This window comes from Cupressus sempervirens, chromosome 4, assembly GCF_028749045.1.
Source record: "Cupressus sempervirens isolate cs-2001-9-10 chromosome 4, ASM2874904v1, whole genome shotgun sequence".
Lineage (NCBI taxonomy): Eukaryota > Viridiplantae > Streptophyta > Pinopsida > Cupressales > Cupressaceae > Cupressus > Cupressus sempervirens.
In genome coordinates, this window is record NC_143121.1 from 296,786,373 (window position 1) to 296,930,551 (window position 144,179).

The 144,179-nt window shown below is 34.6% G+C and overlaps 1 protein-coding gene across 1 annotated transcript; it reads right to left on the reverse strand.

The window, feature by feature from the left end:
- Positions 1 to 54,293: 54,293 nt before the first annotated feature.
- RCY1 (arginine-rich cyclin 1) lies at positions 54,294 to 117,596 on the reverse strand. Its single transcript, XM_089825002.1, has 7 exons — positions 117,002 to 117,596; positions 116,732 to 116,872; positions 60,147 to 60,316; positions 55,716 to 55,983; positions 55,170 to 55,596; positions 54,951 to 54,989; positions 54,294 to 54,822 (listed from the first exon to the last, which is right to left on the reverse strand). Exons 1-7 carry the CDS (start codon positions 117,233 to 117,235, stop codon positions 54,749 to 54,751), a joined length of 1,353 nt encoding a protein of 450 aa, XP_089681128.1. The 5' UTR covers positions 117,236 to 117,596; the 3' UTR covers positions 54,294 to 54,748.
- Positions 117,597 to 144,179: the final 26,583 nt, after the last annotated feature.

The window sequence follows — 144,179 nt, forward strand, 5'->3', positions numbered from 1 at the left end:
AGGCTAGAGAAAATGTAGCATGAGCTAGAGCAAGGTATGATGTGGCCCAAGGTGAGCATGCATTGACCTTTGCATAAGTGAACCTCCCAAAAAACAATGTCACCCAATAAAAATCAAGTTGCTTCAAAAATCATGAGAGTGGGTGCCTGAGAAGTGCAGAGCTAAGCGGGCTAGAAATTGGAGTTGGCAGTCCAAAATTTTGGTCATGCATAGTCAATAAATTGCGACACTAATGCAGGAGTAAGGGTGTGTCTCAAAGCACAAACCTTGATTAATGCACAAAAAATAAACACATTCAATCTTGAAACCACCCAAACAAGGCCACATACCAACCAAAAGAGATCACGGGTCCCAAAAAGCTTGCATGGGAATAAAGGTATTAAGCAGCCTACATGTCCAAAAACATGACGCTCTCCAAATTTGGAGGCCAAAAAATGGGTCTAGCAAGGCACGAGGAGAGGAAGGCCACAAATCGTTCATGTGACCATAAATCCCCCCACCAAATAAAGTTTCCTCATTGATAAAAACCCTAGCTCCCATACAAATCGCAAGTTTGGCAGTGTTCCCCAAAAAATTAAATCATTGCCTCATTTTGTGTGCCCAGGTCAATACGGTCTAGGTGCAAAAAAAACTTGCCTCAAATTTCAACAATGTCCAAACTGGACATATTTTATATGAAAATGGGGGTTTTCGAGTGCTATGAGCTCAACGGTTATGTCCATTTGTGCTCAAAGTGCTATGAAAAAAAGTCCTCCCCAGATCCAATACAAATTCTTCTGAAAGCCACAAATCTAAAAAACTGATGCCAAAACTCTCACAAACATGATAGGGGCATGAAGATCTAGAGCTTTGATACCATGTTGAATTTGGTGAAAGATCAACCCCATAGCTCCCAAGAATCACTTGCATGCAAACACCTATCACATAAAGAGAGAAGCAAAAGCTATGGAGGTTGGAATTCCTAGATCCACAGATGAGACATTCTTGATGAGCAAAAAGAGAGATTGCTATTATCAAAATGGAATGAATGTGATAATTACAAAGAGAGATCGTCCTTATAAAGGAAATCAAAACCCTAACAGGTAACTAACCTAGGTTGCATGATAATAATTAATAAAAGAATTAATTATTATATGCCCAAAGTTTAGCTTAAGTAAACTATAGATAATAAGTAACTTAATAATTAAATCAATATGATTTAATTAATATGAAAAAACTTTATTACTCTAACATTTTCCTTTGAAGGTGTTGTCATGCTCAAAATATAGGGCAAAAACACACGTAAATTTTTTTTATTTTTTTTGAAGATTAATAACACCACTAAGTTTAATACGTTTGTTTTTACAAGTTAAAGCATAGGTACATTGAACGACCGAACAGGTTCTCCTATCAATTACCATAAGACTACATCTCAGTTTAAAAACAACATGTAGAAATAGATCATTTAATTATACTTTCATTATTAAATTGATTAATTAGTTTAAACAATTAATTAAAAGATTTAACCCGTTATCACTTTTATTTACTTTTAAAATATTAATGAACAATACATTTAAATCATCGGATAATGATTTAAAGAAATACATAACTAATTATTTCGAAATATAAAAATCATAGAACTTACTCTAATTATTTGAAACATTTGAAATAAAAAGAACTCACTAACTAATATAACATCACATCCAACCTAAAAATAATTAAATTTTATTTAACTTAACACTTCAAAAACATCTTTCAATTCTAACTAAGGCTACATAAGTATATAAATAGTATGTCAACTAATACTTTATCACTATCTAATTTAACTAAAATTTAAATTAAAACATTTCAAATTAAATCTAATTAATATCCTAAAACTAAATACTATAATATTTATCTATCTTTACAAAATACTAACTACCTCTAACTAATAATAGAATAAATTCTAATGTTAAAAAAAAAAAAAAAACTAATAATAATTGCCTAAAAATAAAACTAACTAACCAATTTAAATCCTAACATCTAACTTAACCCAATTCTAAACTAACCCCTTAATAACTTTAATTTGATAACATTTTCTAATTATTTTTTAAAACAAAAAATTACCAAATTCAAACTTTAGAACACTAATTAAAAACATACATAAACCAAAATGCAAATATACAAATTACACTTTCTAACTTTATTTAAAAATCTATCATTAATTAAACTGTTTTTTTTTTTAAATACTAAAATAAAATAAAATAATAACTAAATAAAAAAAATGTAATTACTAACATCATAACCCAACTAACATTACTAACCAACACTTTATTAATATTAACTTAACTTTAAAAACTTTTTTTAAAAACATACTAACTTTATGTACACCCTAACCACTCCCTTAACCCCACGTCAAGACCTCCCCACAACCCTAGAGTTAAACATGGTCGTATAAAAGATATATAGCCGCCAACCATCCCACGTAGGGCTCTCTGTCCAAAGACTGCCACCCCCCACGCATGCTGACCAAGATGGAAGCCAGCGAATTATGGCTAGCAAAATTTGCATGAAAAGAAAGGGAAGGGTTTAAAGCCCTTGTCCAATCAAGTTTTTTTTAAACAAGACATTCTCCCCCCCTTACAAATAGCATTAAATGCTTGCCAAGCCAATCGCGTCCAATCCCGGAGTAAGTGGAAGGTGATGTTAGTGACAAGATATGTTGCTATAAGTATGGTTTGCGCCATATTTTCTTTAAAGGAAGTTATGGAAAAAGTTTAGATGTTGGGTCACTTTAGGATAGGATTAGGATATTTGAAATATATATATATATATATATATATATATATATATTTATTTATTTATTTATTATTTATTATTCTTCTTTTCTTTAATTTGAACACTTATTATGTATTTGGGATATTTAGAGAATCTTTTAAGATTCTTTGTTCCAAGAGGACATTTAATTTCTTTTCCATACAAAATCCAAAGCATAATTTGCTCTTGGGACACTTTTTTTTTTTTCAAGGCCATATTTTTCTAAGTATGGATTTTCTAAGTTGTGTATATTTAGCAAAGGGGAATATATATATTTTTAAGGTTAACTATAACATCAAGTTTCATATTTTGTTTAAACGATCATGTAAGATTATTTTTCTTCCTAATGATTCACGATAATTCAAATGAAGTTCCAATCCAAAATGAATTTTCTTTAGCATAGTTTGAACTTATAATTGCAAAATTATATTTCATCATTTTATCTAATTGATCTAAATCAAATGAATATGATTGCAAAACATTAGAATGCTTGAGGAAGAGTGATATATCATTTTATCCATTTTTTGATACACACATGCATAGAACTGAAATACAAGAAGAAACTCATAAGCAAGAATGCTACACATTTTTTTAATTTAACCACCTAATTCAAAGGCTCCGTCAAGAAAGAACCAGGAAGAAAACCTGAAATCGTTGCCATTTCCAGAATAAGTTAACAATAACATTTTTACACAAGATTTCAATCCTAAGGAGAAATCTCCCAAGATAATTGAAATCCAATCAACAATTCTGAATTTCCTTCTTGGCCCCACAACAAGGAACCCATTACGAGTCTGCAATACATCAAGGTGATGATGAAGAGAAATGAAAACTGACAAAGACAACCATACTCAACATGAAGATAAATTCAAACATTCACTCTCATCTAGGTTTGCACAATAGGTTCGACATTGAACTGGACTAGGGAGAAGGTGAATTTTTCCAATAGGAGACATCAGACACAACACCATAATAAGTGCCCTTTCAGGGCTATAAACTCAAAAACTTTCATTCTTCCATATCTTAATTTCCAAAACTCATACACATAGTTTGTGCTGACAAGTAGGGGCCCATAACACCCTACCCTCTCTCCCTCTTCTCGTCTTGAGAAGAGACTCTACACTGTTGGAGTCCAACTAAAGACCTCCTCTTGTACATGGCCACTTCTACCCTATCTGAGGGTGAGTAATGCCAATACACCCATACAATCCCTTAAAAAAATCAAAGCAAAAAATAAAAAGGAAAACCATTTAAGAAAACCTATTTCAATCCCTCCCAAACATATTCAACAAACACAAGAACATACATATGCAAACAAAATAACTTAAGCATGAAACAAAACATGAACAACATGAGCTGAGGGATTCCTACCTTCAAAATTGGGTTATGGCAATTGAACAATTTGAGATGAGCATTCCCTCCCTTCTCCTTCTCCTTCAATCCTGAATTTCTCTCTAAAACTAGAGGTTGGGTGAACACTCAAACCCTCTCTAATTTGCCTCTAAATAAGATCCTAAACTCAACCAATTTCAAAATGTAATAACTCCCCCAGTTTCCTAAAGTTATAGAGTCTTCTAACTCAACTAGACATAAGGCTAACCTCAAGGTGGAGTTAAAGTTATCCAACTCATGATAAAAACATTCAATTTTCGCAATAAAGCAAAAATGAGGTTTTTGGGTGACCATAAAAGTCAACAAAAGGGGGCTAGGGGGGTGGAAAATGCCCCCAACCCATACCCATACCCCTTAGGTACTTAGATTTCATGATTTTTTGGCCTTTAGGCCTAATTAGGGACCTATCAAAATCTTGACAATTTTAGGACTTTCTAACAACCTTCAAAAATAGAAAATTAATCACTAATTCTGATTAGGGCACTTAATCTCAATTACTAATTGATTAGCAAAAAGATCACTAACCTAGTCCAACTTAGATCTTTAGGTTACTCGGTTAACCCTAACTATCATGCTAGAATGCATATACAATTCACGAGTGTCAAGTGACACTGAAAAATCATTGTTACAAAACATTAACACTTAAAGATTACAAAATGATACATTCATTCAATCCACGATACAAATAAAATACGAACAATGGGGTTTACATCTTTTATTAGACTCAACCCTGGTTTCCACAATTGGTACATAGGGTTCAGTTATGTTTCTCCGTTAGATTTTTCGGCTAAATTATCCTGCACACATCAGTAGCTCAAGAAAATTACATGCATATAGATATATAACTCATCAAGATAAATCACGCAACTTAGAACATAATTTTTTAATTAATTAACTATTTATCTGTAATCTGCTCATATACTTAACCACTAAATTTGCATAATCAAAGTGTTAATTCTGCATTCACTATCTACACTACTTCATCAGTATACATGTTCATAAAGTATTAAATAACATAATTAAACATCTGAAAGTAAAACATCGCACAACATAAGATAACATAATAATGTTCAGTGTATCTGATAGTATCTCAACATATCGAGTCATGAGTATCAAAATAATAATGTATCAACTATGCTAGGATGGGTTGAGGCGAGGCCTCACAGGTGTAACCTTGTTTGAGTCAATTATAAATTTGTAGCCATGGAATTTCAGTATGTATATAGTTAAATATGGATTATAACTTATATTTCTATTATTACACTACAAATAGTAGATTCTTTTATGATGAATATGAGTTATATTACTTGAACTTAATACATGTTATTCTAGCTCTCATAGTAATAATCTACATCCAATTTTTAGGAAAATATACATGTTATTGCTCAATTTGGTAGACATCATGAAGAACTTGATAATCATATTAAGTTGCTTAAGTGAATGTCAGGATTCATTTTTATAGTAATATTAGTAAAAGTTTAGTTTTTCAGTCCCTATCACCCTAGGCACTATTTGCAAATAAGTAGACATATTTTAGGTTTATTATGAAATGCAAACTAAGGCTACCAAGTAATTTGATTGGTTGCCCAATTTTTATGGGCATGACATTCAAGAATAAAATGTGCATGTTAAGGTATTTTAAAATTTTATGGATGATTTTATATTGGAGATCAAGATGCACAACTGAGTGTAAATGGTATATGAAAATAGGGTTTAAAAATGGTAAGTTTTTTAAAATTTAATTTAATATGATCTTGGAGGAGTAATTTGAGATTTATGCACTCAAAATGTGGAGATACTAAAATAATAAGAATTTTGTGACTCTAAATATGGTTTCTAAACTACTAAAGTTTTCGAAAAATGGGGAATATTAAGAGGATCAAATATTTCACACACACAAAAGTATTCTTATTTTTTCAGTAAAACATAACACAGCTTCTAATGTGTACACCTCCACTTTTTATTTGAATTTAGTATTATTTTCTATTTAATAGTTTAATACAAAATACGTAACATAGAATTAGTGTATCTAGATATATTTATTGATCTCCAGCCCACTACCTCTCCCTCACTGTCTCTCTAATAAAAAATTTCACATCCAAATCTATCTATGCAATAATTTCTCCCTATGTCACCCTAACTTTCCCCCACCCCCCACCCCCTTTATACACATGCGCGCACACATACACACACATCATGCGTTTTATGACCTTGTTTGGTATATGATTATGTTTTTAGTTTGTATATAGTTGATGAATTCCACATTGAGTTGTGGTAGTAAATAGTCCAATTATTCATTTCATGAACAAAAATCTCAAATTTTATCCAATCTTATATAACTCAAAAATACACATCATTTTGTTCTTTATTTTATCTATTCTTTTAGTAGGTTATAATCTTTGAATTAGATTTTGACGTAATAGTTTCAATAGTAGTCACAAAAGGCACATTAGTTATTTTCCATATAATTTTATTAAGCCTTCTTATATTACATACTCTTCATTAACCACTACATGTTTTTTTTATGGTAGAAAAGGAAGGGTAAGACAAAGGCAAAAATTCAATGAATAGAATCTTACACCTTTACCTTAATAAAACTTCTATTTGAGCAATGAGGATGGATGTGAACTCAATATGTTTGAGAAACCTTCAAGGAACTTCAAGTATCCTCCTTATTTTCTATTTGCATTGGTGCATTTATGATAAATATGGATGCTTATCAAAATTGTTGCACAACATTGTAGTGGATCTTTTATTCCTCATTGTTCCTTAGAGAGAGTTATTTTTTAGGTATATTGTATTAGAGACAGATATCTAATGATTAAATTAAATATCTATGGTTAGGTGTTTATGAGAAAATGGGGTTGATTAAAGGATTCCAAATGACATGAAGATTTTGATGCACTTGGGAAATGAAAGAGTTGAGGACATATAAAAGGGTGGGATTATATTAACTGACTCCACATCTAGAGGATGAATCCTCTTGTACACTTGCAAGAGGATGTGTAGGTAAGAGGGATTAATGTAAAGTTTCCTCTCACACATGTACCTTGTATCGCATGCATGTGAAGAAACCTTTGGAAGTAGAAGTTTGATATCTTGAACTCCTCTTGTATATTTGAGAGCTCATGTGGGGAGGGAGGTGGAGACATGTGACTTCTCATATATGTATGAGTCATATGTGACAATAAAGGGTGAAGACCTTTTTATTAGATAGATGTTCAATATTTTGTTGTAGCTTTTCAGGATTATCAGGATTAGTGGGTGATTAATTAAATAACTAAACCATGTTTATGCATGTATGAAGATTAATTATTCAAATAAATTGAATTACCCAACTAATAGTGTTTGAGGTAGACATGGAGAATTAAATAGATTATTAATATAAATTTAATTAGTGTGGGATATTACTATAAGGTTGGACATGATTAAATAAATATACATAAATATTAAATTTATGGTTAATGAGAGTGAAGGATTTGAGCAATACAAATCTATTAATTCCGTAGAACACTTCCATGCAAGAACCTGTCACAAAGAAGCAAAGACAAGAGAAGGCAAGGGTTTGGCTCTAAATATATGCAAGAATATATTTATTAGACTAAAAGAATAAGTAAAAAGTACAAGAGATCGACCCTTATAGAAGGAGATCATAAAACTTAAAAGAGAAATCCTAAAAGGTAAATGGCATTTAATAATTAATATTTAATCATTAAATGGCAATGCATATGTATAAAGTGAATCTTAAGAATAGAGTAAAGATGATTTAATTAATATAATTAAATCAATTCTTTACTCTAACACCCCCTATTAAGATGAGGAAAAATGCATCCACAACCAATACAAGAAAAAGAAAAGGAACTACAATGTTGAAAGCATAAATGGGTCCCATAAACATGGCTTAATGAGGTACCTAGCACAACCAAATCTTTGTAAAATGTAGAAATGGCAAAAACCATGTGGAAAAAACCCTACTCCAAAAAGGGATAGAAGAATACTAAAATAAAAATAGGAGGAAGGAATGACTCATCACTGAGACCCCCAAAAGACAACTTCCTTCACCCCAAGCATAGAATGCAACTGAAGATATAATAAGGATGTAATATATTTATTGAAGATGTCAGCAACCTTCTCTGTAATGGGAATATAATCCAATCTAAGAGAGTCACTTGAATCAAATGCTTGATGAAGTGCATACAAAGCTCAGTGTGTTTGGTTTGTTGATGTTCAACTGGGTTGTAGAAAATGTATATAGTACTCAGATTGTCACACTAAAGAAAGGTAAAACTATTAGGAGGAAAACTAAACTCTTTCATCAACTGCCAAAGCTATAAAACCTCCTGACTAGCTAGCATAGTTTCCCTATACTATGCCTCTATAGATGATAATGTGCAAGAATGTTTCTTCTTGCAAGACTATGTGATGGGACCAAAACCAAAAGTAGACCTTTGATCATCAATATCACCATCCCAATATGATTCTATAACCAACAATGTGAGAATTACTTGATGTATAGTGAATGGCATAACATATAGCACCCCAAATGTACCTCAATAAATTACTCTCATGACGATCATGTGAGAATCTAGAGACAAGTCCAACTATAAAGAAAATATCAGGACATGTGTGTGTTAGGTACAAAGATCTATCCATGAGACATCTATATAAAGTGGAATCTACTATAGGAGTATAGAAAGTGGTAGATAAAATAACACCTGACTAAAAAGGTGTGGGAGTAGGGTTACAATCAAACATGTTGAATCTCTAAAATATATCAAGAGAATACTTATGTTGGAGTATGGTTATCCCATCCAAAGACCAAACAACCTGTCAGCCCAAAAAAAATGTGTAAGTGCAAGGTCAATCATCTCAAATTGCTCTTTCAAAGCTTGTTGAACACTATGAATCATACAGGGTGAGATACTTGTAATAATGAGATCATCAACATATAGCACAAGTATTAATAGATCAACCCCATGGCATTGATGTACACTGTAGGATTAGAATGATAACATGTTAACTATGATGTAAGAAAGAAGGAATACATCTTCTCATACCAAGCCCAAGGGGCTTGTTTGAGACCATATAAAGACCTCCTAAGTATGCACACCATAGAAGAGTCCTGCAAGAAACCTTGAGGCATCTCCATATAGATCTCCTCATGTAGGTCTCCATGCAAGAAAGTGCTCCTCGCATAAATCTAAAATAATGTCCATCCCTAAGAAGTTGCAAGAGAGAGTACACAGTGAATAGAGTTCATCTTGGTGACAAGAGAAAAGGTATGAAAGTAATCAATACCCTCTACCACTGAAAATCCATTCACAACAAGACATGCCTTATACATATCAATATACTCATCTATAGTAAACTTGGTATGGTACACCCACTTTTAATGAACCAAGTTTCTTTCTTCCAAAATATGATAAAGATCCCAAGTGTGGTTCTTCATCAAAGAAGAGTAATCCTCATCCATAGCCCTATCCCACTCTAAATATCCCATTGTCTGTGAAAAATACTCTAGATCATCTAAAATGGCATGGCTCAATAGTCCAATACCAAATGTTTGAGCATGAGTGTGATGAGAATCTTAATGATCTCTTGCCATAGGTCTAATTGCATCAACAGTATCATGAGCCCACTTGGGCACTTATTGAACATCTGATGGAGGTGGGGAAGGTGGATCATCATCAAAATATTCCTCAAAGGATAAATAATAATGTAGATGAGAAGAGGAAGTATGAGGAAGTGAGGAAAAAGATGGTGATGGAGGCTCCATCTGAGGATAGCGCTCATCAAACTGGACATCACACTAAAACAAGACCTCTCTAGAATCATAATCAAACAACCTATATGCCTCTACATTCTTTCAATAGCCAAAAAATATAAGAAGTCTTCTCTTCCTCTCCATGGATTTCCTCTAAGCATCAAGAATAAATGGCCAAGTCTCACTACCAAAAATTAAAAATGTAGAAATATTGGGCTTGACATGAGTCCAAGCCTCCTCAAGAGTCAAATGTTGCAATGCCTTATGAGGCATCTAGTTCTGAATATAGTTACCACAATTCATAGTCTCATCAAAAAATAAAGAACTCGTAGCTCGAGACTATATCATACAATTGGCCATCTCCCGTAATGTTATCTTCTTTTTATCAAAAACCTCATTCTGTTGAGGGGTATGAGGAACTATGAATTGATGTTGTAAACCATACTCAGTGAAAAAATCTCTAAAAGACTAATTTACATAGTTGTTGTCATTGTTAGTGCATACGTGCTTCCAAAAAGACCTTGCTTCTCCACATATGTATTAAAGATTCAAAACGAATCTAAGACATCATACTTGTACTTCAATAAATACACCCATGTACATTTAGAGAAGTCATCTATGAAGGTAAGAATATATTGGGCACCTAAAAAAGATGGAGTGGTAAATGACATAAGATCATTGTGTATCAACTACAATGGTTCCTTAGAACATGAGGATATACCTATTAGAAAGGGATCTCTATGATATTTTTTAAGTGCACAACCTTGAAAAACATTTATTGTATAAGAGATTTGAGTTGGCCTATTCATTAGCTCATGTGTACTCATCTAATGTAGATATTTGTAGTCGAGATGGCCAAAATTCTCATGCCAAAGCTTGCTCACTATGTCTACATGAGAAGCAAGAGAAACACCTATAGAATTAGAGCTCTCAAACCCATCAAACTGGTATAAGTGAGACTGTAAACCAACACTTCCAATAGAAACAACCAAATCGAAATCATGGAGGTCTCAAATAATCACATCATATGGTGAGAACTAAACTCTCTTACCAAAGCCAGAATGACAAATCTAATAGACAAACAAGAAGTTCTTATAAATGGTTGGAACCAATAGAACATCCTGTAGCAAACCACCCTCCAAATAAATAGTGCCAAAACCTAAAACTGAAAGTTGTGTAGAGTCACCAACTACAATCTACATAGTAACACTCTAAGAAAGTGAGGTAACCAAATTAGGCAAGTGTTTTATATGGTGCAAAGTGTACAGTAGAATTGTGTCACACTCTAAACCATTCTATCCAAACAATTCCATGAGTTGGAATGCTTGGATGCCGGCTTAGAGCTCCCTATCCACAGAGTGCAAGAAGCTAGTATGCAAACATGAAGGCTCTCAGCCAAGCCTTAGAAATGTGCTTCTTGGTAGTAAACCATGCAATAGGAGGTTCTTTGAGACAAGAGAAAGAATGCAAGTGTCTACAATGAGTTTCTCAAACATGCAATGCAATATGGAAGACTAAACTAGAATGGAAATGCGAGATGCAGCTATGCTAGAATATGAATGAGAGTGTTACAATCCAAATATTTAAACTATATGAGATTATTACAAGAATAAAAGCTAAACTAACATACAACTATACTAAGAATGCCATATGATCTTATGCTAATATGATGGAATGAGAGAATATAGACAAGGAGTGAGAAGTTCTCCACAAAGCTCCCAAGAAAACTGTTAGAAAACCTGCAGCATAACAATATTCAAAAGATGGATGGATCCTTTGAGGGGGAAAGCTCTCTCCCTTTTAAAGTCGTACAGACGGTAGAGATCAAGATGAAGATGGTGGATGATCAACGGTGGGATTCGAAAATAGGTGTGATCCATGTGCACACACAAGTCAACCAAGAGAATATAAGTTGACTTGTCATATAAGACAAAAGTCTCACAAGCCTTTTCTTTTAATTGTAAAATAGAAAAAGGACTTTATGTGTGCACTTTAAGTGGGTTAGAAGAATGGGGTGTTTTATTTAATTAAAAGGGGACATGTTCTTTTAATCAACTAATGAACTTAGCATAGCATAGTCAAACTATAGGTTATAATCAAATAAATTGATTATTAGCAATTTGGTCTAGATAAATGATTAAATTAATTTAGCCAAAATGCTAAGAAGGGGGCTAATAGTCTAGATGACCATTTTTAGGTGATTACATTTGCCCCTCTTTGAATAATGCGTGATCAATCTAGGAACACATTATGTCAAAGAAAATAGAAAGCCAAGTAGGCAGTGATAGATATAGATATCTGATTTTGAAGAATGAAATGTAGAAAAAGATAGCAAGTCCTAAATGTACAACCTGATAGTGGTAGTACTGAACACTAGGAAAAGATGATGTCAGAATTCAAGAAGAATGCTAACACTTAGCAAAGTAGATAGATCGAGAGCAAGTGATAAGGTCAAACAAATGCTCCTAAGAAATAGATAGTTGTAGCAATCAGTGATAGAGTATTTCTGCCCCCTCGGGATCAAAATTGAAATGAGGTAAGGGGATGCAAAAACTAGTTCGACATGAGAAAATTAGAATATAGCAATGTCCAAGATGACAGATAGATCATTAGAACCCAAGAATGACTATAAAAATTTTGATAAAATGCCCCAGTTTGACTAGAGTTGACCTTGAAGGATATAGCATAAAAATTAGGTTGAAACAAGTAGAAAGGTGATTTTAGACATGAAATAGTGAATTGAAGTAGATATGAAGTATGGAAATGATGAAGACATGAAGAAATGAAGATGCCCTAGTGATGATTCGAAGATTCAACCTCAAAAGGTCAGCTAACTGCTCAGAAGAAAGTAGAATTTTAAAAGACAATTTTGACCATCAAGATGAACTAGAATTTTGATTTTGATCTTGAAAATGAATCCAGGACGTCGAAATTATTTAAGAGGTCAAAAATTTATATAATGTGATGATAAGATAGAAAAGAGATGAAGTGAAAGATTAAGAAGGTAAAGGACATGAACAAGAAGAAAGTAAAGAAATATATGAAAGGAGTTAGCTGATATGTCTATGAAAAGATGAAGAGAGAGTTCTCCCCATATGCAAGAATGCAAGACGAAGCTAGAAAATGAACCTAAAATGCAAGCTAATATGAAAAGTGGTTTACCAGCAAGAAGTGCATAACATTTAGACTCTTAATTTCATCATTGAGAATTTATTAGGGACATCATGAGATCATACAACCATCACTAGTATAACTATGAGGATATGAATATGATCGATATCAGATAGGTATGTGGAAATCCAATCTAAGCATCAAAGACATGTAAGTCAAGATAACTACGCAATTAGATTCCTTAAGTTTAATTGAGCAAGATTACACCTGTATCAAGGCATAAGTGCTAGGATAAACCCTGAGTGCGGTCTTGCAAAACAGTCAAGGATGATACATTTGTAAGTCAAAATGTTGAATAGGACAAGTATAAATGCTTACAACACTATAGACAAACAAAGTATACCCACAAGCAGAAATCAAGAAAATATGTCCCATGCCCCTAGTCTTCTAGTCAATGACATCCTTGAAAGACTATTAGGGATGGAACATATAGTAAAGAAATCATCATAGACAACACACAAAGTAGATAAAGATCAGCATAGCTCATTTGTTTAAGTGTTAAAGTGCGTGTGTGTAAGTCACTTGGCCATTTCTTCAAGACTTGATTCTAATAGTGAGAAATATCGCGACATTGGAGACCATAGGTAAACTATCTGAAAAGTGTTGAAAAACACTTGATGTCAAGGTGGGGGAAGTGTTGAGAAACACTATTTTGTGTGTTGTCAAAGAAACCCTAATGCACAAGAATACCTCAATAGGCTAAGTAGTTGTGCCCCAAAAATGAGGACAAGAAACAATTCTAAGCTAGGAAATGTGTAGAAAAGTGGGTGATTGAGATGGATAGACATAGGTGCAAGGGTTTCAAGTAGTGCCTATTTATAGGTTTTCACCACTTGATAGATTTTTTCAAGACTTTTTTCAATTTTTTGTATTTTTGATTTTTTGGTGATACATCAAAGTGCCTATTGCTAGGTTTTCACTAAGAAGATCTTTTTTCAGGACATTTTCTGATTTTTAGGATTTTTTTCAGGATCATATATGATTTTTTTTGGAATTTTTGAGAAGGTTTTATATATCACTAGTTCTCAAGCAAGATCACATCATTTTCTCCCAATGTCTAGCAAGGTATAGGATATGATGGAGCAACGAGCCAGTGGATAAGAAAAGATGGATAAAAAAAGAGTATGAAGCAAGTGAAAGTGATCCTCAAGGACTGACTCCTTAAGAGTACCCAAGCTAGGGAAAGAGGTAAAATAGTCATATGAAGCATATTTTGGATAAGCAATGGAATTAATGAGAAAGATAGCATGTAGGATAAGCAATGAAGCCAACAAGTGAGATAGCATGAAGTGTGTAGTCCAAAAGAGTAGCCATGTCAAGAGACCTATGAGAACCAGGTTTCATTTATTATGATCAAGACCAAGGGGTCAAATAGATAGTATAGCAATGGGATAGAGAAATAAGAATAAAGCTCAAGATAGAGGCTATGAGTGAATGGGAGAGCACAATAGAAAATCTAGTGGATAAGATAGCCAATATGCAAAGATAGCTCAACATTGTCAAGATCAAATAGAGAAGAGGGGATAGATGGATGATGGAAGAATTATGCATGATGCATGTTTGCCAAGTTTTCATCATGGTACTTATCCAAGGTACCACAAGATGTATTTTTCACCATAGGATGCATTAATTTCTCTTTACTTTTGCTACCAAGGTGCCACAAGAATTGGTTTTCACCAAGGCACATTTTCATTTTTTTTCATTTTTTCATTTTTTCATTTTTTTTTTGAAATTTTTTGAATTTTTAGAAAGAGCTCAAGATTTTTGAATGTAGATAGTGCTCCTATAGGAAAGATAAGTCATGATAAGACAAGACCATAGAAATGTATGCTCAAAGATGTTGATAGGGTGATGAAAGAGAAATGGTAGTAGGAAGAATATATTGAAGATAAGAGTTCATGTATAGAAAGTAAGTGTAAGCTTTAGAGGATTTCATGAGGGTAGTTGAAATATTGGACAAGATCAACATTGACACACACCTTGAAGGGTATTGGAATGATGGAGGAACCATGGATGAAGTAGCTTGAGGTTTAGATGTATGAGGTGGTAGAAGAGATTTGGAAAAAAGTGGAGTGGAAAGATTTGGAATAATTTTAGGAAGATTTTTGGAAGAAGATGGAATGGAAGCCTTTGGAAGCTTGAATGTCAACTTTGAAATATTTTTCAATATTCAAGTCTTTTAAAAGAGACTTGGGAATCCACATAGCTTTAGATTTTCATCGTTCTTTGGGTGCTTGAGAGTGCCTTTGCATAATGATGGATTTAGGAACCCATATTTTCTTTGGTTTAGCTCTTTGAGTAGTGGACCTTTGTAGTCTCTTTTGTGCATTCTCCTTCTTAGCATTCACATGTCGATTAGATGGGACATAGTGATCTTTCTTTTTCAATGGATTCTTATGTTTATTCTCACTTCCAAAGGACTTGGGATTTGCGGATGAATAAGGATGATATGATTGGTTTAGATGTATAGATGGGTGAAAAGTCATCAAGGATGAGTGTCTTTGTTGATCTTGAGGTAATATAGGAGAGCTAGGGAATGAGCTATGAGTGAATGTAGGAGATGGAGGAACATAAGGCCCCAATATGGATGGAAGGTTTCAATGCTTTAGCTTAGATGGATAAGGACCAAGGATAGATTTAGAAGATGCAAAGGGATAGTGGGAAGGGATATCAACATCTTTAGAATGAGAAACATGTTCAAAGCCATCAATAGACTCATAAGTACCTTTGATAGGAACAATATTTTTAATAGAAGCACTTGAAGCTTGAGCATAATTTTGAAGTGGATGTGGAGAAGTATAACATGAGGCAATGCTTTGATCTTGACAAGTAGCTTTGGATAGCATACGAAGAGAACTTTTCTCATAATTTTTAGTAAGCTCACGGGAGATAATGGAAGTGGTGTCTTCATCATACTTCGGGGGTGGACAAGATATAGGATATGGAGGGGGAAAATATTGAAAGAGATGAAAGGGTGCTTGATCTTGATCTTTCTTGAAATTTATAGCTTTTTCTTTTTGAGAGTCCTCTTGACATGGAGCCACTTCCAAGGACAAGGGAGAATGAAGAGTGAACGGAATAGTGTTTGGATTAGGCATAGTAGTGCATGAAGGTTGAGGATGTTTAGGATTAGTAGCATGGAAAAGGTTTGCAACCAAGTGAAGGTTAGCTTGAGTTTCTTTTAGAGATAGCCCTTGAGGATACACATAGTCAATGTGGAAAGCATTAGGTTCTTTATTTGATGGAGGCATGTTGAAAAGATTTGAAGTGTTGGGAGATGCATGAGTGTTGGAAGAAGTGGAATATGTAATAGAGCTGCTACTAGACATAGGTTCATTAATGTAATCTTGCTCAAGAAAAGTATCCTCATCGCATGACTCATTAGAGGTATCAATAATTTCATTATCAATAAGATCTTGGATTTTATGTTTTAGCTCAATGCAATCTGAAGTACTATGCTCATTATGTTGATGATAAGCACAATAGATATCCAAGAATGGGTTTCCATATGAGCTAGACTTTGGTAACATGATGATCTTATTGCTAAGAAGTTTTTGCAAAGTGTCATCATAAGAATCTTCCAAGGGAGCAAAAGTTCTATTAGAAGTATGTCTAGGATCTTCTTGTTGTTTCACTAGTGAATAGAATGCATTCATGTCTTCATTATCATCTTGGTCAAAGATAGGTCCATCATGAAATTTTGGAATAGGCTCAAAGTAGGTATCACTTGCTTGTCCTCTAAAGAGGTCTTTAGATCTAGAAGATGAAGACATTTGATGTCTTGAAGTAGAGCATGTAGACCTAGAAGAAGAGGATGACCTCAAAGAAGGTGACTCACATGCATGTAAAGACCTTAAGGAAGATTCATGTAATGATGCAATCTTCTCCTCTAACCTTTTCTCAAGTTTACACTTCATTTTTGTCATGCGCTTAGAGAAATGAAGGTAAGAAAGATCATTTGTCTCTTCTAGTTCTTTGTATTGTGCATATAGATCTTGAAACTCTTTAGTGACATGGAGGATATCATGATCATCTAGATTTGGTTGAAGTTTGGTAGCACAAGGTTTAGATTATATAGTTTTAGATGCAAAGCCAAGCATAAAATAGTCTAGAAGATAACTTGATGTTGAAACTATAGGAGGTAGAGTGTTCACTTGCCAAGATATTAGAGAGAGATTAAAGCGACTTCTCAAACAATATGTCTAAGAAACTTATGACATGAATGACTCAAGTCAATTGCTAGGAAAGATTCCCAAATAGCCAAATAGATAGAGCAAGCAGGGTGACAAGTGAACAACTCTCCAACCCAAGAGTGTTGTCAAAAAATCAAGGTAACCATTTCAGCAAAAAGATAACTATCAAGCAAACATAGACCATGAAGATACTTTTTCTTCAGTCGTGCGATAGAGTTTTGCATAGAGGGCGACAGTATGCAGGCTTCAAGTGCGACACTATTTCCAAAAAAAGTGTCACACGACAGTACTGTGAACTATCGCGTGATACTGGAAAAATGTTGCCCAACATTGCGACTGTAAAAAAAAAAGAAAAATGCAAAGCAGTAAGGGAAATGCAAGTGAAAATAAGAAAATATAGGGTGAAACGTACAGTCTAGCCCCACGGTGGGCACCAAAAATGTACACTAGAATTTTGTCACACTCTAAACCATTCTATCCAAACGATTCCATGAGTTGGAATGCTTGGATGCCGGCTTAGAGATCCCTATCCACGGAGTGCAAGAAGATAGTATTCAAACATGAAGGCTCTCAACCAAGCCTTAGAAATGTGCTTCTTGCTAGTAAACCATGCAATGGGAGGTTCTTTGAGACAAGAGCAAGAATGCAAGTGTCTACAATGAGTTCCTCAAAGATGCAATGCAAGATGGAAGACTAAACTAGAATGGAAATGCGAGATGCAGCTATGCTAGAATATGAATGAGAGTGTTACAATCCAAATATTTAAACTATGTGAGATTATTACAAGAATTAAAGCTAAACTAACATGCAACTATGCTAAGAATTCCATATGATCTTATGCTAATATGATGGAATGAGAGAAAATAGACAAGGAGTGAGAAGTTCTCCACAAAGCTCCCAAGAAACCTGTTAGAAAACCTGCAGCATAACAATATTCAAAAGATGGATGGATCCTTTGAGGGGGAAAGCTCTCTCCCTTTTAAAGTCATACGGACGGTAGAGATCAAGATGAAGATGGTGGATGATCAACGGTGGAATTCGAAAATAGGTGTGATCCATGTGCACACACAAGTCAACCAATAGAATATAAGTTGACTTGTCATATAAGACAAAAGTCTCACAAGCCTTTTCTTTTAATTGTAAAATAGAAAAAGGACTTTATGTGTACACTTTAAGTGGTTTATAAGAATGGGGTGTTTTATTTAATTAAAAGGGGACATGTTCTTTTAATCAAATAATGAACTTAGGATAGCATAGTCAAACTATAGGTTATAATCAAATAAATTGATTATTAGCAATTTTGTCTAGATAAATGATTAAATTAATTTAGCCAAAATGCTGAGAAGGGGGCTAATAGTCTAGATGACCATTTTTAGGTGATTACACAAAGCACCTAAATCAATGATCCAAGTAGTAGGAGAAAACAAAGCTCATGCAAAAATAGCATGTCCTTTTCCTAAAGGAGGATGTGGTAGCCTCAATGAAGTAATATGTTTCTACATGGCCTCCTCTAAAGCCTCAAGGCATTTCTAACACTTGGAAACTGGATGCCCTTCCTTGCCACAAAAACAAAAAAGATCGCATGTAAACTTCTTAATCTTGGAGGAACACTCACCACACTTTAAAGGTTTACCCTTTAGAGTGGATTTTTGTGTATCTAATATAGGAGGTGGCTTGGAGGAATTCTCAGTACTATTTTAATCTTTTTGGGGCTTTATTATTTTCTTTGATTTCCCTATAGATGTCTAAGAAACTAATACCTAGTTCTTTGATCATGATAGAGAGTCCAACTGTGTAAGCTTGGCCTACTCTCTAGTCAATCGATCACAGAATACCTCAAATGTGGGCATGGTAAATCTAGGACCCAAATTATCCATAGTGGAATGGAAGGTAGATGAGAAATTCTAAAAGTTTCCTCAAAGCTTTGACACAATTAGATAAATACACTCCTTATCTATCTTCAGTTTCCCACAACCATGTAACAAAGATCTATATTTTTTAAACCTCATTAGAAAGTCCTTAATTGAGGGAAATAAATTAGTTACAAGAGATGTCATATCTACCTCAATCTAAAGTTTTTTAAAATCGTTGATGGTAAAAAAAAAGTCCTTGAAATTGGTCCACATTTCTCAAGGAGTATTACACCCATCAAGATGAAACTACAAGTTGTTTGAAACATTCAAAGAAATCAAAACCATGACCTCATCCATCTTGTTCATATGTTACATCACCTAAAAATGGTTGCACTTCATCTAAACAAGACCACAAACCCTTTGAATGAAGAATTCATGTCATAGTGGTTGTTCATGTATGATAGTTATGTGGATTTAGAGGAACTAGACAAGAAGACGTCTTGGCCATATTTTAGGTGTTTATTTTGATATATTTATGGATTATTGATGTAAATGACAGAAACAAGAAAGAAAAACACCCCGCATAATGCAAATAATAAAACCCTAAATGTTAGATATAAAGTGTACACAAGAAAAGAGAAAAAAAAAAGATTCGATGAGTATCATATGTATCTTTGAAAAATTCTTATGAAAAGAATAGAGAATGTGTAAATTTTTAAAGAAGAGTTTTCTCGCACTTTTTTTGGATCGAAAAATAGAGCTAAAATGAACAAGTTATGCCCCTTAGAATGCAAAATGGATCATTTAGATTCAACATCAAAAACAAGTACCAAACAAGAAAACAATTACCAAAATAAACCCAATGAGAGCATTGGGCTCAAAATCAACTTTCCAATGGTATCTCAGTTGCCCAATTTCAACATTGTATGCTAAAGATATGGCCAAAAAACCATCAACTTTTTATAACAAAACAAACCACATACATGATGATACATTTTTTGTTGGATAAGGTCTAATCAATGCTGAATTTTGTTTTTGGGGATCCATGTATTTAGTTTTTAATGTCTTCTTCTCTAGTATTGGCCTATGTATTGCCATACCATTTTCTTCTTGTGCATCACATAGTTCTTCTTTCATCTTCTTTGCTTCTAGGATTTTGTTAATAGTCTTTCTTTATGTTTCAAACATCACCTATATGGCTCATATGTCATTTTTTATTATGTAATTTCCTTTTATTATATATACAAACTTTGGTATTTTATTTTACAAAAAAAATACCATATGATGACATCATTACCTACATAGGTGTACTGATGACATCATTACTTGCATAGGCATACCTACCCTGTATTATAGATATCAGCAATTGTACCGCTGATGTAGGTGCTTTAAATTATTTTTTACTTTTTTTTGCATGCCTTTTTAAACTTTTGCATGGGCCCATTTTTTAATTTGTGAAATAAAATTCCTTCCATGCTTTCTTTTCTAAAAATGATTTTTATTTATGAATTATTTTTTATTTAAAAAATGAATCGCCACCTTGGGAAGTGTGTCAAATATGGGGGCAAAATTTTTGCCTCACATTGCAACTATGTCCAAACTAGATGTGCCTTATATGAAAATAGCAATTTTTGGGCACTACGAACTCAACTGTAAGGTCTATTTTTGCTCCAAGTGCACCGAAAATCAGTCACCCCCCTATTGAAATTAAAAAACCTTAAAATCACATATCTGGTCCACTCAAACTCTTGTTCTTCTAATAGCTTCAAAAAACTCAAATAAGTTGCAATAGATCTGGATCTGATACCATGAAGGATCCCGTAGAACACTTGCATTCAAGAACCTATCACAAAGAAGCAAAGACAAGAAAAAGCAAGGGTTTGGCTCTAAAAATATGTAAGAATATATTTATCAGACTAAAAGAATGAGTAAAAAGTACAAGAGATCAATTCTTAGAGAATGAAAAAATAAAACCTAAAAGGAAAACCCTAAGAGGTAAATGGCATTTAATAATTAATATTTAATTATTAAAGAGTAATTTTCATGTGTATAAAGTGAATCTTAAGGAGATGGTAAAGATTATTTCATTAATATAATTAAGTCAATTATTACTCTAATAGAGAGGATAATGATTCAATTAATAATAAAAACTTAATTGATGATTGTGCTAGGGTGATGTCTAATGTGGTTGGAGTGGAGAAATTTAGGTGTCTATAATTTACTAGTTCAAGAGTCCCATGCAATATTCAATTGCTCAACAATAGAATAGAACTCAAACATAGGACCTTTCTTATACACAATGAATCCTCTCACCATTATTATTATTTTTATTGGTAAATGATCGAGGCCTTATGATATATATTAATGAAATAAGCTTTACAAGAGTCTCTATTCAAACAAGCATTGGTAGGAAAGAACAGAGAAGAAAACCTCCAGTCTTGCTTGGGACCTGAGTCCTTTCAGATTACAAATGTAAAAGGGGCATACCCTAGTTTTAATATTTTGTAGAAGTTCCAAATTTGCCATACATTTACAAATTAAAATATATGTCTAATACCATATGGAGTTGATGAGTAATCTACTCTTTAAGCTTTGGTAGGGAAGATAATCAATAAACTATGAGGTGATGTAGCTCCCTTAATTTCCTAGGATCATAATTGAATGATGCTAATTTTTGACCTTATTCCTTTTGTAGTCTTCATGCTTTGCTAATCTACAACTTACCACACTTCACACTCAATGTTAAATGTTAGTACTCAACTCAAAAAATTATTATATTTAGTTCTATTTTTTTATAAATATGTAAGGTTGGCTATTATTGAGCAGCGATATTTCAATTATTAGTAAATTGGTTTTTATTTGCATAATTTAAGTTTACACTTTTTCTTATGCCAATTTTTAATTTCTTGAGTATTATTTTCAAATTCTATAAATGTTAGTTTGGTTCTGAATATATTTTAATTGTTGATGTAGTTATAATTCCTCTTTTTAACTAATATGAAGACTCCAAATCAATTTGAGGGTTTGTAATTCAACTTGTTTGCTATTTTAATAGACTGTGGAAGATTCATTGCAAGATGTTATTGTTCCTAGTTATAGTTAAGAATAGAGCTACCCCTTATGAAAAGCCCCTACTTAGTGACTGTTAAGAGTGGTCCATTAGTGATTTTCATAGATTCAACTTCTTTTCTATTATCTGTAATCAAGACTTAATCAGTATCCTTTTAGTGATAAGTTATGAAAGAATGTCTAAGGGAACCTATTAATGAGAAAATACATATTAAGCTAGTAAAATTTAGCAATCTTATATATTATAACACCAAAGTATAGAGACAATTATCTTTCACAAAAAGTATAATTTTCTTTATAATGACAACTAGAACTTATATTGATGCAGGAGCATCCTGGGTTACCTTGTTATCTTGCTCATTTTTGCTCATTTTTTTGTTGGTGCCTAGTTATTGTAGCACTCTTCAGGTGTCAAGTTACTGTAGCACTCTTCAGGTGCAGAGTTCATGTCGCACTCTTCAGGTGCCGAGTTATTGTAGCACTCTTCAGGTGTCAAGTTCTTGTCACACTCTTCAAGTGCCGAGTTACTATCGCACTCTTCAGGTGTCGAGTTCCTGTCACACTCTTCAGGTGCCGAGTTACTATAGCACTCTTTAGGTGCCGGGTTACTGTAGCATTCCTTCAGGTGCCGAGTTACCCAGTGTATGCCGAGTGCCAATATTTGGATATGATTTCTGCAAGCTGACTTGCAGGAATTATTTCATTTGCAACATTTAATTTAAGATCTTTTCTTGGGATGAGTCTAGACCGTTGTTGGGTCGGCCTTCCTCTTATGTAATTTCTAGAATGTTCTGTAAGCCATTTTGGCAAGTATAAATAGAGAGTTTAGGCTTAGAGCTAAGCAAGTTTTAGAAGAGAAAAGTTTTGAGGGAGCAGAACTAAAAGTACAAATTTGTTGTTAGATCTTTGAATGTGAATGTATTGTAATTAGCCATAACCCAGAAGGCCTCACAGCTGGGCATGTATGAAGATATTTTGATGAATCAATAGAAGTATTTTCCTCTTCTCCTCCTTTGGTTGTTGTCTATTTGTGTTTGCTTCCATTGTGTTAACAATTGCAGGGTGGTTTGGATAGCTGTGTGAGCCCTTGGCCCTAGTTAGTCATCTTCTTGCCTACATCAGATAAGCAGGGTTGGAAGAAATGACTCTCCTGAATCATTAAGATGTCCCAACCTGAGCTGAATCCAACTCAAATTGAGAAATCTATGAAGCATCTTCAATAGGTCTGCTCTTCCACTTCACCAAATATTCATAATAATCTTTTCCTCTTGTACTCTTGCCAACTCTCTGATCCAATATCTATTCAACTTCCTCAATTTGTTTCTTAGGATAATCATCTGGTATAACAACTTCATCCTCTAACTCATGATACTTATACAAATCAGCAATATTAAATATAGGAGATATATCCATGTCATCAGGTAACTCAACTTCATAAGCATTACCACTGTCAAACTTCTTCACGATCTTGCAAGGTCCAAATTTCTTCATCTTCAGCTTGCTATATGTTCCAACTAGGAATCTTCCTTTCTTTAGATGAACCATCACCTCATCACCAACTTGAAATTCATGGTGTCTTCTAGACTGATCAGCATTCTCCTTATACTTCTGATTAATTTGTTCCAACCTCAACTTCACTTCTTTATGCAAGGACTCCATAAAGTCAACAAATTCTTCTCCTGCAGTGCTTTTCTTTTCTTTACCAACAACATCTCTCAAATCTAATATAACTCTAGGATGCATTCCAGTAACAATCTCAAAAGGTGTCTTCCCTATACTCCTATTTACAAAATTATTATATGCAAATTTAGCTTGTGCCAATACCATCTCCCAATTACTCGAATTATTCCCAACTAAACATCTCAGCAAATTACCCAAGCTTCTATTCACAACCTCTGTCTATCCATCTGTTTGTGGATGGAATGTAGAACTAAACTTCAATTCAGTACCCATCTTCTTCCACAAAGTCTTCCAAAAATAACCAACAAAATTATTGTCTCTATCTGAAATAATGCTTCTTGGTAATCCATGCAATCTCACAATCTCTTTAAAGAAAAGTTCAGCAACATGCTCAGCATCTGATGTCTTCTTACATGGTATAAAATGAGCCATCTTAGAAAATCTATCCACTACAACAAATATGGAATCATACCCTTTCACTATTTTAGGCAATCCAAGAACAAAATCCATACTTATATCAGTCCAAGGTTTCTCAGGAACAGTAATAGGTGTATACAAACTCGTATTTTGACTTACTCCCTTTGCAACTTGACAAACCCCACAACTCTTTACAAATTTCTGAACATCCTTATACATTTGTGGCCAATAATATTTCTCTTTCAGCAAACTCAATGTCTTATCAATTCCAAAATGTCCAGCTAATCCACCACTATGCTTTTCCTTAATCAAATTCAACCTCATAGGACTTCTAGGAATACATAACTGAATGTCTTTGAACAACATACCTTCTTGAATGAAATACTCATCATACTTACTTATGTGATCTATCAGATTTGGTGCTCTGCACTCTCTCTACACCTCAAAAAAATTAGGATCAACATCATATAACTCTTTCATCTCATCAAAACCAAGAACTTCAACCTTCATTTCAGTCAACAAAGAACATCTTCTACTCAATGCATTAGCAACTTTGTTAGTAACTCCACTCTTATGCTTGATCACAAATGTAAAACTCTACAAATACTCAACCCACTTCATATGTCTTTGATTCAATTTATGTTGACTTCCCAAGTATAATAAAGCTTTATGATCAGTGAATAACAGAAACTCCTTAGGCATCAAATAATGTCTCCATTTCTTCAATGCTTGAACAATGGCATAGAATTCTTGATCATACACAGAATATTTCCTTTTAGAATCATTCAACTTTTCACTAAAGAAAGCAATAGGCTTACCTTCTTGACTTAATATAGTTCCTATTGCATTACCACTTGCATCACATTCAACTTGAAATACTTTGTTGAAATCAGGTAAAGCCAATACAGCTAATTCAACATACTTTTGTTTCAAAGTCTCAAAACTCTTATCAGCTCTGTGTGTCCACTTGAATTCCTTTTTATCTCCCCTCATTGTTTCAGTCATAGCATTACAAACAACATTGAAATTCTTTATAAACTTTCTGTAAAAACTAGCCAAACCATGAAATGATCTTACCTCACTCACATTCTCAGGTGTAGGCCATTCCAAAATTGCTTTAACCTTTTCAAGATCCATCTTCAAACCATCAGCTGAAATCACAAATCCCAAATACACAATCTCCTCTTGCATAAAAGAACACTTTTTCAGATTAATCATCAACTTTTCCTCTTTCAACCTCTGCAATACTTGCCTAATATGCTCAAGATGTTCTTCCTTAGTCTTGTTGAATATTAGAATATCATCCAAATAAATGATCACAAACTTACCCAAGAATCTTTTCAGAACTTCATTCATCAACCTCAGGAAAGTACTAGGTGCATTAGTCAGACCAAAAGGCATAGCTAGCCATTCATACAAACCATCTTTTGTCTTGAAAGCAATCTTCCATTCATCACCTTCTCTGATTCTAATCTGATGATAGCCACTCTTCAAATCAATCTTGGTAAAATACTTTTCTCCATTCAAACAATCCATTATGTCATCCATTCTTGGCATAGGAAACCTATATTTCACTGTTATCTTGTTAATGGCTCTGGAATCAGTACACATTCTCCATTATCCATTTTTTTTAGGTGCTAATACAACAGGTACAACACATGGACTCAAGCTTTCTCTGATCAAACCTTTCTACAATAGTTCATGCACTTGTCTATTAAGTTCTTCGTTCTCTACAAGTGTCAATCTATATGGTGCTTTGTTTGTCAAACTAGCTCCTGGGATTAGGTCCATACAATGACTTATACTTCTTAATGGAGGTAAACCATTAGGGATATCTTCAGCAATAATGCCTTTATACTCATTCAACAACTCTACAATTTCTCCTGGCACTTGGTCAATACTACCATCTGTCACTCGATCACCATTGACTGGCACTCAGTTAACATTGTTTTCTGGCACTCAGTCTCCATTGACAAAACTTGGTTTTCTTGGAATTATAGCAAAACAAACTTGATTCTTTTTTACTTCTTTTTCAAATTGTTTCCCATTAACCATGCAAATTTTTATAGCAGTACAATTAACCTCATCTGGAACTTCAATCAAAGGCAATAATGTTTGTTTCTTCCCATTTACCCAAAGAGTATATTGATTCAATCTTCCATCATGTACAACATATCTATCATATTGCCAAGGTCTACCCAACAAAATATGACAACAATCCATGGGCATAATATCACACAAAACTTCATCAACTTAATGTCCAATTTTGAATTTCACAAGGCATTGCTCACTTACCAATATCTTATGCTCATCTTTGATCCATGAAACATGATAAGGTTTGGGATGTTTGAGCCTCTCCAACTACAACTTTGTAACTAGCTCTTCTGATGCCAGATTTGTAGAACTTCCACTGTCAATGATCACTTTACAGCATTTTCTAGCCATCTTACATCTTGTCTTGAAAAGACTTCTCCTTAGAACAAGTTCCTCATTACCTCCCTTATTACATAAGGTTCTTCTCACCATCAAATTTTCTCTAGCCTCAGGTCCACTTGGTGAACCCTCATCATCTTCTTGAATCACAACATTTCTATTATTCTGCCCACCTTCAAAAGATCTACATTCAAAGGATCTATGCCCTTCTTTGCCACATCTAAAACAATTACCATAAAATCCACCTCTAGAATAAGAATTGCCTCTTCCTTGGTAAGAATTAGTGCCTCCTCGATAAGAATTACCACTTTTCCATTCAGTCTTGCCTTTGTCATCATTCTTCCATTCAGATCAACCTTTATCCCGCACAGAACTTTCAGATCTACCACTTTCTCCATAAGATCTACCTCTACCTCTCTGGAATCTACCACCTCTACCTCTCTATCTTTGTTTATGCTTCTTTGTCAAGATCTCCTCAACTTTCAAGGCATATTGATATGCTTCTTCTACACTTTCTAGCTTCACAAAACTTATTTCATCTTGTATTCCAGATCTCAATCCATTTATGTACCTTGCAATTTTCTCAACATCATCATCCACATGTCTAGATTTGATGTCCAATCTATAGAATTCCTCAATATACTCTTTCATAGTCATGTCTTTTTGCTTCAAATTTTGCATTTTTCTCAACAAGCTAACTTGGTAGTCAGCAGGAAGGAATTTTTTCTTTACCTTGTTCACCATCTTCAGCCAAGTTCTGATCTTCTCCTTTCCTCTTCTTTTTCTATCAGTTTTCAAGTACTCCCACCATAGAGATGCATGACCTTTCAGCCTAGTGACTGCTATCTTCACCTTTCTATTATCAAGAGTGTTTTCATACTCAAAGAACTTCTCCATATCAGAGATCCAATCTAGCACAACATTGGTATCCAATTTTCCAACATAAGGAACAACTTCTACATCAGGCTTTGAATTCGCTCTAGACAATATTCTCAACAATCTTGCTTCATCTTGGTCTTCTTCAGGTTCTAGATTATGGTTTGGTGCTACTACTTCATCATCACTTACATCATCAAGATGTGCTCCTCTCCTCTGGGCTATCTCCATAGCATCTAATATGGTTGCAATTTGTCTCAACTGATCTAATATAGCATTATCAACATTATTTCCTCTACCACAAACCATCTTTACAAATCAGGTTCCTGCAAGATCCTAACCCTCTACAAGTTATAGGTCAAATCCACAAATCTGCCACCCTACAACCAAATCCAAATTAGGGTTCTACATGATCCAATCTCCACAAGGATGAACCTCAAGCTCTGATACCAACTGACGCAGGCAAGAAGATGAATAACTAGGGCCAAGGGCTCACCCAGCTATCCAAACCACCCTGCAAGAGTTAACACAACGGAAGCGAACGCAAATGGACAGCAACCAAAGGAGGAGAAGAGGAAAATACTTCTATTGATTCATCAAAATATCTTCATACATGCCCAGCTGTGAGGCCTTCTGGGTTACGGCCAATTACAGTACATTCACATTCAAAGATCCAACAGCAAATTCATACTTTCAATTCTGCTCCCTCAAAAATTTTCTCTTCTAAAACTTGCTTAGCTCTAAGCCTAAACTCTCTATTTATACTTGACAAAATGGCTTATAGAACATTCTAGAACATTACATAAGAGGAAGGCGGACCCAACAACGGTCTAGACTCATCCCAAGAAAAGATCTTAAATTAAATGTCACAAATGAAATAATTCCCACAAGTGGGCTCACAAAAATCGTGTCCAAATACTGGCACTCAGCATACACTAGGTAACTCGGTACCTGAAGGAATGCTACAGTAACTCGGCACCTGAAGAGTGCTATAGTAACTCAGCACCTAAAGAGTGTGATAGGAACTCGGCACCTGAAGAGTGCTACAATAACTCGGCACCTGAAGAGTGCAATAGTAACTCGGCACCTAAAGAGTGCTACAAGAACTTGGCACTTGAAGAGTGCTATAGTAACTCGGCACCTGAAGAGTGCTACAGTAACTCGACACCAATTGCAAAATGAGAAAAAATGAGCAAGATAACAAGGCAACCCAGGATGCTCCTATATCATATATACATTTCTTTGAACCATATAACTACTGAGGAAATTTTTGTCCTCTGCAAACAATATAGGACTAATGAAAAAAAATTCCTATAAACCAAAACCACTAGAGAATTAGTAGAATCAAAGAAGACCAAAGACATTATCATCTCGAGTTGTGATAACAAAAAAGGACAAATTGATATTAACGATATCAATTTTATAAAACCATACTCAGAGGAAAGAAAAGGGACAATAGATAGTAGAAGACTAGAGAGCCTTAACTAGAGTTCCAACCCAAGAGGATATCGGTCAAAATCTTTGGATAGGTAGCTATGGAAAGCAGAACCAAAAACCAGGACTAGATCTTCAAAAAACCAACATCAAGAAAGTTCCTTGGCTAGGTCTCCTCTTCCATCTTCCACGAAACCATGATGATTTCAGCAGGTTCTTTTAGATCTTTGCATTGGATCCTAGAGGGAAGACGAAGGATGTCCTTTTCTTGCTAGATTTAAACAAGTTTGGCAAGCAAAATTCTAGAGCATCCAGGTCTTCAAATCAAACCCTAGGATTGATGTAGGCACCCAATATTCGTAGATAATGCAGTAGCCATCTCTTGTTTGGGTCCTCCACAATTCCTCTCCAACGAAGAAGGAATTGAATGTTGGCTTCCACCTTGGGTCATTCCTGGTAAAAAAGGATGGTTTCCTGAATCAAGGAGGGGCGCCTAGGAATGATAGGTAGTTCCAAACTTTAGGGTGGATGGGGCATGTAAATTTTAGGTAGGGGAATCCTAAGTTTATTGCCTATTTTGAAGACCACCTTCTCTAAGCCCTCCAACCAAAATCTCCCATTTCCCAATTTTTGCCCTTGCCAGACACCCAATAAATGCTCCTAAAATGTGGTTATTTGTTCTCCAAGTATAGTCATAATTAAAGACCCCTTCCCCTAACACCCAACATTACCTCTAAAGGCCATTGTACGGATCTCTACCGCATGATACAAACTAATATTTGAATCCATTCTTAAATTTAAGCAAACAAACACCTAAGTTGCCACTACCCAAAATGTCTAAAGAAAGACCCAGAGCCGAGTATTTAATGCTCTTTTCGGTGTCATGGAAAGATCTAGAAAGATGGGGGAATAACGTCATCAGTTGATCATTACATAGTGTCTACAAAACTAGGCATATTTTACATGATTACAAGATACTACCCCTTTTTTCCCTTTCTCATTGTTAAAAGGTATATTGGTGTTGTGTGTTTGAAGTGAGAATAATTTTATAATTAACTATAATATAGCCATACCCATGGGATATTATAAAAATGGTGGTAATGAATTTAGAATTCACTTTGTGTTAAGATGTTTCATTATTATGTGCATCAGTAGCTAATTGGAGTATGTCCTCTCCATCTGTACCTTTATTCACTAGTTGGTATGCTTTTGAATTTCCTTCTTTGTAAATGTGAGTCAATCTTACCTCTTCAAACTTGTCCATAGTGTCTAATACTTTCTCAAGTTTAGAATTTATAACCCAATTTGGAGTTTTTCATTTTCTAAGAGAATTTATAATAATTTGCAAGTCTCCTTCTATTATGATTTTTTTGATCTTTAGATTGAGACTTCGTTTTAGCCCTTCATGGAGAACTTCTACTTCCACTATGTTGTTTGTTACTATTCCCAGAGGTTTTTCTCTTTTCATGATCCGTTCTCTAGTATCTGACCTAATTATACATTCAATCCCTACTATCCCCAATTTTCCTCTTAAGGCTCCACTGAAATTATGTTTCTTCCATCCTTTAGGTGGTGATTCCCATCTCCACTTGTTTTTGGCTTTATTGTCTTTTTATTATATGTTAATGGCGGGTTGATTAAGTGCTGCCAATTTTTCTTTATTTCTATGTCCCATTCTATAGATGTCCCTTCTTCTTTTACTGTAGTCTCTTAAAATAATTTAGAATGAGGGCTCCAAAATCCTTACTAAACTTGCATTTTCATGTGTAAGACTCCTCATTAAATGTGTATAACATGTTACAATATATGAAAAACTCATCACATTCATCAAGATCCACAACTCCAATAAGACTTTGAAATTGATACAAGATTTTAACAAATACTTGACCCAAAATTTGACAATTGATACCAAGTAAAGTATTCTCCTGCTAAATATACTTCACAATGTGGCCTCTTCAAACTCTGCTTCAATTTACATATTTTTTAAGCTTAAGACAAGCAATTTAACTTAAATGATAGGTTGAAATTTGAAATAAAACTAATACATTCAAGAAGATCCACCTTATTCACAAAAAAATCAAACAAAAAAAATAATTTAAACAAATATTGACATGAAAAAATAATTTAATTTATATCGTAAACAAGATAGCATTAGTAAAATAAGTTTATGTAATTTATAATGAGGAAATATATGTGATAAAGGGGGGGGGGGGGCTGGGGGGCTGGGGGGGTTTGAATTAGAAGTATTAGCTTTTATCCTATTTTAAACTCTTAATAATATATCATTGAAATGAACATGCATGCATATCAACATTAAGTAATTATGAGAAACACATATGCATCATCACATAACACTTGGGATTTTGGTAACCTAGAAACTCTCTAGGAATAAGAAGGTAAAACTGGGGTGGGGATGATACCCACAAAATTACTGCAGCAATAATGTTTGACCACTTCTGATGATCTGCCCTGTTAAAGGCTTTACACTGTATCAATAGTGACATGGTTAAAGGATTTACAAACACTTTACATGAAGTGTTACCTTGTTAAAGGATTTAATCACCTATTTAAAGGATCTACAAAATAGTTGTTAAGCTAACCTATCACCATAGGATTTCCTTTCTAATAAAACTGCTAGAGAATATTAGGTATAATAAATCTGATAGCTTACAATCCTTCGATTGCTGAATACAGGCACTTGATCTTCTTTCTCTGATCTTGATCCTCTGAGATCTGATACTCTTCACTCTGAAATAGTTTCCCTTACACACCTTCGTCAATTCACACATACAATGAGATTTAGTCTTCCTTATAAAGACATTCGAAGACTTAGGGTTAGATATGGATCTACGATCCATATTGAATCTATGTTTCTCGCTCATTCCTTGCACTTTTATTATTGGTTGCATGCCTTCTCCATTTTTCTTATTGGTTGCATGTAGATTGCATAGGAAATACAAAAGATTTGATCTTATCATTTTAATCCTTCGAGATTCGTCATATGTCAGCCATGAAAACAGTTTACATCTGAATTAGTGAAGTTACAAAATCATATGTACATTCTATGTTACTTGGCACTTAATGATTCTTGATGCTCAGCACTTATTGACTCTTGATGCTCAGCACTTATAACAAACTAGCTTACTCGGCTCCTGTTGCATTTCTGTATTGCTCAGCATCGTCTGTGACTCGGCACTTCAAATATCACTCGGCACTTGTATCATGCTCAGCACCTAAAGTCATTCGGCACTTGATCTTCACTCGGCACCTAATCTTCACTCGGCACCTGAAGACCACTCAACACCTGTTGAATTTCTTGACTCGGCTCATATTGTGGCTCGGCATACGTAGTGTGCTCAGCTCCAATGTAGAAAATGGTTAAGTGTATTGGCACTCAAATATCAAAAACCTTTCTGAAACTAACAATCTCCCCCTTTGACATGAGTGACAAAAACACTTAACTAACCTCATGAATACATTCATTAAATGCTCAGTATACATACAGAGGTTTTAAAACCTTGATCAAAATTTTTGTAACTCCCCTTGAGTTGATTGTGCCATTATCTGCACTATCTTGGTAAACAAAATTTTATGATGTATATCATGCTCCCCTTTTATCTTGTCTCCCCCTATTAACTTGTCTCCCCCATTCATCTATACTATCTCCCCCTTTTTGACACTTATGTCAAAGGGTTTTAAGGGTTGAGACCATATTTTGCCAAAAATGTGTTGTTTACCTCCATAATCATCCTGAGAGCTGCATTCCAATTATGCAAAGCAATTTCCAATGACTTGTGCTAGATGGAAGTCTCTGCAGCAAGGTGAATAAGTCCTTCTAAAGTAGAAAGATTAGGATCTTTCTTGAGAACAGCTTCAACATAGACCTGTTCTTTATGGAGTACTTCCAAATGTGGGGTAATGGAGGATTGGAGCTGTATCAATTTTTCCTTGATGGTGGCCTCTTCTGTTGTTAATACAGCTATTTCTTTCTGAGTGTGAAGCGTTTGAACAAAATGCTTCTCACTTTGAGCTGGATCTTTTGGTAGCTGCATGCTTGATATATTTAGATTTCTCTCCAGGCTCATTAGCTTTTGGCTTGTCTCCTGTGTGAAGTATGAAAAGTCACACAACTTTTTGTACAGTGAAAATATATTCTCAAGTACCTTTTTCACTTTGTCAAGAGTTTTTGCCAATTCAACCTGTGAAGTGCAATTACACTAGATATTTTCTCATTTACTTTCCCTTGAAATTTTCTTTCAGACCATTCCATAAGTTTTATATTTGTTTCTTGGTCTTCATTTGTCACCTGGTCAATAATATCTGATAATTGCTCCATGATATGCTTTGACTCATCTGGTGACTGAATACTGAAGGCATCCATAAAGATATCTTTAATCTCATGCAGTGTTTGCTTTTGTTTATACTCCTTCTTGAGTATCTCTTGCCTCTTTCTTCTATTTAATGCTTCCTGCACCTCATTGATTTGATCAATGCTTATTCTTTTTGAGTCATAACTTGGTATGACTATTTCCTCATCTAATTCAGGATCTCCATATTGAAGTATCCTTGCAACTTTTGTAGAACTTGATCCTGGTGCAGATATTTGTAGTGGCTGTTGTGAAGGAGTTCCTGAGGTAGGCGAATTTATCAGTGTTTGTATTGCCTCCTGCTCTTTAGGGGTTTCCTCTGTTTTCTCCTCTTGTTGTCTTCCTTGATCAATTATAGTAATTTTTGGAAGTGCACCTTGTGTTTGTGTTGTAGGATCATATGTAATAGTCTATCATGTTTGTTCTGTTTCTTTGTCTCCTGCTACACTCGGCTTCTATACTGTGGTGTCAACTATGTCTGATGAAACAACTGTTGGAATTTGAAGTTGACCACTAGTAGCTGTAGAGATGAATGAAGGTAGTTCATGTCGATTCATCTTATCTCTAATTGTGTTTTCTACTAGTTTTTGTAATTCATCCACATTGACCAATACTGGATCTGTACATAATCTTGCTTGTTGCGTGGATTGATCAAGGATTCTTTTGAGGTCCTCTACAGTTAATGGATAGATTTTCTGAGTAGAAGTGTCAGGAACATCCTGTACAATTATAGTTTCTGCAGGTGTGATGGGTACATTGGGAGGGCTAGAGGGTGGCAATTGTGTGTCTTGCACACTCTGGTCTTGTTGCTGCTCTTTCTCAAATATTGTCGTTTCAACTTGCTTTTGTGTCTCCTCCTCCTCTATTTCTTTCTTTTCTTCTCCCTTCTTCTCTTCTTCTTCTTTGTTTTCTTCTTCCTTCTTTTCTTCTTCTCCTTTCTCTACTTCTATCTTCTCTTCTTTCCTTTTTCTTCTCTCTTCTGGTTGAGTTGTAGCTTCTTCCTTGTATTCTTCTTCAAGAAAATCTTCAATCTTTTTGTACAAATTCTTCCATGATTTTTTTGTTCTTTGTACAATTTCTTCAATTTTGTTTTGGAGAATGAAGAATGCCTTGTACTTAGGTGTAAACCTAGTATTATGCCTTTTAAATGCTTTCTCTATTTGCTCCTTAGTCAAATCAAGTAGTATGCTTGCTATGGTTGATTCTCTCATCTCCTTCTCCATTTTCAAACAAAAATGCCATGTCTTCTACAATTTTAGACAGTTCATTTGGCAATTGTCCATCTAGTTCAAGAGGAGTATACTTGAACTGTGCCATCATTCCATAAACTGATTCTTCTATTCTATTTTGTTCATCTTTAGTGAACTTATTGAAATCAACTTTATTCATGTTGCTTAAGTCTCCATTTCTAATCTTTTTACATAATGTATCAACTGAAAAATGGCTTACCTTTTCAGATTGATCTTCTTCATCAGTATCAGGTTGAGCCACATATTTTCTTCTTTTCCTTGGCTCTTCCTATGTCTTCTTGATTGATTTCTTCTTTGTGGCATCCTCTTTAGCTTTTTGTGTGGAGGCCCTCATTGCAGCTCTGGTTGTTGGCTTTTGAGATGATGGCATGGCAGTTTTCTTTGGTTTAGGTTGAGCTGGAGGTTGTTCTGTTGCCTTTCTCTTCTTTGGCTCAGCTCGGGTTGGTGCTTCATCGACTTCTTCTTCCTCAGCACCTTCCTCCTTGTCTTCACCTAGGCCTTGAGTTAATTCCATTTGGCCTTGCTCTTGTTCATCCTCTTCTTCATCATCTTCATCATCATCTTTTTCTTCTGCTTTAGCCTCTATTCCTTCACCAAATTTTTTCTTAATTTTCTTCATCAATTTATATTTCTTCTTCAATGTGGAGGCAGTCTTTAATCCATATTTATCTTTGACCTTACGACATCATAAGTGCCAAAGTGTGGGGCACTCTTATCTGTCTCTTCTACCAATAATGCAGTTATTGCTACAGATGCTTCATCTATGTTGATTTCATAACCAAATGGCCTTAGCTATCTCACCCTTCAGGATACAGGTGAAGTCAATATCAACTAAGAAGCATATATCATTAATATGTTTTTCCACTAAAGAAACTGGTATTCTCACCCTTTGCTTCATGGATTTCTTGAAATCCTCAAAGTAGCTTGTCATCAGGGTATCAAAATTGTCTCCCATTTGTTCTATATATTCATTAATTTGGGATATGATAGTTCTATCATTTCTCCATGTAACTTTTCCAAAAGAGGGAAATTCATTCTGAACATAAAAGAATACACAAACCAGAATTGCTCCAAATTTTCATTGAGCACCCTTTGTCCTTCTTATGGCAGCTAGGTTTTCATTAATCTATTGTAATTGCAGTTTTGCAAGATCATAAGTATGATCCTTTTTCACCAATTTGTAACCTACATCTACTGCAATACATGGTACATTTTTGAGTCTACTGGATTGATAGAATTTGTGGGCAATAACTCTAATAGAAAACTCAACTAGAGGATCCTGAATGGTGTGAATTGTCATTCCTCTTTTGTTCCACTGAGCACCTGTGTTCTTTTCAATAACCTCCTTGGATTCACTTCTCAAGGTCTTGAACCGATCTAGGGTAGGATATCCAGTTACCCTATGAATGATTCTTTTTGTGATCTTGACAGGGACATCTTCTAACCACAGACTACCATCATGAATTCTGCTCAACACAAGTCTGATCCATTCTGTCTTAAATACGGTGGGAAAACTTGAAACTCGTGTTAAACCCTTCCTTTCAGCAATTTTGTATTCATCTTTCAAGACTCCATCAACACACATCTTAGCAAAGGCTTCTCTTATTTCCATGTCTCCTATGGCTCCTATCTTGCAATTATAGCATCTCCTTACATCATGAACCATAACAACATTTGGAGGTATGCAAGAAAGGGCTCCAGCGAGATCGTTCTTGTATGCAACTTTAGCGATAGGGCAAAAATCAGGTTGCCTAACCTCTTTAGATACTAGTTGGACTTCAAACGATTCTTTGTCTTGGGTTTTCTTAGAACTTGAAGCCATTTATGCAAACTAGGGTTTCCTTTACACAGAGATATGAAATTGCGTAGCTCGGCACAAATGAAAATACCTCAAGATTGATGAAAATGCATTGTAAGAGGTTGCAATCTGCTTGGAATGCTGGATTCTCTTCTATGAAGTCGCTCTGCTCTCTTTATCTTCTTTTCTTCTTGATCACGATGAGGAAAAATGATTGAAATTGCGATAATATACCTTATTTCCATTGCATTAAATGCTCAACTGCAAACTCGACCTCTGAAGGATTTTAACATTACTCGGCTTGCACTACATTTCTATTTTTACTCAGCTTCCATAGGAGTTACTCAACTCAGTCACTGTTAGGAGCTTGGCATGTATTGGAGTTTTACTCGGTATCCAAAGACAGCTCGGCATCATCATTTCAATTTTTTTGTCTTGGCATCTTGTTTCATGTTGATTTATACTTTGCATTGCTTCTTCATGGTTTTAGGGCCGATGTATGATACTTCCTTATATGTATCAACCCGTTAGACTCATCTTGTGATTAATTGAATGAGAAATGATCACTTGACCTTGTGGGTGAAGTGACCCTTTCATTGGATGTACTTGATTCATTCTTTTTTTGCCATATTTTCTTCATGTCTGTTCTGACGTGTTCCATGTTAATCTTTTCTTTGCCCTTATTTTCTTCAGTCTTGGGTGCCTTTGACCTTGTAGGACAATTTTTGCTAATATGACCAGTTTTCAAGCAACTGAAACATGTGATTTGGTTCAACCATCTTTTATAATTCCCTTTGAAATGTGTTCTTATATAGTTTTCAGGGATATGTCCATATTCTTGGCAATAATGACAGCTATACCTAGTGTTATAAGCCCAATGGTAGTGACTTTCATTCCCTTTTGTTTTTGTTGGTTAATTTGATGTCCACATAGACTTTGATCTGTATTCAAATGCTCTATGTTCGTACTTCTTACAATTATGACAATATCCATCAAATCTTTGTTTCCTTGTGACTTTGGATCTGCAATCTTGTGTCATATGTCCTTACATGTTGCACTTGTGATAGTAACTCTTGCTTTTGGATGTGTTTGGTTGATTGATTCTTCTACTCCTGCAAACATTAGCAGTATGCCCCTTTTTATTACAGTAATGACAAATGGGTTTAGAATCCTTACCTTTGTCACTTCTTTGCTCAACACTCTTTGATGATTCTCCTAATTCAGCGATGTTGTATCCAAGTCTTGATGTATCATGGGCTGATCTTGGAAATTTCATCAACTGTTCAAAGTACTTGATGGCTTCACTTGACTTGTTGAGATTCTCTGCTACCTCTTTTTCTCTGTTCAATTCATTCTGCAGTTGTTCATTTTGCATCTTCAAAGTAGAGATCTCAATATCTTTCATATTGAGTTCATGATGAAGGTTCATCATTTGGGCAAGTGTATCCATCTGCATGTTTGAGATCCTTGTTAATTCACTGCATTTTTCTTCAAGTCTGTTTGCAAGATTTTTTTTTCCATCTTCCATCATGATTCTATCCTCAACTGCTCTTTTCTTTTGTTCAGTGATTTCACATAACATTATGGCCTATGATTCATGTTCCATCTTGAGAGATCTCATTTCTTCTGCTTGAACTTTGTTTTTCACCATCAGTTCTACTATTGCTGCATCAAACTCTTTAGTATCTCCATTGGCAAACAGTTTTGTGGTATCAATCTCCTTGTAGTTTATATCATTTTCAGCTATGGCTATGTCCTTCCTTTTTTTTAAGGATTTTCTTAGTTCCTCCCTGGCTTCCTCTACTTTGTGTAGAGCCAGGTGCACATCAATCACTTGATTGTCAATAATCTTCCCAAGTTTGAAGACTTCCATATTTAGACCTTTTTCTCCAAACTATTAGACTTCTCCTTGTGAGAACCTTGATGCTCTGATACCAATTGTTGGAATGATTTAATGGAAAGAATGCTTTTGAGAGGGGGGGGGGGGGTGGTGAATCAGAAGTATTAGCTTTTATCCTATTTTAAACTCTTAATAATATATCATTGAAATGAACATGCATGCATCTCAACATTAAGTAATTATGAGAAACACATATGCATCATCACATAACACTTGGGATTTTGGTAACCCAAAAACCCTCTAGGAATAAGAAAGTAAAACTGGGGTGGGGATGATACCCACAAAATTACTGCAGCAATAATGTTTGACCACTTTTGATGATCTGCCCTGTTAAAGGCTTTACACTGTATCAATAGTGACCTGGTTAAAGGATTTACAAACACTTTACATGAAGTGTTACCCTGTTAAAGGATTTAATCACCTATTTAAAGGATCTACAAAATAGCTATTAAGCTAACCTATCACCATAGGATTTCCTTTCTAATACAACTACTAGAGAATATTAGGTATAATAAACTTGATAGCTTACAATCCTTCGATTGCTAAATATAGGCACTTGATCTGCTTTCTTTGATCTTGATCCTCTGAGATCTGATACTCTTCACTCTGAAATAGTTTCCCTGACACACCTTCGTCAATTCACACATACAATGAGATTTAGTCTTCCTTATAAAGACATTCGAAGGCTTAGGGTTAGATATGGATCTACGATCCATATTGAATCTTTGTTTCCCGCTCATTCCTTGTACTTTTATTATCGGTTGCATGTAGATTGCATAGGAAATACAAAAGATTTGATCTTATCATTTTAATCCTTTGAGATTCATCATATGTCAGCCATGAAAATGGTTTACATCTGAATTAGTGAAGTTACAAACTCATATGTACATTCTGCGTTACTCGGCACTTACTGATTCCTGATGCTCGACACTTATAACAAACTGGCTTACTTGGCTGCTGTTGCATTTCTGTATTGCTCGGCATTGTCTGTGACTTAGCACTTCAAATATTACTCGGCACTTGTATCATGCTTGGCACCTAAAGTCATTCAGCACTTGATCTTCACTCGACACCTGATCTTCACTCGGCACTTGAAGGTTGCTCGGCACCTATTGAATTTCCTGACTCGGCTCATATTGTGGCTCGGCATACGTAGTGTGCTTGGCTCCAATGTAGAAAATGGTTAAGTGTATTGGCACTCAAATGTCAAAAACTTTTTTGAAACTAACACTAAGTCCAATTTGCATAGATCATAAAAGTAACCATTTAAGTTACAAGAGTAGATAGAATACTTCAACAAAAGAATAGGTTTAATATGTGTAACACCCTAGTGTTTCTAAAAGTGGGAAACATTCTTAATGATAATAAAAATAAATCTTAAAGTTTTGTAGGCAACAATAAATGGTTAAGCCTTAAAACACTGATAGAAATAATTATTTTATTTAAACATTAAACAAATATGAAGATATTTTCCTTGACTAAGTCATCAACACATATGAGAGTTTTAAAACAAAACAACTTGCACTTATATCTTATTTTGGATACATGTATTTGAACCTTAGTACACGTTGAGAATGTAAGCTAATGGATTTAGCATGAGCCAAAAAAAACCTTACTCATTGAGCCTTAATACTCACTAAGAATGTAATCTAATGGATTTAGCATAAGCCAATAAAACATTACTCAATATATCACAATTTTAAATCTTTTGTTGTAAAGATCAAAGTTCTAAAATAATAGATTAAAAGTGGAAATGAAGCAAGAAGAGAAGGTGCAAAAGAAGCATGGATATTAAGGTATTTATTAAACACATTACATATTTATATTTTCTAATAAACAAGTCAAAAAGAAAAACATTATCATGCCAACAAAAAAAATTGTATAAATAATAATATAACAATTTTGAGAATGTACAAAGATTTACTTGTTTATACAAGTCCAAAGATATTTTTTTCATTTTTTTCTATCGTAGAGATAAGTTCTTTTAGTAAAAGAAATATATTTATAACATAACTATATTAATATTAGAATATCCACTAGTGACATTTTTATCACCTAATCTTTTAAACACAAATCAACTAGGTTAGTTTATCAAGCTAGTTAAAGTCAAAATAAAGCTCTCTAAAACTTAAAAAGATTCTTGGTAAGAGATCATATTAAATTTAATTTGTGACTTCTCTAAAAACATAGGCCACAAAAGCCTAATAAATTGTGGTAAGATATATTAATGTTAAATTTCACTTTGTGATTTCTAAATCTCTCTTAGAAAGCTTAAAAATTATAGTTCGAAGTTTTTATAACTATTTCATGTTAAATTTCCTTTTTCTTGTGTTGATTGTGTGATGCGGAGGAATCATTCGTGTTAGAATGTGGTGACTGATCAGGAAAGTACTGTACATACTTCATAAATAGTGGGGTTCGGGGCATCGCCCCGAAAAAAAAAATTTTGGGAAGTAGCCGACATTATGGCCGACATGTTATAACCCTAAAGCGGTTTAATACTTGTATAAAAAGGGCTTAGGGTTGGGTATTTTTCATGTGTGGTGATACGAAATTGGTTCTTGCGGCGGTATTGAGCTGTAAGGGATTACGGATTGTAATCAGGTTGTAATCACTGGATTGTAATAAGATCGGACTTGCTGTTTGGTGGACGTGGCCCAGGGATTGGGTGAACCGAGTTAAATCTTGGTGCCTTGTGTTCATTTCTGTGTGTTCTATTATTTTCTGTTATTGGTTATATTTGCATGTAGTTTTTATTTCTGTCTGTGGTTTATCCTAACAAGTGGTATCAGAGCAAGGTTGTCTTTCAGTTATCCTCTACAGGAAAGTCTCACGGTTAAGTGGGAGTCTCACAGTTGAGTGGGAGCAATGGCAAATGAGGGTAAGTTGAGGGTTGATAGGTTTAATGGGCAGAACTTCCAGTTATGGAAGATGCAAATGGAAGACTATTTATATTAGAAAGATTTATGGAAGTCGTTGGAAGGAAAAGCCAAGAATCAGGGAACTATGTCAGAGGCTGAATGGGATCTTTTGGACAGAAAGGCACTTGGAAGCATTCGATTATGCTTGGCACCATCGGTGGCATTTAATATTACAAAAGCAAAGACGACAGAATATTTGATGAAAACCCTAGCGACACTGTATGAAAAGCCCTCCGCTTCAAATAAGGTATTTCTCATGAAGCGTTTATTTAATATGAAAATGGCAGAAGGTGGATCTGTTGCAGATCATTTAAATGAGTTTAATACTATTACTAGTCAATTATCTTCTGTGGGTATCAATTTTGATGAAGAAATTAGGGCTCTCTTGATTTTGTGTTCTTTGCCTGAAAGCTGGAATGGCTTGGTAATGGCGGTGAGTAATTCTGTTCCTGGATCTAGTACCCTAAAATATGATGATGTGATCGGTGTTATTTTAAGTGAGGAAACTCGTAGAAAATCCTCAAGTGGATCTACATCAGGAAGTGCTTTAAATGCACAAGGCAGGGGCAGAACGACAGAAAGAGGAAGTAACTCTGGAAATCATGGGAAATCAAGAGGAAAGTCAAAGGGGAGGAGGTCTCAATCGAGAGGACCAAATGATTGCTGGTACTGTGGGAAACCAGGGCACAAAAAGAAAGATTGCTGGACTCGAAAGAAAAATGAAGGAGATAAATCAGATGGAGACAAAGAGGCAAATGTGGTAAGTAACAAATACGAAGAGGATGCTTTGCTTCTGTCTTTAGAAAGTGTTGATGATTCATGGGTTTTAGATTCTGGTGCTTCTTTTCATGCTACACCTCATAGAGGTTATTTCATTGATTATGTCCAAGGGGATTTTGGGCTTGTTTATTTGGGGGATAATGAACCCTGTCAGATTGTTGGAAAGGGAAAAATTAAGATTAAGTTGCAGAATGGGAATCATTGGCTACTACATGAGGTAAGACATGTTCCAAAGCTGAGTAGAATTTAATTTCAGCAGGGCAACTCGGTGATGAGGGTTGTGTAGTTACTTTTAATGATAAAAATTGGAAGGTTTCAAAAGGTTCCCTTGTAGTAGCAAAAGGTGTGAAAATAGGAACCTTATATCTTTGTACAGGTCATATTGTTCCTTCTACTTTGATTGTTTCAGAGAAAAATGAATATTCAGGAACAATTACTGCAGTTGAGCAGGGAGAACAAATAGCTGCTATAGATTCTGATACAACGTTGTGGCACAATAGACTTGGGCACATGAGTGAAAAAGGTATGAAAGTACTTCATTCAAGAAAAGTTTTACCAGGTCTAAAATGTGTGAATATGGATTTCTGTGAAAGTCGTGTGTATGGAAAACAAAAGAGAGTGAGTTTTGTAAAGACTGGGAAGGAAAACAAAAAGGAGAAATTAGAGCTTGTGCATACAGATGTATGGGGACCGGCTCAGGTATCTTCCCTTGGTGGCTCTCATTATTATGTTACATTTATTGATGATGCAACTAGAAAAGTATGGGTTTATTTCCTTAGACAGAAATCTAATGTATTTCAAACTTTTAAGAAATGGAAATGCTTGGTTGAAAATGAGACTGGTAAGAAATTAAAATGTCTTAGATCTGATAATGGTGGTGAGTATTGCAGTCATGAATTTGAAGATTATTGCTCCACTAATGGTATTCCTAGACAAAAAACTGTTCCAAGGACTCCACAGGAAAATGGAGTGGCTGAACGCATGAACAGGACTATAATGGAGCGCGTAAGGAGCATGAGGTTGCATGCTGGGTTGCCCTTACACATGTGGGTGGAGGCTGTCAATACTGTAGTATATTTGATTAATAGAGGACCCTCTACTCCTTTGGGTTGTGGTATTCCAGAGGAAGCATGGACTGGTAAGAAGGTGAGTTATTCTTTTCTCAAAACCTTCGGTTGTGAAGCTTTTGCTCATATAGACTCTGAAAATAGAACCAAGCTAGAAGCTAAATCAAAGAAATGTGTCTTTGTTGGATATGGCATTAATGAATTTGGTTATAGGCTTTGGGATTTTGAAAATCATAAAATTATAAGAAGTCGGGATGTCATATTCAATGAAAAAGTGTTGTACAAAGATCTGTTGCAGCAACATGAGAAGAAAGAAGATGATTATGTAGTGTTGGATGATACTCCAAAAGCTGATGTTCCAGCCATTCCTCATGATGTGCAACTGCAACAACAAATACCACACACACCAGTGAATGTTAGACGGTCAACAAGGCCAATTAGACCTCCACAAAGGTTTTCTCCCTCTTTGTATTCTATTTTACTTACTGATGCTGGTGAACCGGAAAGTTATGATGAAGCTGTGCAGGTGGATACTAAGATTCAGTGGGAGTCTGCAATGAAAGATGAAATGGACTCTTTGCTGAAAAATAAGACATGGGATTTGTGCAAGTTGCCTGCAGGTAAAAAGGCTTTACAGAATAAATGGGTTTATAGGTTGAAAGAAGAGGAAGGAGGTAAGAAAAGATTTAAGGCCAGGTTAGTTGTAAAAGGATTTGCACAGAAAAAGGGAATTGATTTTGATGAGATATTTTCTCCTGTTGTTAAAATGACTTCTATTTGTACTGTTTTAAGTCTTGTGGCTACTGAAGATTTGCATTTAGAGCAGATGGATGTTAAAACAGCCTTTCTTCATGGTGATTTGGATGAAGAAATATATATGGCTCAGCCACAGGGTTTTGAGGTCAAAGGTAAGGAGAACTTAGTGTGCAAATTGAAGAAAAGTTTATATGGCTTGAAGCAAGCACCTCGGCAATGGTATCTGAAATTTGACAGTTTTATGCATGCGCATGGATATAATAGGTGTCATTCAAATTACTGTGTTTATTTTAAGAGGTTGGATGATGATAGCTACATTATTTTATGTTTATATGTTGATGATATGCTTATAGCTGGGTCTAACATGGATCATATTAAGGGGCTGAAACGCCAATTAGCACATGCATTTGCTATGAAGGATTTGGGGGCAGCAAAACAAATCCTTGGTATGAAGATTTGCAAAGATAGGAAGAACAGAACATTGACGCTATCTCAAGCTGATTATGTTGAGAAGGTGTTGCAACGTTTCTCTATGGAGAATGCTAAAGCTGTCAGCACACCTTTACCTGGTCATTTGAAATTGACTAAGGAGATGTGTCCCAAGACACAGGAAGAGGAGGATAAGATGTCCAAGGTACCCTATGCTTCAGCTGTAGGAAGTTTGATGTATGTTATGGTATGCACTAGGCCAGATATTGCACATGCAGTGGGAGTCGTTAGCAGGTATATGAGTCATCCAGGATTTGAGCATTGGAATGCTGTCAAGTGGATTCTCAGATATTTGAGAGGAACATCCAATAAGTGTTTACACTTTGGGGGCTCTACTACTGATTTATAGGGCTATGTTGACTTAGATTTGGCTGGGGATATTGATACCAGGCGAAGTACTACAAGTTATGTCTTTACTGTTGGTGGGGCAGCCGTGAGCTGGGTTTCTAGGCTACAGAAGATTAATGCTCTCTCCACTACAAAGGCAGAGTATGTTGCTGCTACAGAGGCAGCCGAAGAGATGATATGGCTTCAGTTCTTCTTGGAAGAATTGGGACATCCTCAGAAGGATAATTATTTGTTCACAGATAGTCAGAGTGCCATTCATCTTGCTAAGAATTCAACTCTGCATTCTAAGACCAAACACATACAGTTGCGGTACCATTTCATTCGGTCAGTCTTGGAGGATGGACAGTTAAAGCTGGAGAAGATACATACCAATGAAAATCCAGCAGATATGTTGACAAAGGTTGTAACAAGGGAGAAGCTGAACTCCTCTTCAGCTTCAGTTGGTCTTTTAGACTAAATGTCAATAAAAGAACAGCAAAGTCCAGGGTGGTTTGATCCAGTGGGAGCCCCATGCGGTAGTTGTAGCCCCGAAAAAAAAAAATTTGGGAAGTAGCCGACATGGTAGCCGACATATGGCCAACATGTTATAACCCTAAAGCGGTTTAATACTTGTATAAAAAGGGCTTAGGGTTGGGTATTTTTCATGTGTGGTGATACGAAATTGGTTCTTGCGGCAGTATTGAGCTGTAAGGGATTACAGATTGTAATCAGGTTGTAATCACTGGATTGTAATAAGATCGGACTTGCTGTTTGGTGGACGTAGCCCAGGGATTGGGTGAACCACGTTAAATCTTGGTGCCTTGTGTTCATTTCTGTGTGTTCTATTATTTTCTGTTATTGGTTATATTTGCATGTAGTTTTTATTTCTGTTTGTGGTTTATCCTAACAATTCGCTCTCACTAATAACCGTTCATCATTTCACTATTAAATTCATCAATTCAAAACCCTGATTCACTACAAACAATAATCTTCAATACCATATTACTCAGTTTCTCTTCTATAACAGATTTCAATAAATGATAAAAAATTTGTAATAAAACTTGATACAGAGAACAAAATAGAATTCTTCACATTTGTAACAGAGAATGAACCAAGACTAGGAATTCATTGTTGGTTCAAATTCTAAAATAGTTTTTTTTCAAGAGCCGTTACTTTGTTTTGATATCGAATTTGATATTGGTTAGTGGATGAATTTCTTGACATGAATAGAATTGACTATAAAATGAATCATGTTCGGTTACTTGAGATCCGATAAATGATCCCATGTTTTAATATTATTTTGTGTTTATTCACCCTTCTGTTGTGCGCTCCACATCAGATTGGTATCAGAGCATAACAAAAGGTTTGGGAAGATCTAGGATTTGGAAGGTCGAAGGTCCCTTGTTGATGCTTGGATTAGAACTATCCTTCAAGAGTGTTCCAAGGTGGTGGCTAGATATTTAACAAACCCTAGATTGGTTTGAGAAGATGGTTTTGACAAGGAGTGAAAGAGAACTGATTAAGGCATTAAAGGAGTACTTGTATGGCGATAAAGAGAGAGAGAGAGAGAGAGAGAGAGAGAGAGAGAGAGAGAGAGAAGAAGCAAGAAGAAGCAAGAAAGAAAGAAATAGAATGGATGAGACAAGAGGAGTTGAGAAGCCTAAGAAGGGTTTTGGAAGAACATGAAGAAGAAAGTTACAAGAATCTTAGAGAAGAGTTAGATAAGAGAATTGCAAAGTGGGAGAGGATAGCATTTCTTTTGGAGCAAGCAGTAGATGAAGATGAAGTTGTTGATGAAGACAAGGATCAAGAAGTGGTACACATTCCATTGGAAGGGCATGGATAGTAGATGAATGCTGGTGTAGAGAGTGAGAGTGAGAGTGAGAGTGAACAACAAGAGGTTGTTGTTGAACCTTGTGAGGAAAAGGTTCTTGCAGATGAGGGAGAGTTGGTGATAGATATGGTTGAAGAAATTATTTGCCCGAATGATGGAGATGTTGACAAAAATGATCAAGACAGAATAGGACATAGTCCAAGGATTACAAGCTGAGGAGAAGACTATTAATGACAGGGATGAAGTATTTGTTGATCACTGTGATGCTCTAGAGATATATAAACAGGAAGAAGATCAGATTGCGGATTGGTATTTTTATGTAGGTGATATGATGGTGCCTACTATATTTGTTCTGGAATTCGAAGAAGGTAGCACTACACATGTCAAGAAGGATGTTTACTGCGATGATTGCATTCAGCATGTTATGGCAAGTGGCATCAATTCAATCATCATTGTGATACCATACAATTGGAAAATCCGGAAGAAGGTCACAGTAATTCAATGGGACTTGAATTTTTTTGTCCTCAAGAGTATGATGCAGGTGCATCACGAAAGTTTGATAATACGAGAATATAAGTGGTTATTTATATTGTAATATGGCTTAGTAAGCCATTCTATGTTTTTATTGATATAAATTGAGTCCAAATGGTCTAAGTGTCATAGTCATATAATGGAAAGGTTTGTATAGTTTACTCTAATCGGTCATGAAGAACTAATAGAGGAATTAGAATGAGTCGGGTGTAGGAAGTTAAAGGTTGTCTTCTGGGGAAAGATCTTTATATATACTATGTAACACCTAAGAACAGGGGAAAGTAGAATAGGGAATGGAGTCTCGATGAATGAGACAGAGCAATGTAACAAGGAAAGGAATTATGAAATGAAGGATTGAATTTTGGTTAAGAATGTTTGGTTCTTTACTGTCTTGTTTATATTGTTCTATTCTTAGATTCCAAATAATTACAATGGATTAATGATTTTATTCAAATTCTATAATGCTTATGTTCTACTTTTAAATGTCTATGTTTGAATGGGATACAAAACAATTCTTGTTATCGGCTTTGATTGAAGAAGTTTAAGGATGTTCGAATTCAGTTATTGTATTTCTTTCACAGAATGCGAAGAATTCTATTTTGTTCTCTATATATCAAGTTTTATTACAAAAATTTTATCATTTATTAAAATCTGTTATAGAAGAGAAATCGAGTAATATGGTATTGAAGATTGTTGTTTGTAGTGAATCAGGGTTTTGAATTGATGAATTTAATAGTGAAATGATGAACGGCTATTAGTGACATTAAATTTAACGTAGGAGAATTCAAGTATGCTAAATCTCTTTATGATATCTTTGGTTGAATACATTTGTACAAGTTGATTTTACAATTTGAATTATGGTGAGTTTTGATTAAGTAAAAATAGGTTTTGAAAGGACCCAAAACCTGTTACAAAGAGAAGAAAGATATAGCAATGAAGGATCTTAATAGAATTGTGGAACACCACCCAGAAAACTAGAGGAACTTGCCATAATTCCCAACAAGAGGGCTAAAAACCAACCCAGTAAAACACAACAAAGGACCATCAAGATTTACATTTTGGCCCAATCTTTTGAGAACGTAAAGACATATCATTATGGTGAGTTGTAGTAAGGGAATATTATGGTTTATCAACAATTTCTTTATAACTTAGATATCGTCTAATCGACAAGTCATCCTTCTTAAATGGAAAAATATTATAGATATAATAATTGATATCTTTCTCCTCCATGAGAAAAACAATAAATTTTTTCTCTTTCTTTGAGCCATTGTATTATTATGGAATTTTTCTTTCTTTGGCCATGGTTCTTGCTTTTAAATTAGGTAATTTTAACCATATTTTTGCTACTAAACATGTACTTTGTGCAATATATGGTTTCATTCTTCGGTTATGGAATCATATTTTTGCTTCTAAACATATGCTCAATGGAAATTTTGTTTATATTCTTACCTTATGATTCTTGTTGCTATATTAGATAAATTTTAATTGTTATCAATACTTTCTTCAATTCAAGTATGTTGTTGACTTTATGATATAACATATTTTTTATTTCTTAAAAAAAAAAATTTGATATTATTTTTAAATTAAAATTTAAAATATAAGAAATAATACTTGTATTATTCTTTATTTTACTAAATGACTTGATATGTTTAACCTCAATTTAATAGATAATAATTCTACACTTCATTTCCTATTTTTTTACTTTAATAAGACATAATTAAAATTCTTAATTAAATATAATTATTAAATAAAATAAAAATAATTATTTAAATAAGTCATATAAATCTTACTTAAGAATAGTATAACTTGAAAATTAAATAGCCAAAAAAAAAACTTAAACGAAAAGGTAGGTAATGTTTTTTATACATAATGAATTGGATAATCAAATTATAGTAATGATCATATAAAATATACTCATAGAAAATCTTAATAAATATTTGATGTAAAAATAAATAATATTTAAACTTAAGCCATTAAAATTCGGAGGCATAATGTCATGGCCATGACATCTAGAGAGCATAGCCACAAAAAAAATATTATTAAAAAAATTCAAATAATTAGGTTACAAAAAAGTTCTTAAGATTTGCTAGGAAAGAAAATAGATTTACTTTAATTATCATAGTTATTGTTGGAATTAATGGTCCAATGGTAGTCAATAATAATTGTTGCACATGTGGCAAGCCTTGTTGAGTTGTTGGCAACACATGTTTAGTTCAGGTGTGAGTCAAACGGTTTTAGTTTGTATCAAGTTCTTATTGTGGATGTGTTTGGGTTAGGTATCCATAAGTTTCAATTAGCTGTCAACTTTATGTGTGTTCTCAATCATGAAGTAGTCTGATGTCAATCTTATTAGCAGTCATTTAGGAATGTTGTTGGGTCAAGCTATTGTATAAATTTGTATATATTATTCAATAAAATAAAATCAAACTAGAAGTTCCTCCTCCTTTCTCAGTTTTAAATTTGTTGTTCTATTTTTCCAATAGTTACAACTTTTGTAGTAATAAGGAATCAAAATGTGTGTGTGTGTGTGTGTGTGTGTGTGTGTGTGTGTGTGTGTGTCTGTATGTATGTATGTATGTATGTACACACACACACATTTACGTACATACCTACATACATATACATATATATGTGTATATTTATACATACATACATACATACATATATATATATATATATATATATATATATATATATATATATATATATATATATATATATATATATATATATATATATACACATATACATATATATGTGTATGTATATATGTATGTGTATGTATATATGTATATATATGTGTGTGTGTGTGTGTGTGTGTGTGTGTGTGTGTGTGTGTGTGTGTGTACATTTACATACATACATACATACATATATAAGATTGAGGAATCTCAAAAGTGCTTAAATATTGAGTAGTGGATGTCATTGATGATCGCTTTGATATTGGCTATGCTACAGCCTTGAACTATCTGCTATCCCCACCAGTTGTTTATCAATGAGAAGGAATGGCCATTGATAATCTCTGTGATATTGGCTATGCTAGACTTTAACCCTTTGGTTCAATAAGGTTTGCATCATCACTAGAAGGAAAGAAGCAAAAATTTAGCCCTGGAACAATATAGTGTTGTTTAAACTTTGAGCAAGAAGGTTTCGCTCATTGTCAAAACTTCGAAAAAACAAAAATTAGATGAAAATGAGAATAAAGAATGAGAGGATGTATAGGGAGAGAGTTGAGATAGAAATACATGTAATACGTAAGTATATATAGAAGTAAAGACGAGAGAGAGAAAGAGACGAGATGTGATTTATAAAGATAGGTAGAGATATAATGATAATGAGAAATTGAGATAGTAGAAAAAATTAAAACTGTCAAATTTTAAAAAAATACATAAATAATTAAATGATTTTAAGAAATATTTAAATAGCAAGTATTAATTTAAATTAAATCATTATGAATTATTCATTAATATAATTAAAAATATAAATTTAGAATAAAGGTGTTTGGGGAAAAAAATATAAGTATCACAACAAAAATGTAGTGAGTTCTCTAATATGTCCTAATAGACAAATCTATGATACACCCAAGAGACATTAGACAAACAAGGAATGCAATGCTTCAATGTTCGTGCCAACAGTTAGAAATGAAAAAAAGTGAAAATGAGGATAAAAATGACATGAGATATTAAGAGAGTTGGGATAGAAATATGTGTAATATGTAAACATAGATAAAAGTGCAAAGGAGATAAAGATGGAGAAAAAATTAAAACTATCAAGCTTTAAAGAAATATAAATAGATAAGTAGGAGATGATTTCCACAGTTAGTCAAATTGTGATGTGAATATCAGGATTTAACTATGTGATTTTTGAGTCAAACTCGATGACCCATGTTTCATGAGTAGTGATTCAACATGAATCCATCTCTCATGAGAATAAATGGAACACTTAGCACTCATTGGATCTAGGTGATGCTCATAGGGGTGAAGCACCAGGACTTCCCGGGAGGTCACCCATCCCAGTACTACTCCAGCCTGAGCGCGCTTAACTACGGAGTTTCCTCCACAGTTAAACCCAAAGCTTGCAACCCCATTTGCAAAACCTTCACCAAGTGTTGTGCCTTATAAATATTTAAGAGGATTTAAGAAATGTTTAAATAACAAATATAAATTTTGAGTTAAAACATTTTGAATTATTAAATTACATCATTAAAAATATAAATTTAGAATAAACTATTTGGAAAAAATATATAAATCACAAGAATGTAGTGGATTCTCTAATATTTCCTAATAGATTTTTTAATGTAAATCACAAGAATGTAGTGGATTCTCTAATATTTCCCTATAGATTTTTTAAACATGTTGTAAGCTCTTGCCTATCAACTGCACAAACCTTATTATAAAATACATTTTAAAATATTATTTTTATAAATTATAAAATAGATTTAACAACTACATTTTAAAAAATTAAACTATTTAGAAAAAATAGAAATCTAAATTCTCAAAATATATTAAAACACATAAATCATAAATTTTATTTATTAAGATTATTTTCAATATATATACAAAATATTTTTTAATTTCTTAATTACAATTAAAGAATTAAAGAATGGAAAATGATTTTCTCATTGAAACAACATAATTCCTTTGATGAAAAGCTTAAGTATTTTTTCTTAGAACTTCTTTTTGTTAAATATCTACAAGTTTCAACACATTGTGCAGAAATTTGTGTAGTTATTAATATTATTTTACAATTTACAAATTTTATTTTTTAAAGACAAATTTTAATTTTAATTGGCTAATAGAAAGTCAAAAATGATAATATTTATAATTATAAAAATTGAAAAATAAATAAAATTTATAATTTTGGTCAAGATTTTTCACTCAGATTTGTGATTGATTGAATTAATTTAAAAATAACAAAAAAAATATATTGAATTCTAATAGTATTCATGCCTTTGACACTAATAAGGGAGGATGCCACTTACATATTTAGATTAAAACAAAAAACAAAGAGACAACTTGCTACCTAAATTTGGGAAAGACTTTATGACTTCGCCCTAAATGAAAAACATTGCACCCTTGAATCCACACCCAAACCAAATGCCCCATCACTTTTCAATTTGACTAAAAAATACTAACAGATATTTCAGACTGTAAAGCACCAAAATGGTTGAAGAAGGTAAAAAATGAATTTAGTGATAAAAATGCTCGTTGCCTAGCTATCACAAATCTGATTTTTCCTAACCGATTATATTAAAATCTCCACTGATTCGATACATCCATTTTAATAATATACATAGATAATTATAAAGGCTTTGAAATGAATATCAGCAGTGACTTAATTATATGTATTGACACATTATTTTCTTTATAAATTAAAACACAAACAAATAAGGTGTGCACAGGGAATTTTTTATTTTTATTTTTAAAATTGGAAATTCACGTTCAGTCTATATCTTATTTTCTTCTAATATGTAGAAAAAAATATAACTTATTTTCAGCCCTACTACCAACAGCCTCTTAATTACATGTAATGAAGCATTATTTCATAACTAAAATAAAACATCAACAAATAACTAAGGTGCGCCCAAGAGTTTTTTTTTTTTTGGTACTTTTCCTAAATTGAAAACATGAGTCCAGTCTATATCTTACATAAGTTGTAGAAAAAAAAAATGACAGCACTACTACCAACAGGTCTTTATTAGATGCATTGACACATTATTTCATAAATAAAATAAAAGCAAAACAAATAACCAAGTGCCAAGGGTTTTTCGTACTTTTTCTGAATTGGAAACTTATGTCATGTCTATATGTTACGTTATTCTTGTAGAAAGTTCTAATAAAAAAGTTTTTTTATTACAGCCCTACTTACAACAGGATAACTTGGTAATAGAAAATGTTATATTGGTCTAATTGCTGAGTACACAAATTGCAATGGCTATACAGCCAACAGAATGGCTGTGTATGGTAATTAATTGATCATTTATAAATTATAATACAATGAAATTGCCAATTTTAATTTCATATTAAATAATTAATAAATATCAATAAATAGACATTTTGTCAGCTGCATAGACGCTTCCCACGAATTTGGGAACAGGTCTATTGTTTTCAGGGAGACCAAGGTTTGTAGAGCAATAATCACCCAAATATTTTTGTAAATATACGCTGACCTAATGGTATTGAAAATTCATTTTTCAGCCCTAGAACTATTAACTCAAGCTTGTATGGTACATGACTTCAGAGTCCAAATGCTAGATTTAACAGTCAGTTGAACATGATAACTCAATTTAAAGCCTCCCAACTCTGGTATTAACCCTACTGCAGCACAAAATTCCATGTGTCGCTTAACTAGAGAGAATATTTCCATTTACAACGCAAAAAACAAAATAATGCATAGGCTCAACAACATTTACTGGCTTCTGTCACTACCCACTTGCGAAATTGTGCCAAGGTGAATCTCTACAATACACTGGTAGTGACTACAACCAGATCAGGACCACAGTTGCAGAATGACAATCAAAATACTTGCACACGACTTTGGATAAGCGGACAGAATCTTTTTAATGTATAAACATAACATAGACAGAGCATCTGTTAAAAACTTTTTAAACACCCTGGCTCTAAAAACACCACGAAATACCATTCTCTTGAATGACTTTTCCCAGTATCCAGAAATAAATTGTATCCTGACATAAAAATTTGAACCAAGGTGAACCTCTACAGTACACTGCCAGTGGCTATGACCAGATCAACACCACAGTTCTAGGATGACAATCAACATACTTGCACTTGATTTTGGATAAGCTGTCAGACAATCGTTTTAATGCATAAAGTAGACTCTGCATCCAAATGTAAATTAACTTCTTAAAACAGTATGATATACCATTCTCTTCAATGACTTTTCCCAGCACCCAAAAAAATTGTAGCTAAATAAATCAAATTTGAGAAAGAAAATGCAAAATGCATGTAAAGAAAATGATATGTCAATTTCACCATTCCTGAAGTAAACTAGTTCTGTGTCTTAAACATAGCCTTTGATTAGAAGTCACACTACTGGAAACATATTTCATCATTTAATGAAACTTATTCTACATTTAATGAAACTGTACTTTTAACTTCTGTAAGAAAATATCTACAAAATTGTACATACAAGCATGTCCTCCACTATACTAACTGAAATTGTAAAATGTGGAAAAGACGCATGTTGAGTCTTGATCTTAAGTTCTCAACTTCACAGAAAAAATTTAATTGCAGTGACTGAAAATAATATGGAAAACATATAGCAATGGCAATAATATTCTCATCCCATCTGTTCTTCCAGCTACTTGATTAAAACAATTCTTAGACCATATAGTACAATATTCAAAACAACAGGAGGAAATCACGTCCTCCTTGAAAATTGACAATTGTGCACTTTAATTCTTCAGTATCAATATACTAAAATGCTGAAAAAAATCCCTTCATCTATAGTTGAAATTAGCATTTCTACAGATAAAATCAACAATACTCCCGAGTCCCAGATACACATTAACAAAGAATGTATGAGGACTGTAGATACTAGATTATAATACAAAGGTGAATAAAGAAAAAGAAAGTGCAAGCTGCTCTATTAGTGGTAAAAGTTAAGTAGTTTGTAGGAGATCTTGCACTGTTGTACACCAAAAACAAAATATCAACCATAAGGATGATGTCTACGTTTCTCCTTTTCTCGAGAACTGCTGTAGGAAGAACCTTGGTAATCACGATCTGCAAGATAATATAAAAACAGTTGTTAACTTGACAAGTCACTTGATACCATTACAAGGTCAAAAGCAAAATGACATGAAACAATCTTACAGACAGTAATCTCACATAGAATAAGATATTGGACATACCACGAGAAGATGCATGGTGTCTTGACTTTTCTGAATGACCTGAAAAATGCAACCTCTGTGAGAAGGCGAAAAAGATATCACAATGGTACGTCGGAAGATAGCTATTTTGCAAATCATGTTTAACTAACAACGACCTAATGTTTCTTCAGGATGTGCAAAACAACATGCAAAATTTTCAAAGCCACCAAAAACAAATTTCCAGAGAAGAAAATAGCTCACCAGTATCTTTGTTCCTATCCTTTATCAGATGTGATCTGTCTTTTCCCTTTTCTCTTTCCCTGTCTAATTCTTTGTCCCGTTTCCTATCCCGCTCCCACTCTCTGCCTCTATCTCGTTCACGGTCTCTGTCTTCCCTGTGCCTTTCATGATCACGGAGTCTTGATCTTTCTTTATCTCTGTCTTTACTTCTGTCTCCTGAGACATCCATTCTGTCACTAGCATGTTTTGATTTCACTGCAGAAGAGTCTTCTTTCAGCTCTCCATTAACAGATATATTGCAAGTCTCATCATCACTTTTCTTTGACTCTTTCAATTTGTCTAAAGCTGCTTTTACAATTGCATCCCTTCCACCAGAAGATTCTGCATTGGATGTGCCAGGTTGACTCGATACTTTTACTCCATTTGATGAGCTTTTCAGCAATGTTTCCTGAAATGAGTCTACATGATATTAAAGTCTAAAACAATGTATAGTCCAGCTTCCAAATAATTATACAAATTTCATGTAAAAGCATATCAAATATGATTTAGCAAAGTGATCAAACTCACCTTAGCGTCTGGTGGTGGATCCCATGTCTTGTTTGTCAATACGAATGAATCTGAATCTTTGCATATTTCAATATACCGAGCCTTTGGCTGCCTGTATAAGTTGGCAAGAACCTTACAAACTTCATCAATCTCATGTTTCTCAGCATCAAAGACTTTCCACCATGGAGGGTTTTCTGGAAGAGGAACCTGGAATCGACGAGCTGCTGCATAAACAACTCCACATGCTACAACCTCACTCTTGAAACGGACACATAATGTTGTCCGCAAGCTGTTCAAGAAACAAAAGAATCATTTGAGCTGTGTAACCAAATCCCATAAGACTAGTCTGTCTCTCTTAACCTCCAATTTTGAGCTTCAGTCAAAACTTTTGAAGTTTGTAGCTGCGATAGAGATCTTTATCTTCGACTTATGAGATAGAATATGTTTGTTATGGCTGTCATGGTCATCTTCAGCTGAAAAAAATATATGTGATTAGATTTAAGTTAATATTATATAAAAAGATGTGTCATACGACATGCAAAGAGGCATGCATATGGAAATATGAAATTTTGAATATTTTGGAAATTTCAAGGGTCTTGTATTTGGGATTTGAACGGACCTTCGTGTGTAAGATAAAGAGTCCAATGCAATCTATTGATGTGATTGCTTGGTATATTGTGTTGATGTTTATGATCATATACTATGGTTCAGCGAGTAGCATGTGACTCTCATGAAATCATTGCTCCCCGTGACCATTTTTTTTACTCAAATCTTTTTCAAGTTGTGCACATATTGGTAAGTTTCAGGAATTCCTAATGAGCACTTGAGTCGAAGGATTTTGGTATCTAATAATTTGATCAGGAAGGATCACAACTCATTGCTAAGGATCAGTGATGGGTCGTAGAATTTGAGGTCAAAGACAACCCAATGGACTGTTTCTCTTCATTAAATCCCTGCAGATTCTCATTGCTCATGAGGGGGGCTAATCAGATTGTCCTTTTTCAGTGGCTTCAGTCTCTCCTGATTTGTCTCAAATTCTTCTTTCTTCAGTGGCAGGGTTTCTTTTAATTCATGTATTTCGACTCTTTCTGTCATCTTGATCTTCAACGTAGATATTTTTTTTTAAGCCACGTCACTTATAAATGCTTCAGTCTTCAGGTTGGCATTGATATCAATATACTTGTGGATGTCATCAATTTTTGCAACTACAGTCTCTTGCCATTCTATGAGAACCTCTTTAATTGGTAATGACATCTATGAAGGTATGAAATTTTTCATTCACAGGATTTCAGGATTCTTGTATGATCAGAGGTATGGTTGTTTATATGACTGTCCAGGAGGTGTATTGATTTATTTTTTGTTATGTGGTGGTGATCTCTGCCTCTGTTCATGTTCTGTGTAGCCTTATTTATTCTCTGTATCATGTATTGTTCGGTGTTTCATTTTGCATGTCTCTACAATTATTCATGTTGTCGTCATTCCGTATGAAGACTTTGGTTTTCTTCCTTTATCTCTCGTCACTAGTTATGAGGTACCATACTTTGGTGTCTTTGGCTTTTATTCTCACCTTCTGTTTTGATTCTCAAAGGCTTTATGCATTCTCATCTTTGTGTTTCTGAGCTTTAAGGTTCTTGTCCTGTTGCTGCTATCTATTATTATTGTGAGACTATCGTTTGCATTAGTGTCTAGTTTTTTGCATCCATTTTTCTATCGGTTTATTTATTGACTCGGTTAGTTCTGTTTGTCTCTGTGCAATCAATTTTGATGTCTTAACCAGTTTGTTCCATCTCCTTAATCTCATCAATTTTTATTTTTAGTCATGCAGGCTCTTTTGCAGGTGTCCATTAACATTTTTGGGGGATCGTCACATAAGTTTTATAATTGTTATTTATTATTTGGTCAGTGATTTGTCTATCATAGATTGGAGAAGATTTTCCTTGGATAAATCTTGATTGTTACCATCTCTGTCTGTAAGCTGCATGTTTGTTTGTTTTTTTTCCTGGCATCTTTCATTGTATGCAGTAGTTGTTGGACATTTTTTTGTTCATATCATCGGTCGTGTAGAAGATTCCACTCCTGTCTATTCATCTTCAGCGTTCAGGTTCTATTCATTTTTTATTATAGTCATTTTAATGACTAGCATTTGATAAGAGTTTGTGTGATGAGGTCTCAAAAACAGTAATGTTTAAATTACTTTAAGTCATAGTTTGACAAGTTTTGTTGTAAGAGAGAGTGGTTATGTTTATCGGGTGCTATTTATATAGCTCAAAGTTATTTTTACAACTTTTATTTGCATGATGTTTTTCTTTGATGTTGACAAAAACAGAATTCATGCGTGCTGTGTAGAGCACTCAGTTTATTGTGCTGCATGATCTCATTTATTTTTGGACTGTGGTTTTATACATTTTGGTTTATATAAGTTGTGATCAGACTCTATAATGTTGAATGTTGAACATTTTTGTGTTTCGAGAATACATTTTTCTATAATTGTATTTCACAGAAAGAGATTATTCGTCTCTAATTGAGTTTCGATTGCAAGAAGTCTTGAATTGTGGCTGAAAACTCTCAACAAATTGTTCATGATATGGTTGATTAATGGCTAAACTATGAAAAAGAAGTAACCTTAAGTCCAGTATTTTGCAGTCGTTTGGAAATGATTGGAGGTGCCATCACACACTGAAGTTGCTATCTTGTTTTTTGAAGATCTATGTATTTCTTATCATGCCTTAGTGTTATAAAAATTAAATCACAACATTGAGGCCTGTGGCGTTCCTTTAGAAGCTATTCTGAAGTGTTGTTAGATGATAAGAAGATGAGTATTATTGTTCTTATGATGTTATTATCAGATTTTTTAAAGTAAAATTTATGCAATGAGCATTACAATGGATGTAGAGGCACAAGACAAAATCTCTTTTGTGTGCATGTTGAGATTAGACCACAAAGAGATAAGTATTTATCTATAGAATATTGATTATAAATAATGATTGCTTTTAGCATTGATGCTTATGAGTTATTAATATCTCTCATGGTTGCAAGGTGCAACAAAAAAGCAATGAGATAAATGTTGTTTTGATGATACATATTCAGCAGGAGACCACTTTGGTTCAGAGGGAGGTTATATCAGATATCTTATTGTGATTAAAGTTGTCCCTGTGAGAGGGGGTCATTGTTGTTAAAGTTGTCCCTGCTGAGAGTGGGTCTCTATTATTTAAGTTATCCCTACTAAGAGGGGGTCTCTATTATTAAAGTTGTCCCTGCTAGGAGAGAGTCTTTTTTATTAAAATTGTCCATGTTGAGAGGGAGTATCTATGAAGAGAAAATCTCAGTCATTAAAGTTGTCCCTGCTGAGAGGGAGTCTTTGTTAAGAAAAAATCTCAGTTATTACTACATTCTTCTCTGGGAGAAGTCTGAGGTGAAAACCCTCGTTCCACTCTCTTCGAGTAGATGCGGTGGACCACCCTCTGCAAGTAGGCATGGTGGAAATGTATTCTTCTCTGGGAGAAGTCTAAGGTCAAAGCCTTTGTTCCACCCTCTTCGAGTAGGTATGGTGGAGCACACTCTGCAAATAGGCATGGTGGAAATGCATCCTTCTCTAGGAGAAGTTTTGAGATAAAAGTTTGTGTTCTACCCTCTGCGTGCAGGCATGGTGAAATTCATATGTGTGACTCCTTTCTTATGAAGTAACTATGGTGGATTATATTATGTGAATTTATCATCTTAGGTTGCAGCTATGTGTGCATGCCTAACTAAAGATCTCTCTCCTACTAAGAGGGAGTGTTGAAGTTTGTAGCCGTGATAGAGATCTTTATCTTTGGATTTATGAGATAGAAATATAGATTCTATTCTTGCATTCTCTCATCTTGATGATGGATCACAGAGTGTGATCCGAAATGTTGATGCTAAAAATTATGCACACAATCAAATCCAAAAGCAGATTAGATGGAAAAAATGGATTGTGGAAACCTCATAAAGTTCAGATAGAAATATGTTTGGTATGGCTGTTATGGTCATCTTCAGCTGAAAGAAATATTTGTGATTATATTTAAGTTAATATTATATAAAAAGACGTGTCATACGACATGCAAAGAGGCATGCGTATGGAAATATGAAGTGTTGAATATTTTGAAAATTTCAATGGTCTTGTATTTGGGATTTGAAAAGACCTTTGTGTTTAAGAGGAAGAGTCTAATGCAATCCATTTATGTGATAGCTTGGTATATTGTAAATGAATCAAGTGGAGAGCCTTGTACTTGAATATTATATAATCAATAAAAGATATTATGCTGATGTGGCTGGGTTTTACCCTTCCTATCGAAGGGTCTTCCCAAGATAAATGATCGAGTGTTTGTGTATTGTTTATGCTCTTTTACAGCTGTTTATCTCTATTTCTGGGCTAAAATATTAACAAAAACAAGTTCAAAACCTAGGATGAGAGTAAGATGGTTCATGTACCTATCATTTGCCAAATTCCAAGCTTCTTGCATCAACTCCGGAGGGGCCTCAACTGTAGCCAGATAGTTCAAAATGAATTTATGAGGATGTTCAACATGGCAAATAAATCCCATCTCCTTTAACAAATGCCGTTCAGTTCTGTTCAAGTCCATCTTTAATTCAGTATATTTCTGCAATCAATAAAACTATGTAAGATAATAAAAAGCTACTTCCTCTGTTAGCAATTCGCTCGAAGAAAATTATATGTAGAATAGATCATGCATTTTGCTCATTGACTGGGTGCATCATATTGGTCAACATAAAAACAGCAAGAGTCATTTGAGGGCCTCTATGATATTTTGCCTTTCAGATCAAAAAGCATGGTCCATTATAACATATTGACATTGTAGTTTATAAGAAAACTGATAGGCATAGAAATTCCACAAATGGAAAACAGAAATTAATAAATAATGTCATTTTCAGGAAACATGGTATATAGAACACTAAATTACAAAGACCCCATTTTAAGTGTGCATCCAATTCATCGATCAGTTGTTTGCATCTTGCTGTCATAACAGCAGTTTGCTCAGCTATGAATTTCCATCCAGCAGACAAAAGTCAAAAACATATAAAAAATTGTCCTTGTAGGAAAAAGAATTCTCAATGATTCAATGTCCTTGATCAAGGATTCTACTAGTGCTCAATCACCCTAGGTCAAGCTAAACTTCAATCACTTCAACTGGTCTGACATGTCTAAAATGGTCTGAAACATTAGTGCAATGTGCCTTTTCACATTCATAAAAAGCATATACAATCAATGAAGGTGATGACGGAGAAAGATCAATATATCAAGTGCTGAAAAGAGTAAAAAATAACTAAGAGTAGATCAATACATCACTGCAGATGATTTTCTCCTTATCTACCCTGTATGTTCCACAATCTGTAGAATTTCCTATTTCAACAAGGATACATGTTTGAAATTAATTTTTCCCAAGTATTGTTTTGAGTTGTTCAATGCTAAAGAACAAGATTTAGAGAGGAACTTGTCTGCTCTGTAGCCAAATGTCTTTCTATGTCTCATTAGACAAGTAAAACGAGATCGGATGCAGAATTTACAGTTTTTGTTCTTAGTTACCTAGTTCTCCCCTTGGCCCTTCGAACCAAGCAAATTTCAAACCTGTTCTTGATTCTGGTCCCGGTTACCTTTTGTGTTCCACTTGGGTTTGAACCCAAGCAGGTTGGTTCCTCCTGGTCAAATCTAGGTCGAACCAAGGCAGACCAAGTGCGAACCAAGTACAGTTCCATCGTGAACAATCTATAATTTAGTGCAAAAAACAATTATTACAGAATTTGAATAAAGATTTTTAACATTACAAACAAAATTTGCTGAAGTTCAAATATTTATTACATCAAAGTAAACTAGCCCTCAAGATTTCGTCCAATAAAATTTTTATATCCAATTGTTGATAATAGCCCCTATCCAAATAATTGGAAGCTCTGTATAGTGATAAATCATATTTGAAACATTAAACAACATCTTCAATAGGTGAAGGGAGTTGCAAGCTACTTATATAACATTTTTCAAGTAGGATGTTTGTTATCCTGCATTTTGTCACCACAAAATGCAGATAACAGTACAAAACGTTTTCAACTTAGTTTCGCATTTCTCTGAGTTAGTTTGTTATTTAATTGGATAACATTGATCAACCAATGAATTCCAATTGATATAATGAATCCTTTTACTAAAGGCTTTCGTCAAATCTTTTTAGTTTTTCTATTTGTCAAGCCTACGCCTGATTTTTGAGGCCTTCAATGCCCCTTTTTGCGTTTTTTTGTGTGTTTGTTGGTTTTTGGTTCTTTGGTTTTGTTCAAGTCATTGCTTTCGGTTTTCCCTTCGATTTAGTATATTTTAGGGCTTAATCGGAGTTGGCAATCAAAAGATATGACTATTTTAGTGCCCAAAAAATGGCCTCTCCAGGTGCAATTGCACAAATTAAAAATATCATGTTATAATTTTAAGTTGACATTGAAAAATATAACATAAATTCACTTTATGTTATGTTTTTAAGTTACTTTAACATTTTGATTTTTCACTTAAAGTAACTATAATGAACTTTATGTTATATTTTTAAGTTGAGTTACTTTTTAATGTTTCACTTAAGTGCCTATATTATATAGTTTGATTTTTTTTAATTTTTTAAACTAAATGCTATTACTTTTAAAATGATATTACACATTATATTTTTAATATGATAGTGTAAATGTTATTTATGGCCCATTCAAGTAAATATTACACCAAAAATCAAATTGCCATGTGCTTATTAAGTCACTTAAGTTGTGCATCTCTTTTTTTAGACCCATTTGCAAAATATGCAAATGCATCTAGAGAGTGAGCTTTTGAATTATAAGCACGTAACCTTTCTCCAAAATATGCAATGGCCTCCCAAGAATGAGCTACACATAAACATGTTTTCAAAATATGCATATGCAATCCAAGAGTGTGTCCAACACGGGCAAGCACATAAACATGTTTCAAACTATGCATATGCATCTTGAGAACCCGTTTTTGCTCAAGATGCATATTTTTAAAATGTGTATATGCACTCCAAGAGTGTGTTTTGACTTGAGAAGCCAAATACTTGTTTTTAAAACCTGCAATAGCACTCCAGTGTGCATTTAGAAATTTATTGCATGTAATGCCCTCTTGAGAACCCGTTTTTGGCTTAGGGCAAAAACGTCCATGTCTTTCGCCTCCAAGAACTCGTTTTTGTTGAATTTGTTTGGATTATTCCATGTAATGACTTGAAATCTCTTCCTCAAGGGGCGTTTTTGTATCCTTATGCATTTCCATGCACTTGGAGTCACATTTCATGTGAAAAACATTTCTTCTCAACCTCATTTGGAGCCACGTTTTGGACAAAAATGCCCAGATTTGGGCCATTAAAATCCACATTTTTGCCAAAGGAAGGGTCATTTTGGAGTTTTGATCATTATAGATGGACATCGAGGGGCACGTTTTTGCATTTTACAATGAAAATCATTCCATGCAATGCCCTCATGAGAACACGTTTTTAACAAAAACGGGTTATTTTTCATGCATTTCACCATAAACGACTTGTGCTTTGGTGTTTGTTGACCACATTTTTGAGCATATACATGGAAAACGCCTCATCTCTTGCTCATTAATCATTCATCATTGCAAGGTTGAAGAAGTCCAAGTTTGTTTGAAGACTTTCAACAATGGAGTTTCTTTCTCCTTGATTTTTGACACACAATCATCAACTGGACGTTTGCCTTCTTGCTAATTAATTCATGCTTATCTTGTTGATTTTATGCATGTTTTAGCTTGATGCTTCACATTAGTTGATCATTTTCACTTTTAAAATGATGAAAAGTTTCATTGCCATGTTTTTGTTTTTTTTTTTTTTCCAAATTTCAAATTCGAGTTTGCATAGTGAAGTAGCTTGCTTGTTGACATCTTTGAGTCTTATGCCAAAGGTACATTTTCTTTTGTGTTTGTTTTTGTGTTTTGTTTGTTTGCATTTCAGTTTTTCTTCATTTGAAGAAGTTGCAAGTTCTTTCCCAAGAATTTGACCACATTTCATTTTACTCCACCTTTCACCATTTCATGCAAGTGCATCATTTCATTCCACCTCCATCATTACATATCATAACGCTTCGCATCTCACTCTTCACATGTGATTGCATGTATTTCCATCCATCATCCGCACCTACATGTAATCTCATTCTCCATTCCCATTTTCATGCATCTCACTCTCCACACCCAATTGTATGTCATGATTACAAGAAAATTCCTTTATGTATAATTGCATCTTGAGAACCCATTTTCGATTGAAAGTTACTTTTGAAGAGTCAAAAAATGTCATGTGCACGCATTCCCATGTACTTGGACTTCACCTTTCCTCAAAGATATCTATAAGAGCTCACTTTGCCTCATTTTCTTATCATCACAAGGCACATTGCATCGATTCCTTTCATATGCAATTACATTCCAAGAGCAATAATATGTGTTTCCATTTTCCATGTCATAGTGCATTTCATCTCACCCTCCGTCTGCATTTACATCTCATCCTCCGTTCCCATTTACATGCATTTCCATCTTCCGAACCTAAATGCATGTTCATTTTACATGTAATCCACTTTACGTGTAATGGCATCCAGAGAACCTATTTTTGACTAAAGGTCACATGTTCAAAATCAAAAGCTATCATTTGCATGCATTCATATGCATCCCAACTTGCATTCTTGGCCATACCCACAAAAGCCCATCATTGCCCATGTGCAATCCATCTTTCCAAGTTCGACTTTGGCCTTTTCCATCCAAATACATATGCTTTCCAGTTCATTTTCAGTCATCATACGTGTTCCATAAGTATCTAATCCATACTTCGAATACCCACTCCTCATGGATTCATCATTCTAACTTAAATCCCAAAAGTTCTCAAGGATTCAATCCCATTGAAACTTTTATGTTGTAGCAAGTCAAGATATACTAGGATTTCTATAAAGAACAATGACATTTTGTTAAGAAGATGTGCTTTAGCTCTCAAAGAAGTCGTAAGTCATTTGGTCTCCATTTTCTCAATGGTTGTCTAAGAACCTAAGTTCATGTGGGAATGTGCCAAGAACTGTGCCAATCTGCAAAGGAGACTTCATGACAACTCAAATGAGAAAAAGCTTGATCACATCAAGTTTTCAAATGACAACGAACAATCCATCAAAGAGAGTCAAAGGCTATCAAAAGATGCAACACCATGGTTATCAAAGTGAATGCAATGACACAAAGCCCTTCAAAACAATCCCTAGGATTGTTTCCTTCTTTTCCGTCTTCTTTCTTCTTCTTTCATGTTTGTAGTTGGAGAGGATGTATTGCAGGAAATTGTGTAATTACATGTAATACGATTTGCATGTGTAATGACATGTAATCCAATAATTTCTCATGTTAGTGAGACTAGGTCGAAGTTGGTTGAGTTGATCCCACTTTTTCCTCCATCTTTTTCTCAACTCCTTTGCTTATATAAAGGAGTGCCCCTCATTGTAAAAATCATCTTTTGTTGTATGCAAGAAAGTTGTGCCACACTTGTGCAAACATAACTTTGATTGTGTAGTACGAATTTGGGAGAAAAGTGAATAAAAGAAGCAATTAGGTTCGAAGCTTTGATTGGAAGCAATTGTGATAGAGCATATTAGAAGCTTTGACTATAATTGTGCCTATTGTCTTTGATTCATGTTATTATTGTGTGCTCAATAATAGAGCATGGTGAGTTAAGAAGCAATCGGAGCCGAAGCTTTGACTAGGAGCGGTTGTGATAATATATAGACTACAAGCTTTGACTGTAGCTTGTATTGTCGTCTCAAATTCACGAAAGATAGTTAGAATTTCCCTATTTCTGGAAGTCTTTGCATCCCAATGATAGATGTTTTTCTTATAGAATAGAATAGAAATCATCTACTTTTGGAAGTTTGTGCCCCAATGGTAGTGATTTTTCTTATAAATTAAGTAAATAGGACTTAGAGCGAAACTGGTATTACTTTCAATCAGCCTTTGAGTTGGTGTAGAGATTTCATCTTGCCCATTACTCGCTCCACTAGTATGTGAATTCCTTCTTGAAATTTAAGAGAGAATATTGATAACACCCCTTACAAAATCTCTCAACTTCTTTGCTTACCTTGAGCTCATCCAAGGAACGGTGAGAAGGGGTAGCCTTCCCTTTAATGTAGGAGGGACTTTGTCTCACACGTTGTGGCTGTTCTCTCTATTTTGTGACTGAATTTACCCAAAACTGTCGGTAGCAAAATATCCACCCAACAATGTTGATTACAAACAAACAAGCTCTTTGTTCAATCAAAAAGTAATAAGTGTCAGACAACTTGGAAAGCGAGAATGTTATTAGGATAGTTTAACCTAGTAACTTTGACAAAGTTTGTGAACCAACCAATGCCTTTGATGAAGAAGATGAAGATTTAGATAATCCATTAGATGATTGAAACTTAGCATAAAGTTTTAATTGTTGAAAGTTTAAACAATGATACTTGAACTCGATATTATTTTAATATTTAGGTGTTGCTAATAGATACGATGCTAAGATTACAAGTTTATAGTGTTTTTGTTTTTTTTATGATAGTATGTAGCATTCTAATCTTAATTCATTTTTCTAGGCTGCATACATATGTGTGTGTGTGTTTTTGTACTAATGAATCCAAACGAACCCAAACCCCATTTCAAGATTTTGATGGACTGGTGAACCGGTTCTTCAAACCCAAACTTGAACCGGTAACTTAGCTTCTGTTTGGAATTTGATGTAATAAACCAGGCCTCTGCAGATTATGTATAAATATGCATGAATATAACTGATTAAGAATGCAAAAGCATGATTATGGGCTTAAATTCGTCTCTAATTGCCTAAATGACATGCCAAAGAAGCTTGTGTCCTTGATGACCATTGTGCTGACATCAGTAAATAATCATGTCAAGTGAAGCTTCTTCTTGTTATTAAATATAGTAGTTTTCTTTAATGTTTCCAGATCAGTGTTGCAGGAAAACGTGTCTCAGGTTCTAGGATGCATAGTGCTGAAGATAGGTACATTTCTCATGGAAGGAGACATGCTATGAGGCACTTTGATTTAGGGAGGAATGATGTTCATGTGAATTTATATGTTATTGTTACATTTCATGATATTAATTCATATTGTTATAGGATCTAAATGAGAATTATCTTTTATAGCATCATACCTTTGATATTGTTTTATGAAAAATTGTGTTTATTAAAATAATTGCATTTTTTAACTTGAGTTGGAATTTTTTGTTAATGTTTAGCATCAGTAGAAGTAATGATGTTATGAACATTCTGTTTATTAAGACGTGTGCAAATCTGTAATAGGTTCTTCCGATAATATTTACTGATATATATATGTTTGAATGGTTGTCTTAACATATATTATCGGCAGGCAATATTACCTTTAGATTATCGGCGGACATCTTAATATGTTCAAATTATATGCCATCAAGAGTCATGTGTTGATTTAGTTTAAACTAACTATTAGTTAGTTGTGCCTCCACAGAGGCATGACACTATGTGGCCAAAGGCCACTTAGAGTCATGACTCTACAGGGCATAACCCTTTGCATATCTATATAAACAAAGTACAAATCGATGGGAATGTCATCAATCTAAGGCATCATTGTGTTACATCCCAATTTTTGACCTAACTTGAAATATAGCCGTTGAGGTTCGCATGAAGTTAGTTGGCAGTTTAATTTGTTATAACCTGGCGAAATGGTAAGATAGATAGTCGTTACAATTTCAAGTGAAGATGACATGTTAGTTGATTGTTAATCACGAATTCATGAAATTGAGATGGAGGTTAACTGTTATGATTATTTATGATTAAATAATTTATAATTTAATTACGGAGAAATTCCTTGCAGGAAGCATGTCGAAGGGGTGGAAGCATTGTCAGAAAAGAATTAGGCAGGGCATCACCATCACTGGGCAGACCGGTAAAGGACCTAGCAATTTGAAACAGAATACATCTGCAAGACTCGCATGAGTTATTTAATAATTTAATTAAATTAATTGGGTTAAATATAAACATATCTCAAAGGATTTTAATATATCTTTCATCATATTATTTTAATTAATATTTATACACGTTCATATATGTATAAATGATTTAGCACCATTATAATTTAATAATTAATTAAGTGATGTTGCTTGTACATATTAGATTTTAATAATTATAATATAACCTTTCATCTTCTTTCTTTCTTTCTTTTCCTCCTTTTTTTTTACTCTTTAAATCGATTGGAGAGTCTTTCGAATGGTTTCTTGTAACGGATGGAAGCCGTAGAGTCAAACTATGCTTATTTCTAAGACCCCCGAAATCATTTGAGGAGGCGGTCATTCTCTTATCAGTCCACCATTAGAACAGCTCCTTTTGAGGCTCTGTATGGTCGTAAGGAAGTTGGAATCGACTGAAAGATAGAATCATTTACTTTATGAACAATCGTTACTTTATTTTCAGTTGAATATTTAGAAGTAGTTAAAAGTTAGCAATACTTAAATATCTCTTTTGTTTCTCATAAATATGTAAGATAGATTGAAAAGAGTTTCTTTTAGTTAGAATCAAATGGTATAAATCAATGTCATGTGAAATGAATTCAGTTATTTGTGAAATTAGTGTAATTTGAGAATAAAATTTGTTTATGAAAATTCTTATGTTACACACAGACCTAGCGATCTACATATTAACCTTGCAGAATATTTTCCTCAGAAATCTTCTCTGCGATCTAATTTGGGAGGTTATCATTATATTCATTATACAGACTGTGTTATCAGCAATATACAGTAAAGGAGATTCTGCATCTCAGCAATTCGAGATCACCATTATTTGCAGTACAACTTTGCACTACAGTTATTCAAGTAAGAGTATCTTTTGTTATCCATATTTATTGTAATAGTTTTATCTATCAAAGATCGCTAAAATCTAACATGGTATCAAAGCCATTCTGATAAGAAAATCTATTACTCAAAATTAAATCTAAAGTCTCAGATTTACAAAAGTTAAATTATATTCTTAAATCAAAATGGTGAATCATGTAAGGCTAGAAGATAGGCTCGAGGGCGCATCAAATTTTTCATCATGGAAAATTAGAATCATGATAATATTAAGAGAAATGGAATCAGAGAAGTATATTGAAACAAACATATCCATGCCTAAAAATGACCCAATGAAAGTAACATGGAAAAGACACAATAACAAAGCAATGAAAATTATAATAGATTTTGTAAAAGATCATATTCTTCCATCCATATCCAATCTCAAGACTGCATCTAAGATGTTCTCCAATATAAGAGATACATTTGAAATAAACAATATCTAGAGATGTCCATGATAACAAGCCTATCATTTGCAAGATCATCACCTTACAAATGATTACCTTTTGAATATACATGTCCATGAAAGATCATCACCTTTCATTACATATCTAATGCAACTAAACAACAATAGAAGCATAAACTCATATGAATTGAAAACTTAAATTCAATATTCAATATTACAAGTTAATTATACCAAGTTTTTCACTAAAGTATTTCAACTTCACTTTAGCAAAAAGCTTAGTAAAGATATTCTGTTGTTTGCTCATTAGTACTAATGTACTCCAGTTGAATGATTCCTCGATTCACCATATCTCGAATGTAGTGGTAAGAAATTTCAACATGTTTGGAATGATTGTGGAAAACTGGATTAGTTGAAAGCTTGATGCAACTTTGATTATCACAATGAATCACAATGGGCTTCAAAGGTCTTTTAAAAAAATCTACTAACAACTTCCGTAGCCATACTACTTCTCTAGCACCCAAGGAAGATGCAATGTATTCTGCTTCGGTAGAACTTAATGCAACTGAAGACTATTTTCTGTTGAACCAAGAAACCATTCCAGATCCTAGACTCAAGCAACATCCAGAAGTACTCTTACGTTCAGTAGGACTGCCTGCCCAATTAGAATCAAAATATCCATGAAGTTCAATGTTGACTTTATCATATTTGATTCCCATGCCAATAGTACCCTTTAGATATCTCAAAATGTATTTAGTTGCATGTAGATGTATCTTCTTGGTTGCACAAATAAACTGGCACAAGGTGTTAGTAGCATAGCATATGTCAGGACAAGTATTCATCAAATACATTAAAGATCCAATGATTTGCCTGTAGTAAGTAGAATCCGTAGGTTCCGATTTGATCATATCATCCTTCAACTTGTGTAGATTGACTTCCATAGGAGTAGAAGCTGGTTTACATTCCATCATTCCAAATTTTGTTAAAATGTCGACTGTATATTTTCCTTGAATCAGAAAAATATAGTTATCCTGTTGCCAAACCTCCAATCCAAGAAAGTAGCGAAGAAGACCTAAATCTTCTACTACAAGATCTTCTTCAGCACATTCAATTTTATAAACTTCTTCAATTTTGCCATCTAGTACCTAAATCTAGTTATGAACATTCTATTTATTAAGACATGCAAATCTGTAATAGGTTCTTCCGATAATATTTACTGATGTTACTTACATATATATACATATATATGTGTACATAAGACACATGCAAATCTGTAATAGGGTCTTCTGATAATATTTACTGATTTTACTTACGTGTGTGTGTGTGTGTGTGTGTGTGTGTGTGCGCGCGCGCGTGTTTGAATGGTTGTCTTAACATATATTATAGGCAGGCAGTATTACCTTCAGATTATTGGCGGACATCTTAATATGTTCATATTATATGCCATCGGGAGTCATGTGTTTCGTTTAAACTAACTATTAGTTAGTTGCGCCTCCGTAGAGGCAAGACCCTACATGGCCAAAGGCCACGTAGTCATGACTCTACGCGGCATAACCCTTTGCATATCTATATAAACAAAGTGCAGATCGATGGGAATGTCATCAATCTAAGGCATCACAGACCCAGCGATCTGCATATTAACCTTGCAGAATATTTTTCTCAGAATTCTTCTCTGCGATCTAATTTGGAAGGCTATCATTATATTCATTATACAGTCTGTGTTATCAGCAATATACCGTGAAGGAGATTCTGCATCTCAACAATTTGAGATCACCATTATTTGAAGGACAACTCTGCACTACAGTTATTCAAGTAAGAGCATCTATTGATATCCATATTTATTGTAATAGTTTTATCTATCAGAGATCACTACAATCTAACATTTTTATTTTAGGGCATAAATCAGGAGAATCCAGAGAAGGGACATTACAACTATTAGCAGTACCAGTCTGGCAGCACCCTTATTTGCGTTTATTGCAGTCTAGAGAAACAGTAGAAAGCTGTATATAACTAATGTTTTGTTTAAAACCTGATATAGCTGTATATTTCTGGTATGCCACCAGGAATATTCTCAACTTGCATCAAGATAAGCCCTATGATTCTAGCAACTTGCTGAAAAGAAAAAAGCATTTCCAATGTCATCTAGTTGTGACATGTCCAATTTTTCTATTTCAAATTCACCTCTAGGAAAAAATGATTTAACTATAGCTCATCTGCTTTAAGTTGGTACAGCTGGTACCTGGACTTTTGTGGTGCAGCAACCATCAAGAGAGAGGACAAGACAATGTGAAATAGGAAAATTCAATCATAAGGATATGCCCCTGTATCAAATATCTCTTATTGTTGATAGTACTGTATAGATCATATCTACTCTTATTCAATCAGTTTATGCCCTGCAATGTACCTTGTTGGGATCTTTCAGATTTTTGCCCTAAAATAACAATTTCGACTTAAGTCTAAGAAGGTAATTCATGTTCAAGCATTACTTCAATAAAATATTGCCAAATGTAATACAATATTTAAGACAATACTAGTTTAGGTCCTACAACAATATTAACATAATTAAGAAGTAAGAACATATGATAGCATCCAACTTTACATAGCATTAACACAAATAGCAAGGTATAATGAAAAGTCAATAATCTATAGAGTTATATAAACATCATTTATATTTAAATCTAAAATAGCAGTAATGAGTATTCTAAGGTATATTTCTATAGTGATCATATTAGCAATCTGTTAGAAACATTTGCAAACCACAATCTCAAGAATGGTTGTCCTTGTATTGCAAAAGCATAGGTCGGTCCTCGTCCATCCATCTCAGGGTGGCATACTTGAGAAGACCCTCAAGCCCAAGAGCACTCATACACCTCCCAGACCATGAGAGCTGCAAATCAGGGCTGTGTGCTTGACGAAGGTAAGGACGGTACTTCACCTTTCGTGAACTTGAAAAGCAGACTAACCTTCTCATTTGCAAGCCATTTCTAATTAATTCCAAACCAATTAGCCATATGAATTCGCTATTAAATATTTTTCAAAGGAGATACAATTAAATTACTCACAATGAAAATTTGCTTAGTGCACCTCTCTATTCATAATTTATAATCACTCTTAACTTCAGAGATATCAGATTTCCACAATCCATTATAATTCTATTATAGGTTTCTGAATTCGATTGTGTATGTATTTTTAGCATCTCACAACATTATAATTGTAAGAAGACTATTTATTTTTGCCTTTCATAATTCAATTTTCTTTTTCATTTTTTCCAGATTCCACTTGACTACTCCACCAAATGAGGCTTCCTTCTTTTACACCTCCCAAGGTGCCAAAGGCACTGATTCATTAACTTCAGTTTCTGTCCTGATCTTCCCTTCTTTTGCCCTAGTAGGCCCTCTATAGTATATACAATCAATTGCCCAAGTTTAGTAATTAATACTGCTGTAATCCATATGTTAAAATCTCCATGGCACGGACGTGATATACCTTTTACCTTCAATTAGCCACTGCATTTTCTTTTATGAAGGGTACTACTTCAAATTTTATGCATCATTTGGCTTGCAGTATATGGTGTCTCATTCTAGAACATTTCTTATTTTTGCCTTACATAACTCAAAATAATACTTGCATTATATTTAAGAAGAGCAATTCTCAGAGGAACAATATAGATCATTCACAAGCAGTGAACAACTGCTAAGGATAGAAGACATTAAACCATATGCATACTACATAATCGCATCAATGTAGAAATTACAGATCTTCCATATCAGTAATTCTATCAGCCAGGAAGAATTAAACAGGGGAAAACATATGTACTTCATATTTAAGAGGATATATAGGAGAAATAAAGAAAATAAACTCAGCCCAAGGAATAGAGAAAAAGCCATGGTCTGCAAATCATATTAAACCAGGGGACAGCGGTAAACTTATCGTCAGGGGCATAAAGATCTGAACTGGAATACGAGAAAAGAAAACAATACCTGACAGTGCATAATAGATGGCCCAGTCAACAGCAATAGAAGGTGATTAAACGTTTTATATTTCAAATTCACATTTGCTGTATAATAAAGGACGGGGTTTCCTTAAGCTATAGGATGATATGTGTTAAAAAGTACTTCAGGAGATATTAAAGTTTGTTGCTGAAGATACAACTACATTTTTTTTCACCACAAGAGATATCCGAGCCTTTATCCCCATCATTCCCATTCACGGCATCTTCCCGAGCACAGTGATATTTGGAACCCCTCCCAATATGATCACAATCTGACCCAGGCAACAAGTGATTTGGCCAGCATTGTCAAGCCCCACATGGACGATCCGACACCCACATACCCCTGGGTTTCCAGATTGCTTTTAATTGCAAAATCAGGTTTGTAAACATTCAAACCAATCATGTATGTCTGATGTATTATTCTAATGTAATTTTATTATCTGGATATTAAAGCACTGATGATATATTGTACTTTCAATTCTGAAAGTAATTCTGAAAATTATTAGTGATTATGACCATTTCGGAATATTGTAACTTGTAGAGTTTGAATTAATAAATTTAGTTAGTAATTTTAATTATTTCCTATAAATAATATAAGCTGGCGGATTAACAAAATTGGTGCTTAAAAACTCCCAGAGTAAAAAACTAGTTTGAAATCAGCAAATTTCTACAACTCCCTAGATTCAAAATTGTTAGATGATCAAGTTGTGAATTAAAATGCGCTCCTATGCAAAAAATGAATCAGGCAAACTCTGTGTTTTGATCGATTTATGCAAACCAAGGGGGCAAGGGCAAAATTTGACAAACGGTGTTTTATCTTTTGGTGTACCAAATATGCCATCCCCTTTTACTACAAATCGATTCCAGACATGTTTCCCTGGAATCTTTCTGAACCAATGAAGAATAAATCTGGGGATGAGGGTTGGATTACAGTAAAATCTAAATGATCCAGACGACAAAAAGCAGCATTTAATCCTCCTTAAACTTGAATTCCTTCCCACCCCTATCTTAAGAACTCACATAGGTCAAAACTCCCTCTACGAATATACCGGGATTGGCTCAGTTCAAACATCGTTTGGATTCTAATCCTTTCATTCCTCTAAGAGATCATGTTATGAGATTGCCCCTGCCTAAATTCAACTTTGATCCCATAGCCAAACCAACCAGGAAGTAGGGCCTAGCTAGCCAACAAGAAGTGTGGTCGAATCTAATCCAATAGTGGTTGATAAAGAAGAAATCTTGACTCTAGATCTTCAAGGTTATGAAATGGAATATGCTCAGTGACAATGCCAAAAGTACAAACTCTGTGCAAGATGGATGGGAACATGTACAGAGGTAGAATCTATTGTGAGGTGGTTAGAAGAATATTATGGTAAGAAATTAGAAGTAACTATCCTAAAAAATGATTTTCTTTATATTGATTGTTGTAGCTCCAATTTGAATTAAAAAGTTTTACTTGAAAATGTCCTAGTTTTCAAAGGTAACTCTTTTAGAGTCCTTGACCAACAATCTTTCTTTAACCCAAAAAACCCAAGCTCCTTCATAATAGATCATGTTGTTAGTGTGCCTAATCTTCCTATTGAACTACTAACAAAAGAGACTCTTAAATTAATAGGTAATAAGTTTGGGAAATACATAGGTTTTGTAAACACTAAATGGAGGTTCTCCAATCCAATTATCATAGTCAATTTGGAGGCCAACGTTTGTAAACCTAAGCCTTTAAAAATCTGCATTAAGGGAAGGTCACTCATAATAGAACCAAAATTTGCAGAAGGATCTTTCATAGAGGACCCTGCATCAGCTTCTCCAATCCCAAATTGAGGCCCATCTTTTCCTTATCCTCTTCCGGAGATGCAAATTATCCTTATTAGGGCAAAGGAAGGCTTTGACATTGTATCATCCCCTATAGGGAATGATTTGCAAGAGGGCGAAATAAGAGAAGTTGATCTCTCAATCCCCTTGTTTATAGTGGGAACCTAAGTCACAAGGTTCGAATTTGAATTCAAGTTCGGCAACTATAAAATTTGAATGAAGTTCGGGAAAGAGTAAAAATTCGGGGAAAATTTTGAATTAAATTCACCTTATACAATTTTAATTATTTTCTAGATGTATGTAATATATCTTATTAATTATCAAAATAGTAAAAATTGCTAAATGGATCTCACAACTTCATAAGCTTGATGAGACATTTATTAAGTACAAAACATAAGAAACATGTGAAATCACAATAGCAAAGATATTTTTTCGTTGTGAAGGTACAATCAAAAGTCAGGACTTCATAGCTTCAAGAAAGATCTAAGTCATCAAGAGCACTTGGCTCAGATGGTGTAGCATCATCATCAATATCACTATCCAATTATTCCTCAAAAATGTCAAGCTCATTTGTGCCTGGTACTATTATGTCTTCCAAAGTTTGTTGTTGTGAAGATGACTCATTTGTTGATTTGTTCATAAGCAATTTTAAATTGCTGCGAACATAAACAAGATCTCCCAACTTTCCAGACAACTTGTTCCTCTTTTTGGAATGGATGTGATCAAAGCAACTCCAATTTCTCTCGCAAACTAATGAATTTGCTCCTTGACTCAAAATTTGAATGGAAAATCGCTGAAGTTCAGGAGTTTCTGCCCCATAGCTCCTCCACCATCTATAACGAGGTACCTCATCTCGTGTCATATCATATTTGGCTGCTCCTATTCCAAACATCCCTTCCGCTTTTCTGTATTCCCAACATTGTTCTCTAATTAGAGATGCAATTGTTGGATCTGGTTCAAATCTACTAATGGCTTCATAAAACACTACCATAATTTCAGCGTCACCTTGTTTATCAATGTGAAACAGTTTAGGCTCCAAATAGCAAGTTGTTGGATGTAAAGGAGTGTGCATCATTTTCCATCTTGAATCAACAGTCTCCCATATCTCTATGTACTCTATTTCCACATTATTTAGTGCTCTCTGAATAGCTTCCTTACAACGGTCCATGCTTTCATAAAGCATTCCAAGGCAAGGAGTGTCACCATCAACCATGTGGAGCACGTCGACAATTGGACCGCATATATTTAAAACCTTTGCCCCACTTTCCCAAAAGCTACTATTTAAAACAATTTGCTCTATGATCTTCCCCTAACCACATTTTGAGAGAGTTGAATTTTCCCACTCATTAGAACAAAATTACAGATCTTAAAGCCGCTTTCTCTTCAACCACTCTTCTCAAAGTGATATAAAATGAAGCAAATCTTGTATCACAAGGCCTCAACAACTCTCTAGAGGCATGTTGCCTGTAAAGGCTCAATGTGAGACGATGATTTCGTATAAAATTCGCAACTTCTCTTCCTCTATGAATTACTTCATGTATCTAAGGGAATTTTGCCAAATTATGAAGCAACAAATCCAAACAATGAGCTGCACATGGACTCCAATAAATTTTTGGGTACTTCTCTACAATCAGCTTGCCAGCTCTCACACAATTTGTTTCACTATCAGTAACCACTTGAACCACATTTGCAACCCCTACTTCAAGAATTGCTTCCTCTAATATCTGAAATATTTATTCAGAAGTTTTTTTATGATTCATAGTGGCAATAACCTTGAAGAATACAACACCTTCAGGACAAGCCACTAAAACATTAATCAATGGTCTTTGACAGATATCCGACCATCCATCACTCAATATAGTGCACCCTGTTGCCTTCCAAGAGGCTTTGACCACAGCTAATTTATCAATCACTATATTTTGACCTCTCTAAGAGAGTTGTTCTCAAAGCCTCAAAAGGAGGTATGTACCCTTTGCCAAACTCTCCAGCCTTTTGAAATGCAACACGATAAAGTGGATTTCTAGCTACATTGAATGGAATTGCACTAGTATAGAATAAATCAGCTAGTAAATCATCAACTACTTGTTTCTCACATGGTTTCCAAAAGTTATTCAGAGTTCCACTCTCTTTTGTTGCCTTTATAACCTGAGGTAGACATGAAGATGACGGTATAGTGGGATGTGAATTTAGAGACGTCTTAAATTCTTTGTTTCTTTTGTGCCTTCTTCATCTTTTGAGCAATAGAAGATGAATGCTCTTTCTCTAAAATCGCCCTAAGCTCTTGGGTCACACCTGGACATGAAGTAACACCTCCACCTTTACCTGCTGTAATACCAAGCAAGTGATCCATGACCCTTGTTAAACTTCCAGTAATAACTTTTACACACAAGTTACACTGAGCTTTATTAGGACCATTTTAAGTCACATGTTTCCACGCCTTCGAAGTTGATTTGTGGGGAGCCATATTACAATCTGTAGAATTAAAAACAAAACAATATATTATTATTTCAAACTTTAAAACAAAATAATTCAATAAATAATTTTAAAATGTTAATTTAAAATTAAACATGTTAAAGTTCAACTTTTTACACTAATAATTATATTATTTAAAAATTGAAATATACATTTATTAAACATAATATAATATATCTATTTATTTATTAAATTATAATAAATATTATAAACTTACAAAGCAAAATAAAGTAAACATATTAATATATATCTAATCGACTCTAAACTCTAATATTTGAAAAGTTTTTTGAACTATGTTAATTAAAAATTAATATATCACTATTTTAAATCAATTTTAAAAAATAAATCAAATATTAAATTAACTATTACATAATAGATTACTAAGAATTATAAAAAAATTAAATTGATTACAAGAACTAAATAAAATGAAATAATTTTTTTATAAAAATTATATTAGTAAAAAACTATGTACAAATTATATGTAAAAACTACATAAAAAAAACTAAACTAAATATAAAATTAATACCTATATGAAAAGTTAAAACTGTATACATATTACAAAGTTACAACTATACGAATCGAAACAACTATACAAATCGGAAAATATAAATATATCACACAGGCATTGCCTTGCGTTGGGTTCAAACAGGCGTTGCATTGCGTTCACACCGGCAGGCACAGGCAGGCACGACAAAGAGCCAAAAGAGGGAAAACGGCGAGGAAGGCACGACGCAAGAGAGGAGTTAAGAAAAATGCCACCTCAACAAACTTTGCTAAGGACAAACATCTCAAAAAATGCAACCTCAAACTTTGCTCATTTGCATTGGATTCTTTGAGGGTTCCAATAACGTTTTATAGATTTTTCTGCTCGACAAAACCCTACAAACTCTGCAAATGGCAATTTCTAAATTTATTTGACTCTAAATAGGAAGTCCGTTTTTAGGCAGCCGAATGAACAGCGGATTTTAACGAATTTTTTCGGCAAGTTTCACATTCGGCAATATCCAAATATCAAGCTTGATATTCGCCAAACCTTGTGACTTCTGTTGATCAAGTAAGGGAGTCTTCAAGATTCATCATGAATGCCCCCACCTTTCAGCCCAACTGGAGTTAGAGATAGTTGTAGACAAAAGAAGGGGTGAGGAAAGTTCTAAACAAAATCTTAGCAAAAACATGGGGGTAGAAACCACAGAGGTAGGAATTGGGAACTCCAAAACGAATAAGCCTAAAAAATACATAGCAATAATACTCAATGAAGGAGGAGGAGGCTTCAGAAAAGAGATAAGTCAAAGGAGAGGAAAAGGATTATAGAGGGTATCATTTGGATAACGACATAAATATTCAAGAGGAAACATTATGTCCATCAAGCCCTTCAAAGGATGAACTCGATAGTCAAGCTAGAGTAGAGGAAGAGGTTAGGATCATTGCTAAGCATTTAGGTGAGTTTGTAGTTAGTGAACTAATGAATGAATTTGTGGATGAATTTTGTGATGAGGGAGAACTATCGAAACAACAAGAATTGTTGATCAAGGAAATTCTAAAAGGTGATGATTCAATGGAGAAAGTGGAAGTGGAACAGCTGCTATAACTAGAAGATCGAGAACTAAACAATCAAGAAAAGATGGGGGTAGCCATCAATCAGCCATATAAGAATAACCATAATTATGCAAAAACAAATAAAAAGAGGGGAAGAAAATCCCTATAGGAACTAAGGAGGAGGGATGGATGTGCTCATAGTCAATTCAAATTAACCGATATCATTAATGCAAGGAAGGGGAAGATCCTTCCCAAGTCACCATGACTGCCCTAACTTGGAATGTTAGGGGTTTAAATGCCCCGAACAAGCAACGGATCTTAAAACATTGCATATCAAAAACAAAGGCAAAACTCATTTTATTACAAGAAATAGAGCTAGATAGGAATGGTTTAGAGCGTTTAAAAAAAGAAGCTAGGCTTTAGGGAGATATGGGTATCTCCAGCTAGGGGAGTCTTGGGATGTTTAGCTTTCTAACTATAGCATCTTTAGAAGATCATGAAAATTGGAGTTGTGGCTTAATAAGAAGCTCCCAAATGAAGTTGAGCTTCAAGATTTTTAATGTGTATAGTCCTATTCAAAATATGAAGAAAATCAGAGAGAAGAGATTGAAGAAAAATTAATTGTTTATAAAGGAAAGATTTCAATCATAGGAGGGGATTTCAATACTACAACAAAGGCATCAAAAAAATGGGGTGGAACTCAAAAAATCCCTGAAGCAACAGTAGAGTTCAACAAATGGATTATGAGAAATGGACTAATAAATATTGCCACTTCCAGAGATAGCTACACTTGGAACAATAGGAGAAAAGGATTCAGCTTTATTGCAAAGAAACTAGATACATTTCTTTTATATGGGGATATAGTAGAACTACCATTTACTCTAGGATCAGAAGTGAAACCCATCTCAAGTTCAAATCACTAACCAATTAAATTACACATCATAAAGGATAAAAAGCCAGATAATTGTCCTTTTAAATTGAAGAGGACTTTCTACAGATGACAGAAAAATGGTGGATTATGAGAAATGGACTAATAAATATTGCCACTTCCAGAGATGGCTACACTTGGAACAATAAGAGAAAAGGATTCAGCTTTATTGCAAAGAAACTGGATACATTTCTTTTATATGGGGATATAGTAGAACTACCGTTTACTCTAGGATCAGAAGTGAAACCCATATCAAGTTCAAATCACTAACCAATTAAATTACACATCATAAAGGATAAAAAGCCAGATAATTGTCCTTTTAAATTGAAGAGGACTTTCTACAGATGACAGAAAAATGGTGGACCCAATATTGTGATATATGGGTCTAAACTTTACAAAGTGGTCAACAAACTAAAAACTATTAAGCAAAGGCTTAAGGTGTGGAATTTTAAACACTTTTGAAATATCTTTAAAAATAAGGAAGAATTGGAGAATCTAAACAAGAAAGTTATAGAGAAAGAGATGGATTTAGCCTTATATAAAAGAGAGAAGTGTCTAATGAAGGATTACAAAGACAACTTAACCAAATAGATGTTGTTTTGGAGACAAAGATCAAGAGAAACAATGGCTAGATGCAAGGTATAGAAACACAAAATTCTTTCACAATAGTACAAAACAACATAAAATAGCTAATAGAATCACTTCCATTCAAAAAAAGGATCGGGAAAAACTATAGGACCCAAATGACATTGTAAAAGAGGCAATAAAATACTTTGAAGAAATCTTCAATAATAATGGTATACAAAACCTAGGGGCACAAGAAAGCACCATTAAGAACATCCCAAAGCTTATATCCAAAGAACAAAATAAAACATTGTTGGGTAAATTTATCTTTGAAGAAGCAAGTGTGGCCCTCAAACAAATGAATCTAGATAAATCTACAAGGTCAAATGGGTTTTCAGCATGTTTCTTCCAAAAATGTTGGGACATAAGGATGGAGGTAACTGAGGCTTTCGGAGTACAAAATATAGGAAAACTCCTCAAGGAAGTGAATAATACCTTTATCGCCCTTATCCCAAAAAAGGAGAAATCGGAGACCTTTAATGATTATCGTCCCATAGTTCTTTGCAATACACTCTATAAATTATTTACTAAGACTGACATTGAGAATCTAGAAACTTCTCCCAAACCTAATTAACAAGAACAAATAGGTTTGTATGGGGCAGATCTATCTTTGATGGAGAACATACTGTTCAAATCAACAAAGAGCCTACTATGTTAATTAAGCTAGATATTAACTAGGCATATGATAGAGTGGATTGGGGCTTTTTGAGGAAATGACTCGAAGCATTTGGGTTCCAAAGCCAATGGGAGAATTTGATCTTTGAATGCACATCCTTCCCTAAGTTATCAATACCGGTTAATGGATCACCCAGAGGCTTTTTGGAATTAGTAGGGGACTTAGACAGGGGGATCTGATTTCCACCTTTCTTTTCGTCTTAATCACAAAAGCGCTAGGAAGATCAATAAACAATGCTAGGTATGAGAAGACTACTAAAGGAATACAGATCACTAGTGACCTCGATCCAACAAACCACCAACAACTTGTAGATGACACTATGCTTTATGGACAAAGTACCATAGAGGAGGCAAAAGCATATAAAACAATATTAAATTAGTACACCAATACATCAGGTCAAGAGATTAACCCTGAGAAGTCAGATTTCTTCTTCTTTAACACCCATCCTAATTTGCAATAGCAAATTTGCCAAATTTTCAATTTCAAAAGAAGAATTTTAACTTGTATATACCTAGGTCTTCCTTTAGACAATGGGGTTTGTTCAACAAAATTATGGGATCAAATAATAGAAAAGATCAAAAGATAAATGGATTTCTAGAAAGGAAAATGGCCCTCTTCTGTAAGTAGAGCAACGATGATACAATGTATCCTTTCAGCACAACCTATTTATCAATTATCTTGTATTGATCTCCCCGAAAAGAATAGGGATGAAAGTACTAGACACCTTAGGACTTTCTTTTAGCAAGGAGCACAAGAAAAGAAAAAAATCTCCCTGTTAGCTTAGGACAAGGTATGCAAACCAAAAGACAAGGGAGGCATAGGGTTCAAGGACATCAAAATCCAAGGTAAAGCGTTAGAAGCCAAACTAGTATGGAAAATGTACAAGAATCCATACCTCAAGTGGGCAAAGGTCCTAATAAAGAAATATTTGAGCAATACTGATCCAATCAACATATTCAGGGAGAAATCACCGCCTAAAGGATCAAGAATTTGGAAATTCATGATGGATTGTAACTAGAAGAAGCTCTCTTATAGCAAGACAGGTTGTAGATCCTCCATCTAGGATAAACTAGCCTAGGGACAAGGGAAGAAGCTCTCTTATAGCAAGACTCTTGGGGAGGATATGGTGTTTTAGAAAAGGATGGTAAACTAGCCCAGTTATGGTTGACACTTGAAGCTCGATGTGGAAAAAGAGTAATAGATTATGTGACCTTTGAGGCTGGAGGAAAAGGTTGGAAATGGAAGGATTTGAAGGACATGAACCTCCCACTTAAGGAAGTGAAAGATCTAAAAAGAACCTTATCAAATAGGAGTAACTTTTAATTTTGGCACGTACAAATTGATGTCGGAAAGTAGCAAGAACGGTGAATACAACTCGAAGGAGGGGTACAAACTCCTCAGGTCTCTCCAAATGAGCACAAAGGAATCCCTCCCTGTAACATTATGTTAGAATAAGCTTGTCTACCTAATACAGGAATTTTCACCTAGTTAGTTTTAAATAGGAAGGTCCTTAGCTCAGAAAGATGTAAGAGAATGAGGTACCAAGGCACAAGTAGATATCCTTTAAAATGAGGAAGAATCCATTGACCACCTTTTTTGCTTTGCCTTTATTCAAGTCAATGCTGGAAACGACTTCACAATTGGGGTGTGTATCAACATTTCCAACTATAACGAATATGCTACATGCTTGGCCCCTCCTTAGAAAGGATAGTATTTATAGCTTTTTATGGATATTTACACCTTCCATAGTCCTATGGGAATTATTGAAGGAACGCAACTGAACAATTTTTTAAGATAAGAAGATGAATGTAGAACCTCTAACTAAAATTGAGATTTTGTCATTGAACTTACCAATAGTCGAGTTTTGAATAAACAAAAGGACGCTATAATGTCTCATTGGGATGAGAAAATGAGAGGCAAGTCGATAGGTCTGAAATCACCCCCTTTTATAGGAGCCAAAGGGGAATCTTCAAAAAGCAAATAAGAGATGTGCCAATGGCAACCAACCAAGGAGGGATGGTTTAAACTCAATTTTGATGGAGCTTCAAGAGGGAAACTAGGCAGAGCAAGCATTAATTGTAGAATACATAACTCAGAAGGCATGCAAGTAGCAAAGTTAGCAAGATATATAGGAATAGAAACTAATAATTCGGCAAAATTAATGACTTTAGTAGGACTAGAACTATGTAGAACTCTTGGTTGCAAGAATGTAGAGATTGAAGAAGATTTTGCAATTATAATGATTGCTATAAGGAAAGTATCCCTCATTAATTGGAGATTGGACTCAATTTTATCTAGAGCCCTCTCACTATGTGAGACATTTGACAAGATCACAATCAACCATATATACCAGGACAGCAATTAAAGAGTGGATGAATTAGTTAATATAAGTATAGAAGAAGGTCAAACATAAGTAGTTGAAATTTCAATATAGGGACTCCAACTGAATAAGGGATGGTTTAGATTTTTTTGAATTTCAGCCAAAGTTTACATCTCATTATCCCGAGGAAGATTCAAGGATCTTTATTTAGATTTTACCCACTACTTACATGTTACATCCCAAGACAATTTGATTGGATAGGCAGATTCATTATGGAAGATGGGGTTAGAGCTTGGGAAAATGAGTTTAAGGAGAACTTGGTTGATCTGGAATCATCCAATTTAAACTCGATGGACGAGGACCCTCTTTACCCCCATTTTATGCAAATAATGTAACATAAGTTTATTATAGTTGTATTTTTATGTAACTAAGTCGGCAAAACAAATAATGTAACATAAGTTTATTATAGTTGTATTTTTATGTAACTAAGTCGGCAAAACACCCTTTCGTGTAACAAAATAATCACACTGCTTTAGATATGTTTTCTCAATTAAGGTATGACTACTTCGCTCTATTAGATGTATTTTCTGATGATTTAGATGTATATTTTATTTTTGTTTAAGAAAATGCTTTTATCACTTACATTTCATATCTATGCCCTTTCTGTATTCATGCTTCATGACTTTTCAGAGCTTTATGCTTAACCTAAGTGTAAGATGTAGTGCTTAGATTATTATCGAAGGCAGAAGATAGGAAGGACGAGGAACAACCTAGAAGGAAGGTGGAAAAATGTAACTTGGCACTAAAATCTGATTATCCGAATGTATCTATGTACTTTATGATGTATCAAGGCTTAGGCCATTTATCTATCAAAACAAAAACTTGCATAATATTTACAAATATTAATTTACCAAAATTTGTAGTTTCTATTATTATATAATATATACAAACTCGAAGCTTGTGAATAGCAATCTAGTTGTTCTACAATACCGTAATTTTGTGGGAGAATATGTTTTCTTGTCTTCTCAAAATAGCAATCTGAGTTATGTGAGCACCTAAGATATCTATAATGATCTTTCAAAACTTTCTTGCTAACCTTTTCCCCTTCTCCATCCCAATGTTCTCTAATAGATTTTCAATGTTCTCTACTAGCTATTTCTTTGCAAATTCCTCTTTTTTCACATATCTCTCAACCAAGTAGGCATAGTGCATTCTCCTAACTCATTGTTTGGCTCTTGTTTATTTTGATCTTTGTTCTTAGGTCATCATTTCCTTGACCTTCTTTCTCTTGATTTTCTACTGGTTCTGTAATCATCAATGGTTGAAGTTCTCATTTGGAAGGCCAATCTTACCTTCTTTAGCAATATTATCAAAATCAATCATATTATCTTCTATTCTTTGCAAAGGAGAATCTCCTTCTTGCTCACTCAAGGGAGAGTACTTGCCTTTGATTCTATTAAAACTTCTTGAGATGAATCCTTATTCTGCGTAGTTGTGACTTCTCCTATGTCAAGGCAACACTTCCTTTTGATGGAAAAGCGTTGGGTTCTTGTTTCTTGGGTGATGGTCCTTGACTTAGTGTTTCCTTCCTCTTCATACCTTTGGTTTGCAAAGCTTTGTCACTATTCTTTCTTTTCTTGCTACTTTCACCCTTCTATTTGTCACTAACTTCTTATGGTTATTCATATGATTCCTCTTTAATTTCTTCAACCTCCATCTTTTCAAAGGTCGGTAGGATTCATTTCTCTTCAAATTTTCCATCTTTCTATCCAACCATCTTGAGTGAAAAGTGTGTTGATGTCAGTTTTTGTACCACTACATAACATATTAGCAACTGAATACTTGATACGGAGTATCAAATACACAATTTCTCTCTTGAAGAGTTAATACTTATGAAGATAAACAATAACTCCAATGTTCCTTACACCTGTGGATACTAACTTAGTATATCAATGTGATTTGCTGGTAATCACGTAGGCAGGCTTACGTTATTCATTCGAAGATAACTTGGACTTTGGTGGAATGATGGTGATAGTGATTCAGTGTGAATACCAAATGATGTTGATGGAGAAGGTGATGGTGATGGAAGGTGAATGTTCTTATGACTTACACCTTTCTAACTTTCCCCTTCAAAACTCTGACTCCTAACTACTTGCTATTCTACTCCTACTCCTATGAATGGGAAGATTAGCAAATGGACGGGGACCGAATCTAATGAAAGTTAACCAGCGGCTCCACCTCTATATATGCAATGATTCAAACGAAAATAAACTAGTTTACCACACAAGGCTTCCCAACAAGCCGCTAGGATGCTAGTGGCCTAGTTATCGATCCCTATCAAACATCCATAATGCTATCATGCAACTATCCATCTACTCTTAATCTTACTTAGCAACTTGAAGTGAAATCTATTTTAGCAACATTAAAATGAAAATCTTATTCTAACTAGTACAAGTAGAAACCATGCAACAATACCAAATGTTCTTAATCACCATGCAAGTCACAACAATGATAAAAAAGGCAATTTTGGCATTATCTTATGCAACAATTTTCTCCGACCATTCTACATTTTCGCAGCGTTGCCTAAGTTTGATCTTGGAGGTCATATATTAGATGGGATGGGGTAATGGAAAGACCATTCCTACCACAAGTCACAAATAGTGTCGGAGAAGAGGCACTAACAAGGAAAGATCAGGTGACATGAGATTTGATGGTAGCCTAGGAAGTTTTTGTTGACTAGTACATGCAAAGGGCAGCCCGAGAGAGCGATTCTAAGAGCACGGTATGGGACAAGCTTTCGGTTCCACTTGCAGTGTCGACCTTCTTGGACAAATACATTGGTTTTTGGCTAGAAACTTGGTACGAGTGGAGGAAGAAAGAGCCGTAGTACAAAGAGAGCAGAGAAGGCAACAAATACTCCAAACAATTCGCTGAAATAAGTACTCAAGAACTTTAGGAGCAGGAAAATCCAAGGAGGACAACGAGGCAATAAAATAATTCATGCCCCTAATACCAAATAAGGACCCCAGGTGAGTACAAGAAGAAGAATTCAAGGGGGAAATTGCTTTGCGGCAGATTTTATGTATTAGGGAACAAGAAGAAAGATGCCACCACTTAAGAGAACTCATTAACCAATCGAAAGGTCCAAATCAAATTGAAGAGAATTTAATTGAAAACACAATAAAGGGCATTGCCAATTTGGCAATCTCAGAAGGATGGGGAAGAAAGGAGGGATGGATGGACCCCAAGACCCCAACACTAAGAGAGAAAGGGGGAGAAGGAGAAGGCTCTAGTCACACAGAAGAGGAACAAGGGGGAGATGGAGAAGGCTCAAGACTAAACACCCAAGAAACCATCTCGGCAAGATGGAACACAACCCTGACAGGAAGGAATAGTTAAAGGAGCGGGAGAAGGATGGCCACAAAAAAGCAAGAACTTCTGAGATTCACAAGAGAACGAATGGAAGACCGTGCAAGATATTGTAAAACCTGTATAACCATATGGGCGAATGGAGAGAATGACATGGATGAAGGGTTAAAGGCATTCCCTGTCACCCTAAAGGGTGTGGCTATTGACTGGTACATAGATTTGGAGGGTGGGAAGGCCACATGGAAGGATCTTCGCACAAACTTCGAGGAAGAATTCAGACTCTTACGGGATGGCGACGAAATACTAACGGAGTTATACAATACAAGACAAGGGAAAATTGAATCTGTAAGAGCATATAGTAGGAGGTTGAAGGAGATGATAGGGAAATTGGATGACAAACCCGCAGATGGGCTAAAGAAAAGGTGGTTTATTGAAGGGTTAACCCTATCCCTATGGAGAAAAATGAAAATTGTCCCACCATCATCATTTGTCGACACCTTTTGCACGATGGATATAGAGAGCGAAAGCAAAGCTCTAAAGGAAGGAGGCATGGAAGTAGGAGCAAGAGTTCTGAAGAAAGTGGAGATGAGTCTAAAACCATCCAAGTATTGTGAAAAGGCATGGTGAGGATGATGAAAGAAATAACAAGAAGCAAAGAGGAGAAAAGAGAAGGAAAAGAACTATGGTGTACAGACTGTGAAAAGGGAGGACACACAAAGAATACTTGCCCCGAAAAGGCATTCTGTGACATGTCAGGTATTGGGGTACTTCATCAAGGATTGTAACTACATTTTGAAAGCACATTATGCCCAGGTATTTTTTACTCAAGCAGAACAATCCACACCTCCCTCTACTCCCCCGCGTAACACAAACATAGAAGCATCACTTGGAAGGTAAGAAAACAATTAGAGGGGTAGCAACAACAATAGTAATAACAATACACTCAGGAACCAAATTCAGTATGACTCCAAGGGACACCCCGTGATACAATGTATGAGATGTAACGAATGGAGACACTTTGCCAGCAACTGTTAGAGTGAAAGATAGAATGGAGGGATTCTCTTCAAGTGATTCGAACTTGGTAATCGTGAGGATGCCATCTGCCCCAAACAAAAAAGTGTGAACAACCAAAGGAGGAAGTATTAGCCATCAACCAATTGCACGCTAGAAAATTCACATATCCTGATGTAGGTACAAAAAATGAGAGGTTGGAAGAAGCCACGAGGGAGATCCAAGATTTCATGGAGAAGGAAGGAAAGGTAAGTACTTCTAAACCTTCCTCTACTAAGTCCATGGAAACTAACATCATAAAGCAAGTCTTGGAGGCCACTATACCAATAAAGATTGGGGATCTGTTGGAGATGCTACCGCACTTAAGTGTGGCAATGTTGATGTTAGTTTTTATACCACATAACATATTAGCAATTGAATATCTGATACGGAGTATCAAACACACAATTCCTCTCTTGAAAAGTTAATACTCATGGGACATGAGAATAACTCCAATGTTCCTTAGACCTATGGATACTAACTCAGTATATCGATGTGATTTGTTGATAATCACGTAGGTGGGCTTACGTTATTCCTTCAAAGACAACTTGGATTTTGGGATGATGGTAATGGTGATACGAGTGCCAAATGATGTTGATGGTGATGGAAGGTGAGTGTTCGAATGGCTTATGCTTTCTTAACCACCTTCTTCAAAACCTCAACTAATCAACTACTCACTATTCTACTCCTACTCCTATGAATGGAAAGATTCGCAAATGGACGGTGATCGAATCTAATGAAAGTTTACCGATGGCTCCACCTCCATAGATGCAATGATTCAAAGGAAAAAGAACTAGTTTACCACACAAGGCTTCCCCAACAAGCCGCTAGGATGCTAGTGGCCTAGTTATAGATCCCTTTGAAACATCTACTAATATCACCATACAATTAGCCATCTACTTCTACCCTACCAACATGAAATGAAATCCTACTTTTAATTTGAGAAATGAGAAGAACCATGCAATACACCAAAATGATCATGTATATCCACCATGCAAGCCACAACAATGAATAGAGAACAATTTTGATAGTATTTTGGCAACAATTCTCCAACATAACTCCCTCACAAATGAGAGCAAAATGGCCTTATATAGAGGCTCCAAATTACAGTGAATGGCCGAGATTAAGAGGCAAAATAAACGATCCAAATTGAATCCTAGAAACCCTAATTAGGGTTGCCACCCCATCGGCCAATGAGAAGATGCCACCTCGCCAATGGACCAATGAAAAAAGTGGAAAAGTAGCAACCAATGAGAAGGCACCAAAATGGTGGCCAATCAGAATTAGACACTAGTCCTACCCTAGAAGAAAGAGAAATTGCCACTTGGGCTTACATCAAATGATCTTCTAATATAAATCTCCCTTTTTCTTTCATCCTTTTAGTGAAATAATGAACTTAGCTAGCCTTTCATTGTTTTCCTTCATGGGAGGGCAAGGTGTATGCTTTATCTTGAGCTCAGTCGATTTCATCATGCTGCTTACTGCTTGTAGTGTCTTCTCATGATCTTTCTCGTACTCTTTTGCGTATCCGATAAAGGTATTGAGGGAGGAAAGGGTGCCCAAATGTTTCTTCTTGATAGCAACCTTTCCTAACTCATCCAATCTTGATCCAAGTCTTGTCTCATTGATGTCTTCTTCTCTGATATCTTCAAAATCAAGTGCCACCCCAACACCGCTCATCATGGTTGAAATGAAAGTGTCAATGCCTAGGCTGTGCTTTGCAACTACATTTTTGTATCTCTTCAAGTGTTCTCAATCTGGTAGTCAAGGCAACAAACCAAGACTCAACCGCACTTAATCCTCTTTCATCAACCAACTTGGCCCTTTCCAAATATGTCTCTGCTAGCCCAATGAATGCCTGTAGCCTCGGAATAGCTAAATCCTTGACCGGAAGGAAATCCTTCCACTCCTTTTCAAATACTTTGAACTTGTTTCTAACGGTCACTAATGACCGGAATGTCGAAATGAAGGAAGCCAAGAAATTCCACCCATCTTGAATTGTATCATGGATCCAATCTCTAACTTCATGTAGCTGAGCTGATATCTCTTCTAGGGTGCTCCCGCTGTCTTGAGGAAGGGCTGCCTGGTGAACCTGTTGGATAGGCTGGCAATCTCTCCAATATTTGTTCTCGGCCTCCAACTTTATGACCCTTTCATTTGCCTTCCTCAATCTTTCTCTAATTAAAGCTATACCTTCCTTGATCTCCTCACATTCCATGTCATATGTGTTTCTTCCCAAATTATGCTCCACTATCTCATATTCTTGGGCCGCAATCTCATCCAATGCCTTGTTGACTGTTGGTATAGCAATTTGAACCTTCCGGTGACCATCATTGTCGCTCCTGATTACCTTTGCTACCGTTTTTGCCATTTGTTTTTGGTTTTCGCTATCACCCTTTTCTATTAGTCCTTGGATGTCTTCAATTGTTCGGGCAGTTACTACCTCGCCTCTTGGCATAAGCATTTGCCTTAACCATAATGGTGCGGTGCATCTCCCCAAATTTGGATTTGGTTCGACTAACAAAGCACCAACGGCCTCAAGTGCCCAACTCATTTCCTCAATATCAATCGTTCCATCTTCTTCTTCATTAGTAACTGCCATGTCACCTCCACGTTGGTTTTCTGAGAGAGGAGAGTACTCGGTGCTATTACTATAACCACTTGACTCTGAATCAGAGCTCACTTCTACCGCGGTCCTTTATTCACTTGTGTTATCTTCTTGGCCTCTAGCCTCAATTATACTTTCCCCTGATGGTGTTGTGTGTTGTCTCTTTGTTGGAGGTTCCTGATGTTCTTTGCTTTTTTCAACCTCCAAAGCTCTCTTCTTGCTTCTAATTGTTTCTTGTTGTCGGCTACTTCCTTCACCCTTTCCGTCTGAGTGATTCCACTAGACCTTTTCTTGGCTTCATCTTCTCATAAGTAAGGGGAATCCTTTGACTTTGTAACTTCCTTAATCTTTCATTGTACCATGACTCGGTATGCAAATCAACTACCTTGTGACTGCTTCCAAGGAAGGATCCTGATGGTCATCCCAATCTACTGGATTCAACTCTGTTCCTTCTACTGTAACATAATCTTCTCTTAGCACATCTCCATCATCTTCCAGTTGATCGGTAATATCAAGGCCTCTCCATTTGATATCTCTCATCATATTCACCGACAACCTTGAAAAAACTAGCTTTCTCACATGAAAATCATCCTTGGCATTGGCCAAAAAAGTCTTCTGTAGTGGGAACATGTTTAACTACATTTCCATGAGATACCTTGATAAGACCATTAGGATCGAATCCTTCCCTTGCTCTGTACCATCCTAAATGATACCATTCCAATTCCTTCTCCGCAGTTTCAAAGGTGACACGATTGGGGCAACTATCATTGCCAATTCCGAATGAAAAGGTAATCCCTATCTTACCTTCGAGTCTCACTGTTCTGTCATAATGCTCAAGTTGCCTAGCCAATTCCATCAAAACTACCTTGTCAGGTGGGTATCTTGGAAGCCTCTTGGGACAAACTGTGCTTCCTGCTACTCTAATGTAGGTGAATTACAAAAATTGGATGAACCAACTTCCATACTTCTTTCTCTTTGCTTCTACTTTCAATGAGAGTCTCCTAGCAAGTGTCCCTTGTAATACCCTTATTGTCTTCATGGAAAAGGCGTCACAGAATATTTTGTAATCTTTGTTGTTATGCAAATGAAGCTATGGATAGCATTTATGCACCAAATATTGCCCCAACCCACTGCCAATTTCTCCTAAGGCCTTAAGTCTCGAACTTTTATACAATCTAGCAATTAAGTAAAATAGATAGGATTCCATGTAGAATTGCTTTTGGTTTTGTACAGTTCTAAGTTGCAACTCTAGATTCTCGCTTATGATCGTAGCCCAATCAAATCTTCTTTTTCCTTTTTCAATTTCATCAATAAAGAAGTACATCCAATTTTCGAATTGCATACCTTGAGCTAGGCCCATGATCCGACTAAGGAGCACAATGAGATCGTCATATTCTGATTTGAAATCTGCCACTGTGAGCCTCGATGATCTGGTTACCCCTTTCTTTCCCTTATGTAGCCAATCCTGTTTTAGATGCATGAAATAAGCTTCCTGGTTATCATGAAATGATTTGGCTGCCTAATCCATCATCACCACTGTCATGCTCTTGTACTAGGGAATGTTAAATGCTTCTTTGATCCTCTGTCCGTCAATGTTGGCCAATACCCTTTTCCCTTCATCAAAAATGATGGATTTACTAATCAAATCAAACCTGGATGTGCACTCCATATAACCAATTCTGGACAAGGCAAGGTAGGAGAAAAAGCTATTGCGTGTACAATTCCACTTTTGTGTATCTTCTTTGCCATGGGGGATTGTCCTTCCTTTAGTCTGTCCTTTACCTGTATCATATTTACTGTACGGACATTGATATCGGTTATTCACGTCATTTTCGAGAAGAAAGTTGTTTTGGGCATCATATCCTCTTTGTCTTTCTTAGCATTTATTCCCTTAGGGTTCTTGCTTCCACTAATATCTACCATCCTAAACACTTATTTCTGCCCATTCATTCTAAGTAATATGGACTACCTTTATTGATCTCCAACCTTCTTTCTATCAATAGATTCTACACTTATTTCTACCTCGCCAAGTCCTATCACTACACTTCTCAATCTCCAATCTTCAACCTAGGATGGGACTAACACTTATTTATGCCTCTTCGTGCCTTAGGATGGACTACACTTATACCTCCCAACTTCATTTCTAAGGTGGTCTAGCTTATTTCTGCCTCTTCAAATGTCTTATTATGGATTCTACCCTTATCAATCTCCAATTCAACCTAGGATGGGATGATGAAGTGGTGGATGATGAATGCAAGAAGAACCAAGAGAAACAAAACTAGAGAAGAACAAAAGAGCGAAATTCGCTTAAAGACCACTTTCAACTCTAAATGAATTGAATTTGCCTTTACCAATGGTCGGGTCTTCTTTTGAATTTCGGATCAGACCTAAGAATTTCAAGCCCCTTGCAAATATTGATGCCCTAGCTAAAGAAATCAAAATTTTGTCCACTTAAAATTGCCCGTGCATATGCCAAAAAAATCAAACTTTATCACTTGTTTTCTTCACCAACAAAATCGTCCAATCTCTAGGAGAAAATTGCCGCCCCTCTAGAAAATCAGAATTTTGTCTTCCATTGATTTCGGCTTCACAAAAATCACCTTAGGGCAAGAAATTCTGATTTGCCACGAGAAGTTGCATAGGGCAAAAATGCAGCCTTCATGAAAAAAAATCAGATTGCCAACAATGGAAATCCACCTTGGCAAGAATGCCAAAATCTGGAAAAAATCGCCTTCCTTAAGAGAAACAGCTGCCTTCCTAAAAATTCGCCCAAGCATGGAAGAGGAGGATGGAATGAATGAGGAGGCAAGGGGAAGGAGATCCCTATTATACCCAATTCACTTGCTTCCTCTAGCTGGCTGACTTGCACCTAGGAGGAAGAAAAAAAACATTAATTAATGCACAATTCTGGCCTGGATTAAATGATAAGTTAAAAATTAATTTTGCCACAATGAAATTTGCATTTTTAAATTGTCAGTTAGACCAAAATTGCAAAAATAAAATAAATAAAGCCCTAAAGATGCTAAACATTTTCATTTAATGACGATTTAGTAATTAATATATCATTAAAAATCGAATTTGGCAAGCCAAAATTGATTTTTTCAATTTTAAATTACTAATTTCTTTAAATATTTTAAAATCTTCAAGGTAGATTTAATCCATTTAATGCCAATTATTACAATTTAATCTAAATCGATTTTGCTATGCAATTTTAATTTTTTAATAGAAATAAATCATTTCTCTAGAATCCAAAATCGATTTTGCAATTTGATTTCACCACCACAAAATTTTAAAAAAAATTCAATGAAAAAATTCAAGATTTTCCAAAAAACCCAATTCTAACAAAAATTTCATTTTTTGAAAATTACTCAAGTTTATACAATTATATCCAAATTTTCAAAAAAAAAAATCGTCTAAGTACAAAATTTACAATTTTATCTTACCCAATGTTGTTCTTTGAGACCCCTTGTTCGGCCTTAGGATAAAATTAGTTGTTCTGGAAAATCAAGCTTAAAACAGGGTGAAATAAATTTAACCGCCTCGCTCTTGACCCAAAGGCGTCCAAGAAGTAAAATTTTCTTAGACCGGAAATTTGTGGACAACTTCAAAAAAAATTTGCCAAGGCAATCAAAAAAAGGGGGTCCCCAAAAATTTTGGGCCGACGCTGTGAAAACCTCACAACAAAATGTGACAAAATTCCTTTCTTCTTGGCCTTTGTTGTCACAAATCCTTTCTAACAACATTGTCATCATCCTCCAACTTATTAGAAACTTGAAACAGTTGCTATTTGTATTTTCTAATCATATCCACAAGTAGTCTTGAAAACATCCTCTTTCTTGCTTCGAAATTATCAATTGTATTTGTCAAGTAATCTTCTAAGTGGCATATTGTCGAACTTGTTTCCATAACCACTCCTAATTTGCATGTTTGGGTCAAAACTACTCCTTGCTTCAGAAGACCCAAATGCATAATCCTCAAATTATCTCTATTCTCTCAACTACTTGAAGAAATGGGCGAATCTCACTTTGATGATGAAATGGAAATGTAACCCCTTGTTTGTTTTTATGTTTCTAGATCTTGTCGTAAGTGGTCAACTTTCTTTCCATCTCCACTATCAACAACTTGTTGGATGGATGTCTCGAAAGTCTCTTTGGGCAACATGTACTTCCCAACATCTTGCTGTATATAGAATAAGGAATCTGAATATACCGCACATCATACTTCTTGATCGACTTCTCAACTTCATCTGATTGTCTTTTGCGAGTGGCTTCTTGTAGTGGTCTCAAAATACACATGAAAAATTTATTGTCAAATATCTTCAAGTGTTTGTTGTGAAGAAGCAACTATGGATAGCAATCATGCACTAGGAATGTCCCATTCTAGTTCCAACTTGGCCCAAACGTCAATCTAGGATACTTGAACATCATGGCTTGCATGTATACCTTATATGAACTCATAAGGAATGCGTTCGTCTTCTCTAGGATTTGTAAAAATCAAGATTGTCACTAATGATCTTGGCCCACTAAACATCATCTCTTCAATTGATGTTTTGTCAATGAAGTAAAACATCCAAGGCTCGAAGATTGCACCTTGAGGGCTTCGCATTACTCTACTTAACATGTTGAAGAGATCACCATAGTCTTCAAGAATTTGAAATAGATAGGTTTGGTACATTAAAGTAGTGCTTTCTTGGTTCAAGTAGCCAATCATTGCTGATCACCATAATACAACATTGGGTTTGTCATTATAGTACTCTATAGCTTGTTCCTTTGTCACATAAACACCCATCTTGTGAAATGGAATATTGAATGTTTCCCTTATTGCCTAGTCCGTGAGTGGTGCCAACTTTTTCTTTGGCCCATAGTGGATTGTTCTTGTTTGTGGATCATAATGCTTAGCACACTCGATCATCAACTCCATGCATTGCATCATTGGTGGGAAGGTTGTTGCCTACACTATCTCATTCTTCACCATTTGCCTTGCCAGCTTTGATGGGGGTACCTTTTAACATTTTCTCTCTAACTCATACCAAGTTGATTGGTCCAAGGTTTGTGGCCCCAACCCTCTTACATTCTGAACTACAACTTGCCTCTAGTGTCATCTCCTTTGTATTCTTCTTCATTTGGGCTTGCCTTCCTTTCTTCAAATTTCCAATTCTTGCTCCCAACATCTTGAATCTGCATGTAACACCATCGATTACATTTTGAATTTCACAATTTCTTCTAAAAATTGAAAATTAAATGTTAAGAGATGAAATCTGAAACATCCCACTTAGATCCTATGAAAACATCCTCTAATAGCTCAAGAAAGATCACATTTTCAATTTCCACATTATAATTCCTAGATGTCAATGAGAAATTGCAAGATTTTAATTTTAACACCAATTCAGTTTAATTCATCTCAAGAAAAACCACTTTTATCGCACCCAACCTTATTTCAATTCCCCTTTAGAAAATCACCATATATACTTACTTTGTTGGCTATCTAAGAAACTTTGTGCTTGCAAAATACAGATCTTGTTTGAATGTCCCAATAAGGCTTTGATTGAGAGTTTCTAACAGCCTTTTTCAAATCTCACCTCTGAATTTCTTATCTAAAACTGAAATCTGCACCTTCTAGATATGAAAAACTGAGTTAAAATCCGTGACTTCAACCAAAATATGATGTTATGTTTTCTCCAAATTCATGTAGTTGATGTGAAATTTGTTGAGTTTCAACTAAGTTACTGATGCATCTAGAAAAAGGGCAGATGCATTTGGATGCTCGGAGGTGTTAGGATGTGGCATGGATGTTGGCAAGAATCTTGATACCCTCCTGTGAATGTGCGCAGGATGCTTGGGAGAGCATCCAAAAGAATCCGAAGAGCATCTGGGCACATCCCGTGAGCATCCAACCATTTTGAGCGCCCAGTCACTTAAGTGACTTATTAAAACATGTGTTTAGTGAGCAAATCAAAAACAAGTTTGTACAAACCTTCATCTACGAAGAACAAAGTGAATGTACCCACCGATCATGTTGCATCCTCCAAACATCCATTCTTAGAAGTAGGAGAGGAAGATGAAGAAGTAGAAGTTATTACCCGCAAAAGAGGTTCGTTGGATCAAGCATTCAAAATGAATGCAAGAGAGATTGTTGATGAAGCAATTCTACGTTGTCTTTATGCCACTAGTTTTCCTCTCAATTTGGTAAGATCGCCATATTGGAAGGAAATGGTTGCAGCCATCCTTAGAGTGCCAATTGATTACATTAGCCCTGGATTTGAAAAGGTGTCTACTCCTCTTTTGCAAAAAGAAAAGGTTTCTGTAGACAAAGCTCTACAACCAATTAGGACACCTTGGAAAACTTCTGGCATAACTATTGTGTCTAATGGATGGAAAGACACAAGAAACCGACCATTGATAAATGTGATTGCAATGTCCCCCAAAGGGACAATGTTTTTAAGGGCTATTGATTGTGACGGCAAATTAAGGATTCACGATTCATTTCTAGAGTTCTCATTGAGGCAATAGAGATGGTGGGTAGTGAGAATTTGGTCCAGGTGGTCATAGAGAATGACAAGAATTGTAGGGGTGCAGGTGCTTTGGTTGAGTCTCGATATGACCATATTTTCTGGACACCCTACATCGTACACTCTCTCAACTTGGTCATGCAACAAATTGGCACCCAAAAAGATTGGGTGAAACAAATATACCAAGAGGGAGAGGAGATACAAATGTTTGTGATAAACCACCACGTCACAATCTATATTCAAATCATTCTCCAAGTTGGAGTTGTTGAAGGTAAATTTAAAATTGCAATTACTTAGTTCCATTTATTTATTTATTTTCAATAAGTTTTATATTCATGTTCAATTATCAAACTATTTCTTGTTTATAACTTCATTTTATATTTAATGTCATCTTGTCAACTTGCTTAGGTTGCTGAGACTATATTTGCATCTCATACTATTGCTATGAAATGACTCCTCAAAGTACGATCAGCATTGGGCGAAATGGTCATTTGTAACCAATGGGTTGTTTGTAACGCTTCAAATTTAGAGAGAGTCTTGAAGGTCAGGAGTATGATCTTGGATGATCATTGGTGGGCTCATGAGCAATTTGTATTGCATTTCACTAAGCCTATCATGATTATGCTACGCTTTGTTGATACAGATGCACCTTGCTTAGGGGATGTGTACGATGGCATGGACACCATGGTAGAAAAGGTAAAGCTTTCCATACAAGCACATGAGACCAACCCCACAAAATGTGAAGCCTTGTGCAAAAAGGTGGATGAAATCATTTATCATTGTTGGAAGAAGATGACTAGCCCATTGCACCTCCTTCCATATGCCTTATCTCCAAGGTACTATAGCCAGAAATACTTGCTATGGCGGATAAAATTGCACCTTATGCAGATGAAGATGTTGCTACTAGGTGCTACACTACATTTGCAAGACTCTTCCCAGATGATGAAATGCACAAAAAGGTGAGGCTCGAATTTGGCTTATTTGCTTCAGGATCAAAACTTACTCCATATGCAATAACGGACCAAAATTACATTTGAGCTATCACATGGTGGTGCATGTATGGTCAACCATTCAAGCATCTACAACATCTTGCAATCAAGATCCTCTCACAAGTTTTCATTTTATTTATTTATTTAGCAATTATATTCAACATTTTAAGTATTTAAAATTCTCTAATTTATTTTTTTCATTTGTATGTTTAATTTTATGAACACTATCCAAGTTGCAAGTTCTTATGCTGCTGAACGGAATTGGAGTACATACTCCTATATCCATTCAGTGAAGTTTGTTATTTATAGAACAATAGACAACCAGTTAATGTTGCAAATAGTTTACAGTAGAGGCCGAGCAATGGAATGATAAGATCTGAAATTGTTTGTGTTTGTTTGTTCAGTTGGTACATCTTGACGTTGGATAACTGATTCACCCCCCCACCCCCCCCCCCCCCCCCCCTCAATTATTCTAAATATTCTAACATTTTGATCACAGTCTCTTCAGTTATGTCTGCTCCGACACCTCTAATTGCATTTACCACTTCTCTAATTCGGCCACAATACCAAGCAATGTTTTCTCCTTTCAATCTCATGTCATTAAACTTGCCTCTCAAACTTTCAACTTTAACCCTTACACATTTTTGTCTCCTCCATGAATTTGTGCCAACTTATCCCACATTTGCTTTGTAGTAGTGCAATCCTTCACATCATCAAACTCAACATAACTTAAGGAAGATGCCAGATCTATCATCATTTGATTGTGCTCTCGCTTTTCTTTTATTTGCTTAATTGTCATTGGTCTAGGTATTTCTATGTATTCATTGTCCAAGTAGTACAGTGCAGAATCTCCAACACCAGATAGATGTAATCTCATCAAACATTGTCATGCTAGAAATTTCTCTCTGTTCAACTTGGGTACCTCTTTTCTGTCCATCTTGATCTTTAGCTTAAGTCCCTTGAAACTTTCCTTCCAAGCACCAAAGTTCTCATACCAATTGTTAGAATGATTAGAATAACTGGGGGAGGTGAATCAGTTATCCTCAGGTCTAGATGTACCAATTCAAATTTTGACAACTTCAAATAACTTAATCAAACTCATAAATCCACTCAGTCAATATAGCTAATCATAGTTATCCAACTTATTCATATCAAAACCAAGATCCCCATTTTAGTGTTAGTTGAATTATAGAAACATATAACAGTAAATAGCATAACACATGAAAACAACATTCACACAAGTATGACACCAAGATTTAATGTGCAAACCCAATTGGGGAATAATCACCAAGTAACATGCTATCACTTTTTACTCTTCTAAAGTGAGCTCGGTTAAGAGTCAACCCTATTAAAGGTTACAAAACACACTATTAGGTGTGATCCTGTTAAAGGATTTTAATCACCCTATTAGGAGTGCCCTTGTTAGGGATCTTAAAAAACATCCCATCAAAATGTCAACTTGATTAAAGGGTTTACAACATGACTATTAGGTTAACCTTAAAGGATTTTTAGGCCATAGTAGTTAGAAAGTAAAAGCTAGGTTGATCTGATAAATTACAACTCACTTTGCATGTTCAGATCTCCATTTAGTTCATTCTTGGCTCATTGTATGGTCTTCATCACATTCTCCATCTTTAATCTACCTGGCAACACCTCAAGCAACCTCACTTTCACCAAATTTTCACTTTTCCTCTGTAACTCTTGTTCTTCAACTTATTCTCCACAAATTTGCCAGCCAACAACACTGTAAAACATCTCATATGCCTCCTTAAATAGACAAGTTTAATCTTTTTCCGCTTAAAACCTAACCTTAGATCTTAGGGCTTGATCAGATTCATTAACTTTGTTCATCATTTTATCGTCCTTCTTTCCTTGAAACTTCTGAAAACTTCTCATTGAATCTTCGCCTGAGATCGCTTAACAAACTTAATTCATGCATTAAATACACAAGCTCGTCAATCCTCCTCTTTAACACATTTTGACTATTCCATAAATTCAACTTTGTCAGCCTCAAATCTTAATTCTTTCTCAAGCTATTAATGTGTTGACACTCAATCACTACTATGTTCTTCAGCTCGATCATCACTAGGTACCTCAGTCACTGCTGATCTCTCTCACTCGGCTTGCACTAGCTTGCTCGGCCATCTCTGTGCTCGATCACTACTTCAGTTTTCCTTCATCTTGCTCGGTCATTACCATCACTCGACTAATGCTTAAGTTCCTTAGTCGTCTTCTCGGTAATGCTTAACCTCTTCATTGACCTAGTAACCAGTTGCTTGGTCAAACTAGTGTTTTACTTAACTTCTTAACTTGCATCAATCATCTCTTCTACACTTCAACTCATCTTTCTTCTTCACTTATTACAATGATCAAACAACATATTATCTTGTCAAATACTAACTGATCAAGTTCCCTTTGTAGTTCCATCATACTTACTCCTCTTTACTCAACCACTTTACTAATTCATCTTGTTATCTCTCTTTTCAAATCCTATTCATCAATAAAATGACATGGCACTCTACGCTATTAGAAAATGTCTTACCATTAAGGTTGACACCAATGACAACATAACAATTGTTCCAATTATAGTTCCAACAATCTCCCTCTCTGGCATTGATGGCAACACCTTTAGTTACCATGCAATGGCAAAAGTGTTCACTGGATTTCCACTATAAACTCCCTTTGTGATTTGTATCAAATCTTCATTAATATCCTTAGCTTCATTTTGATGCTCATCGATGTGAATCTCTGATATGCTCCCTCTATGATACCAATTGAGATTCTTCATTGTAATACCAATTGTATTAGCTCCCACTTTGACATATTGGATGCTAACTTGACACACATCTACCTCTTTGACAACAATGCCAAAGACACTTTCATGATGTCTTTATCCTCTACACTTACTGATCTTTGAATTATCTCTCCTCTTTCATCATTGTTTATTTCTGTTCTGGACTGTATCACCATGTGCCTACTCGCAAACTTTATCAACTCATGTTTTGGTCTCCTACATCAATTTGTAAGATATTTTGATCATAACAATAGATGCATTGTTGTGTCCCTTCTTAGTTTCCTTTAGATAGGGGAATGAAACCCTAACTTACCTTTTAGATACACAAATGAATCCTTGGCTAATGCCTTAGTGAATGTATCAGTTATATGTTCCTTTGTATTCACATATTTCAATCTTAATTATGTGTCTTGCACTAATTCCCTTAAGTAATAATACTTGATTGCAATGTGCTTTGTATTTGTGTGCATAACAGGATTCTTGGATATGTTTATAATACGTGTTATCACAATATATCACCACAGGTTCAGTAATCTCTTCATTCATACCTTCCAACAATTGCTTATCCACACTATGTTTTAGCAATTAACTGTTGCTGCAACATATTATGCATTGTGAAATACAATTTTGCTTCTTAATTTTCCATGAAATCAATCTCTCGCCTCGGAAGAAAGCTCCTCCACTTGTAATATTTCTATCATCAATGTTTCCAACCCAATCAGCATCTGTGTAAACTTTCAGCTCAAACTTGTCATTCTTCTTATACCATAAACCATAGTCTTTTGTTCCTTTCAAATATCTCAATGTCCTTTTTACAGCCATCAGGTGTTTCTCTTTAGGATTAGCAAAAAATCTTGCAACAATTCCAACAGCTAATAGAATGTCAAGTTTGCTATGAACAACATATAGTAATTTGTCAATCATTGACGTGTACAATATCTGATTTACTTCAGCAGAATCATCATTCTTTGAAAGCTTATGTCCAGTAGTCATAGGCATTCCAACTGGTTTTCAATGTTCCATTCCAAAGGTCTTCAATATCTCCTTGATATATTTTGAATGTGTAATGTATATACCTCGTTTCATTTGATAGACTTGCAAAACAACAAAGAATTTTATCTCTCCAAACATTGACATCTCAAATTCTTTCTTCATCTCATTAGCAAATGATTTGCACATTAAATCTTGTCTTAAAATATATATATCCTCATATTCATTTTTTAATTACAAATTGCTATTATAGCTAGTTCTTGCAAAACCAATTCTCACCAAATATGCATGTAATCTTTCATACCGTGCTCTAGGGGCCTATTTCAAACCATACAATGTTTTGTGCAACTTACATACCATGTTCTTCTTGCTAGGTTCAACAAATCCATCAGGTGGTTAAATGTAGACTTCCTCTTCCAAGATTTCATTCAAAAATGCAAATTTGACATCCATTTGATATACCCTGAATCCTTTGTAGCAACATATGTAAGTAATGTTCTCCTTTGTAGCAACATATGTAAGTAATGTTCTTACTCCTTCCAACCTTGCAATTAGAGAAAATGTCTCTCCACAGTCAATTTCTTCTTCTTATGCATATCCCTTGCAAACCAATCTTGCTTTGTTCCTTGTGACTTCACCTTTCTCATTCAACTTGTTTCTGAATCCAACTTGGTTCCAATCACATTCTTATCATTTGGCCTTCGTACCAATGTCCATGTTTTGTTCTTCTCTATTTGATCAATCTCCTCATTCATTGCTCTAATCCAATCTTCATTCTCCTATGCATCTTCAGTTGTTCTTGGCTCAAACTCACATAGTAAGCATGTATCATTCTTCAACTTGTTTCTTGTCATTACTCTTGAATCTTTGTCTCCAATGATTTGATCAAGTGTGTGGTGTCTTCTCACATATTTCGATCAAACAGGTTCAAATCTTCTTTCTCCTTTTTGTAATTCACTAGGTTCAGTTTTCCCATCTCCTCCAGGTATTTCCTTTTGTAACTCAGCAATGCATGTCTGCTAATGCTCAACAACCTCTTTCTCTTGTTCAGGTAAAGTACTTGGTTCTCTTCATAGAATTATACAAAATTTATATAATCTTCAGGTTCTTTTTTGCATTCTTCTTCATTCTTTTCTACAAATTCATCAACTCTAACATTTGTACTTTCCACAATTTTGTTAGTGTTAGTATTCAAACACTTGTATGTCTTGTTTTTAGTGGAATATCCTAAGAATGTACCTTCATCAATCTTTGCATCAATTTTTCCATTCCTTGAATCTTTCAATATATAACACTTGCTTCCTAATACTTTGAAATATTGGACATTAGGTGCATAGCCTTACCATAGTTCAAAAGGGGTTTTGTTTGTACTTTACTTGATTTGAACTCAGTTAAGTGTATAAAAAGTAGTACTTACAGCTTCTCTCCAATACTTTTGTGAAACATTCTTTTCCATCATCAATGTTTTTGCATAGTTCATGATTGATATGTTTCTTCTTTCAGCTATCCCATTCTGTGGTGGAGTCCTTGGTGCAGACATTTCTCTCCTTTGTCATTGGAGAATGTATTAAACTCATCTAATATGAATTCACCTCCTCTATCTAATCTCAAGCATTTTAGACTTTACCTGTATCCTTTTCAACTCTAGCCAAATACCACTAAACATTTGAAAAACATCAAATTTTCCTTAAAGAAAACATCACAGTCATCATTCTAGAGAAATCATCAACAAATAGACTAAAGTACTTATCACTATAATAACTTTGCATTCCAATAGGACCACAAAAATCAGTATGACCCGACTCCAAAATATCATTGGAAGAATAGGTTTTGCTCTTGAAACTAGACTTTGTCGATTTTCCCATTTGACATTGTTTGCACGTCACTTTATCAAGTTTTCTCAATTTTGGTAATCCTCTGACTCTTTCAATCTTACTAATGTTTACTAAATTATCAAAGTTCACATGACATAACCTCTTATGCCATAACCAAACATCTTCAAATTGTGCAAGTAAACATGTATTTTCAGAGAAGTCTAGATAGAACAAGTTACCTGTTGCTTGCTCTCCACTTCCAATGAGTTCACCAGTACCATCATAGATTTTTGCTGTCTTGAATTGAAATTCAACTCGATAGCCTAAACTATTCAACTATGCCACACTTATCAAGTTATATTTCAGTCCATCAACACAAAATGCATTGTCACATCTGATCTTGTCATTCAATAAAATAGATCATTTACCTTTCGCATAACATGGTGCATCATTTCCAAACTTAACACAACTTCCATTATAGTGTTCTAGCCTTTCAAACTTACTTGTATCACTAGTCATATGATGTGAACAACCACTATCAATTATCCATCTATCATTCTTACTAACATGTGAAATAAGAGCACTTTCCTTAATCTTTTCATCTTCATCAGATTCATCTTTCATCGCAACATAAACAACTTCATCATCATGTTCATCTAAAACACTTTCAAAACCATCTTCTTTAGAAATGTAACAAGATTTCATACCTTTTCCCTTGTAGTCTTTGTAACATTGGTTGTCTCTATTGTCTCCTTCCTCTGTATTTGTTGTATTTCCTTTCCTCCTTTTCATCTTTGCCATGACACCTTGCAGCAATATGACCAACTTTATTACATGTAAAATAGATTATAGGAAGTTTACCTTTGTATTTGTCTTTTCCTCTAAGAAGCCTTCTTGCTAATAATGCTTCTAGATCCTCAAAGTCATCATTTGATTCACTATCACTATCCACAAGCTTACTTTTTGAGCTTTTTCTTCTTTTAGATCCATCAAGGGTTAGTTGACACTTGAAAGCAGATTCAACACTACAAGGTGTATAATCATCAAAATTTGACAATTGAAATGCAGTAAATTCAACACGACAAAGTGTATAATTATCAAAATTTGACAATTGAAATGCAGTAAGTCTCCCAACAAGACTATCCATGGTCAGGTCATTACCATGTGTACATCTCAATTCTTGTCAATCATAGTCTCTTCAATTATGTCTGCTCCAGCACCTTTAATTGCATTCACCACTTCTTTGATTCGGCCATAATACTGGGAAATATTTTCTCCTTTCATTCTCATGTCATCAAACTTGCCTCTCAAACTTTCAGCTTTAGCTCTTAACACATTTTTGTCTCCTCTATGAATTTGTGCCAGCTTATCCCAAATTTGTTTTGCAGCAATGCAACCCTTCACAGCATCAAACTCAGCATAACTTAGAGAAGATGCCAAATCTATAATCATTTGATTATGCTCCTGCTTTTCTTTTATTTGCTCAATTGTCATGGGTCTAGGTACTTCTATGTATTCATTATCCAAGTAATATAGTGCAGAATCTCCAACTCTAAATAAATGCAATCTCATCAAATGTTGCCATGTTGGGAAGTTCTCATTCTTCAGCTTGGGTACCTCTCTTTTGTACATCTTGATCTTTAGCTTAAGTCCCTTCAAACATTCCTTATAAGCACCATAGATCTAATACCAATTGTTAGAATGATTAGAATGACTAAGAGGGGGGGTGAATCTATTATCCTCAAGTCCAGATGTACCAACTCAACTTTTAACAACTTAATCGAACTCATACATGCACTTGGTCAATATAGCAAATCATCAGTAACTCAACTTATTCACATCAACACTTAGCTCTCTATTTTAGCGTTAATTGAATTGCAGAAACATATAACAGTAAATAGCACGATACATGAAAACGACATTCACACAAGTATGACACCAGGATTTAATGTGGAAACTAGATTTGGGAAAAACCACCAAGTAAAATACTACCACTTTTTCACCATTCTAAAGTGAGCTTGGTTAAGAGCCAACCATGTTAAAGGTTACAAAACACACTGTTAAGTGTGACCTTGTTAAAGGATTTAATAACCCTGTTAGAAGTGGCCTTGTTAGAGGTCTTCAGAAACATCCCATCAATATGTCACCTTTGATTTAAAGGGTTTAGAACATGACTGTCAGGTCAACCTTGATTAAAGGATTTTTATAGCCACAATGGTTAGAAAGTAATAGCTAGGTTGATCTGATAAATTATAACTCACTTTGCATGTTCATATCTCCATTCAGCCCATTCCCTGTTCATTAACTGGTCCTCATCACATTCTCCATCTCTGATTTGCTTGGCAACACCTCAAGTAATCTCACTTTCACCAAATTCTCACTTTTCCTTTGCAACTCTTGTTCTTCCACTTATTCTTCACAAATTCGCCAACCAACCAACAGTGTTAAACATCTCATATGCCTTCTTAAATAGACAGGTTTAATCTTTTGCCGCTTAAACATAACCTTAGATCTTAGGGTTTGATCAAATTCATTGAATCTATTCATCATTTTGTCTTTCTTCTTCTTTCCTTGAAACATCTGGAAACTTCTCATTATATCTTTGCCTTAGATCGCTTAAACAATTTAATTCATACATTAAATACACAAGCTCATCAATCCTCATTTTAACATGCTTTCACTATTCCGTAAATTCAACTGTGTCGACCTCAAATCCTGATTCTTTCTCGAACTGTTAATGCGATGACACTTGGTCATTACTATGTTCTTCATCTCTATCAGCACTAGGTAGCTCAGTCACTATTGATTTGTCTCACTCGGCTTGCACTAGCTTGCTCGGTCATCTTTGTACTCGGTCACTCCTTCGATTTTCCTTCACCTTGCTCGGTCATTACCATCACTCAACTAATACTTAAGTTCCTTAATCTTTTGCGTGGCAATGCTTAACTTCTTCATTGACCTAGTAACCTATTACTCAGTAAAACTAGTGTTTTACTTAAATTCTTGACTTGCATCAATCATCTCTTCTACAATTCAACTCGTCTTTCTTTTTCATTTAATTCAATGATCAAACAACATATTCTCTTGTCAAATACTAATTGATCAAGTGCCCTTTGTAGTTCCATCATAATTACTCCTCTTTACTCAACCAATTTACTAATCCATCTTGTTATCTCTCTTTTCAACTCCTCTTCATCAATCAAATGATATGGCACTCTACATTGTTAGCAAATGTCCTACCAGTAAGGTTTGACATCAATGACAACATAACAATTGTTCCAATTGTAGTTCCAACATGTCCATCCCAAAACTTTAATGGATTTTCATCTCACTCCTTGATTTCTACTTTATTCATCAATTTGAGGTTAAATTTTGCCTGGATCTATTAAAGAAGCCCCCTTGGCTTGGGTGGAAATGAGGAACATGTTTGAATGTTCATGCTAAGAGGAGAAGAAATCATGGCCCTGTTAGAATCAGAGTTCAAAGAGGTGGTTGGATTCCAACCACATCTCTGAACAAGAGTTCTAGGAGGTGGTTGGATTCCAACCACATCTCTGAACAAGAGTTCTAGGAGGTGGTTGGAATCCAACCACCTATTGGAATTCCTTTTGAGGGCTGGAAAATTTGGCTGTGTATACTTCCCTATTAAGACCCAACTTCATCTATTACCTTGGTGAAAACTCCTCTTAGTTTTTTTCATCTGATTTCAATAGTATTCATCTCAAATCTGCCTGTCAAAGGTCTCATTGATATTTCCACTATTAGATTGTGTCCAATTACAACTTGATTCTCATACCACTTCCTCAATTGTTGGGTTTTATGCTTGTTCATATCATTCGTTTCAGATTGATCATCCTCAAATCATTTTTTTCTCCATGTATATTAGACTTCTTTCCAATTGGATTGCAAGGTTTCAAGGTTTCATATCTCATGCTTTACTCTTGCCATTACATCTTGATTTTCATCTCATATTGTCTTCACTCCTCTTCAAACTCTATTTCCTTCTCTCCTAATGATGAAACCTCAAACTCTAAACCAGATTGGCCATTGCCAAATCACACTGTAGACTCCTTAGACAGAAACTCGATCTAGCTTTGAAGCTAAGTGTTGGATGTTTTGCCTATTTCTCCACTCTTCATCATAGCTTGAATCTCAAGTGGAAGTGACTTCACTTGTAAAGTTGCTCTAACTCATCTCATTGACCTAGAGATTTTGAATTTGCCACTAAACTAAAGCTCACTGAGGCATCTACTCCTATTGCCAATCAAAAGACGGGGTGCGATGAGGTGTGTTAATTTTGAACTAGAATATACAGACTGCAATAAGTTGAAATGCAAAACATAAAACATCAAAGAGCACAAAGAACTTATCCTCGGAAAGCCCTTCTCTTAAGGGTGAAAAACATAGCTACCGAAAATGATAATGCCTTTATTGAGATCTCAAAACAAATACAAAAACTCATGCGTGTGATCAACGTCTTCAAAATAATCAATCCATAAGATTGCCTTTTCTTTTTCAAGCATCTCAAAGTCTCAAAAAAAAAAAACAATTACAAATAAAATGTTTCACAAAACCACCTTGATGATCACACACCAATCGTATCTAAAATATCAATACAAAATATCTAGGTTACCGGTTCGAGTTCGGTTCCAAGTTCGGAGTTCGAGAATCGGCTCGCAAGTTCGTCAAAATTTTGGAAAGGGGTTTGTGTTCGTTAGTGCAAAAACATGTAAAAATTATTTATATATATGAAGCATGAGTTAAAATTAGAATGTGAATGTAGCATAGAAGCATAAACACATTTCAACAACAAAAACACCATAAACTTGTAATTATAGTGATCATACTATTATATATTTCAACATCAAAGATTCAAAACATTAAAAATAAATCATAGCATCAAGTTCAAGTATCATTGTTTCACATTCATTGTTCAACTAATGGAATAAAAATCTATTGACATTCTAAGTTCTTCAATCTTCATCTTCTTCTTCATATTCATCTTCTTCTTGATCTTCTTCTTCTTCTCTAGCATTAGTTGACTCAGCAATAGAGCTAAGACCAATGGAATCAGCAGCAACACTAACAGTGTTGGCATCAAGTTCTTCAAAAAATGACAATGACAATGACAATGAGAGGCCACCAAAAGCATTTCATAACAAACTTTCTGGGTTGTGGACGCTGAACACTTATTAAATTATGCAAAAAAAAACACTTAATTGTCGTCTGCAGGGCCCTGAAAGCACATGGTTTGAACTTGGCTCGATTTTTTTGGCTTGGTTCGCCCGAGTTTGAACTTGGTTTGAACCAGATCGAACCAACAAGCAAAAAATGGAACCCTGCCCGAAACGAACTACGAACCAAACCCGAACTTCGAACCAGTTCAAACTTCTGTAGGTCCTAGGGGTCCAAGGACAAACCATGGTAACTTAGCAAAACATACATATATCTCAGCACTTATACTCTGTACGAAAGAACACCAAACACAAAATCACAGTAATACTCCTTCCTAATTGAACAATTGTCCCATGTGCAATATCACAATATTTGATCCAAGTACAAAAAAAAAACATAACTTCACCACAAAACTGCAGTCTTCCATAGCTAAGCAATTGTTGGCAGTTATGGAACTCAACCGGCATCTTCAATGTGTGAATCAACGACATCAATGAATGAACCAACCAATTCAATATATAAAATATCAGCACTTTCAGAGACATTAATCAACAATATTCTTTGCCAGCAATTATTAACACCTGCAAGGTGCCAAGTCAAAAATAATTAATGATATACACTACCAACAAATCCATTATAACACCTGCACAGTGCCAGGTCAGCACATGCAAGGTGCAAAAATATATGTGATTCTCTTCAAATGCCATATAGCCCAAATAGAAATAGAGACAACAGGTAGATAAAAGAACGTTGCTCAACATGAAAGATAGTATGAACAACAATATGAAGACTCCTCCAGCTCAGGTCCCAAAGAAAGAAAGGCTCATATACAATAAAGAGCGGCTACAGGAAACAGCAGCTTGAAAGAATTATAACCAAACCATCATATCAAAAAACTCACAGCAATTGAACACAAGTAGCTAAACTCTCTCGCAGCTGCAAAGACTTAAATAGGGTGATGGTGTGAAAACCTCACAATATGTCCCATTTGTTGGGAAAGCAAGAAGCAACATGCCATGCTCTTTCTTCAATTGATGTTGAGTATCAAGGAGCTGTTAATGCTACAACTGAGGCTACTTGGCTTCAGCATATCCTCGTTGAACCTAGAATCGCTTTTTAGAAGCCATCAATCATCTGCTGTGACAACCAAAGTGCCATCTAGATCTCGAAGTAACCCATTCATCGTTAGCAAGGGAAACGCACATTGAGATCCGCATGCATTATCTTAGGAAGCTGATTCAAAGCAGGCCATTAATTTGCACCATAGTCCAATTAGGTTGTCCATATATTCCACAAACCCTTCACTGAGAGCAAATATGTTTATCTAAGAAGAATATCTTCTTAGGGCCACTTAGACATTCATCATTCGTCCTCTCATGAGACAAAGCTTTTTCCCACTCGCTTTTCTCCTTCTTTTATAATTGATGGGATGTTTTGTACATAGGCACCTATTTAAGCATTATAGCTGAGACCCGTCTTTATTTACAGTTCCCCTGAGTTGCACTTAAGAGGGGGTGTTAGTGTGAATAAGGTACTTGATCTAATTAGTTCATCTAGTTATCCACTTAGGTCCTTTTCATGTATTATTAATTAGGTTTACTTAAGGCCCATATGAGATATTTAACACTTTTTGTCTCATATCATAGAGGATAAGACACTTCTAAGACACTTGAGACAATCATATGATACATATCCACTTTATGTCTCATATCATAAGATTGAAATGTGGTATCTTATCTCTTCCCTTGACCGATATAACCAAGGGTTTCCCTTTGTAATCTTACTTCTCAAGCTTATTATAAGCATTGCATTCTCTTGAGTGGAATACAGTTTATTCTTTCTCAGATCCGATTTCTCTATTTGCTTTCCTTCATTCATTTGTATTTTGAATAGGTTTTTCAGCCAAATCTTACATGTCGTATACGTGGCAATGGGAACCACCTACACGAGCATATGCATTCTCCTCAATAGATTTTGGCTTCATAAAAAACAAAAAGATTGGCTAAATTGCACCAAATAAGATCGCTACTGTCATGATCATCTACCATCTCATTTGATTGTTGTTATTGACATCCAAAATGACAGGAAAATGGTGCATCCTCTGTCATGTGGAATTGTGGGAATGTCATAAACACCAAGATCCTGCTCCATTCTGCAAAGCCAATTCTGTATTTGAGCAAAGGGATATAGATGTCCTTTAAGCAACATTATCACTTCATTAAGCATCAAACTCGCTGTAGTGACTATCTCCATTTTGTCTTTTAAGTGTGGTGGAATGGTGTTGCTAATATTTTTGAGCACTTAAAAATGTTAAACTTTTTCCCGTATTGTTAAGTGTCATGCTGGCTATTCAAACCCCAAGCTGGGATATTATTTAATGGTTGTTGTGCGTGCTTATAATGTATTGAGAAAGTTTGCAATAGTGGCATGTTGTAATAATTAACTTAATGTGTTCTTGCCATCAAGGTTTCAAATCCCAATTGAGATGAGGTCCCCCATTTGTCACCTCATCAGTTCATAGCTCTGTGTCAAAGTGTTTACCCCTTCAAAAAAATGCTTAGTTACCGGTTTGAGTTCAATTCGAAATACGGGTTCAAAGAAACGGTTTGCCAGCATGGCAAAATTTTGGAAAGGGTTTTAGGTTCGTTTGGGTTTGTTCGTACAAAAACATGTAAAAAATTTTAAAATAAAAAATAAAATATATATATATGAAGCCTAAAATCATAGAGTACCATAAAATCCTATGATATAATCATTTAAACAACAAAAATACCATAGGCATAAACTTTAAACATGTAAGTTGTAATCATAGCATCATGAATCACAATCATACCGTCATATATTTCATTTTTCAAGTTCAACATCAAAGATTCAAAACATGAAAATCAAATCATAATCCATGAATCATAACAGCAAGTTCAATATAGCTAACAATCCAATCTTCCAACTCCACCTTTCACAAACTTACTTTTGCTCAATCACCTATTTGCACACCACAAATGATGTTAGAAGCCAAAATAACCTATTTCCATTCACTTTTAAAGGCTGTAGAACTCAAAACAATATCAAACTTGCTATAAAAAAATGCCTTGAAAGTCGTCCGTCGCCAGAAATTCACACAGGTTCGCACCAAATTCAATTTGGGCAGCTAAAATCCGCCCGGGTTCAAATTTCTGGACTGTGGGTTTGAACCAGCCCCAAGAAAATCGATCCCTGTTCGAACTTGGGCCGAACCGGACCAATATTTCGAACTGGTTCAAACCCAGGCAGGGTTCTGTGAGCAAAAAAAAACAACAAACCCAAGTAACTAAGAAAAAATGTATTAAGAAAGTTGAAATTGGGATGAAAAAAAATATATAAAAGTTCCATGAAGACTGTAATGATCACTCTCAGCCCCAAATCGCTAGCAGAGAGCAAAGAACATCTTTGAAATCTTTACAGTTGAATCACTAATGCAGCATAGGGGACGCTTGATTGGAATCATATTCACCGTACAAGAATCGGAGTTCTATTATAAAGTTGATGCATGTTATACTGTAGAGAAAAGCATTCCAATTTTAAATCAGTTACTGCCCAAATGCAATCCGTATTAAGTCTAGAGATAGGCCAACACAAAAATTAAATTATTTAATTAAGTCTACTAGAGATAGAGCCACACAACATGTGAATTAAGTCAACTTCTCTGATACTAATCAATATTCTGGTATATCATTTGCCACTGGGATTGTTACATATTAACTTCAACCATTTCAAAAGATCCATTTATTAATAATCCTAATTTGAAACTTATCTCTAAAAATACTTCAAACATACAATGGAGAATGGTAGCCTGAAAAATCAGAGCAAGCTACACGAAGTCCTGAAAATAGGGGAGGAGGCAGAAATAAAGAACATGAAAATTTGTACTCAGGCAATGGGAATTCAAGTTAAGCTAACAACTCTACATGACAAAGATTTGTTTTCCATGTTCTGCAGCCTCTATTAAAAGCACCTTGGATGTTTACTAATGTTGATGAATGGAATTGGGAGCATCAATGTTGGACCTCAAAAGCATTACACATTTCAGCAGTCAGGAAAATTGGCCCATTATCTAGGTATAACTTTAAAATAATAACATAGAAATTCCTGCAAATTCAAATGCTGGTAATAATGTGAACAATATGCCTGAGGAGATAAACAAGTGATCCATATTTGAGACCCAAAGGGTTGCAATATGATGTGGGGAAGGAATTAAAACTTCAAGAACATTCATTGGCGTCCAACATAGTACAAGAACCTTGAAAAGGCTGCTATGTTATCTTGCATGATAAAGGTAAGTCAGAAGTTTTATGAAGTTTTTAGATTCATTTAAAATGACAATACATTGTTTGGGCACATTAAAAGAAGAGCAAACTGTTAAAGCTTCCAATATTTCATTAAGTTTTATAAACTACTTTAAGACCCCACTTACTTTGAGACTTGTATGAGAGTTAAAAAGTCTACAGAATCCTCAAAGCAAAGGCAGACTCCCAAGATACAGTGGCATGCTTTGGATGAGATAAATGCACAGGTCAGATGAGGATGAGAAAGGGTAGCAGCTTTTTCATCCATATTCAATGTTCTATACACTGCAGGCTGCGAAAACTACAGCTTCAGCATGAGGAATAGCTGTTTCAGCAATAGGAAAATTGATAAGAAAAGAGGTTGCAAGTGGTAAATAATGAGATGACAAGAAAACTTGCAGAGATTATGGCTGATAACAATATTTCTTTTGAAAGATATCATGCTGCACTTGAAGGAAAATGATGGCCTTGTCTTTGGTATGCGGTTGATGATTAATGATGAGAGACCCTTTGAAGTTGTCCTTGGTTACAGAACATAGTGAAACAGTAACATCAACTGAACGGTCAGATAATTTGACTACGGATGGTGGAGCTTGGCTTTTGTCAAAGGTTTTAAGAGGAGGAAACCAAAAGTTTGATTTATTTATGGTGCAAGGGAATCTAATCACTAGCAGAATACGTGAGTTACTTGATGACATTTAACATGTTCATAAGATTTTGAAAATTCGAAGACCTGGGAATTGGAGCATCAGTTCTACAGAAACATAGGTTAGTAATTTGGACTTAACTTTGCCGCTGCTGCAACAAGAAATAAGACTCGGGATGTTTTCGAACCATGACCAGCTTTTCTATTGAAAATGCTTAAAAGAAAATTGTTCACAATTCTTTGGTAATTGTACCTCTAGAGGAAGGGCTGATTGTTCAGATATGGAATATAAAAATTCAGAGCCGCTGGGAGAGTTGATAGATTCTTTAACCCACTAGTTGAGATACAAAATTGTTCATGTGACTATGAACTAGTTCTGACGCTAGAAATGTTGTGGCTGGTAAAAAGATTATAAATTTAGTGGTAAAATAAGTTACATTGGAACTAATTTATCTCCAATAGATTTCGTAGAGAAAATGTGGCTTCCATACAAAATCTTGAGATGTGTGTTGTTTACAAATAGGTTGACTCTATCTACTGCCATAGAATCACAGATTGAATATAGGCAAATCTCCTTACCAGTTTACTGTTGTCTATAATTCTAAGAGAGTAGAACTTTGAGCAGTGTATGGAAACTGAAAACTAATCTCTGGCTTCCATGGAAGTAATATGCCTAACTGGTACTCTATCATAAGGAATGGCTTAAGGCGTTTTAAGTGAATCAAAGTGCATGTCTTCAAGAAAGGCTAATGGAGAAATCTTATATTTCTCTGTTGAGATGAAGTACATCAATTAAAGAATATTCCATGCTGGCTCTTCTGATGTTGTACCAATATCTTATGCAAGCTCAGTAACAAGAAGACCAGAACATCTAGTAAGCAGAAATCTTGAGAATATTTTGGAATAAAAGAAAAGAATAGTTTGAATTTCAAAAAGCAGTTATGGAAATTGAACTGAATAGGCTCATTGGAAGAAAAGTCTTTAAATATGAAATTAGAAGCCAATGTGAGGGTCCAGATATCTGAGCTCCCTCATGCTGTGACATGTGAATGCAAATCAATCAGAATGAAGCATTTTTATTCTGTAAAGGGGGCAATCACAGTGCGGTTCTTTTGAAAACTTGATCTTTTTGTACAGAAATGTAGGGTCTTTGAACTCTTTGATTTTGAAAACGCGATTTGTTGTCGTAGTCCTTTGTGATTTGCAGTCACTCTTGGATGTTTTCATCTGTTATATCTGATTGTGGATGTGTCTATTATACGAACTTTGAGTCTTATATATTATCTAAAGGGAGCTGCTGTCTATTTTTCTAATCATCTTTTGTGGGTGCAGAGCGGATAACTTTGTATCATTTATCTGTCTCTCTTTGATTCTAAATTCATAATCACATCTGCAGACAGGCTAACGGGAGTTGCTGTTTATTTTTCTAATCATCTTTTTTAGGTGCGGAGCAGATGACTTTGTATCATTTATCTGTCTCCCTTGATTCTAAATATAATCACATCTGCAGACAGGTGTTAGTTTGCCTTTTCTGCTTTCTGGTGAAAAGCATACCCTCAAATTAGAGTACATCAGAAAAGGGAGTTGTACATTTAAAAATCAGAGGAAAATTGCTAATTCAATAAGCAATTTCTCCAACCATTGGTAAGTTATTTGTCAATCATTGTGGGCATATTGAGTCCTTTTCAAATTTATCTTGGAACAACAAATCTGTTCACTGACACATAGGAGTGCTAAAACAGTAGGTTAGTAGCTTTGGGTATGATATGCGCATATGCTAGTTGGCAGAATGAAAAATCACCTGGATTTAGTATACTGGCAGATGATAGAACTGAGCAGCTTGGTTACAAGGATGGTGGTGATATGGATCAGGAAAAAAATCATTTCACTGATTGTTTAGAGGGTGCGGGAGCTTATCCTCTTTCTTCAGATATACTGATCAGCAGTGCCTTGCACTCTATATGCAGGATGCCATGCAGCTCCATGCTCACATTCTGAAGTCCCAGAGTCCTCCGAGATGGGTTTCTGATCAGCTCATTACTGCTTTTTTCACTCCTCTGTCTCCCGGGGGGGTTGCTCCCCTCTGCTTCTTTGAGCCACATCAGATCCGTGAGACCTCACAGTGGTTAAACTAGGCAGCACCATCCTTCCTTCAAAAGATCCTCGAGACAGCCCAGGACCATTACTCACCCTCACCTCAGGCCTTATCCTTCAGGGGTACTTATCTAATGTGGAAAGCACTTAGATTCTTCTTCTTGTCCCTTATTTAGTCTGATTGCTCTCTGCTTTCAGCTTTTTCTTTCTTGTTTGTTTGTCTTTCCATGGACACAGTTTGGTGCTCCCTTTGCTGACTGTGGCTCAGTTGTCCTCTTCAGTCCCTTAGATCCGTTTGCGGTCTGTTGTTGGAAATTAATAATTTATATTATCTTATTCAAGGACTAATACCAACGGCAACAACAGATGAATTGGCACATTGTGTTTATGAAAGTAATGAAACTAGTTTGCTGGCTGAAGACAGAAAGCTATTATAACAATAGACAATTGCATTGAAAGGGAAAGGGAAACCATATGACTTTTTTAATTCCATTTTTAAATAACTATGATCCAGAGGAAATTTCCTAGTCTGTTGAAATAAATGGTTATATGCTAAATGTTCATAAGTTAGTGATAAATCTTATTAAATTTTCAGGTACATTTTGGTACTTCACTATTTTCGTGTGTGTGTCCAGAGAGAGGGAGAGGAATGGTAGCAATGGTAGTATAGGGATCATCGGGGAAAGAGAGGGAAGAAAAGAATGGTAGCAATGGTTGTATACGGATCATCGGGTCATCTGAGATATTGTCTTCTTGCATGTAATTGTGTAAGAATTTTTTTGTGTATTGATGTGTTCATCATGGATGTAGGCAACTGATTGTATAAATCTAATAATCTAATTGTATTTTCAATTCCATACATTTTCTGCCAATCAAGGACACATGCACCATCTCTAGAAAGATATCGCTCAGCATATTTTATATAATTTTTCAAAATAAAGATATGTTAGTTTGCAGAGCAATAACCAATTCATTCATTCAAGATTTTCAAGATTAACAATGAAGTTAAAGAAGAAAGCAAAATGACCTTAGAATGAGGGTCGAGCGGTTCAAGCGGCAGTTCTTCTCGCCGGCACTCGATTCGATGAAAGACATTGAGAATCTGGTGAATCCTCCGCGGACTTTCTTCAAGCTTTGCAGCTAGCCATACACAACTAGCCGCAACCCTCTACAAAAAATCACAGTTTACTCAATTCAACCCTAACCCTAACTCAATGCTCACAAGCAAACAAGCCCCAGACTAATTTTTCCTTAAAGAAAAAAACTTAAGTCAAACAATTGGGTTATTCAAACATACCTTTACATTAAATCGTGCGAAAGATTTTTTGAAATAGAATCGATGAAAGAGAACCTGCGCCGTAGCCATGACCGCTTGCGGCAGCCGGAGGAGAATGCCACTCTCTTGAATTAAGTCACAACCGTACACACGCAGTGTTGTCTCTGTCTCCAAATCGATCCCATCCTTCCTCGACGGAGACTTTGCAATTTGCTCTTCTGTAACATAGAATGTGTCTATGGCTGTGTAGATCATGGCAAATTCTCTTCTCTTTTCTTCGGCCTTCGTCTGCCCTTATTTTTCTCTCTGTCGGGTTTTACGATAACTAAGATTAAATTGGAAGCCGATTTTCAAAGCTACAGTTTCTGTTTTTTCTGATATTCTGAGGAAATTGGCTAAAATGTTAAAATAAAAGAAATGGGTGGAAGTAGCAAGCCTTCCTTGCAATCTTTTTGTTTTAGTTTTTTTGGGATGAAAAAGGTTATCAGGCTAGAAGGTTAAAAAATCGCGGTCAGTACGATTGCAAGACCAAGTATGTTGCACACGAGCCAAGGACAGAGGGGAAGAGACCTACACTAGACGTCGTACCTAGATTTCCCAAAGCTTGAGTTGAATTATGTCCATTTGAATGTGTTCATTTGAATATGTCAATTTTTTTTAGTGTATTTTTGTAGGTATTTGAAGAGTTTTTAAAGTTAAGATTTCAGTGTTTAGGTATTTATGGATCTCTTTCTAGATGTCATGGAGTGCGAATTGGACAAGAAGTGTCATTTTAAACCACTTGCCCGATATCTATTATATTCGCCTCTAGTATTCACTCGCCAAAAGACGCCAGTACATGTGGTAAAATGTCCTACCAATCGTTATGGATGTCCCATTAGTGGCACAAATGGGTCAATCACCAACCAAAAAAAGCTAAAAAATGATCAAATATTACTACATGTTTGATCAACTATTGGGAATATCTATAACATCTACTCTATCGCGGTCATTGGACCCCCTAACGGCTGTTGGGTTTCTTCCCCTAGGGGAGCGAAACCATGTCATGCCCAAAATACAAAAGGGCAAAACACACAAATTTTTTTTTGTTTTGTTAGGATAATCACACTACTAAGTTTAATAAGTTTAAATCAGTTACGACATAAGTACACTGCAAGATACCAACATGTTTCCCTTCACAGTGTCTTGTCATCTCCATTTAGGTTTATGATCAACATGTGGGAACAGGTCATTAAGTTTGTACTTTCGTATAAATTTCAATGACTCATACATAAACCACCAATCTATTTACTAGACAAGCATAATTGGCAACTACCTTTTTGTAGTATAAATATGACTACTATAACATTATTTAGTCCAAATATTAACAATGGTATAATTCAATCATTATAATAACAATATAAGTAATTATGACTTTTATTATTCGAGACATAGAAGTAAGAAGAACTCTCTAAGTAAAATAACATCCAGCATTCGATATCTCGACTTGATTTTTTATATTGACATAATAATATCATCATTATTCCCTCCAAGACTAATTAATAAATCAAATAATACAATGCTCAAATTAACAACTACAAATTTATAATTCGACATATGCCACCCATCTTATTTTATTATAACTAAATATTCAGGCAAATGAAAAGTACTAACTAATCTTTTAACATCTAACCACTAACTTTACCACATCAACAACTAAAATTTAAGCTAACTAACATTAATCTTATAACAACTAACTTCTAACTTTACTATCTAACATTAATTATAATTTAGTCTAACTTGTAAAAGAAAATCCTGACTCTAAACTAACACCTAGATTACAATTTGATACAATACAATTGTTAACACTAAAATAATCGAATTAGTTTATCTTTACTTCTAACTTTAATTTTTTTACTAGAATTAAACCTTAGACTAATAGTACTTCAATCTCCAAGTCTATTCTAACATAAACATATTTAACATACTTAATATAATAATAATAATAAGATAACTTAAACAAAATTAATCTAACCTATAATCCTAGAAAGCTTATTAAAACACTAACAGTATTTAACTTTTAACATATTGATATACTAATATTAGCAACCAATTTTATTTCAATGACAATTTCTCAACATTAGAACATACTAAACATACCCTAAATTTATTTTTACTTTAATTACTTTTAACTTAACCAATGCAAAAATCTATTTACAAAATCAAACTATCTATCTAAACCTAATTAAAAGCCCATAGCAACAACTAACTTAAATAATCTACTATAATAATAAAGTATACAAAAACAAAAAAACAATATACTAATTAAATTACTAATGAAATAAACTAGCTAACATCTAAATCTTACCCAATAACTTCATACTTTATCACAACCAATACTAAACCCCACTAACAAACCTGCTCCCTTTTTCCCATGTCAAAAACCCTTTCCCCAATGTGGGCACGAGCCCCCAAAAAACACCCCTCCACTCTCCACGCTACCCAAGACGAGACTACCAGCAAAAAATTTGAATGGCAAAGATAGCAATAAAGTTTAGGAGATGTGTTCTTTTCCTTGAGATTAACTTCACCAAAAAACTTGCCCACGTGAGAGCCTTTGCCAAGGACATGTCAAACTGACATGGTAGATTTTGTACTCTCCCATGCAAACCTTGGTTGCATGCCATCCATAGCAAGGATTTGGGGGGCGCCATAAAAAGGTGGAGGCAAGTTGAGAGGTTTTAATGCAACCTTTTTCAATACAAAATCTGCCCCAAAAATTTTGCCCACCTTTTTCAATTTGATTTACTTTGTAATAAATATGAGAGATATGCCAAAGGAGTGCGCGTGATCCAAGAGATGTAGTATGCAGGGGAAAGGTTCAAACTTTTTGTCAGACTTAAGTGTGATTTGTCCCCTCCTTCCTAAACTCATTCCTCCATATGTACCCTCAAGTCAGATTTTGGAGGGGGGCATACTCAACATCTAGAGAAGAGAAGGTAAATGCTTTGTTTTAAAAGTTTTATAAGATGAGATAGGATGAAATGATTATGACATAAGTTAAGTAGATAGGCCCCAAACAAAGTAGTTAGGATATTATAGGATATTAGGCATTTATATATATTTTTATATCAAACTTTAATTTATTTATTAAAGAGATCAAAAAGGATAATTAGGAGAATCATAAAGATTCTTTGTTGCTAAGAGGGGTGAATTAATTTTCCCCCATAGAAATTCCAGAGGGCTTTTTGGCCTGGGAGTTCTCTTTTTTTCTCCAAAACCATTTCTCTTTTCTTCCAAGTGTTAATTTTACTAATGCAATTTCATCTTTGACAAGGGGATGCATATATTATTTTCTTTTAGTTAGATTTAAGCCAACCACACCTAATAACTCGAGGTAATATTATTGATTTTCTCTCTAATGTTGCTTATATTCATCGAGCTCAAAGGTTGTGTTTTAACCAAAAACATAGGATTACTTTGCTTCCTAAGAATTACGACAATACAATGAAGTCCAGAACAAACATCAAATTTTCTTTAACATTTCTTGAATTTAAATTGTATAACGGTGTATCATCATGCTATCAAAATTATCTAATTCAATGAATATGATTACCAACCATAAGAATGCCACAGTAAGGTAATCAACGACATCACATCTAATATCAATAACCATATGCAAAATTGAAATACAAGAATCACATATGCAAGAAGCATTACTCAATCCTCTCTTCTTTTTCTTCTATTAATCAACCTGGTTCAAGGCTCTGTTGAGAAAGAACCAGTAAGAAAACTTGACGTCTTTGCCAAATACATCAAAATTTAAAATGCAATTTTACATAATGTTACAATTCAATTGAATTCTCTTCTAGGGCTTTCAGAAGAGATCTTTACCAAAGTCTTCAATGCATCAAGGGAACCATGGGAGAGACAAGAACCAACATGACGGTAAAACAACACAATAAGATGAACAATTCAAGCATGCATTCCCAACCCGATTTTGCACAATAGGTTCAACAATGAACCAAAATAGGGGGAGGTGGATTTTCTCAATAGGAGATGTCAATCACCATACCATAACATAGCCTTTTCGGGGCTAATAATTCAAGAACTTCCGTTCTTCTACAAATGCCTTTCGGAGCCAATATAACAAGGGTATGCATTCCTTCCTTTCTTCAAGAATTCAAATTTTCATGCAAGTTATGGGATGACAAGTAGGGGCCCATACACCCTACCCTCTTTCCCTCCTCTCACCATGAGAGGAGACTCTACACTATTGAGGTCCAACTAAGGCCCTTCCCCCATACATGGCCACCTCTTCCCTATCCAAAGGTGAGTGATGCCAAAACAATCCTCATGAAATCCCCTCAAAACACAAAACATCAAAGCAAGCATGAGAATAACATCAAAAGAAAAACAAGTTAAGATCCCTCCCAATCAACCCCAACACACAAGCAAGCAATACCAAAAACAACACAATGCCTTATGCATGATTCAAGCAAGATTCAAGCTTGAACAACATGAAGAAACAATTCAAAAAGAGTGAAGAACTCCTACCTTCACAAAAAGTTATGGCAAAATGGTGGGTTGAGAAGAGCTTTTCCTTTTCTTCCTTCAATCTTCAAACTTTCTCCAAAACTAGAGATTGGGTAACAAAAACCAAAACTACTCCAAAATGCCTCTAAGTATGATCCTTAACTCAACTAGACTTCAAGTAACCTCAAGATGGAGTTTTGGGTCACCAACTCAACTAAGGAGACGATCAATTTTTGTAATCAACCAAAAATAGGGTTTTTGAGTGACCCTAAAAGTCAACCAAGGAGAGTAAGGGGTTGGAAAGTGCTCCCCACCCACATCTTTACCCCTAGGGTACTTAAATTTAATATTTTTAGGCCTTAAAGACTTAATAGAACCCAATAAAAGCTAGGAGAATTTTAAGACCAATTAACAACCTTCAAAGAAAGACAATGCAAAGATAGCACAAAATTTACAAGTGGTTTAGTTCCGTCTTTCCATTGGGTTTTCCCGACTAAATTTTCTGCACACATCAGTAGTTCCAGAAATCACATGCATATATGTATATAACATATCAGGGAAAACACATAACTAAAACATCCATCCTTCAAATAATCAGTTGTTTAATTCATTTCTACTCACATTTAATCATCAGTAAACACATAATCAAAATAACATAACTTATTCTTTAATTCAGATTGAAATACTAAGATAATCATCGTGAGGCATGCATATACCAATCACCATAAACATCACTAGTTAAGGAGTACTGCACTATCTGAAGGCACAAAACCTAATCATTGAGATAGCAAAATCAACATACTTAACATCAAGTGAAAACGTCTCGTATCATCGTTAGTGAGATTTTAATATTTTAACAAACGAGATAATGTAGTAGTTCTTGAATCACTGAGTATTAAAACATGGATATCTCAACTACTCTAAATTTCATTAGGACATACACACTATAAGCATTACTTAAAATCCATTTCAATCTCCTATAAGGGTTTTAACAGAGAATTAATATTTTATAAGTACGTACAAGGAGGGTCCTTACAAACCAGTAGTTGGGAGGGGTCTAATAGTCATTCACCCTTTTGTGAATGTAATATCCAATCTTCCCACACATTTTTACTATATATTGTAATTAATTAATCTACTTGTAAATTAAAAAAATCTAAATATTGATAATAAAAAATAGATCAATACTTGAATGCATGAGACCTTATAAATGTTATAGAAAAATAAATAAATAAATTCATTATTAAGTGAAATAAATAACTTTTTGTATCAAACAAAATTAATGGCTATCTAATATATGTGTGCCACTTAAAAAACAAGGGGCGCAAGCACCAAAGTTCCTGCCTTAAACATGGTGGGCTTTGGGGGAAGCTGCAAATCAAGTTGTACATTCAATTGTGAACTTGAAATGGAATGTTAGATGTCATGGAATACTTTCAATTTGTGAAGATCAACTACATCAAATTTTCTTTAATAAGTTCTAAGAAGCAAATTGAGTCATGTGCATAGTAAGAAAGCATGAGTAAGAGTACAAATTGGTGGCAAAAAACTTGGATATGTAAAACATCTCTAATAAATTCAAATAAAATTCTAAATGCAAGATATTGTGCATCCAATAAGATTATAAATTGTCGGCATGAAACTTGGATATACAAGACACCTCTATCTTTGAAAGATATTGTGCTACATTTTCATCGCTATGTAAGCTAACCATTGATCTTTTTAAAAGACTAACAAAATGCTAAATATCATTGTGATAATAGAATTTGGACCATTTATGACATTTGTTGAGTTTCCATAAGTAAATAGGCATCGATCTCTTGAATCTAAGCATACATCATTTTTACCCATTGAACTAGCTTACAAAAAATGATAGGGATGCTTGAATTACACAGTTTTGAAGTTTATATCAAGATTTTTTGCATTGGAATTCCTATGTTATTAAATTTGGGTTTTTTAAAAGTTTTACCAATGATTTCTTAAATGAAAATCAATACAAAATTAAATATGACTATGCAAATATTAAACACACTAATAAATATGTTATTCAAGCTTTGTAAATATAAAATATATGAATTAAAAGTGGAACTTGTATTTTTTATTGAACCAATTCAAGATAGGGTCTAATTTATTTAAATCAATACTTAGCATTATAAGTTCTTATTATTAATCATCAATGCTCAAATGTAAGGAGAGTATCTAGTGTTCGATCACCAAAGACCACTTCAGCTTAAGATCGTCACAAAATTTCTTATGAATCCATGTAGAGCATTGTACATGACATATATGATGAATAACAAGGAAACTATATGACATTTGTAAATGTACACACAAATTTAGATGCAAGCAAGCATATGAGTATCTAATTATAGTATAGAACTTCCTAGTGTTATATGAAACAAATCTAAAATTATATGGAATATAGTGTGTCATTGTTAATAATGCTCTTTTTGTTTTGCACAAAGCAACCTTTTCAGTCCTAAAAATATAAGATAGCTACATATACATTTATATGTCTAGTCAAAAAGGATAGATGACTCAAAAGTATCTAGTTAGCATGTAAAGATATAAGGAAATGGTAGATTGTTTGCTTAGGTAATATTTTTTTCATAATTTATTATTTTCAATAAGGTGTGTTCTTCATTTGTGAAATAAAATTCTATTGCAAAAATTGCAAAATTACCAATTGTGTGTTTTGAAATTTCTAAAAACGAGCTAAATGAAAAGGTTATTGCCACTGCTACAAATTCCTATTTTATATTATTGTTTAGTATAACGCATTTTATGAAATGACAAAAGAGATGTAAGACTATTTTCATTTTTATTAAACTAGTTTCAACAAGTGCTTGGAAGAACCTAATGTTTTCCTTCATACATGGCTATTACTTCTCATATTCATTTAAATCATTTTTTTCTACATCCAATAATTATCAAACTTTATAACTGTTGATTAATATTGACATCATTGTAAAAATAAATAATGACAAGTAATTATGATTAAGATGACACATTAATTGCTCTTTTTATTCAAACATTCTAAACAATCCATGTGCATTGATTGTGCTTCCACGTTTGGCATTTTTTAGGCTACTTTGGATTTCAAAAGCATTGTGTATGCAACACGTATATAATGGTTATGTACATTGACATGGGTTTTGGATTAATGCAACCTCATGAATTAGTTATATGCATATTATGTTGTATATAAAGATTTTGGTATTCTCCATTCCATCATTCATTTTTTGGGATCCAATAATGGTATTCTTTTTATTGTTCTTTTGGTCTCACACAACTACAATGAATTTCAAATTTCTTGTTTAGTGCAAAATAATCTGATTATCTGTGTTATTATATAGGTTGAAACTATTGCAATGGTCCCTTTGAGGGATTGTTCTACTTTTTCACCACACCTTGGTAGTAGTGGTTGCGGAGAATTGGAATTATAAGCTAGAAAATTTGCAATTGGCTGATCTACTAAATTTGTTGGTTTATAATTCGAGAAATTCTATGAGTTTAAATGAAGGTCAATTGTTCTTGCTCATGATGTCAATTAATTAGTTTATGTAATGAACAACTAATTAGATATTTGATGAGCAATATCAAATCAGTTGTTTTATATTTTGTGTATAGCCTAATTATATTTTTTATTATGATTGTAAATGAGGTGAAGATATATAATTGGCAAGAACTCAACAGTGAAATTTAAGATACATAGATCGTACAAATCATTTACAAAAAGGAGATTGAGTCAAGTATCTGTTGGATACTAAAAAGATTTCCTTGTCCATTGACTTTGAAACTGAGGTTCTTGGCATAGATAGAAAAAAAAAGGTTCCAATATTGATGTATAGATGATAAATGTATGAAAACCAATAAGCCAATGACAATCCTACAGTAAGTCTAATCACTGCTTGAGCTCCAGCCTTCAGTCAGCATTCAGTCTTCTTGTTCCTTAATTTAATTCATATGTTGTTACAAATGTCTTGTCTATGCTTCCACATTTGGAATCTCTTTTAAACATTTGAAATCTCTTTTAAACATGGCATTAAATATTTTTACAGAAGTGCATTTGTGCATACTAGCCATGGTGCTCCCAGAGAAACGTTTGAATGTAAGTCATGTGAGTTAGTTTTTGCCTAAGTTAGTACATCATCTACCACATACACCAAACAACACAATCCACCAAGTAAAAAAAATGCTTAGTTAAAAAAATTGTGTAGTGTTTCGCTCTGTTTTTGGAGATTTGGGGTTAGCTATAAAGTCAATGTGGGTGAAGAGTCTGTATTGTTTTTTTTAAAGTGACAATGGATGGTACTAAGAGAGGATGTCTTTTGCCTTGCTAAAATTTACTTCTTGTGCAAGTAGGCTTGACAGGAGTTGTGTGCTTTTGCTACCCAAGAATGTTCAGTGTTGTCTAAGGCCTAGAAGGTGGAGGTAAAGTGGACCACACTGTGGGTAATGAAAATATAACCCTCAACACAACATTTACAGTTTGTGGCATATTGGGTGGTGGAATATACAACATATTGGGCCCTCATATGACTCTCTTCACAGGGTATAATGCTTTTGCCCTGTATGTAACCCCATTCCTATACAACAATCATAAGCACAACAATTTCTTTTTAATAATTTCATGGGACTCTCTCTCTCTATATATATATAGAGAGAAAGAGAGAAATCTTCTAATGAAGGAGTTGAATGATGAAGTTCATTTTTTGAAAAGAGGTAATGATAAGCTAATTTCAATGGTAGGACGACCTTTTAAATATTTTGATAGGCCCAGATCTCAATTAGGGAGCCCAAGTTGTGGGAATAGTTTGGAATCACTTAGCAGACCCAGATCTTGTGGTGGTTAAGGTGGGAGACAAGATGTCTAGAGGTCTGTAGAAGACAAAGGAGGTATATATGGTGGTAGCAAAGACGGGTTTTTCAAAACTGAGAGGTGTAATAATTCCTTCAATTTCTTTATTGTAGGATGGTTTATAGGCTTCAACTTTAACTAAATAATTAATTTCAATGAATCTTTTCTTGCACATGGAAATTCTTGCAAGTCTAATATGAGAAGATGGTCGAATCTGGGGGTAGTTTTAAATTCATTTTCCATGTGTGACGGTGTCATTTTGTATGAATGTTGTAATCATGAGACTTCACATATCCATTGCTTAAATTGGTGCCAAAGCTTATTGTGCGCAATGTGCACAAGAATATTGTTCTTCTTCAAACATTTGTGTGCCATGTATAGCACAATTAAGAGAGGAATTGATGGAGCACAATTAAGAGAAGAATTGATGGAAGGAGAGGTGAGAAGAAAGGCGAGGGAGAAAAAGAAAAAGTTGAAAGAGGGGGCGAAGATTGCTTTAATAGGAGGGAGTACAATGAAGGCAACAACAAATGCAACCACAAATTTATCACATAAATGAAGCCAATCTCGAGTCCTTAGTTTGTGACATTATGTGGACCGACTTTGACGTTTGACAATGTCATTATCTCTTGTTTTATTTTAGCCTTTGGTCATTCACTCTGCCATGTTCCTGATGGCGCATGCTATTTAGTGGATCTTTGGAATGCTATACTCCAAGGAGACAAGTTGTGTGGATATTTTTTCATTTTTGAGTGATCGTTTTTATCGTAGGACTGATTGTAATATTTTAGAAATTTGATAAATGAAAGCCTCTAAGAATTTCTCCTTTGAAAATTAAACTAGAATATGAATTGGAACTTAATATCCAGAAATAATGCAATAGAGTTTTCTTAACAACAATAAATCAATTGGTCATTTTTTCTATTACATCTCAAGAAGAAACTACTAGTATAAGTGTCATTGCAATACAAAGACCAAACAGAGTGCCCTGATTTTACAATTGGGGGCAACCATTTGAATAAACCTACTAAAATTGTGCACATATAAATTGATTGGGTGAGGAATATGAGATTAGATAGGCTCTCCAAGGCATAGGGAAATTACACCATTGCGCTACCAAAAAGCTTGTCCAAGTCTGAAACCTTAGAAGATTTTTCTGAAAGAATGGGAAAGTATTGCTAAGTAGAAGCTTCAAAAGCCTCGAATTCCAAATTTCATATTTTTCTGAGGCATAAAATATTTTTCTCATTGCCCCAACCAATCAAAATTGAGAAAAATTATGTTTTAAAATTATTGAAAATAAATATTAATGTTAGGTTATTATGTTTTGGTGTCTTATAATTTAATATTTGATTTGGATTGGCTCTTTTAACTTTGTGAAATAATTAAGTTGGTGTTGAAGGATTCCATTACTATCTTGTCGTAGGCAAGGAACTAATAATATGGTCATAACAAAATAAGATGCTCATTTGAATAAATATTGATATCTTAGTGTACAAAAACTATTATTATGTGTACAACTATTGAGGTAGTCATGTATATGCATAGAGTAAATTGTATTAAAAATATGTCTTTTCACAAATATAAAAGGTGAATACTAATAAATGCCTTGTATTTTCTCATAAAATGTGTGAGATTGTCAAAAACTTTTAGTGTTCAACTACTTGTCCCTTTGTGTTGGATATAGGTTGTATTTTATATAAAAATGTGTTATTTTTCTAACAACAATTTTTTTTTTTGTTGAAGTATTTATCCTTTTGTATTTAATATAAAAGTTATATATTATAAATATTTATGATTATTAATAATTATTTGGTCTATTTAAGTTGCATATATGTTACATTTCATATAATTATATAATATTATATTAACAACAAATGATATTTTAAAATTTAACTATTAGAGATTTTTTTAGATTAAACTTTGGTCGAATGTTTAAAAAGTCATTTTTTAGACACATTTCTCAAGGTGCACTATTTTAACAAGTTGCACAATAATGAGTCACACCTTAAAACCTTAGTTGCACGTAGTTCAATGTCCATTTTACTTTTATTAAATAAATGAAGGTCTTACAATATCACATGCAATGGCTACATGTTAACAAAGTTAGCCCTCATGACTATTGGTCCCTCTCCCTTACTATTTTTTATATGTAACATTTCTTATGTAATTTGTAAAACTATAAATATAGCTAATTTCAAAAAATTAATGCTCTTGTCAATGAATATAGTTAAAAAGAATCCAACATTTCTTAAGCCATTCGTAAGAATTAAAAACGTCTCGAATTTTCTATTAAAAAGGTTATTAATAATATATAGTAGACATTTATATCAGAAGAAGATGCAAGAGTTACATCGATATTAATATATAAGAGATATAAATGACTATAGTAATTAAAATTTATAAAATTGAAATTACAATCATAATAATACTAACCTCAATCTAATGGTTTATTACCAGTCTTTGTTTAGTATCAAATATCTCAAAAAGAGGAGAGCGTCATATTTGCCACATCCACTCAACTAATAAGGAATATCATGTTTGATTTGTTGATTGTTCTCATTGTTGGAAGTTCATTGGGAAATTGAGATCCTGAGAGGGGGGATGAATCAAGATTACTAAAACTCTTGACCTTCAAAATAACCTGACTACATTCACTACATTATCCATCTCATATCAAAATTATGAATACTAAAACTTCAAACTTCAAATGTTGAAATAGATCTAACTAAGTATCGTATCCATCAACATGAAAATGTAAACACATAACACAACAAATGTTGGTTACCCAAAAACCCTCCAAGATGAAGGTAAAACTAGGGTGGGGATGACACCCACAAATCTTCATTGCTGTAATAAAAAAGTTAGCCTATTAGTACTACAATTTTGATCCCTTCTAATGGTCTACCCAATAAGGCTCTACCCTGTTAAGAGCTTTATAAAGATTGTTAGGTCTACCTTGATTAAAGGATTTAACACTTACAATGAAATAAGGACTTTATTAAGAGATTTACAAATACCTGTCAGGAGCACTCTACTAAAGATTTACCCTAATTCACTTTGTCAAAATGATTCAGTACCTGATCCTTCGGTTTGCACCTATAATGTTGATTATAGATCTCCTATTTCTAATCTCTTATCTTATATATCTTTACTCTACACTGAATTACTTCACTATGTCGCTAAACTCTGTTACTTCACAACTTTTGCTTGCAGCCTCCAAAACCTAAATCCTTTGCATAAGTATACACAATACTTCGCTTCCTTTCTCTACACTTGCATATGTATTGTAATGCCTACCCCTGGTTGACTTTTCATGTTAGATTGTTGGATTCGTTTAGGCCAATTTTATGATTATGTTTTATGATTAGTGGTACTTGGTGACCGGATTTGTTTAAATGTTATCTCATACTCAGTTGATTTATGTGTTAGAGTTAGTTATTTCATCTATTCAAGATTATTTCTATGATGATACATGTATGTTCATACAATGGTTTTAGTTATTTCATGATGATAGTTAGATGGACTATTTATATATGGTTTCTATGGTTACTTACCCCATACTTGCATGTGTATGGTGTATGTGTATGTTTTACTTTATGATTGACGTTCCTAATGTGGTTGAGGGAGGGAGTCGTAGTCACCGACTAGACGGGATCTACATGATGCACCACTTCCCACCATTGCCTATTTAGTTTAGAATATATGAGTATGTACATACGTGGATTTTATGCAGATTGTTGGTGTCGGGTATCAACTTCCCTGAATCGCCAGGATGAACGTACCCTATCGCAATATCTTAATGGTATAAATGGGGAGATAATTCTTGAGTCCAAATCCTAACCTAAGTCAATTATCCTAGAAAGTAGGACAAGTATCTGAGTTGTTTACCCATCTGAATTCGTCAAGTGACATGAATTCGTGATTCTGACCCTGGAGTTTGACTTTGTTCTTTATCTTTCAGTTGAGCTTTCAGATTTAGTTTTTTGAGTTTGGTGTGATTTTCAGTTGTAATTAAATCATATTAAAAGATAATTTAATGATTTAATTTAATGAAAATTTTATAAAGAAAATTCAATATTTAATTATATTTAATCAATTGAGAAATTAATTAAATAAAAGAATTAAATTTAAAGGTGTTATTAAAGATCTAATTTTGGCATAGTAATATTTATTTAATTTAATAATAATTTATTTAGGAGTAAATAATATTATTAGTTAAATTAATAAATATTATATTAAAAATGTCTCAAGAATTAATTAAAGAGAGAAAAGAATTGATTTAATAAAGTTTATTTTAATTGAAATGCAAAAATTGGTGCATGAAATTAAAATATAATAAAGTAATTAAGAAAAGGGTCTTGTGTGATTGCACAATCAAAGCCTTGAATTGGGGATAAACTCTTGATTAGGAAATTAGAGTTCATTTCTCTCGACCGAGGTTTTGGAGGAGCCAATTTCCGAGAAGAGGGTTTCGAACGAAAAGGGAATTGTTTGTAAGTTATGTGCGTCCGTCATTTAGCATCAGATCTAGGTAGGATCTTGTGAGTTTTGTGCAGTAAATTCATTCTTTGGAATATATGTCTTCTCTGTGTTTGTGGATTTGTATTCAGAGTTTATTTGAGATTGAAAACCCTTGTGTATGAATGTGATTGTTCTTTGTTTTTGAAAAACCTCTGCAAAAAAAATTGAAATTAGAAACCATCATTTTGTAAATTTAGAGATTGGTATTTTGTTTCGGGTATGGTTTGGAAAGAAGTCAAAATCTTAGATGTGAAATTTGATTGGTTATTCATATTTTTCCTATTAGATCTATATTAGAAATTTATTTTTAAAAATATGGTAATAAAAATTACCACAGTAAAATATTTATTGTGATAACTTTTATCAACTATTACTTTAGGAAAAAACATGATATTGTGTATTGATTGGGATAGGTGACGTTTTATGTTTTTTTTTTTTTTTTTTTTTGAAAAACATTTTAAAAAATAAATAAAATTTAAAATGGGAGATCAAGGGCCATGACTTCCCTTGTCTCCCTTTAAGGTTGTGGTCGTTGGCTACGAAGGCAGCTAGGGCTGTCAACAACAACATAGCTGCTGCAGTAGCCAAGGCTGTCTAAGCGGTAAGAGCCAATGAGCTCTAAACAATATTGGTAAATTTTGTTTTAATTTTTGTTTTTACGAAAAAATTAATAATTGTAATTTATGTTATATATTAAATATTATTAATTATTAATATTATTATCATATTTTAATAATTATTATTTTATTATTATATTTATAATTATTTTATTAATAATTTAACATAAGTTATTTTATTAATTAATGTATAATTGTAATATTTAATAATTTAATGGTTATTGATGTTTTTTTTAGTAATTTTTAAATTAAAAGATTTTATTGCTAAAATATATTTGGATAGTAGATTTGACAATTGTAAAATTGGGGTAAAATGGACTTCTTTAGTAAAGATCAATTTTTTATTAAATAGTTCAATTGTATATAAACAATTTTATACTATGGAAATTTTTATTTCTTTGTATAATCGAAAACTCAATATTTATGACACTTGGAAACAAAAATGAAAACTTGATAATCTATTAGTGGAAATTGATCCTTTGTGTTTTCAAAACCTAATAAATTGAGAGAGTTACATTGTATGTACTTTATGTGATGTGTGGTTTACTAATGTTGGGTTCTGTTTTGACTTAGTTCTTTGACCAAATCAAGATGTTTACTAGAGGCTTGGGGGTTTTGTTATGTACATGATCTTTTACACCTAACCATAGTATTATGTTATGTGTTGTTTATGATGAGTTTTGATCATTGTTTGTTAGTACTTTCCAATTTCTTATGTAGAACTGAGGTGAATGGTGTGACTTTTCTAGTGTAACCATTGATTCTTCAATCATTTATCTTTGATGATCTCTAGTTGCTTGTATAGGACTGAGGTGATTATTGTGTTTTATCTATAAGTGCTTTCTAGTTGCTTATAAAGGACTGAGGTGATTACTATGTTTTATTTATAGGTGCTTTCCAGTCACTTGTAAAGGGTTAAGGTGAAAATTGCGATTATATGATTTGTACTTTTATGATCCTAGGGTAGGTAAATTATGTGTATGTTGGGAAGTGGCTTGCAATAGAGGCCAGAGGCTAGAGCCCAGAGGGATTGCCTGGGTAACCCATTGTAAGTTGTTTTAATAAGTGATAACATTTCATTAAATGGGTTATAAAATGAATTAATAAGAGTCTATGTTTTTCCTCTCTCATACCTCGAGTGCTAGTACAAGCTAGGATGGGAGTAGAGAGGATGCTTGGTTGTGACCTTGCTTCATTAGTGTGCCTTGTATGTATGAAAGGATACTGGTGCTACATAGAGACACTAAGGGGCTAGAGTCTAGAGTGGTTGCCAAGGTAGCCTTAGAGTTGGCTCATGTGATGAAACTTGCCCACTTACATAGTAGATTTCATATGTGTCTTTGTTACCTCTGGGATTAGATGATACTTGTGTTTTGGTACCCTTTGAGACAGTTTGCTTTCAGGTGTTTCCTTGACCTAGATGTTGGTTAAATGACTTATGTTTTGATATCCATTTGGGACTTGAGACTATCTCCTCAATGCAGTTTGATATCCATGTGGGACTTGAGACTATCTCCTCAGTGCGATGGGAGTAGTCCATTTAGGTTCTATGAGGTTGGGTGGTAGTGCATTTTTCTTATACCATTGAGATTTGACCGTTGCATGTCATTGTTGGATGTACCTATGTAATTGCACCTTTCTTTCTAATCTTGAGTTTCTGTTGGATGATTACACTTTGTTGTACATTTTTGTTTATCAAAGATCTTATGAGATGATGTATTATATTTGTGATGTATATATTCTTTGAGCTTTTCATACCCTGTGACTTGTACAATGGATGATTGTGCATTCTAATTATTGCCAAGTGGCATCTTATATAATTGTATATTATTCATATGGATTTGTACCTGTAGTTATTCTATGATCTGGATTTGTTATTTATTGGATTTAGTATTAATTATACTTAACTGTGATTCAACATCATGGAACCTTTAAGAGATGTAATCTATTTGATGGTTGTATATATGTCAGTTAATGATTCCACTATATTTTATCTGTTGTTGTTAAGTTATTATCTTTAAAAAAAATGTTTGACAAACTTAGTGAAAATTTAGGTTAATTTCTTTTGAGTTCCCTGGTGGGGTGTTACATACATACTATATAAAATAGGGTTTAGATCTGTCCTTATAAAGACATCTATATAGTCTTTTAGAATAAGATCAATGATCTAGATGTTTCCCTTTTGCCTCTTCATTTGATTTGTTTTCCTCCCTTCATAGGGGTTGATGATCCATGTCAAAATGTGTATCAACCTTTGCAACAAACTCTACAATCATTAAATGTTGTTTACATGTTGACTCAAAACAATTTACCTCAAAGTTTGTATCATTTCAGACGTTTTTGTTCACATTGTGTTACTCGACACATATTGTCTCTGATGCTCGATTATAACTATTCTTCCTGTTGTTACTCGGCCTTAACTAACTTGACACCTTTTGTATGACTCAATATCCATATAATTTGTTTGGTTAGCATTTATTGAACTCAGCTTATATAGGAGTACTTGACAGCTAAAGAGTTGCTTGGCTCCTATGGAGCTCAACATATACAAGATTATTTACAAGTCTTTACAAATACATGACTTAGCCTATGTAGAGTAACTCGGTCATAGTGATGACCGACTAACTTTGCCTTATATATGACTAAGTGTTTGACACTAATAGACAACAACACTTAGAGAGATCAACACCCACAAGTTGGTACAAATGATTTTGGATGGACTATCTTGAAAAAATGACAATGGAGCTAGGAATTCGATGCATATAACATGTTGAGCTACTGAAGAAAAAAATGATTGTCATAGGTAAACATATTATCATATGTATGGATACAATAGTGTAAAGGTTTTTTATTCAACATCTCTCAAAACTTTCCCTGAATCACCTAAACATACTACAGTAGTCTCTCTAAGTGAACCATTACTTGATTGAATTGTCATGCATTTTCTATTTTTAATAATTTATTTTTATATTTTGACATATTTCGCTTGATTTGTGGAATGTTTTATAATAAAAATAGAAGACATTTTTGTATTTGAAATGCAACTTTGCCTTATTAGTTTGTGACAAAATAATGACTTGAAAGACAAGGTTGATCATCAAATTTACCCCGTATTTGGAATTAGCAACCAAGTAAATGAGTTGCCCTTTATCTGTATTGACATGTTTTTATTGATATGGACATGAAGAGTCATGTGTGGATTGGAAAAAGAAAAACTTTCTCCAAAACCCCCTTTTCACCACTCACATCACTTAACAAACATTTAGAAATTTCACAATTTTGTAAAATTAAAGGTCTCGGTCAATTGTTCCTCCATTGTAGAAGATGACACAAAACCTAGTGTCTTGATAAAGTCAAATGAAGATAATTCTCTAAATCTAGTCCCTGATTATCCCTAGAATCTACAAAAAAAAAAAGACTCCTACAATGCAAAATCTTGTTCCTTTTAAACCAATTGTCTATTACTTAACACCTTCATTTTTGAAACAAAAGACGACCTTGAAAAAGATGGCAAAATCTTCATCAAAGAACTATTACTCTTGTTGGTGGAGGGAATTTAATCAAGCACATATTCAATGCTACTCTAAAGGCATTTTTTGGAGTTGAGGTGGTGGGTTCTTTTTCCCCTACCACAAGAAAGAAAGAAATACGTCTATCGCTTAGGAGCCAAACATGGTAAGTCTTCAGTCGTATCTATTTTCCCTAGTTGGGAAATTTCAACCTTTTTTTTTTGCGAGCAAGATATTATATTTCATGGTCAAAGTTCATTGTATAATAGCCTATCGAATAATCATAGATTTTTATAATATGTATTTATATTAAATTACTCATAAATATTAGTAGATAAATATAAATATATTAAAAAGAGTAAATATTTTTTATTAGGACTTTTGTGAGGTTAATAAATGAAGATCTTTTCTTAGATTTCAAATCAGTTCCCTTCCTTTGATGTACCTTAGGGTCCCTTTGTCCTTGGGTTCCCAGCAGAGGGGATACTAGCAGGGGATTTTGGATAAATTCCACAATAAGGTTAGTCACTGGACTTATAGATGGTTATCTTTTGCTGGGAGAGTGATTCTTCTAAAGACTATGGTGTAGTCTCTACCCATTTATAGGTGTTGTGTCCAAGTCCCCCCCTCTAATTTTGTGAAAGACTTTGATGCTTTATCTCGACAATTTCTTTGGTCTAGTAGCCTTCTTTCGTTGAAGTGGAGCCTGGTCAAGTGGGAGTCTATGTGTCGGCCAAAGCATGCTAGAGGACTTAGTCTTAGATCAATGGCTCTTGTTGTCATGGCTTTGGCTGCCAAGCTGTACTGGCGATGGTGCAACAATTAGGATCAAGATTGGGTCAAGATTCTTGCCCATAAGTACTTTCTTGGTGTTGCTTGCTCTAATGTGTCACGACTTGCTTTGGTGGGTAAGGCTCGTGCATTTGGGATACTCTTAAGAAGGAAGCCCAACTTGTTAAGGCGAGTCTCTTTTGGATTTATAACAGAGGCTCAGATGCTTTGTTTTGGTAGGACTCTTGGGATGGTCACCTTCCCATTATCTCTAGTTATCCCCAGCTTCAGCCTTTTTGCCATACTTTTACTAATGCTAGATGGTTTAAGGTGGAGCATTTTAAGACTATCAAGTGTTTGGGTCAAGTGGAGGTGACTTGCTAGAAGGATCCTCAAGAGTGGCCTGTGGGTGGCTCTAATGAGGATCATTCCTTTCTTTCTAAAGCTTTGGGGAATAGGTTTTGTAGCTCCCTTAATGGGAGGGAAATTTTGGCTTGGAGTCTTAGCCCAAAAGGCAAATTTATTGTGGCTCAAGGCTATGCTATACTTGACAGGAACTTACATGGTCCAGCTAAAGTGCACTAGTGGAAGAAGGTTTGGAGCAACTTTTCTTGGCCCAAATGTAATTTTTTCTTATGGATGTTGGCTCAGAAGAAATGCCTCACTTGGGAGAATCTTCGCAAACAAGGTTTTCAGGGACCTTCTATTTGCTTCCTTTATTCGCATAATGAGGAGTGTATCTCCCACTTTCTTTTTTTTTGCCCTTTTTCCAGAGAGATATGGCATAGATGGTGGGAGGCTTGGTCTCATGGTTATATTCATGCTACCTCTCTTATTGATTTTTGGGAAAGCTTGGGCAGATCTCCAGTGAAGACTTCTTTCTTATAGGTTGCCTGGACGGTTGGGCCGATCTTCGTTCTCTGGAATCTTTGGTTGGAAAGGAATCGCAGAATTTTTTGTGACTCAAAATTAAGAAGTTCTCAATTGTGGAAAATAATTCTTAATAGGCTTTAGGAGACTATTTTTGCAAAGTGTGATATGTCTGAAACTATAGATCCTGGTGATCAAGTTATTGTGAGGAACCTGAACCTATGGAATAACAGTCAAGGATGCTCGCTTGGAAAAGACCTCGCCATGGTAAGCAACGAGTTTGATGGGATGGGAGGTGGACTCCTTCCCCAACTGGGATCTTGAAGATTAATAAGGATGGTTCCTCTCGGGGGAATCCTAGTCATGCTGGTATTGGGGCTATAGCTAGAGGTAATGATGGTGGTGTAATTTTTCTCTTCTCTATTTACAAGGGCAAACATTCTAATAATCTGATGGAGGCCATTGCTATTAACATTGTTGTTGAGAGAGGATGCTCTCTATGATGGAAGAAGATCATCTGTGAGTCTAATTCTCAGATTGTTGCGGATATGCTGAATAACCAGAGTTTGGAGGATGCTAGTTGGCAACTTGCCTCTTTAGCCAGACAAATTCTAAGTCTTTGTAGTTCCTTGGACTCTATCTCCTTTTCTCATATCCCTTGTGAATGGAATAGAGTGGTGAATTGTTTGGCAAAGTGGGCTTTAGAGAATGTGGTTAGGTGGGGTATTAGTGGTAGGGATGATTTATCTTCTGAGTATTGTGAGATCATTGAGCAACAGATATTGGAAAATAGGAATATGTAGTGTTGTTGTGGGCCTTTGGACTTTGCTTTGTAATTTGGTTTTGACTAAATAAATTTTTACCCCCCTTTTTCCTCAAAAAATAAATAAATGAAGATCTTATTTTTTCTAATGGAATTTGAATTTTGATAGGAAGAATAACAATACAACAACTTAGATGAATAAATGTATTTTAATAATTAAAAATATAGAACGCATACAATTGTAATATTAATAGTATAGTTTTGTAATGCATAATATTTATAAATATTTCATTATTAAATATAAATCATGCATATTATATTTTATTATAGTATATATGATTAATCTATATTTATGTTATTTTTTCTATTGATTATAATTGATAAACATACAAGAGGATTTCGAGAAGTATCAAAAGTTTAACAATACAAATTTATGGTCAACCTTCAGCTATATACAATGTTGTGTGTATTACATAGAATAAGGAAAAAAGCTATAGAATTTATATGAACTAACAAAACTTGAAGAACCATACTTGTCAACAATGAGAGCAACAAATACCATTGTGGCGTGAACATCAAAAGGTTCTATGATATTAGCTTCCAAGAGGTCAACAACAAGTACATCAACAACACACTCATTAGTTATAGATACATTAATATGCTTTGAAGTGTGTACATTAACATTTCCTTGTACAATGTCAACTCTTTTGGTATCATTTTTCCTCGTCTTCTCTTTCTATTGTTGAATGAATTTTACTAGGGTAATGTAAAATTCATCTTTTTCTATGTTTGCCTTGACAGTAGTATCTTTATTTTTGTATTTTTGAGGAGATTGAAAAATGTTTGCTCCTTCATCTTGAGAATAAATTTGACCTACAAGAAAATGATAGAGTGAATGCGTCTTTACAGAGACTTAGTGAGATACCTAGTCTTCCTACTAAATATGTCATCATTCCTAATCTTCCAAATGCTCCATAGCAAGGGAACAAAAAAAAAGACCAAAAAGAGATCTATATTTTTTGTTACTCAATATTGGTCTAGAAATTGCATGAGTTAAATTGAAATTATTATTTAAGAACATAGCGAACATACCCTAGATTTCTCTAGAAAAAATACAATCCAAGAAGACATACAACACATATTCATAACATCTACATATAGAGAAAATATTAGGTTTGCCATGAGATTTTTAGGAGGTAAGTTGTGTAGGAGGAGGCACCATAAGAAACAAGAGATCTTGGGTTCAATGGGTTGGTGCCAAAGGTTTAAAAGAAATTTGCTCCATGTAGGTTGGTCATAGTTCATATTCCATTTGGTATTGAGGTGCTCAATGATGATAAGCTTGTAAGTGAGAAGTTTGTAAATAAAATTGGGGTTGAATAAAAGAAGGGCAGTATCATCTAGCCACCTAAAATTGGTGACTCTATCAGAGAGTTTCCCATAGTGCTTGGGAAAGTCAAGGCAAGTACAAGATTCTCCCAAGGAGGTATAAGTTCTCCATTGTGTACGGGGGTACCAAATCCATCAACCAATTCATTCTAGTTGGTGAGTTTACCTTCTTGTACACATGATGTATTTAAAATAGTTTATCCCCTTAGAGGCTCACTTTTTGGCAGAGTGACCTTGAAGTAGTGCAAGGGTTTTCTATCCATGGGAGAGGTTCAAACAAACCAACCTCTCCCCACAAATTTCAAAATTATGATCAAACAAGTTGTTTTCAAGAATCTAGCTTCTCACACAGCTCAAACTCTTCTAGATGGATTTGAAAACATTGGATCCTTCCAACCCTTAGGTCAAAGTTTATAATCAAGAGGTCATTCAAATGTATTCCCTTCCAAAATTTTGCCTGGATTGGGATGGTTCTTTGATGTTTTATCTGATAAGGAATTTCCAAGGTTCACATCCTTGGGTAGCTTTGGTGATCCATTTGACTTCAAGTGCAATACCTTGAACCCTCATATTCTTCAATCCCAATCCTCTAAGCTCCTTATTCTTGGTGCACCACTTCCAATCAACAACATGTCTCTTTTTGCTTCCTTTCACATTTGACCAAAGAAAGTCTTTGACGATTTTTTGAATGTAGTTGATATGCCCCTAATTGAGCAATCGTGTAGATGATATATATATATATATATAAAGGGGAGAGGATATTTTGGCATATATCAAACTGACCTCCCATTAGAAGGAAATGATTATTCTATTTATCCATTTTTTTCTATCTTATTTTTTAATCCATTCCTACATATCATTGAGGTTAGGGTTGATTGCAAAGGAGATTCCTAAGTACCTAACCAAGTGGTTAGGTCTTTCCCAAGAAATAGAAACATTTCTACATTCTAGTAGTGGGGTTTCTTCGCAACCCAATAAAATAGATTTGGCCAAAGAAGCCTTGCTACTTGAGGTAGCACATATGTCTAATCTACCCATTAGGTTACACATGTTTTCTTTTTTTAAGTAAAAGATAATAGATGAATAATCTAAAAACTATATATTGGATAGGTTTTCATTATTGGGAAGGATGGTCCCTTATGCTTTGGAGAGAGGGTATCATTTCTCAAGAGATAGTATAAGGATTTGATGACAATAAATAAGGAGTTGGAGGATGAAGGCACTCATGTTTAATTAATCTTGCAAGTTCAAACTGTTTATATCTAGCCCCATTAATGTTAATTTAAAATAACACTCCATCCATGAGTACATATACACATATCATCTTAAAAAGTAAGCACTTACTTTGTGAGACCATTTTATCCCTCCTTAGTGTGGGTTGGTATACTAGGACCTCCTATTGCATCTGATGATTAAAATTAAGGTCCTTTTCTTCTTCAAATCTTTCTTAAAGCTCTAAATTGGCTCTAACTTCTATGTTTGATTTCCCTCTTACGTGTCAATATATTTCTAAATGATTTCTTGCTCATTTCACCATATTTCCCTCAACATCTTTAATATTTCTTAGATCTGGAACTCTTTACATTGAATTTTTTACCTCTTGGTATAGGTAAACCTTGAATTATGCCTAATATGTATTGTAGTTTGACCTACACCTTGGAGGTAATTTTGTTTAGCTCTCAGGCCCATTGAAAAATATTTAATGAAGGGTGTCCCCCTTAATACCATAATAAACAATGGAAATGGAGAACAACACAAATTAAGAGAACAAAATATGGGCTTCTTATTATCACTGCAAATGTGGAATTACAAAATTACAATATGAAAACCCACATGGGCACCTTTCTTACAATAGTCTGCAAGACATATCTTCAACCATCACCTAGAACTGCCCTAGAGAACCTATGAGCCTTCCTAATATAGGCACTTTTAACCACTCAGGAAGGTTCTAGGCACTAATCCCTACCCCTTGATGCCAAAAAACCTCATATTATATTATTTCATTACACTTTATTACATAGGATACACTCAACACAATTTATAAATTACATTTTCAGATGGGTCCACTTATGGAGACCATAACTAGCAAACCATTGACCCAATGAGCTATTATAACCCCATTCTGGAATCCTTGGCTAATGATTTATAGCGCCTATTTGAGAAAATATTCATTACTTTAGGTTTCTCCTCAGCTTAGAGGCATTTAGGCCTTCATCGCTTGACTTGATGTTTGGATAGCCAAAATTCATACCAAAAATCTACAATAATTATGCTAATACTTATGATATGACAATGAAACTCATCTAACATGATGATATGACAAAGATGAACCTTTATGTATGAGATTAGAACAATCTAAGCACATAAAATCAACTTACTATAGTTAGAAATCTCCCTCAAATATCAACTCTACATAAGAATAACCCTTATTGAAAGCACAAAACTAGAAAACTGGAAATAGAAATATTTTTGGGTGATGCATGATTGCCCTTACACCCAAGATGCTCCTGCATCAAACACCCAGAGTAATTTGAGAAGTGACCCTATCATGTCTCAGGCAGTCTGAAGAAAACCAAGATGATCAACCTCCTCTTGTGCTAGCCGTGATGAATTATCCATCGGCATCCCTTTCCACTTGATAAGATACTCTTCCTATGTTTTGTTCCTTATACTTCTTCCCACACGATTATCCAATATCTCCTCAATCTCCTTTGTAATTGAAGTAGATGCTAGAAAACTCCATTGTGTGTCCACAACCTCATCTCCATCTCCTCCTTCATGATACTCTGTCAAATCTGAAATGTTAAATACTGGAGAAATATTCAATTTAGTTGGTAGCTCTACTTCATAGAGATTTCCAAATCATGCCTTTTCACTATCTTGCATGGTCCAAACTTCTTCATTTTCAACTTATTATACGTACCCAATGGAAAACACTCCTTCCTCAAATGAACCATGACTTCATCTCCAAGTTGAAATTCCTTATACCTCCTTTTCACATCTTCCTTAGCCTTGTACTATGTATTCATCTTAATAATGTTCTTCCTCACCTCCTCATGGATGTTCTTCAAATATTCAGCAAAATCTTCCACTTCAACACTACTTATTTCTCCTTTATAGAACTGCCTTGATTAGAAGCATTTATGGGACTGCTCCCATATACAATCTAGAATGGTGATTTACTAGTACTTTTGTTAAAAAAATTATTGTATGTAAAATTTTTCTATGGAAAAATAATATCCTAGCCTTTTGGCTTATTCCCAACCAAGCATCTCAGTAAATTTTCCTAACTTCAGTTCACCTGGACTTATGTTTTTACATTATTCTATGGATGATGTAATTAATTAAATTTCAAATCTGTCTTCAATTTCTTCCACAATGTACGCCAAAAATACCCAATAAACTTGGTATCTCGATTGAAAACTATGTTGTTTGGTAGACCATGTAGTCTCACCACTTCTCTGAAAAAAATTATGCTACATGAATAACATCACTAGTCTTCTTATAGGGAATGAGTGTCATATTTGAAAATCTATCAACTACCAAAAATATTGAATCATGCCCTCATTGTGTTTGTGGTAAACCAAGAATGAAATCCATGCTGACATCTTCCCATGGCTTCTAAGATACAAGTGATGGCTAATATAACCTCTTATTTTTCTTCACTCCTTTCATCATCTAACATACTCAACAACTCTATATAATCTTCTTCACATCTTGTTGCAACTATGGCCAGTAATAATTCTCATCAACCAGAGTAATGGTTTTGTCTCTACCAAAGTATCCAACCAATCCTCCATTATGCTTCTTTTTAATGAGATTCTCCCTCATAGAACTTTTGGGAATGCACAATTAAGTTCCCTTGAACAACATACCATCTTGGATTATGAAATTCAACCACTTTGTCTTGTCAAATGTAACAAGTTCCATACAAGTTTTCCAAGCTTCACCAAAATTAGGATCCTTCGGATACAAATTCTTGAGTTCCTTGAACCCAACCACCTTAATCTACATCTCCTTCAACAAAATTTATCTTCTACAAAGAGCATCTGCAACTTTATTAGACTTCTCACTCCTATGTTTCAAAAAAAATGTATAACTCTACAAAAACTCAACCCATTTCAAATGCCTTTAGTTCAATTTTCCTCTTCTATTCAAATATTAAAAAGCTTCATGATCAGTATACAAAACAAACTCCTTAGGAAGAAGATAGTGTCTCCACTTCTTTAATTCCTAAACTATAACATAAAATTCTTGACCATAAACAAAATACTTTCTTTTGGCATTATTCAATTTCTCATTGAATAAGCAATAGGTCTACCTTCTTGGCTCAAAACAACTCCTATTATAGTACCACTAGCATCACAATCTACTTGAAACACCTTATTAAAATCTAGAAGTGCTAAAACAAGTTGCTCTGTAACTTTTTATTTCAATGGATTAAAACTCCTATCTGCTTCTACAACCTGCTTAAATTATTTCCTATCTCCTCTCATTGTTTCAGTCAAGGGACCACAAATACTGCTAAAACCTCTAATAAACTTCTTGTAAAAACTAGCTAGTCCATGAAAATATCTTATCTTTTTTACACTCCTTGGAGTAGGCCATTCAAGGATAGCCTTTACTTTCTAAGGATCCATTTTTAGACCTTGTGTTGATACTACAAATCCCAAGTACACCAACTCTTTCACAAAACTACACTTATTCAAATTTATCAACAACTTTTCCTCCCTCAATTTATTAAAAACCTTACGAATGTGCATCAAATTCTCATCCAATGTCTTACTAAAGATCAAAATATCATCTAGGTAAACAATGAAAAACTTACCTAGAAACTCCTTTAGTACCTCATGAAAGTGCTCGGTATATTGATTAGCCCAAAAGGCATGATTAACCACTCATACAATCTATCCCTTGTCTTGAAGGTAGCCTTTCATTCATCTCCTTCTCTAATGTGAATCTGATGGTACCAACTCTTCAAATCCATCTTTGTGAAGTACACAACTCCACTCAAACAATCCATAATATCATCCATTTGTGGCTATGGAAATCTGTGCTCGATTATGATCTTGTTGATAGTTTGAGAATCTATACACATTCTCCATTCTCCATTCTTCTTAGGTGCTAATACTATTTGTACGACACATGGGCTCATGTTCTCTTGAATCAATCCTTTTTGCAACAACTCATGAACTTGTATGCTCACTTTCAATTGGTTTCATTCTATGTGATGCCTTGTTTGGAAAATAGACTCCTCAATTCAAGTCCATTAAGTGATTGATCTTCCTTACAAGGAGAAATCCATTAGGTGCATTATTTGATACAATATCTAAAAATTCTTCCAATAAATCTACAACTTGTACAAGTACCTCCTCTACTT

Bases quoted from the DNA above. Each gene is read 5' to 3' on its own strand.
- RCY1 (XM_089825002.1), bottom strand. From the start codon at position 117,235: ATGATCTACACAGCCATAGACACATTCTATGTTACAGAAGAGCAAATT. The intron at 60,317-116,731 runs GTCATTTTGCTT...TATTGATTGCAG, and splicing joins CGCTCGACCCTCATTCTAAG to AAATATACTGAATTAAAGAT. The intron at 54,823-54,950 runs GTATGTCCAATA...ATTATCTTGCAG, and splicing joins ACACCATGCATCTTCTCGTG to ATCGTGATTACCAAGGTTCT.